Source organism: Raphanus sativus, chromosome 9, assembly GCF_000801105.2.
Source record: "Raphanus sativus cultivar WK10039 chromosome 9, ASM80110v3, whole genome shotgun sequence".
Taxonomy (NCBI): Eukaryota; Viridiplantae; Streptophyta; class Magnoliopsida; order Brassicales; family Brassicaceae; genus Raphanus; species Raphanus sativus.
This window is the reverse complement of record NC_079519.1, coordinates 6853379-6978864: the sequence shown is the minus strand read 5'-3', so window position 1 is coordinate 6978864 and position 125486 is coordinate 6853379. Positions and strand designations below refer to the sequence as shown.

The following is a 125486-nucleotide window of genomic DNA, read 5'->3' as shown; positions in this document are numbered from 1 at the left end:
AATAATCAATAATTCAATAATATTTATTACATAATATTATATATATATATATAAACATTATACATTTTACAGTTAATGATAAATATATATTATGAAAATGATCAAAATATATATTATATGAGCATTAATGTTTGACACTAATTATAAACATTAAATTTAAACTGATTATAATATGAACCAAATTATTAACAAGATAAATTACAAAAAAAAAATTATAATGATGTTAATTAAATCACATAAAATAAATATTACACACTAGGATTATAATAAGTAGAATAATTATAATAATGTTAATAAAATCACATAAAATAAGTTTAAGTTTAAAAAAGTATCATCCGCAGAAAGACAAAAGTATAAGTTTAAATATAGTTAAAATGTTACGAATTTAGTATTTGCAATTGCTACTATCAAAATTTTGGCAAGTGTAAGTTACCATAATTTATTTGACAAAAAAAATTATTTGACAATTTATTTGTGCAAAGATTAGTCGTTTAAATCGGTTAACTCTTCAAAAACATAAGCGCGCATACTTAAGATAATTTAGTGGAATTTAATTTTGTTGATTATTATAATTATTAAACTCTATCATTATTGATTTATATAATCTAAAATCCTAATGAAATTTACTGTTATTAATTTATAGACTCTAATGTATTTTTAAAATCATAAATATTTTTTGATTTGGTTAAATTTCATTCAAAATATATTATTATTCAAAAGTTTTAATTTTTATTAATTATATATTTTTGAATATAATAGTCAGGTTTACGGTTAGATCGGATATGAACTTTTTGGATTTTAGATTATTTGAGTTGGAGTGTTTATGATCCGTTTAGGAATCACATTTTTGGCTCGGATCATTCAGATAATATAATGTTTGAGTATAATTTTTGTTTTTTAAAAAAATTTCAAACATAATGAAATTAAAAATGGTTTCAGTTTGGTTCGGTTTAAAGTCGAAAAACAAAAATAATCAGAAAATCTGAATTAAATCCTAAAAACTCAAAAAATATTTGGGTAATATGGAGTTTTAAAAAATTTACGATTTCTATATTATATTTTATATACTGTTATTTTAAAATTAAAAATAATTAATATTTTATTATATTTAAGATATATGGATACCCGTTTAATTTTTGTTTTGATTCCGGATCAGTATTTTTTATTTAGAGAAATATGAATGATTCAAGTGTCTATAAATTCTGGTCCAAATTCGATTTCAGTTTTTTCGGTTTGGTTCTGGTTTGTTTTAAGAATTTGGATAATATACTGAGGACTAGAATAAAGTGCTACTTGGATGACTATTATTAATAATTTCACTCATTAGTATCAATTTTTAAAAGGGTATATATATTGTAAAATTTATAACTTCTGTGGATTTTATAAATACACAAACTTCTCTACAAACTTAACAAAATCTCTACAAATCTTGCAAAAACCATGGAGATTTAAAAATCTCTCTGCTTTTAAATTAACCAATTCTATGAAAAACGAATTCCCATCAACCCTTTTAATTACTGTTGCAAAATAAAGTACATAATTTTTGCTCATAGATAAAGGAAGTTTTGTATCTAGAAATGATATTTTTTCATTTTTCTATGGTGATAAATCACATGCAGGATCGTATAATAGAATGAGCAAATAAAGCGAATAGAAATAAAGTTTATAAATAAATAAAAAGATTAAAAAAATTAAAACTAAATATATGAATTATAATTTGAAATTTGAAATTTTAAAAATTTAGATATATTACAAAATTTAAAGTTTATAATTTTAAAAGAGACGTCAAATATATACAAATAGAACTATAAACTTCTGAATTATTCTTTTATATTGTTAAATACATAATTAGTAATTTTTTTGAACATAATCGTAAATAATCTGAGACGCACACATAATGTAAAGTCGTCTTCTTCTCAAATATCAAGTTACACAGGTGACTTTGTCAAACAAAAAAAAGATTCACAGGTGACCAAAACCGATCAATTATTTTTGGTTCTAAACTCTGGAGTCAACCTTATCTCTTTTCAGAAACCACTTTTTCAACGATATTGAAACAACACAGCATCCCGCTCTCGACAAATTTTCATAGTTTCTTAGGGCCAACATGCAGTAGAAGTTTTTTTTTTTTTTGCTAAATAACATGCAGTAAAAGTTGTAAGGAAAGATTTATACTTCACAAAATTATTCCTTATACGTTTATGTTATGATCCCGTAAATAAAAATTAGTAAACTATGTCTTATACATTTATGTTATGATCCCATAAATAAAATCACTAAAATTATTTTTATAAGATTTATGTTATGAGCAAAAGTAACTTATTATTTTTATATTACTTTTTGTTGACGAGGTATGCAGTGGCGGGCGCCAGCCGATTGCATATCGCAGACTTTACGATTTATGCACTTCACTAAACATAAATACTATATTTCTTCTTTATTTTGTCAACTATTTGTATAAAATAACTTAATTTCTAAGTAATTGAACATTCGTCGTCACCTTCGGCCAACAATTATTCTTATATTATATATTTAACGAGCAGCCGTGTTTGAGTAGTCCGAAAGGGGGCAACTTTGTAATTAATAGTAGCTTGGAATAAACTAGTGTCAGTGTCAGTGGTGGATCTACTTGGTCCAACATGAATCAGCTGCCACCAATCAGAATTTTTAAAAATAGTGCAAACTATAAAGACATTAGAGCACCTTCAATAGAGTTTCACCCATTAAAATTCTAAACATATATATGTAATATATATATATATATATATAATCGCAAAAAAATTAAAAACCCTTAAAAACTGAGATTAAGTCCAAAGCAAACCAATAATAATGATCAATAAAGTTAAAATAACTAGAATAATCGACAATTATATTTCCCTAAGCCAACTCTTCTTGGTCATTAAAAGCGACGGAAAATATAGCTGAAGATGATAGTTTGGACGAACACACTCCCAAAACTGGCTCCAAAAAGCTTCAACGGAGAAATACAATTCAAAGAAAAGAAAAGTATACTTATTAATATAGAAATTATCCATATATTTACGGTTCTTTGGACAAGTGTTTTGGAAATATGGAGATCACTATAAAATAACTATGGAGTCATGTTTATTTTATAAGACACTAGACTATTGCTACAGAGGAATGATGAAAATCTTTTTGGGTGTCTTTGAATCGTGATGAAGCAGTTGTTGAAGTATACGACGATAGAGAAACAAATTTAGGTAGATCAGGAATCTTTCGATAACAGCTGTTAGGATATTAACAAAATGAATAAAATTGATAAGAAAATTTTATAATAAATTGTTTAGCCGATTTTTAATAAAATATAATTATTTGTTTGTATCTATCTTGTCTCTTGAATTAAATTTTTCATTGTTTAATTGTGGCTGTAACACTATATGCTACCTAAATATTTTATTAAACATATTATATATAGCTTTTATGATATAATAATCAAATAATTATTAACAAAGATAACGTTGAAACCATGTTTAAACTAATAATAATACATGGTATTTGAAATATGTTAATAAAAGTAAAATTTAATATAAATATAAATAAATCTATTAATTACTGGTGAAGATAAAATTTAGTATCTATATTAATAGGTATGGCCACTTCTAGTCGGTTGATAACGTTGAAACCATGTTTAAACTAATAATAATACATGGTATTTGAAATATGTTAATAAAAGTAAAATTTAATATAAATATAAATAAATCTAATAATTACTGGTGAAGATAAAATTTAGTATCTATATTAATAGGTATGGCCACTTCTAGTCGGTTGATATCTTTGATGGGTTCAACTATGGGAAAATATTTTTGTCCCCAATTAAAATTATTTATAGATAGTGTTAATCCAATGCAAGTAAATCAGTGATGCACCAGTTTTTCTTATCCGTTTTAATTATTTGTTTTGTAATGACCTGAATATCACTGTATTTGGGTTAATTTCTTTATATGTCGGCATTGACTAGAAATTCTAGCTATAGAGTGCCGTAGTTTGTCTGGTTTCATTGTTTACTGTACTTGTATGCGGCTTGAGAAATTCCTAAAACAAATCTAACCTTTTTAGACACTTCTACTAGTTTTAACTTTTTAAGAATTTTGAGTGATATATACGTCATTCTAAATTTTATGGTTTAACTAATATTTATGATAATTTGTGGGCAAAATTGTATACGAATCAAAACAAAAATAATTCATCACAAGACACAAAATTAATCTAGAATCTTGAAATTATCTAAAAATATTTTAAATACTCACCCTATAAATATTAGTGAGAAAAACAGTTAAAAGTCTGATCGGTATAACCGCAACGATTAAAGATGCGATTGCGGATATTTGTAGATGTGATGGTTGCGATTTTAAGAGTTTTTAAAAGATTCGTATGACTAGTATATTGGTTAAAAATTAGTGCATTTGTAAAATATTTATGAAACTACCAAATTCAAGAACTGTTAAATAATGAATTAGTAACATTTACATTGTATATAATTATAAAAGTATTAAAAATCATAATATTATAATAAATAAAAATATGTTTATATAATTAAACAATTTTTTAAAATTATAGAAAGTATTTGTTGTTTTCAAATTTTATAATATAAACTAAAATAAAATTTTATTGAATATTTTTTATTTTTTAATAAATTTTATTTTTCCGCAACCGAAAACTACAAACTTTAATGAAAAAATTGGCAAATTGGGCAAATCGCAAGTTTGAAATTAGGGAATTGGGCGATCTCAAGTTTAAATTAGCCAATTGGACAACTTTTTGCATTTGCCCATGTAAACTTATGTCTAAATATCCTTTGGGACCTTTGTCAGATTCATTATTTACATCTTTGCCATTTCAATTAAAATATATCTAAAATAAAATTTATCACATCACCTCTCTCATTCTTTAATTTGTCACACCACCTCTTTCATTCTTTTTCTCTTTCCTTCTTTTTCTCTCTCCTTCTTTTCCACACCACCAACCATCATCTACGAAAATCATCTCCCTCTCCTTCTTTTCCTCTCATCTTCTTTTTCTCTCTCATTCTTTTCTACACCACCACCTTTACAGTTAAATTAACTGAAGAAGAAAAATCATTTTTTCTTTAACTGAAGAATAAGAAACCATTACGCTCATGTACACTCCAAGCCCCTGTTTATGAAATTTATACATATGACACCTAAATGTAATATTTATACACTAAAAATGATTAAAATGAATGCTTAATATCATACAAAAATACTATATATCATTTATTAATTATTAAAAGTATAAATACTAAAAATGTTTATTAAAATTTAAAAATTGATTTCTTAAAAGTAATCTAATGGGAAAAATTATCTAGGTTAGATTTCGATTTTATTGAAATTTATTGTAACTGTATTACATATTACATTCTCTTAATTGTTTGGTTTTTAAAAAAATATTTCATTATATTTCATTATCTTTTAATTGTTTAAATTATATTTCATTATCTTTTAATAATTTAGTTTTTAAAAAATCTTTGAATAATACAAGATAATATAATGTCTATTTTCTATTAAAACATCTTATATCCATCTAAAATTCTAGTTTTCATGGCTGTGATTTTATTGAGAAAAACTAAACAATTAATAGAAAATGTCTTTTTTCTATTGAAAAATTATCTAGATTTTATTTCGATTTTATTGATTTTTTTTGTAACTGTATTATATATTTCATAATTAAAAATATGATGTATTTTTTAAAAGAAATCTTTCATTATATTTCATTTTAGATGTCTTTAATGTCAATTATTTATTGTTTAATCTTTAATTGTTTAGTTTTTTAATTGTTTAGCTTTTTATTATAAAAAATATTTAATTGTTTAGTTTTTTTATTATAAGATGTATTTCACTTATTTATTTCAACATTTCATTTCTAAACAATCTTAAATTTTATATGAAAAATTATGTTGTCTAAATGAATGTGCTTCACATATATGAAAACACAATTAAACTAATATGTTAATTTATTTTATTGAATTTAATGAAAATATTTTGGTATATCAGCTTTTACAAATGAAATGTTGTTATAAATTATTTCATTGTTTTTACCACCTTTTAGTTAATTAGATCATCTATAATGAGATTGACAAAATTTTAGATTATAATACCAATAGGTTATTAGCAAAATATTTAAATTTTATATAGAGTAAAATGTGAGTTCTAAATAATTAACGTATAATTGTTTTGGAGAGCACTGTGCTCTCGTTGTATTCGTAGATGTATTTAAATTTTATACTTAATATGTATTTAAACTCTCCAATGCAATAAGGGATATAAACAAAAGGTATTCATAGATGTTATGTATTCGTACACCGATGTATTCGTATACCTTAAATATATGTATACTTATGTATACATATACTTCTGTATTCGTACACCTTAAGTATTCGATGGGTTATGTTGGTATTCGTATATTTTATGTATTTGTACACCTTATGTATACTTATGTATATGTACACCTTATGTATTTGTACATCTTAAGTATTAGATGGGTTATGTTGATATTCGTACACCTTATGTATTCGTACACCTTCTGTATACCTTAGGTATTCGTACACCTTAGGTATTTGTACACCTAAGGTATTCGTACACCTTATGTATACTTATGTATACGTACACCTTATATATTCGTACACCTTAGATATTCGTACATCTTATGTATACGTATACTTATTTCTTGAGTTATAGTGAATTAGATTGTATTAAACGTTAGGCATAGGGTTCCGGATTTACCCAAGGGTTCCAGATTGTTTCGGATTCTGGATTTACCCAATGGTTCTGGATTTACCCAAGAGTTCCGGATTTAGGATTCAAGGTTTAGAGTTTAGGATTTTAGGTTTTGTGTTTTGTTGATGGTTTTTAATATTTAAGATAAATGTAGACAAATTTGTTCTTCCTACCATTTTGACAAAAAATGAAAGATCCATGTAGGTTTCCAAGTTTATTAAATTTACCCAGATTTATGAAAATTACCCATAAATTTATATAATTTTATGAATAATTTATCATTTATTTGGATAAATTTCATAAATATGAAAGTTTCTTTTATGGGTCAAAATGTATAATTTATTCGGATTCTGGATTTACCCAAGGGTTCCGGATTTAGGATTCATGGTTTAGAGTTTAGGAGTTTATGTTTAGTGTTTTGTTGATGATTTTAAATATTTAAGATAAGAAGTTTATGCGAGAGAATTTGGTCAAACTCAGGTTGAGTCTTAACTTCTTAAGACATAAAAATCACTAGATACTTGACATGGAGGCACAAAATTATCCTATATTTTTTGGACTTAATCTTGGTGTACCCCTAGAGTAAACCTTAAGGTTCACCAACCAATAGAAATCACTCATTTCACAATTGATATCTTTTAAAAAAGTAAACAAAATATTGTCGAGTTATATTACATTTTTAAAATAAAAATATTAAAAATAAAAATAATAATATATGCAAAAAAAAAAGATTTTTAAAAAGATTTTAATTTCGTCAACAAAACACTAAACTCTAAACTCTAAATCCTAAACCCTTGGATAAATACTAAACCCTAAATTAAAAACATTAAACCATAATAGTATTTTTAAGATTTAATGTTTTAGTGTTTAGTGTTTTTGATTTAGAATTTAAGATTATCCAAGTGTTTATGATTTATCCAAGAGTTTAGGGTTTAGAATTTAGGGTTTAGAGTTTAAAATTATCCAAGGGTTTAGAGTATACCCAAGGGTTTAGGATTTAGGGTTTAGGGTTTAGAATTTAGGGTTTAGGGTTTAGAGTTTAAAATTATCCAAGGGTTTAGGGTATACCCAAGGGTTTAGGGTTTAGGATTTAGGGTTTAGGGTTTAGTGTTTTTTGACGATATTAAAAATAGTTTTCAAAAATTCATTTTTTGTAACGGCTATTATTTTTATTTGTTTTTATTTTATTTATTTTAAAAACATAATATAACTTGACAATATTTTCTTTTCTTTTTAAAAAATATTAATTATGAAATACTTGATTCCTATTGGTTGGGTGAACCTAAATGTTCACTCTAGGGGTGAACCTAAGGATAACTCTATTTTTTGGGGTGAAATAGCACTATAGCGGATATATTTTTCAATAGATTATAAGCACGGCTCTACCTATGACTAATCAAGAACTTGGGATGATTGGAAATCTGCAGGTTGTACTCAATATGGGATTATATTGGTTCTAGCAAGTAGATATGATCCTTGAAAATTAAAGTTATTAGATCAGTTCATCGTGAAAAGTGTAGGGTTTGTCATTTTATTAACAAATTTGTCATTTCATTAACAATTTTTGTCATTTTATAAACATAAAAATTATAACGAATGCACTTTGCTGCCAGATCCCAATTTGTCATTTTATTTTTGGGAAAAAAATGTAGCATTTCGTGAGTGTTTCTATTTTTGGCAAAAACAAAAAGTGTGAGATCAATTTTGACCAAAAAAAATGTAAGATTCACGTAGGTTTCCAAATTTATTAAATTTACCCAACTATATTAAAATTAAATGTAGACAAATTTGTTTTCCTGCCATTTTGGCAAAAAATGAAGGATCTATGAAGGTTTCCAAGTTTATTAAATTTACTCAAATTTATGATAATTATCCATAAATTTACATAATTTTATGAATTATCATTTATTTGGGTAGATTTCATAAATATGAAAGTTTCTTTTATGAGTCAAAATGTATAATTTATTGGGTAACTTTCATAAATTTTAGAGTTTACATCGATTTTATATTAATTCGTATAGATTTATGTTGACTTTATATATGAAAAAATATGTATTATATTAAAAGTAGTTGCTCATATATGATTTTTAAATATTAAATATGATCCAAAAGTTTAATGAATAAAGAATGTTTATGGGGTCCACAAAAGTTAGTTGTTAAAAGTTAGTGGGAAAAAAATTATTTTTTATAGGCAAAGTGGATTTTGGGTCCCACGAAATTACTTTTCCAGCTTGCCAATTTTAATAGGCAAAAAGGTTAAAAATGTCATAAATTTATTCTCTCTCTACTAGGTTGCCCAATTGCCTAATATAAACTTGAGTTGACCTATTTTCCTAATTCAAACTTAAAAGTTGCCCATTCCCCTAATTGACCCAACTTTAATTGATACCAGCTTTTGATTTTAAAATATTTAGAGCGGTTTAAAATAATTTATAACATTTTTTATGATTATTTTAAAACGCCAATAACCGCTGCAAATCATAAAAATTTCGTTTAAAATTTCGTTTGCGGATAGTACCGCTCTAGATTCACCGCATCTTTGCATCGAAATATCAAAGCTAACACAGGATGTTGGAAATTTCGAGGAGAGTTCGCATGTACCAACCTTTTTCTAGTGAATCGTCATGATAAAACCCACATATTAGTATATACACAAAGAACCTGTCAAAGTCAAAGAAAAGTCGTATAAAACAAGGTATCACTACGTACAATAAAAATAAGAAAAAAACAAACAAAAGAAATAATGAGTCAACGTTCAAACATGCACTCTTATTTATATCTATTTCGTCACAAACCAACCCATATATATATAGACATAGACTATCAACCTTTATCACTTAAAGATTTGTTAGCTTCGACTTAAAAAAATAAAAACAACATTTTGTTAACTAAACCAAAAAAGAAAGAATCAAATGGATTACATTTTGGTCCTGTTACCACTCGTATTATTTCTACTAGCTTACATATTCTTATTCTCATCCAAGCGTTTCAATCTCCCACCAGGACCAACTCCCTTTCCCATCGTCGGCAACCTCCACCTAGTGAAACCACCGGTGCACCGTCTCTTCCGTCGTTTTGCGGAGAAGTACGGTGACATCTTCTCCCTACGTTACGGCTCTCGCCAAGTCGTTGTGATCTCTTCTTTGCCCCTCGTCAGAGAATGCTTTACTGGTCAGAACGACGTTATTTTAACGAACCGGCCGCATTTTCTGACAGCTAAATACGTCGCTTACGACTACACCACGATCGGGACCGCCGCTTATGGCGATCATTGGCGTAATCTCCGCCGTATTTGCTCTCTTGAGATCCTTTCCTCTAACCGTCTCACTGGCTTCCTCTCCGTTCGTAAAGACGAGATCCGACGGTTGCTCATGAAACTCTCACGTGAGTATAATGGCCGTGTCGTTGAGCTTGAGCCTCTTCTTGGAGATTTGACGTTCAATAATATCGTCCGTATGGTCACTGGGAGACGTTACTACGGAGACCAGGTTCGTTTCATTTAAATAATTATAAAATAATGATTGATACCTTTGAATTCACTAATCTTTTACTATTCTATTCTTGTACAAAATATTAAATATTAATACCTAACATGGACAGTTGGACATGTTCTGTATTGTGTTTACTACTTCTCATGCATGAAAAGTCATTCGATGTGGAATATTTTGGCTAATTAAGATGAATTATTTCTCAAAGGTTCACAACAAGGAAGAAGCGGACCTATTCAAGAAACTAGTGACGCAGATCAACGACAACAGTGGTGCGAGCCATCCAGGAGATTATCTACCAATTCTCAAAGTTTTCGGACATGGCTACGAGAAGAAAGTGAAAGCACTCGGCGAAGCCATGGACAATTTCTTGCAGCGACTGCTCGACGATTGCAGACGAGACGGAGAGAGCAACACAATGCTTAGTCATTTGTTGTCTTTACAAGTAGACCAACCCAAGTATTACAGTGACGTCACGATCAAAGGCCTGATGCTCGTAAGTTTTCTCATACATATAAACCTAAATAATCATATAAATTATCCCTTTTTGTATTTCTTAATTTGTAGCATGCGTTTACAAGTTCGAATGAATATTTCTTCATATCAAACTTTAATATATTACTACATCTGTTTTAGAAATTAAAGATACACATATTTTCTGGAAAAACTTGTTTGAAAAATAATATTTTGCGGTTTCTAAAGAAATTTTTACTAGCTAGTAGTGGTAAGTTATAAACTTGGGAAAAATTAATTATACTATTTCAAATTTTATTAGTTTAAAACTATTTAAAATAGATAATCATATAAAATTTTATTTATAATCAAAATTTATTTTATTTCATTAGTATGCATAAAAGCTCTGAAACATATATCTTTAACAAAGAGAGATATATAGGGTGTAAGGTAATTTGATTTATAAGAAGTTTTTAGTTGATTTTATAAGAATTAAAGAGTTTAAAATGATCTTTGTTTAACCATTCTAAAATATTACCAATAAGTATGAGATTTGAGTTTTAATATTTTTAACTAAGAAATTCTATCCAAACACTATAAAATCAAATGAAAACTTTAAAATTCTACAATTTAAAATATTTTCAAAATTGAATTTCACAATATTTAACTAAATGTCAAGTCCAGTAATAGTGGATTTTAAATAAATTTCTAAAATACATGTTTGAATAACATTGATTTATCATGCTCTCTTAATGTATTTTACTATTTAATTTATCTTTACAAAATATGTGTGAACTAACATTTTGAATGTAATACAGAGCATGATGCTTGCGGGGACGGATACCGCAGCCGTGACGCTAGAATGGGCGATGGCGAGTTTGTTAAAAAATCCTGAAGTGTTGAAGAAGGCGAAAGCCGAGATAGATGATAAGATTGGACATGAACGTTTGGTCGACGAACCGGACATTGTGAATCTCCCTTATCTCCAAAACATAGTTTCCGAGACCTTCCGGTTATGTCCTGCCGCACCACTCCTTGTCCCCCGTTGTCCTTCTGAAGACCTCAAGATTGGCGGATACGACGTACCTCGTGGCAGCATCGTACTAGTGAATGCTTGGGCCATCCATAGAGATCCGAAGCTATGGGATGAGCCTGAGAGGTTCATGCCAGAGCGGTTTGAAGACAAAGAAGCTGCGAACACTAATAAGCTTATGATGTTTGGGAATGGAAGAAGGACGTGTCCTGGTGCGGCTTTAGGACAGAGGATGGTGTTGTTGGCTTTGGGATCGTTGATTCAATGCTTTGACTGGGAAAAAGTTAACGGCGAGGAAATTGATATGGCCGAGAATCCAGGGATGGCTATGCGTAAGCTCGTGCCGTTGCGAGCCGTTTGTCATCAGCGTCCCGTTCTGGCTAATCTTTTGGCTTAAAATGACTCCGTTCACCCTTTGATGATTGATTACTGGTTCAAGCTGCTTTCATTCATAATTTGTTTGATTTTTTTGGGTGTGATTATTTTAAAGATATTAAAATAATGTAAGATTCAAAGAAGATGCAATGTTGTCAACATATCCGATCACGAAAGAACAAGAGTTTGTTGATACTATAGATTAAATGAAGAGTTTTCAATAGCAGTCTTATCTATTTTAGTATTTTCCAGAAGGCATGAAAGAGAAACATGTAAGAGCATCTCTCACTTTGTAGAAACATGTAAAAGAGTCCCCTCTACAAAACCAAACAACAGATGCACATATCTCAGCCTTTTGGCTAAATCAAGTTTAATCTAAATATTTTGAAATAATATACCCAATAAGAAAATTTTATTATCATATCAATCCTTATACTATAAATTTTGTATGCCTGATAAAAATATTGTAAGTTTGATTAGTAAACTGATTTTATTTTTACTTTATTACATACTTTTTAATTAAATTCTCTACTAGTAAAACCATAAACAATGTAATAGACAAATTAGAGATTCAACTGCTAAATCTATACAATGAAGTTGTTGAATTGTAAAAAAATGCAAATATAGATTAAACTGAGTTAAAAACTTTCAACTAATTGAATACTATTGAAATGAGGTCTTTTTCCCACGTGGCACAATGTGAATGAAGAAAATATTGAACTAGTTGAACACACTTCTTTAAATAATTAGAACCTAATTATTTTTGAAGTAAACAATTTGAAAAAAAAAATTATATTGGAATTCATGATTTTTATGATATGTAAATGGATACTAATTTCATTTTTTTTGGAACAAGAAAAACATCAATTTCACTATAATTTTCTAATAAGTATTAGACAAAACTATTTAAGAGGTTAAACATAAAATGAATGTTAAATAATTAAGTGAAAATGATGTAAAATATTAAAATAAAATTAAAATGATTGACATATAAAACATTAACAAAATTCGTATATTCCTTGCAAAGTTTATAAAAAATATCTTAGTTATTATCTACTCTTTCATTATAAATCTAATATCAATTTAGTTCAAAAAAATCTAATATCAATAAATTATGTTCCCAACAAAATCTAAGATCAAATCTAATATCAACAAAATCTAATATCAATTTAGTTCAAAAAAATCTAATATCAATAAATTATGTTCCCAACAAAATAAACCACATAGTTGATACAAAATCACATACAATAGAAATTTATAAATTAATATCCAATAAATTATTAAGCATAAGAAATTAGTTTAAATCAATTTTAAAATATGCCAATGTAAAATATAACATTATTTGATGATAAATTTTTAGACCTCTGAAATAAATACATGGTGTTATTAAACTTGTATAAGGTTGTAATGTAAATACATGGTAACATTGTATAGTTTGATTTTATTTTAAAATAAAATTAATCTAAGATTTTTATTTGTATTTTAATAGTTTGGGATTATTTTATAGATAAATACATATAAATTAATATTTATATTATAAGATATGTAACTTTGATACTTGAACTTTTTTTCAAATAACATAATAAAAAGATACGAAAGTCAATTTATACAACTTAATTAGTATATATTAGAGAAAATTCCATAAAAATACCCGAACTAAATTTTGTTAAGCTTTTTAAAACCCAAATTTTTTCACTACCCAGTTTAATACCCCAACTAATTATTTTGCTCATTTTAATACTCAAACTTTTATCACTGTACCCACTTTAATACCCAAACATTATTTATTTAAATAAAAATACTAATAAGTTTCAAACAAAACTTAATAAAATTTCAAAAATCTAAGAAAAATATATTAAAAAATCTAGTTTTATTTTAAGATTTAGAAAAGAAGGTAGGTAAAACATGGAAACTTTATTTTTAAAAATATAAATGAATTTGAATGATAAAAATAAATTTAGTTTTTATTTCAGAAAACAAACTAAATACAATATTTAAAACTTAAAAATTTTATTACAAAATTTAATATTTTACACTATTTCGTTATTTTTGTTTCTCAAACACCAAAAAAATTTAGAATTTTCTGAGTTTATTTTGTAAATTTTAGAGATTTTTAAAAATTTTATTTGAAACTTATTAGTATTTTTATTAAAATAAATAAAGTTCGGATATTAAAGTGGGCACAGTTTTAAAAGTTTGGATATTAAAATAAGCAAAATAATTAGTTGGGGTATTAAATTGGGTAGTGAAAAAGTTTAGGTATTAAAAAGTTTAATAAAATTTAGTTCGGGTATTTTTGTGGAATTTTCCCTATATATTATATATGAATTAAATTAAATTATTTTAATAATTTTATACATTAATTATTAAGTTATAGAGTTTTTATATTTATCGAAAATAATAAAAAGGCCAGCAACAAAGAAGAACCTTAACAAAGCCCAAAAAAAAAGAACTAAGCCTCTAAAGCATAAAAAAAAAACGTAGACCATATTTGTCGAACAAGCAAGAGTTGAAAACAAAATACTCACTTTGCAGATCGCCAACTTCCTTCCCACGCTTAGCTAGAGGAGGAATCTATACTTAAGTCTTCTTCTACATCTCTGATTTGTAACCAACGATTCTGCTTCGAGAAGTGAGATCAATTCTGAAGAACCAGACAACATCCTTCAGGTTTTTATTCCTCCTCAAAGCTTCTTCTCCCAGAGTTGATTTGAAATTCTCGTTTGCTAGCAAATATATAAGAAAGCAACAATCAATTTCTATTCTTTCACAAGACCCATCACTCGTGATACGTTTTTGGATAGGCCCTGAGTGTTGTTTTCTTTCTTTTTTCGTCGTTGATGTGATAAAATCTCACATGGTGTTAAATGCCCTAATGTTGTTCGATGAAATGCCTGAAAGAAAAAATAAAACTATCCAATTGACTAAAATGAGCCTGATGTTGCATTGGCTTAAGAGTTTGACTTTCTCGAGTAACAGGATCATCATCCCTTCCCTTGAGCCTGATACATTTTTTTGGTCTGCTTCTCAGATGGGAGACACTTCATTTCTCGATAGAATGCTTCTCCAGCTTCGTTCCACTTGCAGGTAATGAGTTTTTTTTAGTTTGTTCTCATTTAAAGTCTACAACTTTCTATGCCATAGAGTCAGCTGAACATGACAAGGTGTTTTTTTTCTCTTCTTGTGCTGAAATGAAGGTACTACAGTGGTTACCCTAAGGATCTAGGGCCATCGCGGGTTATCCATTTCACATCAGAAAGAGAGTTTGTCCAGCTCCTTCACCAAGGCTATCCTGTCGTTGTCGCATTCACCATTAGGTCTAACTTATTACCTTCCCCAGCTCAAATTATGCTCCTTTTTTCTGTATTCCTTCCTACTCACGGTTCGTCTCGTTATGTTATAACAGAAGTAACTACACACAACATCTTGACCGGATGCTTGAGGAAGCTGCTGCTGAGTTCTATCCCAACATCAAGTTTATGCGCGTGAGTGACAATAACAAAAAGGGTTTTGTAAACCAGTAAGTGACTGTTTTGTGATTGGATTGTTTCAGGTTGAGTGCCCCAAGTATCCTGGATTCTGCATAACTCGCCAGAAAAGCGAATATCCCTTCATTGAAATATTCCATAGCCCACAACAAGTATACTTCTCTCTCTTTTTTTTTGCTTGTATTGAAGCATGGCATGCTCCTTTGGTCTATCTTCTCAACTGAAAACTCTTCTGATGCAGGCGGGGAATGAAGGAAAGGTACAGGATCCAAATATCACCCGCTATTCTGTGAAAGTCGTACCTGTAAGTTGAAGCATCTTTTTTTTGTGTGTATAGAAACCTGCATTGTTGTTTGAAACAATGCGAAGAAAATGCACGTATGAATCTACCGCAGAGTCTAATCATTGGTCTTGTTTGTTTCTTTTGGGCAGTACAATTATGATATGAGCCCTTATGGGTTCAGAGAGTTCTTCAAGCGCCAGGGAGTTCGTACTTCGGATCCTAAATGAACAACTTGAAGGTTTGGTGCGTATTCAAAAACCTTTTGAGTGTATCAATGGCTTCTATTAGCTACCAATGATTTGTTTTTTTAAGAACTATTGTAATACTATACTTCACTTCCCTCTTCCTCCAAAATAAATAAACTTTTGTGATTTGCAATAAGTACAAATAGAATGGTAGGAAGGGCATCTTTTTGACTTGGTACACTAACACATCTAATCTAATCTATCAAAAGTGAAGTACAAATATGAACTAACCTTTAGAATAACCTTTTGATTACATGTAATGCCATCCCTCTTTTGCATTTTAACCATAATTAATTTTAATAAATGAACTTACAAAAAATATAACAAATATTTGTTTCCTTAAAAATTGTAGTTATTACACCAAATTTCCTAATACTATGCTAACATCAATCTTTCATTTCTTAAAATAAAATACTACAACTGTTTCCAAAAAGCTTTAATGGTGTCAAATATTTAGCCATACAATATTCTTTGGTCAAGCGAATAATTAAACTAAAACGTAGATATATCATTGTTTAGTTGAGAACTTGAGATCATTTGAAACATATTTAACACTTAGCCATCTTTTCCACTTAGCATAATTGTTTTTAATATAAAATTAGCATATGTATTGATAATTTTTAGTTATATAATATTGTTATTTATAGATTTATACATCATAAAGTTTCTTTATTACTCATAAATTTCCTTTTTAGGACTTTGAATTAATTAAGTTTTGTGTAAATGTTGAAAATGTTAAAATTATTTGGTATATAAAACAAATTGTGATCCAATAAAAGTGAATAATATAGTATATTACTTTTCTATGGAATCTGTGTATTTTAAAAATATTATTTTGCTTATTTGAATATCCAAAAGACTATTAACAACTAAAACTACAATTAAAAATACAACTAATCTTCACACCAAAAAAAACACAACTAATCTTAAATTTTATTATAAAAAATGTAAATAGCCGTGCAGATGCACAAATCAAAGTCTAGTAGGGTATTATAATAGTAACCAACAAGAAGCAAACCACCTGGCTTCTACATAAGGTTTTGTAATCGTTGGCAGATAGCCAGATAGAGTCAGCGATTCAATACTTGACCTCAGAGGTCATGACTCATATTTACACATTACGATTAATGCTTTTGATTTCTACATTCTGACGTACCGAATTGAATTTGATGTCAGAGTAGAAATAAATGATTGTAGTTGGGGAAGGGGTGATGTTTTAGGCTTTTAGCTTTGAACTTGTTAAAATCAGTGATACAAAATGTAAGTCGTGTCATCGTCTCTTTCTCTTATTATCTCTTTGTTTCCCATACCCATTAATGACATTCATAGGACAAACCATTTTCCTTAGCAAACTCTATAAAATATCATAAGATAAGTATCAACAAGCTCAGTTCTATCTTTTGCGCTTGTTACTACTATTTGTTAAAACAATAAATGGTACCAAAATTGGCAATTATATACTGTTCTACTTAATCAACAGTTCCCTTCTGTTTCAAAAATCCATTCCGTTTTAAAAAGATGTATTTTCTAAACAAAAAATTGTTTCAAACAAATTATATTTACAATGCAAATTTTGTTAATTAATAATGAAGAACTGTGAAGTTCAAAAATATTAATTGCATTTTGTAAAGTCTTATAGTTTAAAAATATAGAAAATACTCTCATTCTGTTTAGTTTTAAATATCATTTTAGACTTGTGCATATATATTAAAAAATCATTTAGTTTTGCACATTTTCTATATAAAACATCATTGCTCATATACCTACTCATATTTTAACCAATAGAAAAATAGATAATAAAATTAATAAATTCTGCATTCTTATATTGCAACTAAATTTCTTCTTTACAACAACACCTAATATAAAACATAAGAAGAGAGTATAAAATTACAAAAAACTATGCATATAAATCAAGTTTTAATATGGTTTATTAAAAAATGTGAAAATTTTATAACATATATTAGTATGAAAGGGAGAAAATATATTAATCTGTGACCATTTTGTCCCACTTTCTATCATCTTGGGCCTCACTGGTGTAACCGCAGCGGTTGCGGTTGCGGGAGTTTGCGGATGCGGATGATTGCGGTTTTAAGCGTTTTCTAGAGATTTGTACGACTGGTACATCGGTTAGAAATTGTTGCGTTTGCGGGACTTTTATGACTGGTAAACTATCAAACGCAACATCTGTTAAATAATAAATTAACAGTATTTACATTTTATATAATTATAAAAATATTAAAAATCATAATAATATAATAAATATAAAATTTATATTTATAAAATCATATTTTAAATTTTTAAAATTTATAGAAAATATTTTGGTTTTAAATTTTTATAATATAAATTAAAATATAATATGTATACATTTTATAATTTCTATTATTTCAATTTAAAATTTTTATTGGATATTTTTACTATAATTTTATTTGTTTTGTTTTAAAAGAAATTTTTTTTATCCAACCGCAACCGTCCGCAAACGCTAGTTGGAACCAGCTTTTGATTTTAAGAAGTTCAGAGCGATTTGAAGCGATTTGTAGTGTTTTCTGTGATTGTTACGAAACACCAATAACCGCTACAAATCGCAAAAGCTGCGTTTGCGGGTGGTTGCGGGAAAACCAGTCAACCCCTTACACAGCAGAAAGTAATTTAAAAAGAAATCGCATGGTCCAAAAAATGCATGCATCTTTGCTGGCCATTCCCCTAACAGTCTAGTACTCCGTAAATTAAGTCAGCCATGATCGGACCAGTGGATATCATAACATTAAGTATTAACTGGTACTAAGAAAAATGGCAAACATTGGATCTGCCAAGTACTACTGCTACTTCCCCGCACCACAAATTAATGTTCCCTTTGACATAATTGTTTTTGTTGTTCTTCATTTTTTTTTGCCATCTATTATCTTATTATATAAAGCTTGATTTTTCAAAGTTACTAATTAACATGATTGTGACATGTGTCAAACTTTTTTTAAGATGGTTACATGTGTCAAAAATATGATACAATTTTTTTAAAAGATTTAAAAGAGAATAAAAAATTTCCATTACAAAAATAGTATTTTAAAGTTCAATTTATGAATTAGTATTTTTAGAAAAGGAAATTTTACAAAATTACAATTTTTATATTATATATTGTTAAAAATATATGATAGTAATTTTAATTTTTTGATTGCGACATCTGTCAATAAAATTTTAAGATTGTAACATGTGTCAAAATATAATACAATTCTTTTTTAAGGATTTAAAGGAAATTAAGAAAAACAAAAATTCTCATTACAAAAATAGTCTTCTAAATCTTATTATATTTTAGGATTTCGTATTTTAAAAAAGGGAAAGTTACAAAACTACCATTTTTAGTATTTTACATTATATGTTTTTAAATATATTTGATCGTAATTTTCATTTTTTATTTCTAAACAAGAAAATAATTGTAAAAATCTATTTTAAAGTAATTATTTCTTTGTAAATATTTTTTTAAAAAAAAATTGTGACCTGTGTAAAAAAACTATACAATTCTCTTTTTTTTTTATTTAAAAGAGGTTTAGAAAAAAGAATTCATTACAAAAATAGTCTTTTATGGTTCTTTTAGGATTATATAAAAATTACTATTATACTGTTTTTAAAAATTACATATTGTTAAAAAAATTGATCGTAATTTCTTTTTTTTATTTAAGCCTAAACAAAAAATAACAATTGTAAAAATATATTTGAAAATAATTATTTTTAATTTTTTTATAATTTTGTTTTTAAAGATATTAAAGAAAGATAATTATAAAATATTAATATTAACTTTCAAGATAAATATTAACAAAACCGAATTATAAAATCCAACAAGTACAATAAGTGATTTAATAAAAACTAACTTTTAAATAAATAAATTCCTTTTTAAAGTCTAAACTAAAGAAAATTGTAAAAATATTCTTATTAATTTCTTATATCTAACTAACTTTCATTTTTAATATATAATTGTATGTTAAACAATTATGACAAAAAGTTACGAATATTTCACATCTATATTTAGGTTTACTTTCCACATATTATTTTTACAAAATATAATAGTATTTATGTGAAATATATTACATGAGTATTTTCTTTAAATTTCTTTATACAACTCAATTTTTTTATCATCTTTGTTACATCTTATGATGCTAACATAATTTTTTTCTAATTATGAGGTTGTTGTTGTTGTACATGAGTATGTGTGGATATGATGAATATGTGTTTGTAAATATAAGATTAATATATAATTTTAACTAAACATAATTTTTTATAAAAACCAATTTATGTGTATAAAAATCTTAAAGAAAAATTAATTATAAAATTATTAATTTTCCTTTTATAAATTTATGAATAGAATAAAAATGTAACATTAATTTTATTTTCTTATAACTAACTAACTTTCATTTTTAATATTTTTTTGTTAAAAAATTTATAAACCAAAAATAACTTCGAATATTCTACTCGATATCACTGTAACATGTGTCGATTAAAAAATTAGATTATGAATGTATCAATAAAAATATGTCATTACTTTAAATTTTTAAAAATATTAGTGATATTTTAAAAACAAATTTTGAAAATGGCAACTTTTAAAAATGGCAAAATAGCTATTACTAACTTGAAATAATTATTTCATAGTAATTTTATTTTTCTAAATCCTAAACAAAAATATAATTGTAAATAATTATATATTATTAATTTATTTTTCTAAAACCCTAAAACACTGTAAAAGAATATCTAACAGTTGTTTTTCTTTTTTCTTAGAACAAAATCCTAAACAAAAGAGATTTGTATCATATTTTTAAGTCATAACCAAAAGAGAACTGTAACAACTTCTTTGATAAAAAAATTAATAGAGAACTTAATGATGAACATTATACTAAAAATTATTAATTTAAAAAAATAAGTTTAAATTATTATTGATAGAAATTGTAAAAAGAGTAATTTTAAAATTATTTGTTACTCCCTCTGTTTCATATTAAGTGTCACTTCAACTCGTTTTTCTTGTTTCACAAAGAGTGTCATTCTACAATACCAATGTAATTTATACAACCTTTCAGCTCAAAATTAATTGCAAAATGCATTGATTTTATAAATAAAACTATTTATCTAAAATACTATTGGTTAGATATGTGATATTAATGAAAACATAAATACATTTTAATGAATTTCTTAATATGTGTGAAAAGTGTCTAAGTGACACTCTTTGTGAAACGGAGGGAGTAGTAACTAGCAATAATTATTTTATAGAAATTTATTTATTTCTAAAATTCTAAAGAGAAGCTAATTGTATAAAGTTATATAACAGTAATTTTCTATTTCTATAATCCTAATCAAAAATGTAAAGGAGTGTTTAATATTATTTTTATTGTAAATAAAAAGGATATTTATAAAATAGAACATTTCCCTTTTTTTAAAAAAATAGTATTAAAATTTCAAAAAATTATTTAATAAAACATTAGGTTAGTACATAAGAAAATGTATAATGTTGTCATTTACTTGATTGGCGTTATTCGACTTTCAGTTTTTTTTATTTTCATTCAATTTTTTATTTTGGGTTGAGTTCAATTCAAAAATTTAGATATAATGTTTTTTTAATCCAAGTCAAAAGTTGATAACAATTCATCTATGTACCATTATTGTAAAGTACAAATTTTAACTTGAAATTATGTATGAAAATTATTTTTCAGTTATAAAATAAAACTCACACAACATATGCAAATCAATCACAAAACTATAGTAAAATGATTATTATTTTATGTTTTCTATTAAATTAAAACAGCAAACAAAACCGTTGCAACGCAACGGGCTCATATCTAGTTATTAATATAAAAACCCAAAGACCAGATAATAAGATTTACAAACCCGGCCCACAAGATTCGGGTCCAAGCAAAGAAAACACAACCCACAAACCCCTACAGTTTCCAGGTCTAATGAAAATCGACCCAACCCACCGTCCACCGCTCCACGTGTTTACACCAACACCCAAAAAAATGCGTGGCGGTGATTGAAGAGTCATCTCCTCCGTTGACTGGAAAACGCCGGTAGGATCATCGGCCGTCTCTCCACCATAGCGTAGCCACCTACTTTGACTCGGTGCTGAAGTCGCCACTGAACTAGACCAAGCAAATTGACCCCCGGAAAAAGACCACCGGGAAACTTCCAACGAACGCCTAAACCCACTTCCGACAACAAAAATCAGAAGTATTGGGAATCGGCTTCTTCAACACACACGCCGGCGCTTCGGAGAACGTCCATCGATTAAAAGAAGAAATCGCTTTCAAGCCCGGCCACCAACCCCAATTAGAAACCTTACAGTGCGAGCACTTCCACGGAGACGAAAGCCAGCGACCACCACCGCAGAGGGAACGGCATGGCCCCAGAGACGAAACGCCAGTCAACCATCTAATAGGAGATGCGATGCCGGAAACAGAAGCCGGCGATGAGTGAGCGATGAGAGCCTCCTCATCCCGGAGCCGATAAAAACAACAGAACAGGGGAGCCGATTGACCTTTCCTCATCGTTCAACGCATGCAGAAGGAAAGAAAAAGAAAAGACAAAGGGGAGCCGGACCGGCGGTGGCTGTGGGAGCCAAACCGCCGCCCGGAAGCAGTTAATCGCGGTGGGTGTATATAGAGAGGACAGAGCGTTTTGTCCTAGAGAGAGAGTTTTTTAGAAATCTTTCTGTTGTTGTTCTTCATTTTCATTGTTCAGGGGTTGTGTTGACGAGAAAAATAAAATAAAAATGGTCAACAACCAATCGTTTAGAACATTGATATAGTAAAATAAATCAATGAGATATTAGCATCATCTAATGCGTCGTTTAACTTGTCTATAGATATCTTTTGCGTTCGTTAGCCAAACAACTCTTTCTTTTTCTTCGGACTATTGATATTCCATCTGGTTACGAAAGAGTGTCATTTTAATATTTTTACAGATTAAAATAATAATTGAGATACATTTTTTTATTAATAACAAATATTTAACTAATAATAGTTGAGATAAATTAAATTATTTATAAAATTAATGTATTTTATAATTAATATTGAATTAAGTAAGTATAAAATGAATTTTTTTTTTGTCATCTATTCAAATTTTTTTTGTCATCAAAATGAATTATTTAAAAAAAAATAAAAATAAAATAAAATTCTTTGCTTAACAAGAAAAATTATCAAAATAGTTTTTTTTATTAAACAGAGAGATTAATGCTGATTTTTTTCTCCTTTTGTTATAATATGTTTTTCCTTCCTCTGTTTCATATTATAAGTAGTTTAAGAAAATTCTGTTTGTTTCAAAATAGAAATAGTTTTCATTATTCTATGTAACTTTTAATTTTGTTAAATATAGTGTGACCAATCAAATTATATAGATTTATTTATGATTGGTTTAACTCTATTTAATTTATATATCAAATGCTATTTTAAAAAAATAAATAATATTTCTCTTAAACTTCGTGCATTCAACTAAAATTACCTACTTAAAAACAGAGGGAGTAGTGAGAAACTGTAGATATTAATAAATATTTTTAACAGTAGTTATATTTTCTGATTACTAGTTTAGACTCATAGGAATTGTTTAGTTTAAAAAGTTATATATGTATATTTAAACTGGATTTTTTCTTAACATGTCTGAAACTTTTAGAAAATATCTTTGTGAAAAAGAGAGAATATATATGATGATTTAATTTTTGATAAAAAATTTAAAAATAATAATTATGATTAATCTTACCAACAATATTATACAATTGTCAATTTGTCATACTATTATATTTTCCTTCTATTTCGTAAGTGCTATTTTAACATATTTAAAGAGTCATTTTAGGATTTCAATGCAATTTCTAGCTTAATATTAATTAGAATATATTGGTTTTATAATAATTTTATTTGTCTCAAATACTATTAATCGAAAATTTATATTTATTAAAAATTTAAATATATTTAAATTATTTTTTTAATTTGTATGGTAAATGTCAAAACGACATTTTTTATGAAATGAGTGGAATATAATAAAATTAAAATGATAAACAGTGGTTCACAAAAATATCGCATTTATGATTAAAACAACTAAATTTTGTGCGTGTATATATTTACACAATATATATACACATAGTCACATACGTTGATATTCGTTTTCCTTTGTCTTTCTGTCTTCCATTTTAAGAGTTTGCCTTGTAAGATGATTCTCTTCGGAAATGTTGATCTTTTAATAGCACCCACTACCTAATTTTAATATACATTTTTGTTTCTGTTTTTTTTTTCTTGTCTGCTTGATCAGTAGGGTTCTTGATTCTCTCTCTCTCTGTTATTTTGCTTCATAGAATCTTTAAAATCAATAAACGTCAAAACAGTTGCTTATAATCAGGTTTTCTTTATCATATGGTATGTGTTATCAACTTCATTCATATGATTATTCACTATATATAATAATAATGTTTCATTGGCTTTTACCAAAAAAAAAAAATGTTTCATTGGGCGGTTGTTCTGTGTACAAAGGAGGAAGAAGGAGAAGGAATGAGAAAGCAGGTAGTGTTGGCGAAGCCTTTCTCGTTAGAAGATGAGAAATACTCTGAACATACTTCCAATCTCATCCAACGGATTCTAAGTCTCTTCAAAAACGTACGGCCAGGATCCGATCTCACTAACTTTCAGGTATGTAACTCCCTTTTCACTCTATACGTTTTTGCCAGTTTGTCAATTTTGGGTCTAATAATCTCTATCTTCCACGGATTCAGTTACCAACAAAAGAAAATCTATCTTGTGGAAGATAAGATAGTTTGCTAAAAAAGGAAATATATATATTTTGTGGTAAATAATAAGAAAATATCTTACCTACCACTATCTTAATATATACTCCCATCTGTATCATTATAAGTGAGTTTTAAGATTTTTTTCACAAAGATTAAGAAAACACAAAATTTTATGTGGTTTGTCTTGTTTGTATAAAAATAGCATTAAACAATACTATTTCAACCAATTAAAAAAAATATACTATTTTGTAATTGGTTAGAGATTTCAAATGACAATTAATTGTATCTAGATTAGCGTGAATTTCACTTATTCTGAAACATAATAAAAATCATAAAACTCCACTTATATTGATACAGAGGGAGTACATTTAAGCCTTTTTTCAAAAAAAAAATATATATATACATTTTGTCTGGCTTGGTGAACAGATTTTTACTTCCTTTTTTCTAATAAATTAACTTGGTAATTTTTCTGGTAAAAAAAACTTAATATTTTTTTATTTACTGAGAAAAGCTTCCACCTCAACTGAACCTACCGAGGTCGCAACTTCAGTGCTATGGCGAGATGGTCTACAGTTTCAACGGTCAAGACTTACTGGGAGAGTGTGGTCGCCGTGACCAACCAATAGACCGGCTCAAATCAATCGTAACGTGGAACATCTCAACTCTCCGGCCATTGATCTTTGGCTTGGCCCCGTATAATCCTATCGTCGGCGAAACTCACCATGTGTCCAATGGTGACCTTAACGTTCTCATGGAGCAAGCAAGTTTATTTTTTTCTACACTATCTAAATTAATAACAAGTGTGTTACTATTTCAATGCGAAAGTGTAATCATTAGCTTTTTGTTGTTATGTGCAGATATCGCATCATCCACCAGTGTCTGCTCTTCATGCAACCCACGAGAAAGAAAACATTGACGTAACGTTCTGTCAATACTTCACACCTAAATTTCGTGGTACGAAATCATTTTTATTATTTTTATCCAGTCTAATATATAAAAATTAAATTAAATATAAGAGTGGGTCTATTTTGATTATCATTTTTTTAAAAACAAATAAAGGTGCGTATGTGGACGTCGAGGTTAAGGGCAAAAGAGTGGTGAAACTTCTAAATCAAAAAGAGACTTACGAAATGAACCAACCAAGACTTGTGATGACGTTTCTGCCGGCGACAGGGGCTCACTGGGCCGGAAAGATCGTGATAAAGTGCCTGGAGACTGGACTCGAGGCCGAACTGCAACTACTGTCTGATTCATTCTTAAGTAGATTCACAGGAAGCAACAAGAGATCCATTAAGGGAAAGATCTTTGAATCTTCCTCTGGGAAACGACTCTATGAAATCTTTGGACACTGGGACAGGTAACAAAAACAAAACCTCCCATCTTTAAAAATCTTATTGCAGTTGCAAAACATTTAAGTGTGTAACATGATGTTTACAGAACCGTTACTGCAAAAAATCTGAAGACTGGAGAGCTTGAGATTATATACCACGCCAGTGAACACATTGCAGAGCTCAGAACACCCGTTGTCAAGAACCTGCAGGAGGTGAGTGAGAGCGAGTCGGCGATGGTGTGGAGCGAGGTTAGCGAAGGAATTATGAATAAAGAGTGGGAGAAAGCAAGAGAAGGCAAGAGAGATGTGGAGGAGAAGCAGAGAGAGTCTCGGAGGCAAAGAGAGGCTTCTGGACAATCATGGATTCCAAAGCATTTCTCTGTGGTTCGAGCAGGTAAAGACTGGGACTGTGTTCCACTACAGCCTAGAGTTCCTCAAGCTCCTATTGTTGTGCCTCTCTGATGATGCATATATAATTCTCTCTAGAGGTTCCTACAATAAGTAAAGAACTCATGAGAAGTACAAACACAAAGTTTTGCAGGAGATTCACAAGCTGCAAAATAAACAAGCAAATAGATTTTAAACTTACCAGTCTTATCTTACAGAAAAGATGTTAACAGACTGTAGGTAATCCAACCAGCTGCTCAGATGAGTTTCGATTTGGCCTATTTAGGCATACATGAGAGCACAGACATAACAAACTCATTAGCTTGCTTCAGCTTCCCACTGGAGCAGAGTGAGCTAACGGTTGAGTGAAGGCTGTGAAAATCATCAACACAGCCTTCTCCCTCCACCTTTTTTTCACCAACACCATTCAATAGCTGCAACCTTTGATAAGAACCCGAGTTTTTTTTACCAGAAGACAGATAGAACGTTGAACTTATCTCATCTAGGATTTTAACAGCCTGAGGGACCCTTCCTTGCTCACACAGCTCCACGAGGAAGCCTCTGACTGATTCAGATTCAACTAGTTCTGCATCAACTCTGTTAATCAGCTCAACAAAAGGTTCTGAAACAAGCATTTCTCTCAGGACGCTCCTCGCTTCTTCCATTCTCCCTTTCGTGCATAAGCCTTTGATCAGATACAGAAACCCCAAGAAATCGGCTGAGATGTTTTTACCTTTGAACTCAGCAAACACTCTGAGAGCTTCTTCCATGTCACCTTTTTTACTGTAACCTTTGATCAAAGAACTAACTGTGAATGCATCTGGTGTTACCCTTCCCATCATCTTACGAGATAAAACGTTCATGGCCTCCTCTGTTCTCCCGAGTTTGCAGTACCCGTCAATCATGGAATTGTAAATGAGAATGTTTGGTACAAGTCCCTTATACACCATCGTGTCCAAAAACTTCTCAGCGTCAAGAAACAACCCCTCTTTGCATAAACTGTCAATCAAAATTCCGTAACTGACATGAGAAGGGACTAAACCAATTCTCTCAAGCGAATCAAATAGACGAAGAGCTTCCACAAGACAACCTTGCTGGCAAAGTCCATGTACGAGTGTATTGTAAGTGATGATATTGAGAATGATGCCTCTCTGTTTAGCAACTGTGCACAGATCTAATGCCTTTTTCAGAAACCCTTCCTTGCAGAGACCGTCCAAGATGATTGTGTAATCGATAACATCCATGGAAAGCAGCGTATCTTCACCAGCGTTTACAACAAGTGAATAAGCATCCAATGCTCTGAGATTGTCAACCAGTGCTTTTAGAAACGTAGAAAGACATGTAACAGCTAAACCCTTCCTCCTCATAACCATATAAACTTCAATCGCAGTGTCCAAAGAACCGCTCTCACATAAAAGCAATATAGCATCATTGAACATCGTAAGACATATGTTCGAACTCAACTGCTCGAGTCTAGAAACCAAACCGAGTATTCCTTTCTCGCCTCCGCTGGCATGAATAGAATGTAACAAGGTACGAGATGTATGGACGTCTAGACACAAACCTTTATCACACATCTCCGTAAGAACTTCCGTGGCGGTTTCAAACATCCCTTTCTTGCAGAGTGCACCAACGATTCGATTATAACACACAGCTGAGGAGGAAACCGAGCTTCTCCTCAACTCATCAAACACCTCAAGCGCCTCTTCGATCTCCCCCGTTTTGCAGCAGCCTTCAATCATCGTCGAATACGTGACTGCGTCGGGAGTCAGATCCATTTCCGGCATCGCTCTGTAAAGCACGTGAGCTTCTCCATACGCACCAACGAACAGAAACGCTTTGAGGAGAATGTTGCACATAACCAAGTCCATAGGGATCCTAGCTTCTACGAACCTACGCCTAACATCCAAAACAGCAACAACATTCTCTTCCTTGATATAACTATCTAACAAAGTACTATAAGTAAATACATCTCCCAAAACCCCTTTCGAAATCTCATCCGCCTCTGACACTCTCCCCGCCCTGCACAACCCATTAATCACAGTATTATAAGTAAGGACGCTCGGTCTAACCCCTCTCTGCTCCATATCTTCCAACAAAGAGAAAGCTCGGTTCAAATCCCCTTTCCTACAAACTCCGTCGATCAAAGTCACAAACACAAACTCATCCACATCAATTCCCACACTTAAAACTCTATCAAACAACTTAAACGCCTCTTCAAGTCTACCCTTCCTGCAGAGTCCTCTCATAATAGCAGTGAAAGTGATCAAACTCGGTTCCATCCCCTCTTTAATCATCTTCCCTAACAACCCAAACGCCTTTTCGAAGCTCCCTTCCTTCGAAAACCAATCTATCAGTATCGTATAGCTCACAGCATCTCGCTCTATTCCCTTCTCCACCATTCTCCTATCTACCATTAGTGCGTCCGTCAAGGCACCTCCTTTATGAATCCAGTTGGTAAAGAAAACACAATCAAACTCGAACCCTTCGTCTTCTTGCTCCAGTCTACTAACCAAGTCTCTGACTTCGTCAGCTTTACCTAACTGACAAAGAGCGGTGACGATCGTGGTGTAAGTCACAACGCTCGGCGACGATAAAGCTCCTGAATTTAAAGCGGTCTCGAAGAACCCTAACGCGAGGTCCGGTTTACCGATCTTGCAAAACCGAGAAACCACAGCGCTAGAGACGAAGTTGCTCGCTCTCTCGTTCATCTCCAGAACCTCCACCGCTTTCTCCATCTCTCCTCTGGAGACGAATCGGTGAATCAGCGAGGAGAGCGTCGAGGGGGAGGAAGGAAACAATTGGGATGATTGAGAGATGAATTGGTGGGCGTCTTCGTGTGTGTTGAGATTGAGGAGTGCGGATGAGACGAGGGAGTGGATGGCGTGGGTGATCGGGAGGTTGTTGGAGTGGAGCTGGGAGTAGATGTGGAGGATGGTGTTGAACTTGTGGCGACGGTGGAGGTGTCGGAGGAAGGTTTCGATAGAGGTTAGGGTTGGAGAGAAGCCGCTTTTGAGGAGGGATTGGAGTGAGAAGCGTCCTCCTGAAGGATTCATTTGGGGAAAAAAAAGGATTTCTCCTTTTCTCTGTTTTATCTAATTCACCATTTCAGAGAAGAAGAACGAACGAAGCAACTAAACGAGTACAATAGTTGGACCGGTCTCTTCTGAGTAAACCGGTACATTTGAATTTACTTGGTTTAACCATCTATTCATAGCTTGCATTTCGCGGCTTTGAAATTAGCTTTGGCGGGGCTACAACAACAATGGAGGTCATCCATATTATATGGCACAGAACATATAGTAAAAGTTTTCTCATCAGCTTATTGTGCTAATTAAACTGCTAAAAGCTCAAAATTACAACATCATAAAATCACAATAACCAATTCCTTTAACCAAAAAATCTCTGCTTCTATACCACTACTACGGCTTAAAAAGCAGAGTGAACCCTGTCCCATCAAATCAAATAGAGAACTAAATCCCAAAAGCAAGCATTTTCAGATTCTACAGAAAAAAATTTACAGTAAATATGCGACTCCAGTCTCAAGACAATCTTCAAGAAATTTGTGTCTTGTCTCTCTCTCAAACAACTGTTGTCGTGTAGTTCGGGAAGAGTGTGACAAGTTTGTTAACAGAGTCCGAGTGGAACTTCCTTGCGAACAGGTAACATGGACGTCTTATTCCGTTCCATGTACAAGGCCAGTGCAGCTCATCTCCACGCTAAGAAAACAACAAAAAAAAAAAACATAGAAGACACATGAGGAAGAAAAACATTTCACATTTTCGGTGTTTCCGAATATAGGAATCAAGAATTGTACCTTGCCAACGCTTGTTACGTGTACGCTCATGTCGTCGGACTGCAAGAAATAAAATGAGGGAAAGTATATATATATTACTCCAGATTAGAAAAAATAGCGAACCAACTGGTTAGCTTAGCCAACCGGTAAAAACCCAGATTACTGTAGTCTGTGATTGATAGTACAGTATAAGATGTTTTAATTGATTGTGTTGAAAAAGAGTGTTATTTATGACATTACCGTGATGTTTTTCAAGAACTTGAGTGAGACATCCCGGGCTCTATATGTCTTGGGATGCCATTTACGCTCAGACCAATCAACATACGTGACTGACCAGTTCGATATTCCTCCAGGATCAAGCATCTTTTTTTAGGACGAAGAATAAAAGTAAGAATTTCATCAAGGGACTAAAATCAAAAGTGGTATAAGAAAGAGAGACTTGAATGAATACACTCACATGGAAGAATGTAGGCAGGTAATGTTCATCCGCAATGCAGTTCTTATTTGCTTCTACCCCAGGCTGTCAAAATTTTTGTGAGAATTTCAAATCAGGACCAGAGTAAGCCAAAAACTGAAACTTCTCTCGAGTTTTTTTAAACCAGAGGACTAGCAAGAGATTAAATCTAAAGCTTGGTGACTTATAATGAAAAATGTGATACATAAGGAAAGCTGAACTCACTCTGCAATATCGCCGGAATTTTGAGTAGTATAGATTATCAGCCATGACTATCAAAGCGTGCTGACGTTTCATTGTGAACCACTGCACCAATAGGAGAAAAGTTACCAGGAGTTTTAGAATACCTTTCTCACAGACTCTCTATACATGTTATCGACATTCCACAACTCATACCTGAGCACCCTTTCTGAAATCTTGCCTAGGGATTTCAGGTAACATGTTATCCATGTGTCTACCGGTCCCATGCGGACCAGGATCCTCAAAGCTTCAGAGAAAGAGAAGCAAGTATTGGTGAGAATACATATGTGATAGATATTAAAAAAGGTTTCTGAGAGTCATTCATCTTACCTGTCAATGAAGCTGACATTCCCGTGGATCAAATACCTATAGGTGTAGTCAAACGTATGCAACGGTATGCAGCTGCAAAAGTTAAATAAAGATGGCTGTAAAAGAGAATGTATTTGGTGCAAATTCGATAATTTTATGAAGAATCAATCACCTCTCTGAGAGAAGAACAAAGTGTTGGTTATCAGGATCTTCAAGAGCGTTAGCTAGAAGCCGTCTCTCAGCATCAACCATAGAGATCCTCCCCCAAGTGACATGGTCGCTGTGAATCTCACGGTCCGAAAAGTGACGGCTGATGTGAACCGGTCTCAGCCTCGACGGATGTATGTAAATCGAGAATCTCCCTTCTTGACCCTGTAGAAACTGATCCCAGAGCTTCTCAAAAGGCAGAGTACCGGGAGACAAGAACATGAAAGCTATCTTCGATCTGGAGGTCAGAGCAGGAGGCATTCTGAGTATGTCCCTGATCACAACACGAGCTGCGACTTCTTCGTCGGTGTGTTTCCTGACGTGGACATCAAGCCATCCCGAGAGCGCAGCTTTGCAGCCTCTGCTAGACAAACCCTCGCAAGCGGGGCTCTTGACGTTGTGTTGCTGCGGATAAATGTAAGTGCAGACCAAGAGCACGCTTGTGATGCAGAGTAACAGAACGACCAATAAGGGCTTCTTTAGAGATGACCGAGTTCGCAGAGGTAAGTGCAGGTTCTGTGTCTCCCCCATTGAAAAGTAAAGTTTGAATCTTTTCTTTCTTTTTTTTTTTACATAGAGCAAAACCTGAAGTAAATTTCAATCAAAGAAACAAATGTAGAGAAAACATGAGTCTTTAACACAATCTTAACGCAACTCTCTTCAGAAACAAGCAAATAGAACATTCAAAAAAAGACCACACGTTTGGTGCAACAGTTTACAAGGATTTTCCGACAAGAAAACCCTGTTTTCTAGGGGAGCAAACAGCACGTTGTTATTGTGATTTTTTCTTAAAAAAAGAGGAAACTCACCCAGCACGTACGACACAATTTAAGGAAGTTTCCTGATTTGTTCTGCTCAAATGCCAAATCTAAAATTACCATACACACACACAAAGTAGAATTAATTTGCAAAATTCAATTTTAACAGAAAGAGTAAAGTCAGAAGCATTCATTCATTTGTCAGCGAAGGGAATGAATAAAGTTATTATTACAGTACCTGTAATAATTCGAACAGGATCCGATAATGAGGGGGAGTGAAAGATGGGTTGGAGAAACAAAAATAGAATCTTTGTCGGAACCCAGATCTCAAAAATGTAAAGCTTGATGATCAGATACCTTAAAGATATCGAAAATTTAAGAACACAAGACAAGAACTTTCAAAGAAAATAAACCAGGCCCAGTGTGTTTATAGGGAGGAGATGATACTAGAATAAAAAGAAAAAAAAAAACTCTTTTAATTATCTTCTGCTCTAAACACTAGACTTTTCTGCTCCCCCCAATAATGGCGGAATCAGAAGAAACTAGAGATTAGAAAAAAGAACTCAATTCAAAATGTTTTACTATCTAGGCTTAATAATATAGGCCCAATAAGCTTAGGCCCGTAACGGAAAATATAGCAACTAACCGAACCAAAAAAAACTTGAAAAACCACATTGTTCGAGTTGATTCAACCGTTCCGACCACGACCATCAAGCGGGGATTTTGCATATACTAAGTTCAATCTTTTTGGTTTGACCACGAGAAGTAGCACATTCAAAGATCATTTTTATATCTCCAAGCTATCATAAACTATGAATCTCCAACCATCTTCAATACTTGCCCGTTAATAGATCATTTTTATATCTCTCTGGCGTTACTATATTTGCTGTCGATATACGATGATAATGGTGTATCAACATTTGGCAAAATTGACCAAAGATTATTAATTAGACTAAATAAGTTGCATAATAACCAGAAACAAAACATACATTTCTGACATTGCATAATCATAGAGCACAACCTCAAAACCGTTTTAAAATGAAAAACAGAGAAAGAAAAATAAATAATCTGAGATCAAAAACCTCAGAAGCTACAACACCTTGGAAAGAGTTTTTATGTTTTTTTCTCTCTCTGTGTCTTAACCAAAGAGATCAAATCCAAAGTCGCCTTCCTCCTCTTCAGATTCTTCCTTCTTCTTCTCTTCCTCCTTAGCAGCCGCGGCGGACTCACCACCACCACCTCCTCCAGCCGCTGCACCACCTCCGGCAGCAAATCCTCCTCCAGAACCACCGCCAATGATCACCTAATCAATTTCATTTTTTTTTAATTAGCTCAATAGATTACAAAGCAATGTACATTTAAATAAAGATCAGATTCAAAGATTGTTCTTAACAAACAGAGTCGTTTCTATTAAGCTGTACAAACCATTAAGACAAAACATACAGCGATCCTAAGTCTTAGATCCAGCAGCTATCTAGATTCTTCTTTCATGAGAGAGTGAGAGAGGAATCAATTGAAAAAACCTGGCAGACGGCGGAGGTAGGGCAGACGAGAGAGAAGGAAGACTGAACGCCACCGGAGGAATCGGCGGAGAGAGCAGCCTGAACAAGCTTGCGCTGAAGATCGTAGGTGGAAGAAGCGGAGGCTTCGAGGTCTCCCTCGTGTTGCTTAGCGGTCCATTCTCCGCCTTTGCTTTTGCAAACGAATGTGAATACTCCCATCTTTCTTCTTCTTTTCTAACGGAACGGCGGCGAGATTCAAGACTAGTAGGACGAGAGAAAGTAGTTAGTGAGAGTTTATATATGAGCACGTCGTCGCAGAGTGAGCGAAACCTAATGGGCCCAATACATAGCCCATTAAAAAGCCTATATTTTCAGTTGTGTCTTTGACGTTCTTTGTGTTTTGTTAACTTTTTTGTTCACCCAACTTTTTGATCTTCACATCACACACTTTCTAAGCCAGAAGTTTCATGTGATTTAATAATATGAGATTGTTTCCAAATTACGTGTTTAGTTGTAATTAAATTTGAAAAGTAATCGAACAGTTAAGAAGCAAATTCACACTCTTGGACAGAGCTTTATTTTTTAGGTCTGGAAGTTTTACAGTTTGGGAAACAGATAAAATGCAGAAGGAAAAAAGAAAGAGAGAGATCAGAGCTTAATGGCAGAGTGAATGGCGACAACGCCACCAACAAGGTTCTCGTACTCGACCTTCTCAAATCCTACGTCTGCTATCATCGTTGCAAATTTCTCCTGCATTTAGTTTCATTCCATTACAAACATGCTTTCTACTTTAAAAATGGTCCTTACATCCCAACAAACCAACATATGGTGTTCATATAACCTTTCAGCTATCAAAATTGCAACGCCTATCTTCTTACATGATCCTATCACAACCTTCAACTAAAGATTGATCATGGCATGTTTTTACTACTAATGTTTTTCAAGAAACCCACTAGTTAAAAAACATCATGATGGCTACATCATTTTATCTAAATCTTCCAAACCATTCAAGCAAATCAAAACGTTTGAATATTTCGAACCTGAGGGGGAAACCGACGAACACTCTCAACCAGGTACTGGTAAGAGTCCCGGTCACCGGCAATTAGTTCCCCTAAGTTTGGAATGACCTTGAATGAATACAAATCGTATCTACAAAAAAGGTAACAAAGTGGGACTATCAACGAAACCAAAAAAAACAAAAAGAACTTGTGGACTTTGCTTTCCAAAGCAAATGTATAGTAATCAACAAAACTTACACATCTTTGAAGATCGGAATGTCAACATGGCTGAGCTCAAGGCACAAGAATCTTCCTCCCCGTTTTAGTACCCTGAGAGAGTTGAAGAGTTTTATACGATTTATGCATAACCCACTGATATCAACAAGACCAATGAACCCAAGATGGTGTAGATATTTGTATACCTATAAGCCTCCGCGAGAGCCTTTTCGATGTGTGTGACATTCCTTATCCCAAATGCAATAGTGTATCCATCCATTGAGTTGTCATCGAAACTCAAGGCCTCTGCATCTCCTTCCACCCATACGAGTGACTTGTTATCGCTTAGCCCTATTCAAGAGAGTAAAGAAAGCCTGAGCTCACACATACAACAAAGAAAAAAAGGTTAAAAATTTGAAGGACAAACAAACATGTGGTGTCTCACCTCTCTCGGCAGCGCGTTGTTTCCCAACGTTTAACATGTTGGGATTAATATCACATACGTATATCTGAGTTTCTTCGAGTGATTCCTCATCAACTTTCCGCAATGCTCTTCGTTTCACACTGTTAACCGCATCAAAAATCCTAAACGCAACATCACCTGCACATTAATAAACAAGCTTTTTAAAAACAATAGACTAAGAGAATAAAACATTTTCAACTATAGGAGTAATTAATTATATGGAGTAACCCGTTCCACCGGCAACATCAAGATGCTTCATCCCAGTAAATGGACTCAGCTTCCCAACGAGTCTGAAATCACAAGAACAAATAACTAACACGAGTAAAGTCAAAACAGTTGCGAGGTAAAAAAGAAACACTAACCTTTCCTTCCAAAGCCTATGCAAGCCACCGCTCATGACATCATTCATGATATCATAACTGGAAGCAACATTGGTGAAAACGTTCCCAACCAACTTGCTCTTCTCCTCTTCCTTTACTTCTTGAAACCCTGAAAATCAAAAAAAAAAACATGTGAAGGTTAAACTCACATTTGTAAAAACCCAAAGAGAGAAAAAGGATGTTTGTTTTTTTTTTGTTGAGAGTGATACCGAAACTTGTGGCGTGAGAATGAAGAAGGGAAGCAAGAGAAGAGGAACGGTAAGTCAATAATCTGCTCCCAAACCTCCTGCTTATCGATCGAAATGCCATTAGCTTCTATGTTCCTGCAACAAATCCAACAGTTTTGATGATGAGACAGACCACTTCACCTATCAAAATCTTAAATACATAGGAGAAGAATAATTGCAAAATATCAGTTGTGAAAAACTGAAACAAAGAACATAACCGACACACCTGGAAAGAAACCAAAACCCTATTATTGAAAAATCTATCAAGCTCGACGAAGAAAGAACAATGGGGAATAATCTAGTTTAAGAAAACTCTGAAAATTTCGTCTAACTCACAGCTCCGACGAGATCGAGTCTTGTGTTGCCGTCACCGGACCAAAGCTCAACCGGCGAGTTACTCTTAAGGAGTAAGTATTGTGCTTCTAGGCCCATCGTATTTTGGTCCCGGCCCATATAACTTAATTTCCCTTAACCGGCCAATTAAAGAAAATAATTGATTGATAATTTTTTTTTTTTTTTTTTTTTTTCTCAACGATTGATAATTAATAGAAGATGAACCAAAAGATGAGGGCAACAACACTAAAATTCGAAAAGATTCGATCATTCGAGTGAAACTGGGTAGAAAATCAATGCTGACTTCGCGAGGAAGGGGAAGGAATGAAAACATGGTTTTATTACTATTTGCGCCGTCGCCGCGTGAATGCATCACTGCCACCGGTCAAGGCTCTACGGTCATTGGGGAAATCGATCGACCATCGCTGGGGAAGAAGAAGAAGAGAGAAAGAGAAACTGACCTTGCGATTGCAACTGAGGTTAATTTGCGGCGAGGAGACCAGTGAAAGCGGCGAACCCGTTAGTTAAAGTGCATTCACCTTTTGTCCGATAGATAACTTTACTTTGAATCTAAAACAAAAAAAAAACTTTACTTCTCTTTCGCTAGTCTACAAATGTAATTTATTTTTGAGCTTTTTAGTCTACTAATTAAAAGATGACTAATTAATAATTGGTTTGAACATTTCATTTTGTTTTTTGTTTTTGCCAAGTGACTCAATCCTATCTCTCCATTTTTTTTATTAATGTGTAAAACCCGAAATAGCGGGAAGACTCTCCACAAAATTCGTTTTTTCTTTTTTTAATTTTCACATTTTTCTTTTTCTCCCTTTACAGAATTTTAGAAGGATGCCACCCAGTTCTTGACAAAACTCTGTAAAACAAAGGTATTCCCTTTGTAATAATTCCTGCTTTTCATTTTGTTCTTGTTTTAGATAAGTAATCGTAATCCATGTGACAACACAATTAAACTGATCTAATAATCTTACCATTATGCATGAACTTTATTATCGTCCTTATCGTTTTTTTTTCGGGTTTAATGCATGTGGGATCGATCGCTTCCTGACCAATCATTTTGTCTTACGAATATGAATATCGATCTCTGACATGAATCTACATTTGCTGCTTCCTTTTCCTTCTCTTGCTATCGAATATCATCATCTGTTATTGTGGCTTTTGTCTTTAAACGATCATGCTATCTTGTTTTGGTTGAGTAGATATGGTTGAGAATGTTTGGTGTTTCACAAAAAAACATGAATCAATAGAAGCTTTCGAGTCTCAGATTACAATGCTTGTTGTCACAGCCCTTCTAGTACCAACTATCAAACTCCCTCTGCACGATTCAATAGACTTCTCCGGTATCCAGAAGAACCTCTTTTTCCCTTTCTGCTCCCAGTTCATAGTCGTTCTTTATCTTTGCAGGTTGAGAGTTTAAAGCTTTTGCAAAAGAAAATAACCAGAATGACGTTTTCCATGAGAGATTTAGATCAGGCTCTCCAAGGATGTGGCCAAAAATCGTAACCTTCTCTCACTCTTTAAATGCTTTTCTTTTTTTAATTTTGCTCCTTCCTGTATTGCTATTAAATCATCTGCATATACAGTGGGCTTGAAATATGGCGCATCGAAGACTTAAAACCTGTCGCTGTTCCAAAAGAGTCTCATGGTAAATTTTTCACCGGGGATTCCTATATTGTCTTAAAGGTTGGTAGTCTTTCTTGTTTATATCTCTGCTTGACGAGACATAGTTCCTGATAGTGTGTCTAAAACCTTTTTGTATATACTGCCAGACTACAGCGTCAAGAAGCGGTTCCCTGCATCATGATATTCACTACTGGCTCGGTAAAGATTCCAGTCAGGTAACAATATCTTCATATTTCCCCTTCTTTTTTATCGTATTCTTCAACGAATAAGAATAATGGTGGTGTGTTGGTTAAAACAGGACGAAGCTGGTTCTGTTGCTGTTATGACAGTTGAGTTAGATTCAGCTTTAGGTGGACGTGCTGTTCAGTATCGAGAAGTGCAAGGTCAAGAGACCGAGAAGTTCCTTTCCTACTTCAAACCTTGCATAATACCTCAGGAAGGTGGCTTCGCTTCCGGGTTCAACCACGTAAAGCCCGAGGAGCATCAGACGCGTCTTTATATCTGCAAAGGCAAACATGTTGTCCGTGTGAAAGAGGCAAGTCATTTAACAATGCCTTTTTTACTCAGCTGGTCTCTATGTTTCATCTTGGTTTTCATTCATCTATAGGTGCCGTTTGCTCGGTCTACTCTCAACCACGACGACGTTTTCATTCTTGATACAGAGTCTAAAATTTTCCAGTTCAGTGGTTCCAAATCGAGTATTCAGGAAAGAGCAAAAGCTCTTGAGGTTGTTCAGTACATTAAAGACACTTACCATGATGGAAAGTGCGAGATTGCAGCTGTTGGTAATTGAACTAAACTGTCCAAAAGCCATGGTGGCTAACTTTATTAAGTTTATAATGTGGTCTCCTTTCTTGTAGAGGATGGGAGGCTGATGGCTGATGCTGAAGCTGGAGAGTTTTGGGGTTTGTTTGGTGGATTTGCTCCGCTTCCTAAGAAACCAGCAGTCAATGATGACCAAACCGCTGAATCTGACGGGATCAAGCTCTTCAGGTAGAACACCTTTGACCCTTAACACAAGTTGCCTCTTGTAATTGATTACTGTATGTTCTGACGTGAGATATGTTTGGTCTTTCAAGTGTTGAGAAGGGAAAGACAGAACCCATAGAGGCTGAGTCCTTGCAGAAGGAGCTTCTGGACACTAACAAATGTTATATTCTCGATTGTGGTCTTGAATCGTTCGTTTGGAAGGGAAGAGGTACTTCAATCGATCAAAGAAAGAGCGCAAGTCAAGCTGCAGAAGTAAATTTCTTTTCTTGCACCAAAGGAATAGTCTTCTTTTGATGGATTTTGTTATATGTCATATTGTCACTCTTCACTTTTTCAGGAGTTTCTCCCATTGTCTGAACGTCCAAAATCAAACCTGGTTAGTGTGATGGAAGGGTTTGAAACAGTGATGTTCCGATCTAAGTTTGATTCATGGCCGGCTACAAGTACCGTAGCTGAGCCCCAGCAAGGCAGAGGCAAAGTTGCAGGTGTAGTAGACTCACATTGATCTAATTGCTCAAGTAATCTCTCTGATTATGAGATACTAATCTTGTATGTTGGTTCTTTCACTAGCTCTTTTGCAACGGCAAGGAGTTAACGTTCAAGGCCTGGTCAAGACTTCTTCTTCTTCTTCTTCTAAAGACGAACCTAAACCATACATTGATGCCACAGGAAATCTCCAGGTAGTGACTTTATCTTTGTTGACGCAGGCGTTGATGTGTTCGAATAAGTGAACATAACCATTACATAGTCATTTGATTGTTAACTATGATTTTTTTTTTCAGGTCTGGCGAATCAATGGTGAGGAAAAGATCTCTCTCGAAGCAGCAGAGCAATCCAAGTTCTACAGCGGAGACTGTTACATATTTCAGTACTCATATCCAGGAGAAGACAGAGAGGAACATCTAGTGGGTACTTGGTTTGGAAAGCAAAGCGTTGAGGTATATTTCATCACATATACATACATATAAAGCTTCTTTCTCTCTATATGTGCTCACTGATGATGATATGTATAGGAAGACAGAGCATCTGCTATTTCCATTGCAAGTAAGATGGTTGAATTCATGAAGTTTATGCCGGCTCAGGTGCTTCTTCCCGTTATAGATTCTAAAGCCAATATACACTTCGGACAGGAGTTTATTAGTCTTAATCTGTGCAGGCTCGCATTTACGAAGGAAAAGAACCGATACAATTCTTCGTGATCATGCAAAGCTTCATCACATTTAAGGTAACATCTAAGTTTTTCCTTTGTTAGTTTTGAAAGTGATCTTTTATGGCAAATCTCTACGAAAAAATGGTTTATCTTTGTCGCAGGGTGGTTTAAGTGATGCTTTCAAGAAGTACGTAACAGAGAACGAAGTCCCTGATACTACTTACGATGCAGCAGGTGTTGCGTTGTTTAGGGTTCAAGGTTCTGGACCAGAGAACATGCAAGCCATACAGATAGAAGCGGTACGTGTACTTAAAACCATAATCAAGCAGCTTTCTTGTTCATAAGTGTAAGACAGATAACTCAACTATTATCTGGCTCCAACAGGTTTCAACAGGGCTAAACTCTTCGCATTGTTATATACTACATGGTGACTCTACTGTTTTCACTTGGTGTGGCAATCTAACTTCCTCGGATGATAAAGAACTCATGGAGAGAATGTTGGATCTGATCAAGGTAATATTGAGCTTTGTTTCTGCATTTGAAAGTTTACCTCCTCAGATCTCACATATGGTTGAACCTCTGGTTCTTGTCCTTTTTATTTATTTTAATACAGCCAAATGAACACACGAAGGCACAAAAGGAAGGTTCAGAGTGTGAACAGTTTTGGGAATTATTAGGAGGGAAATCAGAATATCCGAGCCAGAAGATCAAAAAGGATGGAGAGAGTGATCCTCATCTCTTCTCTTGCACATTCTCAAACGGTAAAAACCATTTTGGCAACATATGTTCCACGAATTTCACTTTTTTTTTTTTCTAAATCCAAGAACTGATATAAACTCTTATCTGCATTTCATTCTCTGGTGGGGTTTGTTCTCCCTTGATCATCTCATGGATGTTGCTCATCTTACCAGAAAATCTAAAGGTAACTTATGTTTTTCATTATTATAAGCCATGTTCATGTTATCATCCCACATCTAACAAGGCTATTATTTTCTTTCATTTTTATCCGCATATAGGTAACAGAGATCTTCAGCTTCACTCAAGATGATTTGATGACTGAAGATATCTTCATTCTGGATTGTCACACTGAGATCTTTGTCTGGGTCGGGCAACAAGTTGACCCCAAGAAGAAACCACAAGTTTTAAACATTGGAGAGGTACTTAACATTCATTCTACTATTATTAACGTACCAAAACTACAAAAGTGTTCTTATGAATCCTCTGCCTCAACAGAAATTCCTTAAGCACGATTTTCTTCTTGAGAATCTAGCAAGCGAGACACCGATATACATTGTAACTGAAGGAACCGAACCTCCATTTTTTACTCGGTTCTTCACCTGGGACTCTTCTAAATCTGCAGTAAGTGACTTCTCTCTCTCTCTCTCCCTCTCTCTGTACACTTGCCCCATGTTCGCTCCCTGGAATCTAACTCTACACTTGGTTCAGATGCATGGAAACTCTTTCCAGAAAAAGCTTGCAGTCCTAACAAACAAAGGAAAGCCGCTTCTAGATGTAAAAACCTTAACCTCATTTGGTTACATTTCTGAACTTCTGGCTTATATGTTGAGTCTTTTTTTTTTGCTGTCAGAAACCTAAAAGGAGAGTACCAGTGTATAGTAGCCGATCCAGCGTTCCAGACAAATCGCAGCCGCGGTCAAGAAGTATGACGTCTAGTCCAGACAGAGCTCGTGTGAGGGGACGATCTCCAGCTTTCAACGCCCTTGCTGCAAACTTTGAGAAATTAGGCACAAGAAACCAATCAACTCCACCACCTATGGTTAGCCCATTGGTCCGGAAGCTTTACCCGAAATCTCATGCACCAGACCTCAGAAAGCTCGCCCCCAAATCCGCAGCTTTTGCTGCCCGCACAGCTCTTTTCGAGAAATTTAGGCCTACTCCTCAAGAAGCACCTACTACTACCCCCAGTTCATCTGAAGGTGCGCAGTCACATTTAAACACCCCCCAAAACCATCGATATGGTTAGAAAAGTTGAGCTTACCCTTGTTTGATCTTTTTTGATGCATGAAGAAGCTACAAACGAAGCAGAGGCACCAAAGCCGGCGACAGCAGAGACGACAGAGGAAGAATCAATGAACAACATTCATGAAGATTCAAAAGAAGAAGAAGAAGCAGAAGAAGAAGACAGCAACCTGCCTACTTTCCCATACGAACGCCTCAAAACGGACTCAGAGGATCCTGCTCCAGATATCGACCTCGCTAGAAGAGAGGTCAGCTTTCTTCTTCTTCAAAAACACTATTGTTATAAGATTGTGGTTTTGTGTCCTAATGAAGAGAGCTTCTGTTTCCCCAGGCATACATGAGTGCAGGAGAGTTCAAGGAGAAACTTGAAATGACAAAGAAAGAGTTTTATAAACTGCCAAAGTGGAAACAAAACAAGCTTAAAATGGCTGTTCAATTATTCTGAACAAACTCTTCCCCTCAGCTGATCCTTTTCTCGGAATCTGAACCTATTTGATAGATGAGAAGAGCAGGTTCAACTGAGGAGTCAGATTGTGATGCAATGATGGATCAAGAGGAACCCAGTTTAGTATAGTGGTTATGCTAGACTTGATCTTTCTTCCTTTTTCGACTTTGGAGTTGAAGAAACACTACTCAAAGAGAGGGCTATCATACATTTTATCTTCCTTCACCTTTTGAGCTTGCTTTACAAATAATCAAATTATAACATTTTTGTCATTACAGAAGATGGATGATACTTAGGATTCTTGTGTGTTATTATTATCTCACGGATCTGTGTGGCTGTAGATTTTGCATTCCCTAGACTTGACAATTCAACCTATCTTCTTCAGTAATCCTCATTAATCCATCGCATGTTTTTAATTTCTTTGATTTATGTTATAAACTAAAAGTATTAAAACGGAGTAAAAGCTAAAATAAATATAAAAGCATTACAGAGGCATAATAAGAGAGAGAGAGAGATGCGGTTCGAACAAAAAACGGCAAAAAAGGTTTAGAGGTTACCTTTTTCACTCTTTAGCGTGAAGGAAGGATATCAGTGAAGAAGATTTTCTTTTATTTTATTTTACAAAAAGGGACTGAGAGAATAAGAAGGGTAGAGGAGATCTTGTTTTTTGATTCTGGTAAAATATCGATGGCGACGAAGCATCCTTGTTTTGAGCTCGCCAAAGGTATCAATGGCCTCGACAAAATCGTCCTCCGCGAGTCTCGTAACCGCTCCGCCGAGGTCCTTTTTCACTCTCTGTAACTGATCACCCTCGCCGATACTGATCTGAAATCTTTTGTTTTTGCTTTGCTTGTGATCGCTGTTCTTCTAGCTTGATTGCGATTGTGAATCTCATCCCTAGTGATTTGAAATAGATCTGTGGATTTATCTCTCACTCAAAAAGTAGTTTCTAGTCTATGAGAATCCATGGATCTGGTATCTTACGAAGATGTAATTGATCAATTCCGAGTGATTGATCTCATCAGTTAATGATTATTCCTTGTGACATAAATAAATGTAGGTATACTTGTATGGTGGTCATGTGACTTCTTGGAAGAATGAAAACGGAGAAGAGTTACTTTACCTCAGCAGCAAGGTTATACATACCATCTTCCATCTGATTTACATTGAAAAAAAAGCTTCAAACTCCTTTAGAAACATACTAAGGGCTCTATATACTGTTCACTTTTTAGTTGAATCTGTGGAGAGAATAAGAATAATGCCTTAACAAGTTGATATTGGATGCTAAACATTTACCATTAGATGTTTCCTCTTTCTTGGTTGGATCTGTGGATTCTTTTACTTCATGTTTAGTTTAATTTCCCCAAGAGAAGCATGTGAAAGAATAGAGGACATTTGATTTTGCAGTCTAGTAATTTTTTTCTCATACTAGAGTAGTTTGTTTTTGCCTCGTTTAGTGAGTGTATGAGCTTCAAGCAATAGAGCTCTGAGACCATTGTGCTATGCGTTTTGTGCAGGCTATATTCAAGCCTCCTAAACCAATCCGTGGAGGGATTCCTCTTTGCTTTCCTCAAGTATGTGTTTATATATTTCTTCCTTCTGTTTGTTCCATTTTACTATTGAATGTGCTCATGGAAATTCTCTTCTTCTTTTTTCTTTTGTACGTGCAGTTCAGTAACCTTGGTACACTCGAATCACATGGATTCGCTAGAAACAGGATCTGGGAAGTTGATGCTACCCCACCTCCTTTGCCTACGAACTCTTCTTCTAATGCTTTCGTTGACCTCATCCTCAGGCCAACTGAAGACGATCTTAAGACATGGCCTTACAAGTAAGATTCTTAGAACGTATTAAACTAGAAAGGTCTACATTGAATATGGGTCTTCATCTCCGTGTATCCATTTTTCAGTTTTGAGTTCCGGATGAGGGTGAACTTGGGATCTGAAGGAGAATTGACACTGACATCTCGTATCAGGAACACCAACGCTGATGGAAAGCCGTTTACATTCACATTTGCTTATCACACCTATTTCTCCGTCTCGGACATCAGGTAATCTCATTGCTGCATTCATGTATTTTTCATGCCAACTTTGGTTGCGATTTTACTGGTCGTTTTTGAAGGCCTCGATCTCTAATGTGTTTTGTTTTTAAAGTATGGAGTTTATATTGTGTTAAACCTCTACATCTATAAACATTGACATGCATCGGTTCGTTTGTGTTCAGTGAAGTAAGGGTTGAAGGGTTGGAGACGCTGGATTATCTAGACAACTTAAAGAACAGAGAACGTTTTACGGAGCAAGGTGATGCTATTACTTTTGAATCCGAAGTAAGTTTGCGAAATCCAATCTCGCCCTTCTTCTCAATTATTTGTGTCATCACTTAGAAAAAAATAAACTTGACACTTGTTTGAAAACTAGATTGACAAGATTTACCTAAGCACTCCTACAAAGATTGCTATTTTGGACCACGAGAAAAAGAGGACTTTCGTTGTACGCAAGGACGGGCTTGCTGATGCAGGTAAAACCTAAAACCCTGTTGCTGTTTTTTTATCAGAATCCTAGTTTGGTATTACTAATTACACCATTCGTATTCATGTGGTCAAGTGGTGTGGAATCCTTGGGATAAGAAGTCAAAGTCGATATCGGACTTGGGAGATGAAGACTATAAGCATATGTTATGTGTTGAAGCTGCAGCTGTGGAAAGACCGATCACATTAAAACCAGGTGAAGAATGGAAAGGAAGACTCGAGCTCTCTGCGGTTCCATCTAGTTACTCCAGTGGACAGCTTGACCCCAAGAAAGTCCTCCAATGAATCTTTCAAACTTCAAAAAAATATCACCTTTTCTCCTCTCTTTTTCTTATTTGATTGCAGGTAGCTTCAAAATATATACTCTTTCCTGTTTTATATCTGTTTCATGAACACTTGTGTGTGTTCCAAACGTCAAAACATACAAAATCTTTTCGTTTATATTGGTAAAACATGATAGGGGGTCTTTCCTTTGATTTAGATACTCTGTTATTTTGTTATGAGAAATATTTTGATTTTGTGGTATCTGTTATTTATTTTAAATGATAAAAAATTTGCATTTGGTTTGTGCAGTACTTTGAAGAAACGAGTGAAGGAAGGCGTGAAGATGATATGGTGTTTTGGTTTTCGCAATGAATAAATAAATTTCTTTTAAGTGCATTATAATAGTATTTTACCGTTAAGAATCAAATCATACATCTTTGTTGATTAGTTTTTGCCAATTGGAGAGATTTTCTTTTTTTTTGCTTATATACATTAGGTGTAGTTGACCAGTCAGTGCTTGTGTCTCGCTTTTGTCCGATCAGGTCCAAAGGTATTTCGATCTTGTAAAATATTTTGATAAAAATGAATATCAAATCGAAAGAATCATACTACAACTCCCAAAATCTAGTGCTGCTTTTTAGAGTATGATTATGGTGTGTTAGTTGGATAGTTAACGTCTTTGTCCATGAGTTCAAAATGATATCAACTGAGCAGTAACTTCTAAATTAACACTACTAATTTCTTATAGTTACAAACGTTATGGTTTGATATGGACATCAATTATTGAACTGCCGTAATAATTGTTAAGTAACTCGAGATCTCAACAAGTACAAGATAAACCATCGTGGGGAAATACCGTTTCTCCGAAGATATCAAACCATCGTGGGGAAATTTAACAAAGATACTGTTCTGTGAAAACGAAAACTCGGAATAAAAATTTATCTCCGGAAAGGAAAAAGAAAAAAGAAAACAAATAAGGCATTTTTTGGATCCACACGAGATTACATCTGGCTCGAACATCAAGAGATTCCATAGCTTTTGCATTAAACTATTTTTATACAGATTATTATTATTATTATTATTATTATTATTATTATTATTATTATTATTTTTATTATTATTATTATTATTGGTGTTTTGTCGTTAATGCTTTTCATTGGTTACATAGTCATATTCTGAATAGTCATATTCTGAATCTGATTCATTGTATGTGGGAGCTGAGGTTGTCCTTAGTTGGTCCAGTGTCATTACTACTATTATAAAATCTTAGAGGAACAGTTTTAAAACATATCCGTAGTAAACATTGTACTCTTGTCATATAGTATAATATCCAACTCGATTTAATTTGTCAGTTTTCTTTTTATGAAAATTTAAATTTATTTTTATCATCAGAAGAAAGAATAGTTATTTACACAAAGATTCTAATCTATGTGAAAAAACATTATGAATTTAATTTGTCAGTTTGCCTAAATGTTAAATAAAATCTAATTCAATTGTTAAATTGCGGATAATTAATCTTTTCCACTGAAAATAAATAATTATAGAATTAGAAAATTTAAAAGATTATAAAAGAGTAGAGTATATTTTACTTTAGTAAATTTGGAGAAAAAATTGTAGAATCAGTCCATGATATTGGGGATATGAACTAATCTAATTTTTTGTGAATTTTCATTTCAGGTTTCACTATATATGTGATGCAATGTAGTTATAATCTCCAAAATCAGATAAAATCTAATCCAAGAGCTGAGTAACAGTTGACAAAAAAGAGGGATCTGAAACAAGTGGAGAACCTGCACTTGAAGAAATAACCCACATGAGGAAGGCCCAGTTATAGCGTCCACGCATTCGACACGTGTAATTTTGGGACCCACAACTCGCTTGAGAAAACCCCTAATGAGTAATGATGTCGTAATTACCTGAACTATTATCTACTCCCTCCGTTTCATAATAGATGATGTTTTAGAAGTATAATTTTGTTTCAAATTAGATGAAGTTTTGAGATTTTAAGGTTACTTTAACTTTATTGGAAACTGTTCAACCAATTAGATTTCACATACTTTTTTATTATTGGTTAATTGATTTTAAATTATATCTTTAAAATAATTTTTATTAAAAAAATATAATTTTCTTAATCTTTGTGCACTAAGGTAAAACATCAAGTATTATGAAACGGATGGAGTATTTGTTTTTCAAGACAAATTGTTATTTTATTTTAACTATTTTTGCTAAGAGCATCTCCAACTCCACTCTATTTTTCACTCTAAAATAGAGTTTAGAGTAAAAATACTCCAATGATACTCTATTTTTCACTCTATAATAGAGTGAAAAATAGGTTTACTCCAAATATAGAGTAAGTTGTTTTTTTTTTGTTCATCACTCTATTTTCTACTCTAAAATAGAGTATCTATTGGAGCAAACTCCATCTCTATTATAGAGTCACTCTATTTTAGTGTAGAAAATAGAATGAACCCTTGGAAATGTTCTAATTATCCCTCCCTGAAATTGTTTAGCTTTTTCTGACTTGAATGGATATGGCAACTTTCGGTCCGATCTTCTTCTTTCTTTACACTAATGATCTTTGGTAGGAACTAATAATATATTGATATCACCACGGTTTATTGGTTGATTTTCTTTATACACAATCACTTTTCTTTTCCTTTGTAACTATTAACTCACCTAATTTGTCCATTATAATCTTTATGCAAGTACCATAACTGAGGAATTATGCACGTTTAATGCAGAAAGAAAACTGTAAATTATATACAGAAGAAATGTAACTGAAATAAAATTGACGGTTGTTTTCTTTACGTTTATACCTACATAAACGTGGCGCAGCGTAAGTTATCAAAACGAATTCGTTTAGTCGAAGAATACCCGAATGTCGATTTGGTTCCTGTTTTCGTTGATTCAAACTATGAATGCCGAAGAACAAGCAAAGAGAAAAGCTTCAAAGCTCTGTATAATTCAATAATGAGGTGAACTTTTTACAACGACGCGTATGTCAATATATACATAGCGTAACTACTAAATCTCTCCTAAGATCCTATCTTATCTCTAACTAATGTTTATCTAGAAATAAATGAAATAACCGAAAAACAAAACCAAAGCCCAACTTAAAAGAAAACGTTATAGGCTCTGTTTCAATGGATCAAAACAGAGGCCTGCAAGTTAAAGGATGCGCTGCATCAGGTCTCCCCGGGTAAGAAAAGATTCGCCTCTGAATCTTGAATGTCGTTGTCTCCATGGTACTTGGACAAGAACTTCACGTTGAACACATTTGCAGTCTTGATATGAGGCGGTAGCTCGACACGGTACGCATTATCGTTTATGCGCTCAATCACTCTCACGGGACCAATCTTACGGGAACGAAGCTTGTTGTACTCATGAGCTGGGAGACGGTCCCTAGTCAACACCACCCAAACCAAATCGTTAGGTCCAAACAAGAGCTCTCTGCGCTTAGTGTCCGCTTTCGACTTATACTTCTGAGCCGATTCTTGCAAGTTACGAGACACAGACTTGTGAACCTCCTGCAACTCTGTCACAAAATCCTCTGCCTTTCCATGTATGCGTGTTTGATCAGGCAGGGGAGCGAGGTCCAACGGGCAACGAGGCACCATCCCATAAACCACCTGAAATGGACTGAAACCAGAACTCCTATTAGTTGCGTGATTGTGAGCAAACTCAGCCTGACACAACCTTGTCTCCCAGGAACGGATATTATCACCAATCAAAGCTCGCAACATGTTTCCAAGCGAACGATTAACCACTTCCGTCTGACCATCAGACTGAGGATGATACGCCGTGCTCATATCCAAGCTAGTGCGCAGGAGCTTCCACAAAGATCTCCAAAAATGACTCAGAAATCTCGTGTCGCGATCAGACACAATAGAAGAAGGAAGCCCATGAAGGCGAAATACTTCACTGAAAAACAACTGAGCCACACGAACTGCATCAGTTGTACGCTTACAAGGAATGAAGTGCACCATCTTTGAAAAACGATCAACCACCACGAAGATCGAGTCATTACCCCTCTGCGATCTCGGCAGACCCAACACGAAATCCATGCTCAGATCAGTCCACGGCTGCGTAGGAATCGGTAGAGGCAAATATAGACCTGCATTTGATGCGTGACCTTTGGCTAATTGGCAAGGGCGACACCTCTCAACGTACCTCTCAACATCCCTTCTCAACGACGGCCAAAAATACGAAGCAGACACAAGCTGCAGGGTGCGATCACGTCCAACGTGGCCTTCTCTGTGCAGTTCATCAATGAAACGAAGCCGCAAGCTACAATCAGGGACACATAACTGGGTGCCCCGAAATAAGAAACCATCGATGATGGAGAAATCATCCCTGCCCTTGTCGCGCACCTCTAGCCAAACCTTCCCAAAGTATGGGTCTGCTTCGTAGAGTTCCGAGAATGTAGCAAAACCAGCCACCGATGTATGAAGTGTGGTCAAGAGACTGTGTCTGCGACTAAGAGCATCAGCGACACGATTAAGCTTGCCTGATTTGTGACGGATGGTGAAAGTGAATTGCTGTAAGTATGCAATCCAGCCGGCATGTCTTGACGACACTTTCACCTGGCTATCCAAGTGCTTAAGAGCGTCATGATCGGTGAAGAGGATGAAATCACGATGCACTAAGTAATGTCTCCAATGACGGATTGCCTGGACCACAGCGTAGAACTCCACATCGTACGTACTGTAACGACTGCGAGCTCCGGAAAGCTTCTCGCTAAAGAAAGCTACGGGACGCGAATTCTGACTCAAGACCGCCCCAATTCCCAATTTTGAAGCGTCGGAGTGCAGCTCAAATGATAGGGAAAAGTCCGGGAGAACAAGTACTGGCGCCGTCGTTAGCTTAAGCTTGATCAACTCGAATGCGTCAGTGGCTTCCGTGCTCCAATCAAAAGAAGTACCCTTCATACATTCTGTAATAGGCGCCATTATGGTACTGAAGTGAGCCACAAAACGCCTGTAGAATGACGCCAGGCCATGAAAACTGCGCACTTCTGTTATCGTTTTGGGAACAGGCCACGCGCGAATCGCTTCCACTTTACTCATGTCCATCGCCAAACCTTTGTCTGAGATTATGTATCCGAGGAAGAGGACCTTCTTCGTCCCCCATTCACACTTCTGGCGCGCCACAAAGAACTGTTCCTGGCGGAGAACCAAGAGGACTTGACGCAGATGATCTAGATGAGCTTCCCACGAGGAACTAAACACCAATATATCGTCGAAGTATACAACGACAAATTTACCAATAAATGGTCGGAGTGCTTGGTTCATGATCCTCATAAAAGTACTGGGAGCATTAGATAACCCAAATGGCATAACCAGCCATTCAAAGAGCCCTTCACGCGTTTTAAACGCAGTTTTCCACTCGTCGCCGGGGCGGATACGGATTTGGTGATATCCACTCTTGAGATCCAACTTAGAAAATATGCAGGCAGAGCCGATCTGGTCAAGCAAGTCGTCCAATCTCGGAATCGGAAATCTGTAACGAATGGTTATTTTGTTGATCGCTCTACTGTCAACGCACATGCGCCACGACCCATCTTTCTTAGGTATCAATAGCGCCGGGACTGCACATGGGCTCAGGCTCTCGCGAACATGCCCCTTAGCGAGTAACTCTTCCACTTGTTTGCGCAACTCTTCATGCTCCTGCGGACTCATACGGTAGTGTGGTCTATTCGGGAGAGAAGCGCCGTGTACCAGGTCAATATGATGCTGAATATCACGCAGCGGAGGCAAACCCAACGGTAGTTCCTGAGGAAAGACATCTGCGAACTCATCCAGGAGTGAGCTGATAGTCGGGTCAAGTGTTCCCTGTTCGGATGTCGAAGTGGGTGTCGCGATCAGTGCTACAGCAAACTTCTCCTCTTGTAATTCTGCAGTAAAAGTCGCGTACGAGCAAAGCAGCACTGTGTTGCTTGAGCCTGTACCCTCTCGTAGGTGAGGTGGAATCTGTTGTTGAGTCTGAGATGGTAACGGTGGAAGGTCTTGACTTGGCAATAACACAATTTTGCGATCTTCAAAGAAGAAACTGTGTACATTAGTTCTGCCATTATGCGAGACGTCACGATCAAACTGCCACGGACGACCCAACAACAAGTGACAGACATCCATAGGCACCACATCACAATAGATCTTGTCTTTATAGTAGTCACCAATGGAGAAAGAGACCAAAACGCGGTGCACAATGCGGATTTCAGTTCCCTCTTTAAGCCAAACCAGCTTGTACGGCGCAGGGTGATCTGAACGCCTAAGGCCCAACTTGTTGACTGCATCCTCAGATATGACATTTCTGCAACTCCCCGAGTCAATCACAAAACGACAGATTTTGCCTTTGATTGTGCAAGTAGAAGCAAAGATATTGCTCCGCAGCCACGGGTGATCATCTTGTCGCATAGGTGCTAGACAAACACGTCGCAACATGAGTATATTACCCTTATCCCCCGCAGTACGATCCTCAGCTAGCTCTCCAAGAATATCCTCAGAGTGCTCATCATCTTCATCATCCCATTTCACTTCATCTGTGTGTAACCCACGGCGTGTTTTGTTAGGACACGCAGTCTGGAGATGCCCTGGTTCTCCGCAAGAATAACACCTTAAGGCATTGGGTCTTGTCGATCGCCGTAACTCCCCAGCAGGAGCTTGAGCATGTGTCGCACCAGCCTGTTTTGCAGTCGACGTCTCCCCCACCTCCTTCGTTGTGGTTCCTTGCGCCCCTGTTTCTGGTAAGGACGCACCTCGCGATCTTGAACTTGCATTCCAAGTCTGAGAAGTTGATTTGAATTGAAGCTCAAAGGCGACAGCTCGTCGGTGAGCCTCTGCAATAGTGAGAGGATCGAACTGCGACATGGCGTTCTGTATTTGTGGTCGCAAGCCACCAATAAAACGCGACACCAACTGCACCTCGCTATCCAATATCTCATTGCGAGTTAACAACAAGGAGAACTCTTCTGCGTAATCATCAACAGAACGAGATCCTTGACGCAAATTTTGCAGACGAGTGAACATGGTGCGATCAAAGTTATACGGTAAAAAGGCTTTCCTCATGACTTTCTCAAGTTTCGCCCATGAGTTAATGGTTGACTTTCCTGCTCGAGCCCGAGCCGTCTTGAGCTGTAGCCACCACGACGCCGCCTTCCCTCGGAATCTCGTTGCCACCAACGAAACTTTCCGTTCTTCAGGGACTCGTTTAAACTCCAACAACTCTTGTACTGCAACTAGCCAGTCCAACAATTCTTCACCACGAACTCCACCATGGAATTCTGGGATTTCCACTTTGAATCCCGTTTCCCAACTACGGTCTTCACGATCTCGATGCCTGAATACTCCTCTGTTATTTTGACGATGATCGTCTTCGGCAAAAGGGTTATCTTCCACCTCGGTTGAACCATCTTCAAAGAGGTTCTGGTCGTAATCGCGGTTACGAACATAGCGGTTACGTGCCAGACGATCAGGATCATGTTGCAGATGAACTGCTTCAGTGAGATCTCGCAACGAATGTTGGATCGTTGCCTGGATGTTTTCCTGCATTGTCACCAACGTACGACGAAGTTCTTCCCATTCGTTCAACGGAAACTCAGCTGCTTGCGGTTGACGACGAGGAGCCATTGATTTTCTTCTGAAACGTGACGGAAAAGAAAAAAAAAATTTAGGTCGGATAGAACTTGCTCTGATACCAAACTGGCGCAGCGTAAGTTATCAAAACGAATTCGTTTAGTCGAAGAATACCCGAATGTCGATTTGGTTCCTGTTTTCGTTGATTCAAACTATGAATGCCGAAGAACAAGCAAAGAGAAAAGCTTCAAAGCTCTGTATAATTCAATAATGAGGTGAACTTTTTACAACGACGCGTATGTCAATATATACATAGCGTAACTACTAAATCTCTCCTAAGATCCTATCTTATCTCTAACTAATGTTTATCTAGAAATAAATGAAATAACCGAAAAACAAAACCAAAGCCCAACTTAAAAGAAAACGTTATAGGCTCTGTTTCAATGGATCAAAACAGAGGCCTGCAAGTTAAAGGATGCGCTGCATCAAAACGTAATAATAAAAAGAGTTAGCACGCGTTGTAGCCTTTCTAATAGACATTGTGGGTCCTGCTCCTACCCCACTATAGTGACTATACACACACACATCCAGATTTGTCTTTTTATTTGTAGAGTTTTTTTTTTTTTTTTTTTTTTTTTTTTTTTTTTTTTTTCTTTGACCAAAAAAAAAAAACTCTACAAATAAAAGACAAATCTGGATGTGTGTGTGTATAGTCACTATAGTGGGGTAGGAGCAGGACCCACAATGTCTATTAGAAAGGCTACAACGCGTGCTAACTCTTTTTATTATTAATCCCAAATCTATTAACTCTCTCTTTGCTTCCACATGCCGTCACTTCACTTTAGGTCTTCTTCTCGTTCTTTTACATTATTCACATAAAATAATAATGACCAAATCACCCCCTTGTTTTCACCATTGTGACCTATATAAATAATATTCCCTCCGTTTCTTAAAGAGTGTCGTTGTGACATTTTTCACACAGATTAAGAAAATTGTTGAAATATATGTAAGTTGTAATTAATTATACCTTTTGACCAATAGTATTTTAGATAAATAAAATTATTTATAAAATCAATGCAGTTTGCAATTAATTTTCAGCTGAAAGTTAGTAATAATTTATATTGGAATTGTAAAGTGACACTTTTTGTGTAACAAGAAAATGAGCTCAGAGTGACATTTATTATGAAACAGAGGGAGTAGAAATTAACGATTATGACTCGTTAGAGCATATACGACCCATAATACAATACCATTTAGAGTTAAAATTATTTCAATTCACCTTCATTTATTTTTTAATAAAAATTTCTATTTTTTCTTTTATTTATAAATGAAGAAATAGAACTTCTCTATTTTTATTTTATATTTTTAGATTATTGTTTTGGAAAAATACATTTAAGCATATCTCACTTTTATTATAATTTTTGTTTTATTTTAGAAGTGAAAATAATAAAATATATCGGAGATGAAAATAAAAAAACGCTAAACAGGGGTTTAGTATAAATAGTTGACTGTTTAGGTATAACAAGGATAAAAAATTGTTGTTTATTTACGGTGCAACAAAATGCTATTCATGTATAGTACCTAATTACCCATGTCTATTCTTATTCGTGTGTTCTGAACTTTTTATAATATTATCCAATTTGAGGCGGACAAATCTATAGTTTATCTTTCATTTATTTCACAGAAAAACATTGCGAGTATTGGTCTGTATATACAGAATAAACAGACAATAATTCATGTGATGTACTATTCGAAACTTAGATGTTGACCTGCAGATTCAAACTTTGGAACTCTAAAGAAATCTGATTTTATTTAAGCCAATAGAAGCAATTATCGTGCCCCTAATTACTGTTAAGTATTGTACTTGACGATATCATGTTCGGTCTGGGTGTAATTAGAAATTTAGAATAATAATATAGCTAATTGTTTTAATACTGTATGACTTTGTATGAGTTTCCTCCTTGCTTCTCATCTCACATGGCTCCGCCTAATCCAGCCAGCTCTTTTTCTCTACAATAATCACATTTAACTGCTTATTTAATTTAATAACATACGCATGCATCCGCGGAAGGAATCGTTTGATTTTTTATTACAACATCCTGGAATTAAATATTAACCGCAGATCAATATAGTTTTAAAATTTTTGAATTTAATAATATTTTAGATAAAGTAATCATTTTGGGATCTGTAATCAAGAATTGCAATAGCAAAACACGATGAGCTGAGTTTCTTAATGCACCGGCAATTAGTTGAAACTTGAAAGATTGGCTAGATCTATGAACTCCAATATAAAATATTCTTTCGGTATCACTTAAATTTCGAGTGATGTTTAAGATTTTAATATAAAAATTAGAAAATATAATTGTTTATGTAATTTATTTTGGTTACATAAAATAATATTATATAAAATTAATTCAACCAATAAAAGTATAGAATTTTGTAACTGGTTACAAATTTCAAATAAAATTTAATTTATCTAAAATTACGAGAAAAATACTTATATAAGACAAAATAAAAATCTTTAAAACTCACTTAAAATGATAGAGAGGAAATATTAGTATATTTTATGCTATTGTTACCAATCATAACCATTATAAAACTCAATTAGTATCGTTGCCATCTTTTGAGATTGATATACAGATTGACGAACTTTTAGACCAAATTAAACTCGTTGATAATAGATTTCATTATGCTAAATCTTTCGTAGAGATAATTATACAACATAACAACATTATTAATAATTCAAATAGAGTATACTAATTCAAATATTCATGTGACTATATGTGAGTATAACTCAATAGAGTAGTAGTTAATCATTATCATTTATATATTTAATGTGTATACTAATTCAAATATAACTACGATAAGTCGGTGCGTAATCGAAGTACCCCATGTTAGCACGAGATCTCTTTGAGAGGAGATTGCGAAACAAGTAGAAGACAAGCCAGAGTAAAATATAGAAATATATTTTTAATTATGATGAAACTTTAGATGTCACTAAATTCATATGCTGATAGTTTTTTTTTTCTTCGAGGGGTTTAATTTGGAATCTTATGAATTAAATTATATTTATGGGAAATTGTTATGGTCCCTTTTTTCAATGGCCATGGATTTTAGAACAAAAGCGAACCATTTCACACAGTTTATATTCATTCAATTTATCTCAAAATTTAGATCATTATTAGATAATCTATGAATTGGTCAGCTATTAATCCGTCAACATTTTCCGAATCATATCCAGTAAATCAAGAATTATTTTAACATGTATTTATAGAAGCTTAAGCAAAATTATCACTTCTAACGTATTCGGTGTTACCTCATCAATTCAAATTTCGATAATGTCAGCAAACGTTAAAGTCTTAACCGAAATATAAAAAACTTATGCATTTTCTGTACGATCTTCATTCAGATGTTTTTTTAAAACTAAAATGTTCTTTCAGATGTTTGGTTGGTCAGCTTAAAATGCATTTAGTCACTAGAGTAATGATACGAAATTGTTATATGAATCTAAGTTTCGTAAAACATCAACCATATAATTTTGTTTCCATCGAATGTATACAAAAGTTTATTCATATGTAGGCAAGTTGAAAAACACAAGACAGGAGAAAGCGAAAGTAAACTGAAAAGTTATTATTCCATTTATAAAAATGCTAACAAGTGATATACTATAAGAGGATGATGAGGATCTATCTCACTAAACTTGGTGTCAGATTAAAAAAAGATAATCATGAGATTTTTGGGTATGGTTGGATACTATCATAATACCCAGTACGGAAGATGATGGTGGAGAATATATACGTCTACATTTATATTGGTATAAGAATACACAGAAATTGGAATAATTTGAATTCCCAAAAATAATACAAAACGACACTATTTTGTTACAAAAGATAGAAGCTTTGTCTCCAATTGGTTGTTATATAATATTTATCTGTTTTAGTTTTTTATATGGTTACATGCATATATCTTGATCATGTCCAGTGAGGACTGTCTGGAATATATTTGGCTAAAAATCATTTTCTTTTGTTCATCATTTGTCCAAATCATCTTGATCTTCTCAGTTTTATATTATATCAACACATCCAATTATTTTCATACCGCTGCATACACGATACTATACACATATAATATTCATAATCAAATCGTCTTTCACAAGACTTAGGATTCTATATTATCAGTAATACCTAATATATGTGAATTCTTGGGAGTTAATTGGTTCATCTTTTGAGTTAAAAGTTAGAATTACAACATGGTGAAAAAAGTTCTTTCACTATTTTATATTGTGGCATATAAGTTAATGAAAAAGGTTCATTTCAAAAAAAAAAAAAAAAAGATGATCATCTAAGAAAAAACATCCGCCGGTGACGAGAGAGAAAGCAAAACAGAGAAGAAGAAAGAGAAGAAGAGGTTTGATCGTCCGTTGACCGGCGCGTGGTGGCTCCAATAGCACCACCGCCGGTCAGTTAGTTTCGCTTCCATAGTATAGAGTGGATCTGGAGTTTAGTTCTTCTGTAGGTTGTAGATCTGGGTTGGTGAAAGGTGACATTTCGGGCTGTTCTCATCTTCGGGTCGCGTCGTAGATCTGTGTTGGTTTAGGTGGTGATTTGTCTCGTGGATGCTCTGAAGGCAAGCCTCTTATGGTTTTCTCTTTATGCTTCATCGTGTGCTTCATAAAGGTTGAACCTTTGGTCTTGCGATAAAGGAACTGGTTTCAGGGGTGAAGAGCTTTGGCTAGTGTACAAGGATCGAAGGATCTGGTGTAACTAGTTGGAACAGACCTTCAAAGCTCCGGCAACAGTCGGTGTATCTGATTCCACCTCTCGTCTATTCCTGGTGATCCCACGAGTCAGCTTGGTGATGTCTCTGATGTGATTTTCTTTCTGTAGTGGTAATTGCAGTGATCTCTCGTCGATCTGTTCGGTAATGATGGTATCAATTTGGTTTCAACCCTCGAGGCTTGTTTGTTTGGAGGTTTATGGTGGGCTTCTATCTAATGGTAAAGTGAATGTCAGAGAGTACGTTCAGACCGTATCCGAAAGTTGTGTGAATCGTGAAGCGATCCTTCTTGTCGGTTTGTGAAGGCCCGGTTTTAGTTGCGAGTAGGGATGGTATCGTTCGGCAGGCCATAGGCGGCAACGATAGATCCGGGTTAAGAAGACTTGGTGTCTTGGGTGTCTTGGATTCTACAAGTGGATGGAATCGGATGGTTGTCCGAAGACAGCAGCGATTTATCCAGCTTATTGCTTTTATCATTAAGGAAGTTTGTTGCATTAGTTTGTCTTTCCCGTCTTAGTTTAGCCTTATCTTATTGTGTTTGTAAGCTGCCCCGTCGTGGGTTTTAGTTGCCTGTCTTTGGACTCTTGGTTCTGGGAAATTCTTGTTATCCGCCAGTTTGTGTAACAACCTTGTATTTCACTCTTGAATGAATATTATCAGAAAGGTTCATCTTCTCGGAGAATAAAGGACTGTCAAGTTCGAGATTTAAATAAGGTATACTAGAGAATTTATAATATTTTATATAAAAAGTAGTTATTGTTTTGTCTGTCTATTAGAGAGTGGAGATTTAGATGAACATAAAAACTTTAGCATATGAAAACCCTCGGCATTTTCCTTGCCTCCTTCACAAATATCACAGCCTGTCAAAATTAACCCTTTAAAACTATTTAACTTCCATCACTATATAGGGAGTATTTGCTTATTAATCTTTTAGTTATTATAAGCATTTCCTTAGCTGTGAATTCCCATTATCCCCCTCCTCTCTCGCCCCATCTCTCTCTCCTTCCACACTGCTTTACTCCTATATTGATTGTTGACGAAGTCCTAAAGTGATCTCTTAGATTTTGGATTATTTATTAAGTTATACTTTGGAGCGAATTGGTGAAGAAACACATATAGCATAAGGTAAGTGTATGCGTCTTGCAAGGGCTTCTATAAGCTTCTCTAAGTGAGTTTTCTGGCATGAACTCAGAGCCTTAGAACATAATCAATGACCTTCTTTGGAGAGAATCACAGCTTGGCCTCCCTTCTTTTCAGGTAAGTTTTATAGAAATCATATGTTCCGTATATATATATATATATAATATATATATATATATGAATAATTTATGTGGGTATTTTACGGATCGATGAAGGTGATGAACAATTTATAGAAAGGATTGCTATACATGTATATGTGTGTGTGTTTACTTATAATCGAGCAGATCATTCTGTATACCAGAAAACGTATATATTGTGTTTGTAAAAAAATCATTACATTGGCTTTCTTAAATTGGTTTAGACTTCAAGACCTCCGTGAAGATTTATATTATTTTTTTCTTAACATATCATACACCGTGAAGAGAGTAAAGTTAGTCATCGAAACTTTGATAGCGAAACAGATATTTTGTTTAGAAAATATACATGTACTATATCACAAAACGTATTAAACAGAAACCTTATCTTTTAATAAATTATTGTCCTTCTCTTGTCCTGATTGGTTATCTAATTTGGTTCTCTACAAAATATAGATCTTCTCATGTTTTTTTCTTTTGTCCGTGTGCGCGTGTGTATATAGATTGATGTAAGTACATGAGTCAGAGATAATTTATTGACATGAAAAAAAAAAATTATTGACATGATATGTGTGTAGACAACTTTTAAGAACATTAAAGGAAACATGTTTAAGTGGAAACTTAGGTGATACAGTCCTTTCCGCATGAATGCAAGAACATTGTGAACGATGAGACCAATTCATATATATTCATATTTTAATGATTTTTAACATTATTATTTATTGATTTTAATGAAAAAATTACGCTTTATTAGCATGTTCATCAAGTTACACTGAATGGTAAAATATGACTGCTCGAGTAGAGTTTTTTTTTGGATCAACTGCTCGACTAGAGTTTATTGATGTTTTTCCTTGTTTTTTTAATCATTTTCAAACTAAGCGATGCTTATCCAGAAGAAAAGGAAAAAAATAAACAACTTGCATGCTGTCTTTTTTTCCCTTCGTCCTTTGCCAACCTACACCACATATTTCCACTTTATTGCAGCAATTCGATGACTCGAAATATTATATTTTAAAACTTTAGTAGTGAAAATGAAGATTATGCTAATATTTCGCATCAATTTACTTAAAATATATTTTTTCGAATCGTTTGCTACATGATTTAAGATATCTTATTTTCATACCTTATCATACCAATGCTTTTTCATGGATAATATATAGAACTAAATACACATTTTAAAAGATATTTTGCATAAAGTAAATAACAATGTTCATGAAACAAATGGTACGTGTCTAATTCTGTCATGGAGGCACAACTTAGATACTCACTAGCGAAGTATTCAGCTCGTTAATTAGTTGTATGTAAAGTATGAACTATATCACTAATTTTTCTTTGAAATAACTAGAGTGTAATAAACAAGCAAATTTCAATTGGAATAACCAAACAAAAAGTAACTAACCTTAGTCATTTTCAGTTGAAGAATTGTAAATCTTCTACTTCTATGATTGTTAATAACTCTTGTTTTTAATTAGAACACCAATATTTTGTGGTCTAACTTGCTCTATCCATTGATACGGTGGTGATCAGAAAGATATTTTGATTCTGTTAATAGAAATACTTGGCTTTGGTCAAAAGACCATGAGAGAGAATCCAATTAAATTCAAAAGTGTGTCCCACTAGTCAACCTTCTTTTGTCTATAAACCCTTCACTTGAAGAACTAGTGGCTTATGACGATTACTCCATCAACATCATAATCACATGTACGCACGCACGCGCGCGCACGCACACACACCTACACATACAATTTAAGTGAAACTAGGGTTCCTTTTTTTTGTGTGCGTTTCATCAATCATCAAATGGCTATTAAGTGTGTGACTCTACGTTTCAGGTATGGGAACAAAGATCGTTGAGCGAATTACGACAAACTCATTTGGCTTAGAGAGTGTTGATTGTAGTGGATTCGTCAGATTTGGTGTTGATGGTCAACGGAAATCTTCAAAGCAGAAATTGACTGACGACAAAGAAGAGAAAGGAGTTTTTTTTCTAAGGTCAATGGATAGGTTTCTTGAAAAGCAAAATGCTGAGTCCATCAGACGGACAATGCAAGCCCAAGAAGATCTTTTCAAGCAACAGGTACGTTATACTTACACATAACACATGCATATATCGCATACATATGGATTTGGTTTCCTGTTCAATTTGGGTTTAGATCTTTTCAGGTCCAAATAATAATTATTATGATGATTATCAACGTATATTTTAAATATTTTGACGAACTGAGTTTCCGACCAATTTGGTTTACCGACATCAAGCATACACCTTTGAGATAAGAACCATATATATATAACAAAGTGATTATCGCAGGTACAAGAGCTGCATAGAGTATATAATATACAGAAGAAGATGATGGAGCAACTCAAACATAGAAGCCAATACTGTACTACTAACAACCAAGACCAAACCGGTCCAAGAGAGAGAACCGGAAGCTGGTCAGGCATAGGCCTCGAAAATGTGGCTAGAGCCACGAACACAGTAACGGATCATATTGAAGAGAGCGAGCTAGAACTGACACTGAGCATTGGAATGTCTTCTTCCTCTATGAACAAGGACATGGATTACTCGTCGACGACATCATTCAAATCATCATCGGATAATTGTAATAATCAGAGCAACACTATTAATTGTAATAACCAAGAAAGTAGCGGACCAACCACGCCTATGAGCAGCTCAAGTACGACGTCGTTGGACCGAGAGAAGAAGAGGCCTCATTGGCTCTTTCAGGGACTTAGTATTAACCGGACTTCATGATTTTTGTTAATTCACTGACTTTCATTTTCCTTCTTCGTCTTCTTCTTGATTTTCTTCTTTTGTATTTTATTTGTTACTATTATTATCTACCTGATTTACTGATACTTGTATTAGCTCTAATTATTTTTCTTAGTTAACACCAAAAACACAAAATAAACCATCAAGTATTTATTTGAGTCTTCTTCCATCGTAATTTTCGTGACAGAATATATATATTTGACTGTATTGGTGTAGTATATTCTGTCCGATATGTTAGTATAATATCCTGATTTATAAAGGATATATACGAGTGGTTTAGAGATAAATACTAGAAGTCTAAGTCGGTCAATCTCGTTGTATATATACATGTTCTCTGTGAAACGTAATAAACAAGTTAGCAAGTTGAGTTCAATATCATTATTCTACATGGTATCAGAGCTATAGATCTCAATTCAAGGTGTTCGTGAGAGTTCATAGTTTGAACAAGTTCTTCTTTCGTGAAGATGTCTGGTGAACAAGGTGTTGTGAAGTCAGACGTATCAGATGCAGGAAAAGACTCAAATTCCGCCGTTCCTGCGTCACCGTATATGTTGTTCTCATCGGATAATCCCGGTGTTAAGATCACATCAGTCATGTTGGACGGTGATAACTACAACCAGTGGGCTAACGAGATGCTCAACGCACTCCAAGCCAAACGTAAGATAGGTTTTATCAATGGTACTCTGAAGAAACCTTCAAGTGAAAGTCCAGATTATGAGAATTGGATGGCAGTCAATTCAATGATCATAGGTTGGATAAGATCTTCGATAGAACCCAAGGTGAAAGCTTCTGTGACGTTCGTCTCAGATGCGGCTCAGTTGTGGTCTGAGCTCAAGCAGCGGTTCTCAGTTGGGAACAAGGTCCGGATCCATCAGATCAAGGCTCAGCAAGCTGCTTGTCGTCAAGAGGGTCAAACCGTTTTGGAGTATTACGGTAGATTATGTGCACTCTGGGAAGAATATGCTGTTTACAGACCATTGCCGTTGTGCACTTGCGGAGCTGCAAACGAGATTGTGAAAGAAAGAGACGATGACAAGGTTCATCAATTTATCATGGGTCTTGATGATTCTCGTTTTGGGGGTTTGTGTACGTCACTCATAGGAATGGATCCTCTACCAAGTATTGGAGAAGTGTACTCAAAAGTGATCAGGGAGGAACAGAGGCTTGACTCGTCTAGAAGTCGTGATGGTCAACAAGATGCAGTCGGGTTTCTTGCTCGTACAACAGACTCTGCTTCGCGTGGTGATGGTCAAGGAAGTTCACGGTCTGATTCGTCTATTTTACGAAACAGAGATCGTGGTTTTGTTTGTTCTAATTGCAACAGGAGTGGTCATGAGAAGAAGGACTGTTGGCAGTTGGTTGGCTTTCCAGATTGGTTTCAGGAACGCTCAGACAGAGCAAGCTCAGGTCGTGGTCGTGGAAGAGCTGGTCGTGGCTCTTCAGTTGGTGGACGTGGAAGAGGACAAGCTACTGCTGCACATGCTACTAGCTCAAACTCGTCTGCTTTTCCTGAGTTTACATCTGATCAATGGAAGGATCTCTCTCAGATGATTCAAGAAAAGTCCAGTGCGGATAAACTGTCTGGTAAGATAACGTGTGGTAATCTTTGGATACTGGAGCTTCTCATCACATGACTGGGAGGCTCTCACTCTTGACTAATGTTGTGTCTATTCCATCTTGTTCGGTGGGATTTGCTGATGGTAGTAAGACATATGCCGTCAGTATGGGAGTGTTTCAGCTCTCAAGCAAAATTACTTTGAGAAACGTCCTCTTTGTGCCTGCATTAAACTGCACTCTGCTTTCAGTTTCAAAATTCTTGAAACAAACTAAGTGTCTTGCGACCTTTACTGATGCTGTTTGTGTTTTACAGGACCGTTTCTCGAGGACTCTGATTGGAACCGGTGAAGAGCGTGATGGGGTATACTACTTGACGGATGTTGCTACCGCGAAGATACACTCAATCGAGGCTTCATCTGATCAGACTTTGTGGCATCGGCGTTTAGGGCATCCTAGTTTTTCAGTGCTTTCGGCTTTACCTATGTTTTCTTCTACTTCTGTTGGCTCTCAGCCTTGTGATATTTGTTTTAAATCCAAGCAAACTCGAGGAGTTTTTTCCGATAGTTCTAATAAATCAAATGACATTTTTTCATTGATTCATGTTGATGTTTGGGGACCGTATCGTCAACCTTCCACTTGCGGTGCATTGTACTTTTTGACTATTGTAGATGATTTCTCACGAGCCGTTTGGACATACTTGTTGTTGGAGAAATCGGAAGTTCGCAAAGTACTTACAAACTTTGTTGCTTATGTTGAAAAGCAGTTTAGTAAGATGGTCAAGGTTGTTAGGAGTGACAATGGGACTGAGTTCATGTGTCTCACATCTTATTTTCGTGAAAAAGGTATCATCCACCAGACCTCTTGTGTTGCTACTCCCCAGCAGAATGGTCGAGTGGAGCGTAAACATAGACACATTCTCAACGTGTCTAGAGCTTTATTGTTTCAAGCAAGTTTGCCTGTCAAATTTTGGGGTGAAGCTGTACTTACTGCGGCGCATCTCATTAACCAGACTCCATCTGCTATTCACAAAGGGAAATCTTCGTACGAGATTCTTCATGGACGCAAGCCTGATCTTAGCCAGCTTCGTGTGTTTGGTTCGGCCTGCTATGCACATCGCATGCCAAGAAACAAAGATAAGTTCAGCCCAAGGAGTCGGTTGTGTGTTTTCCTTGGCTATCCTTTTGGTAAAAAGGGTTACAAAGTTTATGATGTTGACAGTAAGAAGATTTTGGTCTCCCGAGATGTGGTGTTTCAGGAACATGTTTTTCCTTTTGCGGAGAAAGAACCAGTGCCTTCTTCTCCTTCGTTGCCTACAGTTGTTTGTGATGATGACTGGAACATTAACATTCCTCCTGTTCCCAATGAAAATCTGGTTCCTGTACCAGAAGTTGCCGTTGACACAGGAACCACAGAGACTGCAGAAAACATAGCTTCAGATGTAGGAGATGCAGAGATATCAGATGATGTTGTTGGACAGGGGGTGTCGTCTATAGAAGAAGATACAGTGATTAGTCTCCCTCCGGCTGACACAGAAGTACTTGGTCGTGGTCACAGACCTCATGTTCCTTCAGTTCGACTTAAGGATGCAGAAGCACTTACTCCAGTTACCCATCACGCTCTCATCAACTCCACTACAAAATCTGAGTCCTCGTCTTCGGTTCAAGGTATCTCCTTATATCCCCTGACAAAATTTATTTCAGATACTGATTTTTCTCCGCAGCATCAAGTGTTTTTGGCTGCGATAACCGCTGGAACAGAGCCTAAACACTTCAAAGATGCTGTTGGGATCAAAGTCTGGGATGATGCTATGGTTGTTGAAGTTGTAGCACTCGAGGATGCAGATACTTGAGATATTTGTGACTTACCGCCTGGTAAAGAGGCCATTGGAAGTTTGTGGGTTTATAAAATAAAGTACAACGCCGATGGTACTATTGTGAGGTATAAAGCTCGGCTGGTTTGTATGGGTAATAAGCAAGTCGAAGGCAGGGACTACACAGAGACTTTTGCTCCGGTAGTTAAAATGACGACTGTCCGTACGTTGTTGCGTTTGGTGGCTTCAAAACAGTGGTAGGTTTATCAAATGGATGTCAATAATGAGTTTCTTCATGGTGATCTAGAGGAAGAAGTCTATATGAAATTGCCTCCAGGGTTTCGTCACACTCATCCTAACAAGGTCTGCAAGCTTAAGAAGTCTCTGTATGGACTTAAGCAAGCACCTCGCTGTTGGTTCAAAAAGTTGTCAGATGCTCTGCTTCGTTTTGGTTTTGTGCAATCCTATGATGATGCTTCTTTGTTCTCATACACTCAGAATGGTGATGAAATTCGGGTGCTAGTCTATGTTGATGATCTTCTTATCTGTGGAAACAATGGTGATAGGCTGAAGAAATTTAAAGATTATCTCAGCAATTGTTTCTCTATGAAAGATCTTGGTAAGCTTAAGTATTTTTTGGGAATCGAAGTGAGCAGAGGTCCTGAAGGTATATTTCTTTCCCAGCGCAAGTATGCCTTAGACATTGTTACTGATACTGGTAATCTTGGATCCAAGCCGGCTCTTACACCTCTTGAACAGAGTCACAAGCTTGATTCGAAGGAAACCTTGCAGACAAGTCCGCCGTTAGCTGATCCTTTTAAGTATCGGCGTTTGTTGGGTCGTCTAATCTACTTGGTCCATACAAGACCAGAACTTAGTTACTCTGTTCACTTACTGTCTCAGTTTATGAAAACACCTTTGGAAGCACACTGGAATGCTGCTCAGAGGGTGGTGCGGTATCTTAAGGGTTCTCTTGGTCAGGGTATCATGCTTTCCTCCTCTCCCGACTTGTCTCTCACGATTTATTGCGATTCAGACTGGTCTTCTTGTGCTCTCACTCGTCGTTCGTTAAGTGCATTCGTTGTTATGCTTGGGGACTCTCCTATTTCATGGAAAACTAAGAAGCAAGACACAGTTTCTCATTCGTCCGCTGAAGCTGAGTATCGTTGTATGTCTGATACTCTCAAAGAAGTCAAGTGGTTACGAAAGCTTTTAAAAGGATTGGATATTGAACTTAAGCCCACGCGTTTCTTTTGTGATAGTAAAGCTGCGATTCACATTGCTACTAATCATGTTTTCTATGAGCGTACTAAGCACGTTGAAAATGATTGTCATGCTGTCCGTGATGCTGTCAAGGCTGGTCTGATTGTTCTTCATCACATACGCACGACTGAGCAAGTTGCAGACATTCTCACTAAGGCGCTTGGTCGTGATCAGTTTCGTACTCTACTGTCCAAGTTGGGCGTTCAAGACTTGCACGCTCCAACGTGAGGGGGTGTATTGGTGTAGTATATTCTGTCCGATATGTTAGTATAATATCCTGATTTATAAAAGATATATACGAGTGGTTTAGAGATAAATACTAGAAGTCTAAGTCGGTCAATCTCGTTGTATATATACATGTTCTCTGTGAAACGTAATAAACAAGTTAGCAAGTTGAGTTCAATATCATTATTCTACAGACTGTTATAATAACACAACATATACACAAGCAACTTTATTTTTATACTTCCCCAGCCCTAATAGTAATCTTCGTCGTCTTCTTCATTTCTTGATCGAAAAAAGTTTCTAGCGACGGCTGAAGCAGCTCCAAGAAACATGAAGAGAACGAGGAGGTCGAAGCCACCTCCGACACCAACTGCCACCGCAGGACCAGGGGAAAAGAAGGAAAACGGTGACCATCCCCGACCGCCGTATCCATATCCATAGCCACCGATCAAAGGTGGTGCAACGGGAGGATTCACGTAGATGTTGGTCCTGGAAAAGAAAACTGCGTTAATTAAGGATATGAAACTGGCATTTAAAACTGCAGAAACAGTCACATGACAATCATCTATACTATACTAAAAGGGAAATAAGATCCATAGATAAGCTGTCCACGTCAGATTAATTAAATCAGCCAATAGGAGAGTTTCATCTCACCAAACTCTCGCCATGTCACCAACGTCTTTGACGAAACAAGAGCGAAACGGGACTTTTTATTGGGCGTTATAACTTAGTTACAGCCCATATTAAATCCAACAACCCTAAGCCTATGTTCAGTCGGAACGTCTTTGAACTCTGCCTCTTTCACTTCATTGTTCCTCTGTAATTGCCGTAACAGCCACACTGATTCATCAATTTAATGATGTCTTTATTCACTCCTTTATTTTTCCTTTCCACATTCTCCTATATAGAACTAACCAAAAAAAAACATCAAACAATAGCAACCAAAGCGGCTTTATCCACCAGAAAGGCTCCAGTGGCTCAGCTCAACATCGATGTCTCCCCTGTCTTGGCCGATCAACTTTCACATCGCTACCTTGCAGCAGCTCGATCTCACCAACTTCTTCACGAACTACCTTGCAGCAGCTCGATCTCACCAAACACCTTCTTCGCGAGAGGAACTACATGATCACTCACCACAAATACACTATTGGCTTCGGTCACATCTTTATCCTCTTTAATTCTTTTTTTTATGTTCTTATCGTTTTTGTTTTCTTGCTTATGTGGAGCTGTGAACCAATTTTTATAGAATGATCTTTATGGTATGTTTATTTCACATGAATACGTTCTATTTTGATTTTTGGACATGCTCTTCACGAACATAATTATGAGTGAGTATATCCAATATCTCCTTCAATCTGTTTCATGTTATTTTTGTTAGATGTCTTTTATGTATGTGACTAAGTGAGTTTATGTGATGTATCTTCATTTTTGTAAGATTCTGATTGAAAAATATGGATCCAGATTTCTTGAGAATCACATATTATTATGGCTAAGTGTAGAGATGCGGATCTTTAATGAAGCCATTAATCGGATTGCTACAGTTGAAGAGGACTTTCAGAAAATGATGGAGCTTAAAGCTCGTGCAGAGGTTGCTGATATCGCAAAGTCACAAGTCAGTTTTCTTCTTCTTGTGCTATATATTTACCCCCTTAATCAAGTTCTTATGATTTTGAACAAATGTTAGTTGTGTGTGTGTGATTGGTCAGTTCCTAGCCACTGTTTCTCATGAGATATGTACTCCAATGGTTGGTGTTCTAGGTAAATAACAAGCAAACTTAATAATTGTTTTTTTTTTTGGATTTTGTTTCTCTGGAGCTGAAAACATGTAAGGGTCTGTTTTTCACAGGGATGCTGAAGTTGCTGATGGACACTGATCTTGACGCTAAACAAATGGACTCTTCTGAAACCGCTCACGGCAGTGGAAAAGGTCTCATATCGTTGATAAACGAGGTTCTTGATCAGGCAAAGATTGAGTTGGGAAGGATTGAGCTCGAAAACGTGCCTTTTGATCTCCGCTTTCTTTTGGATAATGTTTCATCACTCCTCTCTGGAAAGGTTGCTGAAAAAGGAATCGAGGTATAACCACACAAACACAAGACATCCTATAGCATGCCCACTCTTTCTCTAATGAATGTTTCTGTTTCTAGCAACTGTTTGTTTTGTGGCAAGAACCGTTGGCTGTTTATGTTTCTAGCAATGTTCCAGCTGTTATAATTGGTGATCCAAGTCGGTTCCGACAGATACAAACCTTGAACTTAGAAAACTATTGATGGTTAGCTTCTTTTTTCCTATAACAGTCTTTTCAACGGCAGCATCTATTTGGTTCCATGACCAAGCTTGGATTGTTACTGCAGAGGTGGTTAAATCTATACGTCTAAAGACTATACGTCTTGACAATGCAAGTGAATTCAGTTCCCAAGCTTTTAATGATTATTGTATGTCCATGGGGGTAAGTGTGGAACACTCCGTGGCACATGTACATACACAGAACGGATTGGCCGAATCCTTCATTAAAAGAATCCAGTTGATTGCTCGACCATTACTCATGAGGTCGAAGCTACCAGTATCAGCTTGGGGACATGCAGTTTTACATGCTGCTGAATTAATTCGCATAAGGCAATCCAGTGAACATAAATATTCTCCATCCCAATTACTCTCGGGTCATGAGACAGACGTGTCCCATATTAAAACATTTGGATGTTCTGTGTATGTTCCTATTGCACCACCACAGAGAACAAAAATGGGACCTCAAAGGAGGATGGGAATATATGTTGGTTTTGATTCTCCAACCATTATTAAATATCTTGAGCCTACTACTGGAGATTTATTTAAGGACAGATGTGCTGATTGTCATTTTGATGAATCAGAGTACCCAACATTAGGGGTAGAAAATAACAAGCTGGGCAAAGAAATAATATGGAATCAAACATCCTTATCATGGCAAGATCCTCGGACTCAATCATGTGATTTAGAGGTCCAGAAAATAATTCATATGCAAAAGCTAGCTAATCAATTGCCTGATTCCTTTGCTGACCCGAAAAGAGTAATTAAGTCCTATATACCAGCTTGTAATGCACCAATAAGTATTGATGTCCAAGATGGACACAATCAAGTGGCTACTGAGTCTAAGGCACGCCTCAAGCGTGGTAGACCAATTGGTTCCAAAGATAAAAGACCTCGGAAAACAAAGAAAGGTGCAAAAGAAACCGAGGTCATAGATTGTCCAGACAAGGCCGAAATGGCTATGCCGTCAGTATCAACACTTGGGGTTCGGGACGCCGGGCCTCATGGTACTGAAGGCATTGATAATGATGAGATCTCGATTAACTACTTAATGTCTGGGACAAAATCAAACCGAAAAGATGTCGACATCGATGATATATTTGCATATAATGTAGCCCTTGAAATGATGGACTTAGATGAGGATCATGAACCCACGTCTATACTAGAGTGCACTTAAAGATCAGATTGGCTAAAATGGAAAGAAGCCATAAACGTGGAGTTATAATCATTTAAGAAAAGGAATGTCTTTGGATCGATTATCCGGACACCTTATAATGTTAAACCAGTGGGATATAAGTGGGTATTTGTGAGGAAGAGAAATGAACATGGTGAAATTGTAAGATACAAAGCACGGTTTGTAGCACAAGGATTCTCACAAATACCAGGCATCGATTATGAGGAGACATACTTCCCTGTGGTGGATGCAACTACATTTCGATTTTTAATAAGTCTGGCCATCAAAAAAAATTTGGATATGCGGTTAATGGATGTTGTAACTGCATACCTTTATGGTCCACTGGATAATGAAATATATATGAGATTACCAGAGGGTATTGAGCTTAAAGCTAACAAAGGTCGAGAAGAACACTGCATAAGGCTGAACAAATCCTTATATGGACTTAAGCAAAGTGGTCGAATGTGGTACAATCGCTTGAGCGAGTACCTTGCCAAAGAAGGATATAAGAACGACCATATCAGTCCATGTATCTTTATAAAGAAGTTTGCAAACAATGGATTTGTTATCATAGCAGTGTATGTTGATGATTTGAACATCATTGGAACCTCTGGGGAAATCGCCCAAACAGTTGAATGTCTCAAGAAAGAGTTTGAAATGAAAGACCTAGGTAAAACTAAAGTCTGTTTGGGATTGCAACTTGAGTACATAAAAGGAGGAATCCTTGTGCATCAAAAGGCATATATAGAAAGAGTACTCAAGAGATTTAATATGGACCAGGCTCACCCATTGACCAGCCCAATGGTTGTGAGGTCCCTTGGAATGGACACTGACCCATTCGGTCCTAAGAAGGATGATGAGGATGTCCTGGGTCCTAAGGTGCCTTACCTCAGTGCCATAGGAGCGTTAATGTATTTGGCTAGCCACACTAGACCAGATATATGTTTTGCCGTCAACCTCCTAGCTCGTTTTAGTTCATGTCCGACCCAAAGGCACTGGAACGGAATTAAACATATCCTACGTTACCTACAAGGAACTAAGGATTTGGGTCTATTCTATACCAATGAAACCAAAGATGGTTTAGTAGGCTTTGCTGTTGCAGGCTACTTATCTGATCCACACCGTGCTCGGTCCCAAACCGGCTATGTGTTCACTCATGGTGGTACTGCAATATCATGGCGTTCCATGAAACAAACTATAGCAGTCACTTCATCTAATCACTCAGAAATCTTAGCCATGCATGAGGCAAGTCGTGAGTGTGTATGGTTGAGGTCTATGACCCAACACATCCGATCAGATAGTGGTATGGTCGAGGACAATGGTCCGACCATCATATATGAGGACAATGCAGCCTGCATTACTCAACTCAAAGATGGGTATATCAAAGGTGACCGGACCAAACATATTTTACCCAAGTTCTTCTTCACCCATGAGTTGCAGAAAGCCAAGGAGGTCAATGTCGTTCAAATCCGGTCTAGTGAGAACTCAGCCGACCTCTTCACCAAGTCACTTCCCACCAGCACATTCAAGAAGCTCACGAAGCAGATTGGCTTGCGTAGACTCAAGGACCTTCCGTGATGTCCAAATCAGGGGGAGTAATGTGTGTTGTACTCTTTTTTCTTAACTATGGTTTTGTCCCAATGGGTTTTCCTAGTAAGGTTTTAATGAGGCAACGTTAGCACATTACAAACCCGATATGGTTATGACATCCAAGGGGGAGTGTTATAATCCATTGTATGGATTGTGTGGATTGCTCATAACCAAGACCAAGGAGGTTTACATCCGACCCGTTTATCCGATCCGTCTACATTCCGTCCGAGACTTGTCAAGATGAAGATCCATTCAACCGGAGCATTTATGAGCTTTGACCAAGTCTTGATATTGTATTGAATGTAGTCAATGTTGTATTCATTGTGTAGATTTTCTTTGATGTAAAACCTTATGTGACAACCACTATATATAAGTGGCAAGAGCTAATGAGAAATACACAACTTTTCTAACGTAAACTCAGTATATTTTTTGTAAAAGATTTGGTTATTTACTTTTTTTTGTCTTTAGTTTTGGAAAACAATTGAAAAAGGAAATATGTCCTTAGTTAAGCGTAGTTAAACGATTAGGATTACAAAGTTTTAAACCATTTTCTGATCTCAATCGTAAGCAAACTCTTATTGTCTTCATCTTCTTTCTTCAATTGTCAATTTTCATCATTTCTAAGAAAAACACTGTAAGCATTATAATAAACTCTGTTTTTGGTTTGCCAATTACGTATGTGTTGTTTTGTGTTCTGCAAACCATATGATTCGGACCAACTGCTAAGCCCATTAATAAGGAAGAGAAATTTGCTTTTTGCTCTTGCCATACTGTTTATTTAACCTGTTGGAGAGAAGATGGTTATGCCCCAGCTGTTGGAGTGAAGTTTGAGTCATGTGATGATGATTATAACTGCTGCGCTAAGCATTTTGGGTTTATGGTTAGAGTAAATAGCTCATTCTGAATTGCTGAACGTTGGTAGAGGAAATAATTTGCCTCATCTACAAATACTTTTGTTGTATGAAGTTGACAAACCCATTTTTTTCTAACTGATGGTCCACAGAAGAGTAGACTTAACTGATGGATGTAAACGATGAAGGTCAACAAAGGAATTGTTCCGGGCAGATGCTTTCTCTTAAATCTCTTGGAAATATTTTGGTGACATCCCAGAAACTTCGATTTATATACTTACATATCAGGGATAGTAGGCTATATTATATTCTCATTATATTCTCATACTGCTTTTTGTTTTTTTATTCTGTTGATTTAATGATTAATGGTGGAAACTATTTTTCCTATCATTGCAGTTTTTTTAAAATCTACTAAGCATATTTATTTTATAAGAGTTGGTAAATTTAGATATTATCAGTTACTGGCGGAGTTGTTCAAAAAAGATAAACAATTACTGGCTGGTATACACTGAGTAGAGTCATAATTTCTGTCATGTACGCTCTCTTTTGTTCTAGGTACAATATTTTCTCTTAGTGGAGCTGATGTCAGATACTGTGTCACTTTCTGGGGTCTCTGCTAAAATTTTGGAGTGCCCGTTTTAGTGGATAATGCTTTTTTTTAGAAAGGGCTTTCAGTTCATCCAAAGCTCATGGAAGAACCCTTAGATGTTGCTGAATTTTTATTCATATAATTCACCGGTGGGTCTAGACAAAAACAAAATTTTCTTTTTGCTATAGGAGAATGATACTTTATGTGGCTCTATAAGTCTGACGAATTGCTTTCTTATGTGTCCTTTTCTTCTAAAGAACACCCCAATTAAGGCTTCTCTGTTCCAACTCCATACGAGCTCTCAGTTACCACAATGTGTGCGCCATAAGAAGTGAGGAAGCTGCGGTAATTGTGTTTGAAATTTAAGCTAATTTTATTATTTACTTGGATGTCAGATTTTCTAAGCTTTTGTTCACAAATTAGTTTCGTTTTTTGTTATATCAATTTCCAAAATAATGGCTATATCTAAATATATCTTCTCAAAGTAACACATATATAGGGAAGAAACTATCCAAATACAATTATGAAGCTTTTAACTTAATTTGACACAAATAAATCAATATCAAGGTTTATGAAAAATTTAATTGAACAAAAATTATCTAAATGATTTTCTTTATGTACTGAAAATTGTATATAATATATTTAATTAGAAAAACTTTTAAGAAAGTCAAACTCTTAAGTAAAAGTTCACTTATTGAACAATATCTTCTGAACATTTTTGACATACAAAACTAACAACGAACTTATATATAATATATCTGAATTACAAAAAAAAATAGTTCTCAAGGAGGAAAATAACCTAAATAAATTCTTAATATTAATTAAAGATTTCATATGTAAAAAAATATTTTAAACCTATTTTCCGCGCGTAGCGCCGACAAAGAATCTAGTTTGTCTAAAAAGTAAAATCTATAACATTTTTGGTTGTGTTATAAATTAACAAATAAATTTGATTTATGAAGTCAACGGTTGTCTGAGTTTATATTTGGAAACATCTACACAACCAAGGTCATCTGGTGGTCTTGTATCCAAACTATATTAATGATAGAAAATACAAGGGCCTTAAAGTTTAGTTGTAATGGGCTATAATAAGCCAGCTGAGGCTCATACATGAAGCCTCTTCATATATCTGGAGAAAAGAAAATTTTATGCTTCTTTTTTTACCGCCAGTAACAAATGTATTATGCTTAAGAGTATGCAGAAAGAAATATAGATCTTGAATAAATAGAACCGAGATAACAACATCAAGTGTCATGTACTTTTGATTTCTCTTTCGAGAGAGAGTTAAATAACTAAAAATAAGTTAAGAGCTTCAAGTAAAAAATATAATATTTAATTACCTCGATCGGTTGTTAACTCTAGGTGGAGGCCGAGGAGCTGAAGATCGAAACGCTTGACCGCCAATCCTTCCACCGCTCTTAGCCGCAGATGCATCTCCAACGGATCCCAAAGCCAAAACGCTAACCGCTAACGTCGCAATTGCCAATTTTGCCAGCTTATTCTCATTTTCCCTATAGTTATATAACAAAAGAAAAAGTTTGATTAAATAAGGGAAAAAGTAGAACGGAGAAAGTCTTGAGATGTAAAAGAATATTACCGGGAAGAATCAGCTTCCTCGTCGTGGTGTGGAGCTTTGCAACAGATTGAGTTCGGACGAATGAAGTTAATATTGTGTCTGGGTCTGAAACTGTGCCCAAAACTAAAAGAGTTTGGTAAAAGAAATTGTCGTGAAGAACCCGTAGATGCGAAGTACATTTTTTTTTTATGTTCCAAAAGATCTTTCTCGGCTTCTTGGTTTCTTTTCTAGCTTTGGGTTTGTGATAAAGCGATTGCCACGTGAGTTACGACTAGTGGTCGTCTAATCAAGAACACATGCATCCAAGGATTACGATATCCGGTTATGTATATCTCTAATCGGTCTGAAAAAATAAAATAATTGACCGTACTCATCAAACCGGACTCCAGTAGGCTCTGGGACCAAGAACCTTGAGTAACAACATTATCTCTCTAAAAAGTTTGCTCTCTCTCCTCTCTAAGAGTATAGGCGTTTCTTTTTTCAATCTCTGTTCTCCGACCGGCGTCGGTTGGCTTCTATAGCTACGGCGTCGGTTGGTTGTTTTAATTTTGTTTATAATTCTTCTTCTCTCTGTTGTGTTTTTATGTTATTAAAATCTAACTTTTCAGTTTCAGATCTAGATTAGATGATAAATCTGAGAGTTTGACTAGTTTTAGCTCTTTGGATGGTTGCATGCGGCGATTTCTTTTGGTCCCTGGTTATGGTCAGATTATCCGCTGTCTTTGGCGATTGGACTCTTTCTCGCCGGTTGCATGTTCTCCTCTGCAGCTCAGACTCTGGTCTCCTCTTCTCTGTTTTATCTGTGTTTTGTCTAGTCTCACCTTGGTTAGTGAATCTTCCGGGTACAGATGGAGTGCTTATCCTTGAATCTGGTAGCAACGGGTCGATTGTGGTTGTGACTGTTCTCTCGTCTTACTGCATGGCTTTTCCGGCTCGATTCAATGGATTTGGAGCTTCGGCTCTTTCGTCCTCTTGTCGTTGGAAGTAGTTTGGTCAAATCAAGTTCTCACCACTTCTTCCAAGGATAGTTACATGCATGTCTTACTCGTGGCTCCTTTGATGTTTGGAGCAATATAATGAGTTCTTGTGTGTGCTACCTCAATAAAGCTCGACCTACGGATTACGCTCAATCAAATCCTTCTTGTCGGTTGTATTCTCTTCCTCTTAAGGTGTTAATTTGATTATCTGATCTGATTTCTGTAAGTTAGATTTTGTTTCATCTTCCAGTTGTTCTTGTTTGTTGTTAGCTTCCCTTTCTTAGGGCTTTATTCCAGAAGAACTTGTTCTTGCTGGCTATGTATCCTTCAATCGGATTCCACCCTGTAATTCCAGTGTTTAAAAAAAAAAAATTGCTTTCTTTCTGTTCCCTTTAGAGATTCCATAAAATCGTATATTAGGTCTTTGGTGTTTGTTTGAAATTCAGAATAAATTACTTGTGTAAGTAGACATAAGGATAATGAAGCGAAACGTAATTAAGCATATAACAACCTTTGAAACTTAAAGCAATTTGCAATGCAGTGAATCTCTGGTTTTGCTATATTCACATATTTATGTATGTCTAACATTGCATAAACCCCGTAAGATGTCATTAAATTATACTATGATCTTTTTGTCTCCAACATAAAGCAAACTGGAAACATAATTATAATTAAAGTCTAAAATCAAGGAAGAAGTTAAAAGAAACTCCTGGAGTTTAAAGGAATTTAACAGAAACATCAAAACTAAAAACAATAAAAAGTACTTATTCCCTCTTTTCTTATAAAACCTTCTTCTTCTTCTCCCTTAACCATGTTCCTGTTAAAACTGAGTCCATCTTTAATTAAACGGTGTAGTGACCAGCCGTCTCAATATCAAGACCCTTCAGCTTCACCACTGACTCTACATGTCCTTTAAGCGTATGAAGTTCCCTAAGCCTTCAACCAACAATAACAACATATTAAGAAACCCTGACGTTACTCACAAGAAACCCTCAGATATCGTCAGCTTCTCTGGATCTGAGTTTTTACTTGCTAAAGAATCAAACTCTCCTGGAACTTTAACAAAACAATGAAAAAACAAAAAAAAAAAATAAAGAAAAGAAATAGTAAACCTCAGATTTTTGTTTAATTTATGACTAAAAATTTAAGAATATTACGGCATCACTATCCAGAGAGACTCAAAAATTTACTTTAACGTTTTAAAAACTGTAAATTATTAGTACCTTGAAATCTCAGCTCGTCTCTTGGCTTGCTCTGCGATCTCAGAAATTTCTTTGTAACCACCTCTCTCAGGGTAAACATTACTCGTTTCTTGATTCTGAAGACCGTGTAAACTCCTCTGTGCAAGAGCCCATTGTGCCTCTCTCTCCTCTATTCCATACTTTTGCTTAGTCGTAAACGCAGTCTGTTTTTATTATTATTATTCAGACATAAAGAGAGGCTTGTCTTGAAGAAGACGTATCAGAAAAAGAAAACGTGGCAAACAAGTAATCAAGAAAACATACCTTGTTGTCAATGAGATTGTTCCATGCGGTTCCAGATAGTATGTAACGGATTGCAAACTTAAGCATGTCTAAAGGAATGTAAAAGACAAGACTGTAAAGCCAGATAACAGCAGCCCATCCAAGCCCTATTCCTTTGATTCTAGCAAACTCCCAATTTGCCAAAACCGCAACACCCGTTGCAATCTACAAGATCAAAGTTGTGAATGCATATGAGAAAAGAGTATAATTAAATCAAGAAAGCAAGAAACAGAACCGTGTTCTGTTCATTTACCGCTTGTGCAATCCAGAAGGCAATAAGCAAGAGCCATCCAGGTCGTTCAAGAAAAGACCAGCCTCTTGATCGAGTGACGAAGATAAGAGCTTGGCTCACAATACTGACTTGTAAATACAAAGCAGACATCATTTCATGTTCATTTCCTCTCAAGTCTCGCACATGGAATGTTCTCTGAGGGAAAGAAACAAAGAGAGTTATTGGTTATGTGATAGGTAACTTGATTGAGGAGAGAATGTATATACCGGGAAGAAGTCGGTTCTGTAAGCAGCCCAGAAGAAAACAACAGTCATCAAAGCCATGTAGCCACCAAGGACAATGCCGGTTGCGAAGATTTCTTTGAGTTTCCAGCTATCTGGTGTTGGGGAAGGCACCACTTTGTCCTTTGAGATAGTCATGATTGTTCCATCGTTTAAGATAGCAATGATCAAAACCATGAATGGCGAAAAGTCAAACTTCCATATCAAAGCGATTAACATGAACCCAAACTGTAAAAGATTAGGGCACAAAGGAGAGATCATAAACCTAAGAGATTATATGATGCTATTACAATGAAACAATACATACAAGTTTTGATTACTTACCACTATACGGATGGTGATTGAGACTGCATATATCTGTTTAAAAAGAACATAACATAAGTGAAGTTAGTATATGTTTTATAAAAGCTATATAGCTAAAGAGAGAAGCATGCAGAACTCTCACCGTGTAGTTCTTCATTCTTTGGAAGATTGCTCGGCTTGTTAACACCGCACTGATGATAACACTGAGTCCAGGCTCAGTGAGAACAATATCAGAAGCGCCACGTGCAGCGTCTGTAGCATCAGCAACAGCTATACCAATATCAGCTCTCTTCAAAGCAGGAGCATCATTCACTCCATCACCAGTCATTCCACATATATGCTTCAAATCTTGCAACTTCTTCACAATCTCATACTTGTGCTCTACGTAAACAAAGAAGGAGCGTGTAAGATATATAGAGAGAGAGGGAGAGCAAGCTTATGAACACAACAAAACTCTTGTTAACCAACCTGGGAAAACACCAGCAAAGCCATCAGCCTTCTCAATGAGCTCTTCAACGGGAATAGCAGCTAGGTTTGCATCCTTGTGATTACCAAGAAGAGAAGCTGATGGATACATGTTTGATCCCATCCCTAGCCTACGTCCAGTCTCTTTGGCAATAGCAAGTTGATCACCTGTAATCATCTTGACGTTGACACCAAGGTCTAACGCTCTTCTAATGGTATCTGCACTATCATGTCTTGGAGGATCAAACAACGGCAACACACCAACGAACTCCCATGGACCACCTGAGCTTTCTTTTGTTCTCTCAGGTACTGTCTGTCTTGCAACGGCTAATGACCTCAGTCCACGCTCAGCGTACTTATCAATTGCTGTGTGGACTCTCTTCCTCAGGTCAGCTCTTGCGTTGCACAGATAAAGAATCTGAATATATAATCAAAAAGGTTAGAGACATAACTTGACTTGCAAGTAACACAAAGTCAGATTATTAGTTTACCTGCTCTGGAGCTCCTTTGCTTACTCGGTGCCAGTCTCCATTACCATCAATGTAAGTAAGTGCTGTTCTCTTGTCAACTGGATTGAATGGGAAGAAGTGAACCTCTCTGATACCAGCTCTTGCCTCTTTAGGATCAGCAAGCATTCCAACCATAGCAGCATCAATAGCATCTTGATTCTCTGTTCTTGAAGCCCTAGCAGCTAAAAGCAACACCTCTTCTTTCTCAACGCCTCTAGCACAAACCTCAATCAGGTTCTTGTCAACACTAAGCTTGTTTAGCGTCAGCGTCCCGGTCTTGTCACTGCAAAGAACATCCATACCAGCCATCTCTTCAATGGCTGTCATTCTTTTAGTGATAGCTCCTTGTTCAGACAACTTGTGGGAGCCAATAGCCATTGTCACTGACAGAACAGTAGGCATTGCAATGGGGATGCCACCAATCAGAAGCACAAGGAGGTTATCTATACCGTCTCTGTACTTTCTGCGCTGGATAGGGTACATAACTATGATCTCAATCACAATACCAACAGCAATGGAAATGATGCAGAAGTTTCCTATTGCGGTAAGGACTTTCTGGAAATGTCCCACTTGGTTTGTGTTGTCGACAAGATGAGCTGCTTTGCCGAAGAAGGTGTGGACACCAGTGGCGATCACAACCGCTTCAATCTCGCCTTGCTTGCAAGTGGAACCGGAGAAAACTTCTTCTCCTGGACCTTTTGTAGCAGGGAGGGATTCACCGGTTAAAGCAGATTGGTCAACTTTTAAAGCGTCGCCTTCTAGAAGACGTGCATCAGCAGGAATGATGTCACCTAACTTGATGCTCACGATATCTCCAGGAACAAGAATAGACGCTTCTTGCTCACTCCATTTGCCATCTCTTAAAACCTGCACAACATATGTTGTTAGTTGTTAGTTGTTACTTGTGGAGCAATTAATCTAGTGGAATAGTGAGAGCTAACATGAGAGGTTGAAAGGGAACCTTTGTTTTGGGAGCAAGACCAGCCATGAGGGCAGCAGCAGCATTTCCAGCGTTGTTTTCTTCCCAAAAGCTGATGGTTGAGTTAATAACCAAAAGACAAACAATACCAACAAAGTCTTGCCAATCAGGTGGACGTCCATCGCCATTAGCCAAGGCAATAGCCATGATTGCAGCTGCTTCCATGACCCAAGAGAGAGGGTTCCACATAAAACCCAAGAACTTAAGTATCTTGCTTTCCTGTTTTAAGGTTAAATAATTAATCACGTCATTTAATAATCCATTAATGAGTTCTTCTTAAGACAAGAAAAAAACTACATAAGACAAGTTTAGTGTTACCTTCTTCTCCTCGAGTTTGTTTGGACCAAAGAGCTGGAGTCTGCTTTCTCCTTCTGCTCCAGATAGTCCATCTCTGCTGCATTTCAACTGCTGAAACACTTCTTCTATTGGGATTTTCTCCTGCAATTAATATTAATAGTACTTTGACATGATTCTATTCTCTCATAACTTTGTTGTAAGCTAATAAATCTCTAAGGCACATAAGAAATAAATATCAAACTCTTATTCAATTCTAGCAATGGAAACAATCAAACAGTCGTATCTATGTTGTTTCATCTTATATATGCTGACTATGGTTCCTTACTTTCTTCTAACGGCCCAACTACATCAGAACAAAACAAACTACTTATAAATATGGTCAAAAGGGAAAAACTGATTTTCAAAGAAAAAAAATCATCTACCAGACTACTGACTACTACTACCAGCAATAAAACAAAAAAAAAATATGTTTTTAGAATTTTTTTATAACAGTTTATAGAACTATTAAAAAGATAAATTTAACAGGTGTAATAGATTCTGTTGTAAAAGGCCCAATAGTCAAGGTTCGTTACAACGGAATAAAGTGATAGGAATAAATCCAAACTGTGATACTTTAACCGAGTCCCGAAAATCAGGTGAATATTGAAATTAGGTTCATCTAGGGGACGTGATTAAGAATGGTTATGCAATTTTCCTCGAGTATGAAAAATTCCAAAACGTATTAATGTATACCAACAAATTCACTAATAAAACGTCATTTAAGAAAGAATTTTCAAAAAAGGTAAACCCCAAAAAAGAATCATGTCAAAGCAAAGAGTACTACTTAATAATACTACTACTTTTTAAAACAAATAATATTACTACTTTATCTGGTAATTACTTAACATAATTGCTAGCTAAATCCCCGTGATTCTACGATTTCTATAGATACTGAAAATCTGGTAGAAGAAAAAGAAAAAAAGTGAAAAAAACACCAGAAAACCTGAAGTATGTTCTGTTTTTTCATGAATTTTTATCATTCTCATCAATCAAACGAATAATCTCGAATGAAAATTGAAAAAAAAAAACAGGATCGAATCAATGTAAAAGAACAGCGCAACCGTTGAGTAGTGAAAACATATCGCCAAACTCCACTAATACGTTATGTTTTAGTTCACCAAACAAGTTAAACAGAAGCAACGAATATAAGGAGTTTAAAGATTTAGTTATTACAAAGTGTTTAAAGAAAGAACATTCATACCAAATCAACATTCTCGTTCTTGATATCCTCAAGAGAACCACCACCACCCACCATGTTTTGGCTCTGGCCTTCTTCAGAATCAAAACATATATAAAAATATCGTTAGAAAATCATTCAGACAAAACTGCGGAAAGTTGAGCAAGAAAATAAAGTAACGATGATGAAGATATATTCGAGGTACAAAAAGAAGAAAATATAAAGAATGGACAGAGAGAAATTGAATTGAAACGAACCAGATTCTTAAAAGAAAAGAGAGCAAGTGAAGGTGAACTTACGTTGGCTATTCGGTCGCTCTATTTATATCCCCTTGTACCGATAAACGATGCAGTTTAGGTCTCTCGATTTTTTTTATATTCCCAGCCCAACGAGTTGGAAAAGGGGATTATTCTGAAAAATTATCATCTCTCTTTTTTATTTATTTTTTTTCTTTGGTAACATGTTAAGCTATCTCTCTTTTTTATTTTGTTTTTGTTAACTTGGTTGTTATCGCTTTGTCAATGAGATATTTATAAAAAAGGCTCGTCACGTTATTGAAATTGTTCATCGAGGATATTGTTGTCTTATTATTTCATATATATACGCTACACATAGAGATGTAGCTCAATTTATTAGAAGTTTTCGTTCTTAGAACACAAAATCTCATTAAAACAAATTATCAAAGTTTCAATTGGAAACCCAATTAGCATCGAATCCTATTAATTTTACATGGATGGGTATACCCGTTTCTTTCAAATTTTCCCTTTCTCAAAATTTTATTAAAAATACTATATTAAAATATTTCCGAAATATAATTAGTATACTCAAAATTTTGGATAATAATAAAGTTTATAGATAAATCAATTTTCAGGTTTTAGTTGTCTTTTTCAAAATATTTGAATCACATTGGATTATCTTGGGATAATCTGCTAAAATATTGTACATAATTTTTTTTTAAAAAATATATATTGTACATAACATAACACGATAGTTTTAATTTTTTCTCAAAAAAGGCAAACATAAATAATCATATTCCCCTCTCTAAAGCTATCATTTTTTGTGAAAGGTTTTTATTAAAAACGTTCTAATTATCATATCCCCACATTAAAATAATTATGTATAATCAGAATATTTCACCTCGCCAAGAAGTCAAGAACAGTCGGAGCCAACCCTAACATTTCAGGGCTTAAAACAAAACAGAAAATGAATGCCAATATACAACATCACTGAATTTAGTTCTGTGGAGTTTTTAGCTGAAAAAGGCTTAATAGTTTTTTGACAAGGAAAACTTGAGAAAACAAAGAGAAAAATAAAAATATTAGTGTAAAATAGATATTTAGTTCTATGGCTATATTCTTTTAGTTATTAGGCCACTGAGTTACTCTATTGTCCAGTCCATTGAATTAAGACACAAAATTATATACAATGGTATTGGAATTTTTGCTAAATAAAGACCTATAAAAATGGGGACAATGTAAAAAAAATGGGGACATGTGATAAATGTATATTGTGAAATCATATCGAAGTTAATCATTTTAATGTGCGTGTATCAGTGTATGGTTATTAATAACAAAATAAAGTTAACAAAATAAATATGTTAGGAACAATCATGCATATTTTTAGAAATAAAAAATCATGCATATTTCTAAAAAAATATGCATGATTGTCCCTAACGTATTTATTTAGAAATGAAAAATCCTGCATATAAAAAAATCATGCATATGTACAAATTAATACAACTTTGTTATGGTAGGTCTTTAGTTAGGATACAAACGAAAATTGTGAAGAAGAAAAAAAAATTGTGAAGAAGAAATTCGGAATAAGTCGGATGGTGGATGTGGTGGGGACAAATTATACAGCGTCGCAACATATGTTACGTGCAATTATGGTTCGTACACCTTCACGTACACACTTCACTAACAATGACGTAATTGTTTCGGACTTTTCCTTTAGCTCAGAAACTCATCCTAACTAGTGAAGGTTACTTTTGAACAAAAGACTAGTGAAGGTTACTAGGTTTCTTTTGTAACGGCTATACACACAACACACTCATGTCTTTAAAACTATGACGTAAATTCTCATGCTAAAAGTCAGAGCCTGAAACTAGAATATTAAGAGGGTAAACCAAAACAGATGATAAATATAGGTATCTATAAAGGAGAGAGAGATTTTAAGAAACAAAGTTGAGGTGGTGTGTAAACGTACCTTCACTAGGTTTGAAAAAATTGTTTTTTAAAGAAAAAACTAAATTTTGTTAAGTACAAAAATAAATTTACATGTATTTCTAATTTTTTTAATTTATATAATTTCATATCTAAATTTAATAACATTTTAAACAATAAATTTTTTTTGAAAAAACATGCTAAATTTGTAATTTTAACTATTAAAGAGTCTAAATTTTTTTTTGCCCAAGAACCCTTATGATCTATAAGCCGGTCCTGTCACTACGCGTCGCGTAGAAGGAAGAAAGAACGTGAAGGTATTTTTATGAATTAAATTATGTCTTGATCCACTTGGACTCACATTTTTCTAAAATAACGCTATGTCTATTTTATTTTATTTTATTTTACATTTGAATTTAAATCAAAATTTAGAAAAAATATCTTAAAAACGTAAGGATTTCAACATATTTACAGATCAATGCCATTCTTATCCTACCCAGAATCCAACCCGTGTAATATGACCCATAACCCGACCCGACTTTTAACCCTAACTTTTCTTCTTTGTCTTTCTCCATTGATGTTTCTTTAACTTTTTCATTTTAAAACAAAATCAAAATTTTCTTCAAATATTCACTGATTTTCTCTTTTAAAAAAAAATCTCAAATCAATCATCCCATAGTCATATTTAATCAATTCTATCTTATTCAAAATCGAATTTCATTTATATGTATGAATTCATGATAAAGAGAAAACAAAATATTACTAGTACAACTCTAACTAGTACAATTAGAACTAGTATAAATGGTACAATTAGAGCACATATAACTAGTACAATTTTGAAATTTAGTTTTTGTTTTCAGCGTATGAATGATGGTAGAAAATAAAACGATATAGAAATAAAAGGACATGTTGGTCTAATCTTTCCTCGCTTACATGTGGAAAAATACATGTTTTTGGTTTTTAATAATATATAGTTTGGATAATGTTTTGTTTACGAGTTGTACTATTTCTGAGAAATATTACCCTTTCATCTTTTTGTTTCTGGAACCGAATGAAGTAGAAGTGGACCTAGAAAAGGTTGCAGCATAAGAAATTTTATAAGAGTATAGTGCAAATTTGGTGATTGGACTATAACAATAACAGTCCAACCGGTGCAACTGTTAACACATAGATACAAGGTAACAAGAATATGGTGAAACTTGCATATTTTGATAGGAAAAAACGATACATCATTGTTTATTGTATTTCACAATATGATTTTGGTTTTTATTTTTATGTTCTGCAAAATCTACTCAGATTATCATAAAAATTTTGATTTAAAGAAAATATATTTGCATAAATAAGCAATGAATGATGATGATATATATGATTTTCTATGGGATGTTAATGTTATTAATAAAATTAACATGATGCATAATCCAACTCAAATTTATAAGAATACATGAGAATTCATGTTTGGTGTTTGGATTACATCAATAGTATTATTAATAGTTTAACTGTACACTTGATTTGTGTTGTTTTAACATTGGGTGATAAGCCTCTGACCCCAACATCCATTTTCTTTATATAGATGATAAGAAATAGAGCAATTACAAACACATGTACAATAATAATATGGTGAAACTTATATATTTTGATATGAAGAGATGATATCTCAATGATTTTATATATGATTTTCTATAGGCATTACATATATTTGGAAAATATTTGAATATTATCAATAAAAATACTGAAATACCTCCATAAAAAAATTAAAGCTTATTAGACACAAAGTTAGAAGAAAAGTAGAATAATACTATTGGTATAAATAATACAACTAATATAACTAAGAGAAAAATATTTATGATTGGTTTAACCGATATAACTACGTCTTCTAATAACATGTAGTTGTACCGGGTTTTGGGTTGTACAAGTTTGTACATAATTATATTTTGGAAGTAAAATTAAAAAAATTTGTGGTACCACATAAAAAAATAAAGAGATATTAGGCTCCATATACACCAAAAAATCCATATTTAAGTAAATACCCTAAGCACTATTGATATTTCTAAACCCCAATATTGTCCCTACCCTTGCTCTTGTCCCTGCCCATGCCCTGCCTGCCCAAACTCTCTTCTAACTTCTCTCTCTCGTATCTACCCAAACTCCCTTCTTCTTTCTCTCTTCTTTTTTGAACAACCCTTCTTCCTTCTCTCCCTGTATTTCTTTATAACTTTATCTCTTACCCAAATAATATTATTCATTCTCTTTTTGTATTATTTCTAATCTCTTGCACAAAACAAATGGATTCTTTTTCTATTTCCACTATTGTGGATGCAAAGAATATTATCTTCTTGAGGAGTTCATCTACACTAGTCTTCATGTCAATTTGTTTGATGTTGACCACGATTTTGAAGGTTTCAGGTGAGTACATGACACTACAAGAGAGATCTTTTCAATTCACGTGTTGATAAATCAAATGTCAGTAGATGTTAACAAAAGATGTGGTTTGTAAATTTTTTACATAGTGTATTGTTATTAACTGATATATGTTTTTTTAACCGTTACAAAATATGTTGATGATTTTAAAAATTTATGTGTAAGAACATTGAAGTGGCTTGTGTTAGCTATATATATGATTTGTTAAATGCTACAAAACAGGTTATCATGCTAACGTAATCTTTATATGTTAGTTTCTGTCTTTTTGACGGTTAATCATTATTGTATCATATGTAAACTAATAAGTTACACCAACCATATGTTTAAGTGCTAAATAATATAGTACATTAAGATCATTGATTTTGTTATATGATAAGTATTAATTTGTAATAAACAGATTATCTGCTAACAATTTATATAAAATATTGAGTTAAAGTTAGTGTTAAACTTCCTTTGTACAATATAGTTGTATTCATATGATACATAGTTTGTTAGGTGTTTCATTATAGATTAACATGATAACTTAATCTTTAGCATATACATGTATAGTTAGCTGCTATCAAACATGTTAGACCTTTTTGAAAATGGGTGATTAAATATTCAGAAATAATTGCCCTTAACTGATACATAGTTTGTTAGATGTTACAAAATAGGTTATCGTTCTAACTTAATAGTTATCTATGTAATTTTCATTGCAATCCCTTGTTCTTCCATTGATTTTCAGTTCAGAAATTTTAATTGAAAAAAACATAAATTGGGAGGAAAATTTATAATTGTGTTTTGAACTGATATCCTAGAAAATATATTTGGAGCTTTGATATTTTTTGAATCTATGATTCACTAGTATACATGGCACTTCAACCATCAATGTTATTGATGTGCGATGGTGAAGATGACGAGTTGGAGAGGAGGAGATTAGTTAAAAACATAGCTGATGATGATTAATGGGATTCAAAAAGAAGATGAATTATTTGAAGAATTCACTATGGATTAGAAAATAAGTGAAAGATTGATGGTGGGGAAAGAAAGAGAAATAAAATGAGGGTAGAACAAGAGATGGAGAATCGGGAAAGAAAGAGAAGTAAGATGAATTTAGGGCAGGGGTAAAATAGTCATTTTGTGTGTATATTGCTACAGAGATTGGAGATTTCTATGCATTTAGGGTAGTTTCCTAATTTTAGTTGTTTTTGTGTATATACAGCAAATTATCTCAAAAATAAATATATCTTAGTTGTACTACTTCTGCGTGTTTACCTCTCTGCTATCACATATAATAGAATAATTAATTTTGGTTAAAATTCTTTACATATCTGCTGTTCCAGCTGAGTTCAATGCATTATGTGCATGTTTTTCAAGAATGTAGTGGAAAATAAATAAACAAACCTTTAAATATAAGGTGGAACATAACAATTTACGTGATTGTGTTATAAACTAAAAATATTAAAAGTTTTAAATATTCAGGAATGACTATTCTAAACACCTATCAATTTTGCTAGTTGATTATTTTTTTGATAGGGAAAACAAAATGGAATTTTAAAATTTATATTTTTATGCACTAACAAATGGTTATATGGTGAAATATTTTTTTATGGTTATTGGGTGCAAATATCCTTAATTATATATAATAACTTATTACACCTTAAACAAATACCGATTTTAAATAAATAATTTTATATGAGATAAAAGTGAATATAATTTAATTTACTATTATTTAAGATGTCAAGTTATTATTAAATATATTGAAAAATAAGTTAAAAAATTATAATAAGAAGTAAAATATTTTTAATAAGTTTTGTTTTTATATTTTATAATATTTTAAACAAATTAATATTGTTAATTTTTGATGAATGTTATCAATACAATTTATATTTTACTATTCCGCAATCCAGTCACAGTAAAGATTGTCGATAAAATTGTAGAATTTTACCCCAAAAAAAAAGAAGTTAATTACTCTATAAAACTTTAGAATTTGCCAATAAAGATGGTCGGCCCTATTTTGATATAGCTAAAATTTGGCAAACGCGAAGAACGGCTAGACCGTGCTTTCGGTAGAATGGCACATATGATATCTTGGACGAGTTTAGAACGGATCAAATTTTGGTAAAAGAAAGACGAATGTATTCGTTAAGATTAATTTGTTAGAACACATAAACGAGTGATTAAACAGAATGCTTATTATTAAAAATCTTACAAAGTTAAAGACGCCAACGTAAATATTATTAAATAACTCGTAATGCTTAACCTATCTCCGATCTTTGGAGGAAGATGATAATGAAGAATAAGAAGAAGAGCTCGATCTGTAATCCTCAGACTCCTTAGTTCTCTCCAATTCACCACAAGAATTTGAACCACCGTGACGAGCATTCTTATAATCTGATATATGTATCATACATGCAAATTAAATGTTTGTGTAAAGAGTTTACTCGTATATACATACAAAAATTAAAACATCATTACTAATGAAACTTAAAATAACTGAAGAAACACAATTTGATCCAAAAAAAAAACTGAAGAAACACAATATTTTTTTTTTGATAAAAGATTTTCAAATTAAAAGCTAGAAACACAATATTCCACTAGTAACAAAACGTAAATGATGATTTGCATAAATGTTTTTAATCTAAAAATATATATATATATATATATGTAACGCTTAAGTTACCTCGAGTAAGCATGTTTTGGTTTGACCATTTAGAGAAATATTTGTTACGAATATTCTTCCATTTCCAAAGCTTAACGTTCGCCGGAAAAAAAGAACGTTTATTTGATTCTCCGAACGAAGGTTTAGTGAGGCTACGGCCGAGGTGCGCGGGAGGAGGGGTAATCGGTGGAACGATTTCTTCAGGGGGAGGATTGATCGGAGTTCCTGGCTGCATTTCCCACTTGAAAGGAACTCCATCGTCGAGACTCCGATGATGGTAATAATAGAAGGGTCTTGAAGAAACTCCCACCGATGAGCTTCTTGAGATCTCTGATCCTCTCTTGCATAAGTTATCCTCCATCAACAATAACGAAGCTTTTGGTGTTGGAGTTGTGTTTTTGTGTTCTTGACTCATGATGAATGTTCGTGTGAAGAGATAGAGACAAGAGAGAAGAAATGTGTGAGTATTTTGCTGGCTGGATCATAAAAGATATGAGGCGTTTGAGATTTATGGAGATGATATAAAATGAAATTATTACGTATATATAATTAAGGAAAGGCAGAGATCCTATCCAGTGTAAATGGGGTAATAATGGTTTATCAAAAGAAAACATATCAAGGTTAGAAGGGTTTATTATTTCAATCTTAGACGCATATTATTATTACATGTAACGGGTTTTGATCATTTTGTGTTGATATCGTTTTACTAACAAGGGTTTGAGATTATTTCATACAAATAACCTGCTGTTGCTTATTTTGCTTATTTCTCTGGTGGCTTGGTTGGTTGCTTGTGCCCCTGAAAAATGTGTAACTACGAGACGAATTTGTAAAATACATCAAAGTTCAATAAAACTAGTTGTAGCTTAGGAGTTTTCATCGATTTAGTTGAAGGATAATATCGCATTTATTTAATGCACCTTTAGTTAGCAAAACCTAATATTAATTCTAAATAGCCGGTCGAAGAAATAAACTATTACAATTTACAATCAAAAACATTTAGTGCATATCTTTTCCACTAAGGAAATACTGCGGTAAATTGGGTTTATAGAGAAAGGCTTGAATGTTTTTTTTTTTAGTTATTTAAGTGAAATATTTGATTTCCTTATCTGTATCTTTTTTTTTTGTTAAAACTCCGTTATACATATATGTGTTGTTGGATTACTTTCCATCAAAGGTAATATATATAAAACAAAAACGAAATACAAGGCCCATAACCGGCCCACTTATAGAACTCAATCGGGTACACAAAGCCCATTAGAGAACTAGCTCCAGCCCAACAAAAAAAAACACGAAAACAGAACGCCACCGCTCCACGCAAAACGCACACCTCCACGTGTAAATCCGCAACAGTACAGAGACGCGTGGCAAAAAAAGACGCTTCGTCATCTGGAATAGCTGAAAATCTCCGCCGGAACCGAAATCAACCGTCAACGGAGGCTCGAATCACCAACTCCTTTCTCAGCGAGAAGTCGAGGCTGTAAAGACAGAACAGAACCACCGGTACAACACCGGGACCACATCAACCGACTACCGAAAATCCACCGCCGACAACTGTATCAGAGGTATAGGATTCAGAGTCAAACCACTAGAACGCAATGGATGAACCACCGTCTCCCGGGAACCAAAACCATAACCGCCCATAAAAACCGCGGCGCCGCTTAAAACCTAGACAAACTAAACTAGACAACTAACCTACGATTCCGACCAACACCGTGGCTGAAAGAGCCCACGTACGCCGGTCGGAATCGGAAGAGTTACGATCGAAACCCTCTTTTCTCTTTTCGCCTTTTCACTCTTCAGCAAAAGATTCTTATTCTTATGCAGGAGCAACAACTAAATTAATAAATATTGAATACTACAAGTTAATATAGTCCAGGAACGGTTTGATCTCATATGGCATGTGATATGCCAAACTTTGCATACTCCTCAGTTTCATTAAAAAGAGGTTTGATAAAACTCATTTTTGCAAAAAAGAAAAGTTACTGATTAACTAGTTATACTTTAAAAAGTTACTAGGTTTTGACCCGCGCTTTGAAAAGCGCGGAATAAGTTTTTCTGATAAATTTATTAACCCGTTAGTTTTTTCACTAATATATTTAGGTTTGCGTGCGGTTTCAAAATTTTTTTTGGTTTTTGGTTCGGTTATATTTTGGATTTCTGTTTATTTTTGGTTCATGAGCTATATAAAATGTTCGGTTATTTATGAATTGAATTTGATTTTGGTTTGATTATTTTAGTTCGGTTTGGTTCGGGGAATAATGATAATAATCCGATAAAATTTCAATTTCAGTTATTTTCTGGTTTGATTTTCGTTTTTGGATAATCTCAAATACAAAATCATATTTTATATAAACTATCGTATAGCTCAAATAAATTTTAACATATGAAAAAAAATATTATCGTGTTTCAGTTCTTCAGAAAATTAGGATAAATTTATATATTTCGGGTAAAAGTAAAATAATAATTTTTTGGATAATTTGGTCTATAATTAGGATTTTTAAAATATTTGATAAATTTAAAACTAAAATATAATTAATATTTTTGTTCAAAAAATAAAAATAATATGAATATTTAAGTTATATAAACTGTATTTTTTGGATTTTTAAATATCTACTTGGTTCTTGATTTGGTTCTGATTTTGTTTCAGGTTCAGTTTTTATTTCTTTTTTTGTTTCATTTTTTTTGTTCTGCTTCAGTTCGGTTTACGTCTCTTGATATTTCGAAGCTTAAAACTTTTTATACAAATTTATCTTGGTTTATACAAATATATCTTGTATTTGATAACTAACTGATTTAAATATATATTTTTAATGATAGATTTATAAATAAAATATTAAGATTGTTATCATCTTAAAACCACTTTAAATATACACTTAATATTTAAAGAATAAATGAATGAGATATCTTGAGTTATAAATATGGTGGAAGAAAAAAAAAAGAAAGAAGAAGACCATACATATGTTAACAAATTAGATTGTGTTTTAGTAATCTCCATGACTCTTTGAACTAAAACTCTTTTTCATTAAAAAAAAAATAGAAGTCTACGAAATAGAGAAGAGAAAAATGTACTTATTTGATATAGCGCCTTTTTATGGTGTGTTGCAATTTAGTTTCCTTATAATTAGGAACAAAATCTCAAAAATAATTCAATGGTCCTATTTTAATTAGATGATAAGTAACAATATATTTACCTATAATTTAGGAGTGGCACTGTTGTAAATATTTTAGAAAATCATGGGGATGTCAAAAAAAATGGCTGCTGTTTGTTTTAATTGTATTGATTTATCGGAAATTCACGCCGGTGACAGACTAAGTATCAACTTGTTGGGCTTGCAAGAAATGGCCTTTCATTAAGCTGCTACTTAGTTGGTTTACTAATTTAGTTTAAAGCTAAAATATTGACATCTTGAAAGAAATTACATTGTTTGTCTCAATCAAAACAAGCTTCGATGTATTGTTTTAACACCTCAGTGATCATAAATATAATAAGATTGGAGCTCCAGAAGGTGAAAGAATCTCTGATAAGAGTGATAGTGACACAACTAAAAGCTGAATATACATAACTGGATACTGACGGAGAGCTAGGAGAAACATGGGCCCATACCGTTTCAGTTGGGCCTTGTAAGTATAATTAATTGGGGGCTTATATATAAGGTTCGAGTGATTTATCTTTTGCACTTGTGCGAGTGTAGATAAACGAACAATGATGATTATCATTGTGTTTGGTTTGAAACAGACCAAAATCAGCGGGCGATTGTTTGATTGTTATTTAATTTTTAGTTATCATCGGGGAGTGAAATAAGCAAACATTAACGTATGTCTGTAGAATCGAAGAAACAAAAATCGAGACAAATTAATTGGGAGATTAAAATAAACTGAAATTTTGATCAAAATCAGTTGAAATCCATGTAACCGAGGTAGGTTTTAAACATTTTCTGTGCCTCCCATGTCGGATCTTCGAGTCTTCTTCTTCGAATCCCAAGTTATAAAATAAGTGAATTTATATTATCACTTATCACCATGATTATTACGAAATAAATTATTGATTGCTTCAAACCTAAGAAAATATGCTTCTTGTGCTTCGTTTTCATGTCTTCTTGGGTTTGCTTAGCTCATTCACCTCTGGCATCTTGGATCCACTCCCTAACAAAAATTTAATATTTTCACCATCATCATAATTTCATAACTATGCTACTTGTTGTTTCTATACTAATTAAGGAATCAGTGGTGTCCCTCCAACTAAATTAGCTACAATATGTTTAGCAAAAAAAAAAGCTACAATGTTAATGAACATGTCGTGTTTATTAAATCTTTGGATATTGAGCGGACCAAAATCTAGAACTGTAGAGTTTTTAAATTAGGTTGTTTGCACTCAATTACAATCACAGGAAAATTTTGAGTCTATGGTCGAACTTTATTTATGAACTTTGCAGACAAATGTATCTGAACTAGTTTACACTGACTTTTGGTTATTAATACTGACTCAAAATCGGTGTGCGTATGAGATAAGTTGTAAAGAAAAGGTAGCTAGGTTTGAATGTGCCATGGACGTGTGAATTGTTGTGTGTTTTATTACTTTTTGCCTACAATTTGGTCTGCTTCATATGTATTGGTGTATGTATGTATGTATGTATGGAAAAGAAGATGACGTGGAACCCCCGACCAGGCGCGAGTCAAGGAAGCGAGGCGTTCGGCTACGGCAGCGTGGTCGTCTCCGCAGTCCATGCGTTACAATTTACAAGATCTCTTTTTCTATACCTTATTTCATTATTTAATTGATCGTGTCGTTTCTTTTACGTAAAAATGTTTTAAAGATTTTCAGCTTATGTTTTTCTGTCAGCTTGCTTATTGTCCACGTAAACCTTTTTATTATTTATTTGCCAATATTCTCTATATACATATTGTGCATCACAAATTGAATTGAATATGAACAAAAATTGGTTAATATATAGGATATGATTTTTTTAAAAATAGTGCAATGAAAAAAGGCATTTCTTAATTAAAAAAGGCATTTCCAGTAACATGCTCTTGTCCCAACAGTGATAGATCAATGCAATCGAATTGCAAATTTGTTATAAGAATATATTTTAATACAAACGCACAGGTGAAAAAACATTTCTTCATGAATCCAATTGTTTAATTCAATAACTAAATGGTACTCTTTCCGTTTCTAAATAAATGTCACTTTGATATTTTCACATAAATTAAAAAATAAAGGAAATATATATAAATTATTATTAATTACATCTTTCTAACTAATAATATTTGAGATAAATAAATTATTTATAAAATCAATGCAATTTGCAATTAATTTTCAGCTGAAAATAAGTATAATTTATATTGAAACTGTAAAGTAATACTTTTTGTATAATACTATCAACAATAGACCTGTTGAATAAATTATTCAACTGTTGAAACCAGTATGCGTTGAATTAAAAAGAAATCATATGTGGATTGACAGGTGTTGAATCTTTTCAATTAGTTGAAAGCAAATAGATTGAGCCCCACTCTGACTCATGTTATCTTATTATTGGTTATCTAGTTTTTATTCTTTTTTTATTTTCACCTAGTAATTTAAACTTAATTAATTTATAGTAATATACTTTTTTAAAAAAGAAAAATTATAACAAAATTTAACATTTTTAACTATCTATAAATAGAAACTAGTTTCATCTTATTTGGATATAGAATAAAAAAAAAGTAATTCTCTCAAATAGCATTTTTTAAGTTTTTGTCACAAAAAATAGCATTAAAAAAATAAAATGACCAAAATAGTATTTTTTATTTTGAAAAATTTAATATTTGTTTTTTTATTTTTAAAAATTTGAACACATTCCTAAAACTGCAAAGGTTATAAATGCATATTTACCCTTCAGTAAAACTTATTTTGGTCATTTTCTTCTTTGTGATTCTATTTTGTGACAAAAACTTGGTTTGGTGTTATCTTAGGTTTTTTCTCAATAAAAAATGCCAATTTTTCTTATAATTTCTATTTTTGTTAATATTAATTTTATGAACTCAATTGTGTTATTGTATAATTGTTTTTAAAATAATATTTTAATATTATTTTCTTAAACTAGTAGAGATATAAATATAAAAATAAAATAAAAACTATTCAAACTATGCCATTTTTATTTATTTACTTTAATTACAATAAATTTTTGAATTAATATATATAGCTACTAAGTTATATAAATAAAAATATAAATTAGAGTGTTGAATTTTTTTAAACAAAACCATTGTAGAGATAAAATTTATATATGTGTTGAATTTATAGGTGGAAGAAATAGAAGATGATGTGGATTGTAAAAAAGCGTAAATTAAGTTGTTGAATTTATACAACCATAGTACATAGTCTAACAAAGAAAAAATGTTAAAATGATATTTATTATGGAACATATGAAATAAATTGATTGTTAATTACGGATCCGTTGTTTAATGGGAAACTCAAAGAGCAGATGTACTTTACAATTAAAATTAAATGAAAAAAAATTTTAAGACAACAATGAAACAAAAACTATAAACAAAATAAAGACACCTTTTGGCACACAATCTACGTCTTCTCTAATTATTTTGACTATTTATAAGTACATACATTCACTTTCACCAGAATCTCATCAACACCAACTCAACAAAGTCTCTTTCTCTCTCTCTCTTTCAACACACGAAACACTTTGAGATCCCTATAATTAACCGTTAATACAAATACCCTAAAACCCTAATCTCACAGTACGAGCAGTTCCAGCCACAAAGCCAAAACTCTTCAGAATGTTTCATCAAGACAACACAACGCAACAACGTCGTGACACAACGACAAGAACACCATCATCCTTCATGCCAAACAATCTTTCTGGAAACCCCAATAGTAGCTCAAGCTCCGGAGCCCCCGGGAGATTCCCAAGGTTTGGACTCAACGTCGACGACGATCTAGTTTCTTCCGTGGTTCCTCCGGTCACCGTTGTGCTAGAGGGACGTTCTATCTGCCAACGCGTTAGCTTGGATAAGCATGAGAGTTATCAAAGCTTGGCTTTAGTTCTGAGGCAAATGTTTGTAGATGGGGCTGATTCGACTTCAGAGACGGACGATCTTAATCTGTCCAACGCCATTCCTGGCCATCTTATTGCTTACGAAGACATGGAGAACGATCTCCTTCTTGCTGGTGATCTCAGTTGGAAGTAATATATCCCTCTTTTAACTCCAGATAATATAAAAAAATTAGCAAAAAATAAAATAAAAAAACTCTCGAATATATACTATATTATATAATACTAATTTATATTTGCTTATAGTTATTTAGAGACCATATAAACTATTTTCAAACCGTTTTAATTTTCTACGAATCAAATATTTAATTCTCTTAAGTTGGATATTGTATGTGTTTTACAATGATTAGGAGTTGAACCCGACATATAGACATACATAGGATGCTAAAAAGATGGCAATGCTAGTACGAGCGTTCATGCAAGACAATCATATGCCTTTTATTCTCTTTTATAAAACCAAGATCTATCAATGTTTGGTTTACTTAAATCTTTTACGGTTCTATGACATTTAAACAACTTTATAGTTTTTGTTATCGTGTGTTTGAAGTTATATAACTGATTGTATGTAAATATTTGGAAGTTAAGGAGAGATTTTGTTTTGTGAGGAAACAGGGACTTTGTTCGGGTAGCGAAGAGAATTCGAATCTTGCCGGTGAAAGGGAACACAAGAAAGGTTAGAAGAAACGAGTGACTGTGTGAGTGAGAGTTAGAGATAACGTTTTGCCAACGATGTCAGAAGATGTTTTGTAGCAAGCCTAGCTATATATGTCGGTGATTCCCAAGGGCAGTTATTGTAAAAGTTACCATCATATGGGTTTTGCTTCTTTGTTCGCTTTTATCTTCTTCCCACAAATTGAATGGAACAACAAAAATGTTAAAATTCACTAATCATGTGCAAAATGAAGCAACTTATCTTTGTTTCATTTTTTCTCGTCTGCAAGTCATACACAACTCTCACGCATATTACCATCTCTCTTTGCGAGTGATATGATTAATGTTTTGAATAGAGGATTGATTCGAAGTTTTGTAAATGACACATGTTAGTGATGCGTAGAGAACGGAGATTCCAACCATAAAGAAGAAGAAATCAATTCAGCAACCGACAAAAAGCAAGAAAGAACTAAATGAGCCAATGTATGGACCTTTGGGAGGAAGAGTTTGTACAATCTCTTTGTTTAAACGCCAAGGCAGATGTTTGTTTGGTCTCTTGTCACGTCACAAACTTAGTTTCTGGTTTTCTTGGCTTTAATAGCCAAAACATCATAATACCCTTGACGACATAAAACCTCATGGCCTTGTCATGTAAGTGCCAAAAAAAACAAATATAACAAAAAGACAAACAATCACGCTCTCCCAACGATTCATGATTCTGACTTCTCATCATACCTCCAAGAAGATTAGTTTGAATCCTCAAATGGAGGCAAACCCCACTCCTCTGGTTTGAAATCGAGTAGAGAAGTCATGATTTGATCTGCAACGTCTTGGTGAGAGATATCTAGTCTAGGATCTGGCACCATCACCACGTTCCTGTAGGAGAAGAATAAACTTGGTGTAGATTGAATGTGTCTGAAACAAAACAATTTAAACTCATCTGTTTGGTTTTATTCAATAGGAGAGATAATCCACTTACATTCCGGCGTTTTTAGCAGCAAGAACTCCGGATGGAGCATCTTCAAATACCAAAACCTTTTGTGGGTCAACAGGACCATCCTAATGAATATTCAGACGAAGAGGGACATTAGTTTACATCTCATTTTAAAGCATGAATCTAGAGGAACTCAGTTACATCACATGGTCTTGCATATGTATTAGTAATGAAGCATCTAGGGAGATCGTTTGTGCAGTAACCTTAAATCTCCTGGATGCAGCGAGAAAGCCGTCAGGGGCAGGCTTTCCTTGCTTCACCTCAGGATCATCACCGCGAACTACGTGATGCATCAGTGAGAACAAGTCTCTGTGTCTTTGAGTTTTTAAATCAAAGTGACGTGTGTGAGTTCTGCAACCATTGCATTCAAAAAGTTAGATGTCAAGTATCCGGATTGTAAAGAAAAAAAAACTGAAAATTAGAATGAACAGCTCAAATGGTATATTAATAAGAGAAACATATATAGTGTAATGGTGAAGAAAAGAAATACCCGGTAGCAATACAAATTGGAATGTTGTTAGCATGGAGATGCTTGATGAGCCTGCTAGCCCCTGAAACAGTGGAATAAAAAAATGGTTCATGACGTGAATACAAAGGTTCGGTGTTGAATTAATACGACGCAAAGGCAGTGCCTTTCTGTCTACCCACATGAAGCAGAGATAACCAGACATGTAATTTTCCAGTGAAACCATATGTGCAAACAAATGTAAAAGGTACCTGGCATGAGCTCGCTAGTAGGGAAGAGTTCTTGAAGCATGGCCTCTCTCTCGACAAGGAAGTCCTCAGCGGAAAGAGAATCGCTGATCCCGCTTTCGTCAACAAAGATCCTGGCAGCTTCTATGGCTTTTCTTCCCATCATCTTAGCCTTGAGAGACCAGTCAAAAGTCTTGTTGAATCTAGCAAGTATGATCTCCTGTACCTCAGTGTAAAACTTCTCCGTGTCTACAACAAAATATTGATCATTAGATAGACGCAAAGCTAGTGACACATATAGAAAGTCTTGATGATAAATACGAGCACAAGATTTGAAAATTCAGATAGGCTGAAATTTTCATTGAGACTGTATAGAGAATTAAGCTAATGAATGATAAGACAATGGAGTGGCTAATCAATGAACTAAGTAAAGATTCCAGATCAGATTTAAACAACAAGTTACACATTTCATCAGAACAATGAACAATCCAAGCAATCAAAATACGCCTCATCATGACCAAAACAACCTTTAGATCCAATAAAGAGAAGATTCGAAGAGATCATGTATATACCGAGAAGAAGACCGTCCATGTCGAAGATCACGTGAGTGATCGATCCTCTGCCGGCGGTCTCGGGAGTCGACATTGATACTTCTACGATTCCGGTGGATCTACGATTAGATATCTAAATGGTTTCTACTTTCTTGGAGCCTACACTGTAACTGACAACGTAGCGAATCTAATTGGAGTTGGTGTGACTCATACTCTGATACGCTTACAATGATGACGTACGGTGACCACTACAATCCTTGGAGTGGGCCGCGTCTTACAATTGGGCTTGTTTATAACCACAGCTTAAGCCCCAATAAGTTTGGACAAGAGTATTGAAACAAACGACGTCGTTTCATTAATATCACTCCTTCGCAGCGAATATCTCTCCTATCATTTCGTTTTTCTTCTTCGGCGATCCTTCTCAGATCAAATCGATTTTGATTCGATGAACAATTAATCTGAACCAAACCAACAATCAAGATCGAACATTGACGAGCATTATAATCTAAACAGATCAAATTCGCGAATCGCAATCATGTCATGCTTGGCCCTAGCTCTCCAACCATCATACTATTTATCATATAAAGACAAAACACAAACAATTTTGAAATATGTTATAGTTACATTGCAAAAACAAGCACAACATATGCAAAGATTGATGAGATATCGTGAACATTATCAGGATATTTAGCGTAGGTGTTTTGTAATAGCACTAGCAATCCTATAAACTAGTGTGCGTCGTCAGCGTGTGTACACGAACAAAACAAAATCATGACATCTGCTACTATGGTTTGAGGCCTTTCCACTAGAATGAGACCTCGTTAATGGGCCTTAACCCCAATAATGATTTACAATCATTTTCTCCCTAAATATACAAAAGGCACATGTTGGTTGACAAAAAAGATGAAGCAAAGCACATGTTGTTTAGCTTTACATTACATTGCATCTGGATTAGAGTTAATAGACACATAATGATAATCCATAACATATAAACTTCCGCTGCTATGATGCACTAAAATACTCATATACTCATAATACATTTAAAATATGATATAGCACTCTACTAGCCGAATGAAATCAATGGAACATGTCATTCTTAGGTCAAATTTCCACTATGATATTTTTTTTATTCAAGCACCAATTACAATCCGTCCTAACTCCTAACTAAGATTCGCATGAAATAATTTACATATTTGTCTCTTAATGTAGAGTGATATGTCTAGTGGCCAAGTTTATTATAATATAAATCAACTGATTAATAACAGAAATTATTTTAGAAATTAAAAGCAATTAAGTACAAGCTGTGGAATCCTAAACACAAACCTCTAAAGGGATGAAAACGAGATTTTGCGCAACTTGATCTACCAAATCGTCAACTTTAAGTCTTTAACACTTCACATTTTATTTTTAAAACATGTAACTTGAGTGTTCGTTGACATATAAGAACGTATTCGAAATAATATAATAATGGCAAGGATGATTCTAAAGTCCATACCTAATATATGACAACTGTATTGCCACCACAGAAGAGTACCAATTATAACAATCGCAGTATTAATAATTGGCAAGTGCATGCTATACACCAAAGTGGCAAGATGTCAATAACCAGCTTGATCCGTTTTCTTATATGAAACTTCACTCATAGTTATTTTAGTTTTAATATTTTAGTAGCTGAGATTGAATGTTTGGATATTTAAATCCTTCAGACTGGATAACTCCCGTATTAAAATGCTAATAAGTTTGAAGTTGTATGGACAGACTTTTCAAATGTTAAAATTTCAAACTTTGGTTGGAGATTTCAAATTCTTACTTGGACCATCGACTTACAAAAGAATATTCTGAGTCGGTTGTTTTCAGGAAGTTTGATGCATATTTAATGCATGTCGAATTTTCTTCTTGTTATATTGATTAAATTGGATATTGTCTAAGTTTTGGTTTGGAAGCTCTTGATTATAAAAAAAATGAAGACAAATAATTCGGGTGGTGTAATTGAGGTATGGAACATCAAGGCTGAGAATTTTATCCAGATTAGTTATCCATTTCAATTCAATCCATAAAATTTGATATTGGTAAGTTTAACGAAATTACATAAAAATTTCAGAATCATATATTCGATCCGTTTTGACTTTAATGCAAATATATGTATGTATGTATATAATTAAATATAGAAGTTTAAATGTATAATTTTAGATAACTATTATTTTAACATATAATTTTATTAGTTTTTTTTTGACGAAAATATAATTTTATTAGTTTTATTAACAAATTATTTATATAAGTATTATATTACGATCCAATTTGATGTTAAAGAAAAAACAAGTACGATCCTTTTATTGACACCACACATGGTATAGTTTGACAAAAATTTGGTCCAGTATTATTTTATAAATTAGTAATGCTAATCGTACCCAGTGAGATCCACCTTTTGCATTTCCCATTCCCCACATACAAAATCCCCATCAGCCATTTACCTTTATCTGCAACTTTCCTCTCACTTTGTTTTAGTTAAACTTTTGTACTCCTAATTTATTATTATTCTGTCTTTTTCACATTTTCACCTACTTCTTCAACAACCAAAGTCAAAAAAAAAAAAAAAATCGTAAACCCAACAAAATAAAAGAAAAAGAAGAAAGATCACAATTTTTCACCATTTTTGTTTTTACATTGTAAACATGAAAAACAAAACCAAAAACAACATTGTTGATCTTCTCTAGTCTTTACAAATATTATCCTCAACCTCAATTTCTTCTTCATCACTATCATCTTCTTCATTTTGACTATCTATAGCCCTCTTCTCTTCCTCCTCCACAATTTCCAACTCAGTCAAATTTCCACTTTGACCCCTCAACTTCCCATCTTTCACATTCCCCTCCCCTCTACTCTTCAAATCCTCCAACAGCTCCCTAACCGCCCTCTCCTTATCCCTCCTGTTCTTGATCAAAGCCTCGCTGACGTCAGCAGGCGTCATCTCCGCCTTCTCCACAACCCTCTCCATCTCCTTCAAAACGTCCTCCTCCACATCTTCCTCCTCATACCCCAAATAGTTCCTCAGCAAAATCTTCAACGAAGGGAAATCACAGTAACTCATGTGTATATGCATATCCATCCTCCCACTCCTAAGCAATGCAGGATCAAGCTTCTCGATATGATTCGTCGTGAACACAAAGATCCTCTCGCTTCCACAACAAGACCAAAGCCCATCCGTAAAGTTCAACAAACCCGACAACGTTATCGTGTTCCCATTACCAGACTCTTCACCCGAACCAGTCCCCCCTGGCCGCGTCTCCAAGTCGTAATAGCTCCTCGTCGCATTGCTACCACTGCTCTTCTTCCTGTTCGTTAAATTGATCGAACAGTCTATATCTTCGATCACAATGATCGACTTGGAACTCGTTTTCATCAGCAGTTTCCTCAGCTCCGAGTTGCTATGAACCTCGGTGAGCTCGAGATCGTAAATGTCGTAACCGAGATGATTCGCCATGGCCGCGATCATACTCGACTTACCAGTACCGGGTGGCCCGTAAAGCAAGTAACCTCTCTTCCAGGCCCGGCCCGTTTTCTGATAAAACATCTGTCCTTCCGCGAAGTCCTTCAGATCATCCATGATCTTCTGCTTCTTGATCGGATCCATCGCGAGCGTCTCGAACGTGCTCGGGTGTTTGAAAGGGACAGACTCCCACGGATGTCCCCTCGAGTCCAACGACCCGCCTCTGGAGTTTGTATAAAGCAGCCTGTCCTGGTTCTTCCTACGGATCTCGCTGGCACGTTCCATGATGTAGTCGAGGTACGAGGTAAGAATCAGGGCTTTGTCTCTCTTCTTGATACGGAGAGTGAAGCCGCGTTTCTCCTCAGGCAACGGTCTCCAGGCGAAGGTCTGGGTCTGTCGTTGCGTGACGACGTGTTCCCAGAGGACGGTGACGTTGTCGAAGGTGTCCACGATGGAGTCGTTGTTGGAGAGGCCGAAGGTGATGGAGGAGGAGTTGACGGCGCGTGTGAGGCTTAGACGGTTGCCAGCGATGGAGACGGAGGAGCTTAGGTAGAGCTGGACGGCGTTGTAGAGCTCGTTGGTGTTGACGCCGTCGATCTCGGTTATGTCGAAGTAGCAGTAGGAGGAGAAGAGGTGGAAGATTCGGTTGAAGAATTTGAGGAAGGCGAAGCGGAGCTCGGGCGGGAAGATTGATTGGATTAGGCTTTGGCAGAAAGCTAAGACGCCGAGAAGTGATGCTAGTGATGTCCAATACTCTTTCATATTAATGCAGAGAGAAGAGAAAAAACAGAGGATTTTTTGAGGTGTGAACTTTACGGCGTGTGAGGGAAGAAGAGAGTAAAGAGGTGAAAGCTTTGAGAGATCAAGAAGAGAGAAGAGGTGTGTCTCTCTCAATTTATAGAGGTGAGAGTTTCTTTTTTTATTTTTATTTTTTTTTGATAATTTTTTCTGAAGGAAACTTTATAGAGAAAATGAAATAAAAAGAGTTGTTACAAAAAAAAAAAAGAAATGAAAGGCTGGTAGATAGCCTGGTGATTGTGAAAGAGGCAAAGAGTGGGGGCCATTGGAAGATGACAAGTGTATAAATATGAGAAAGTGAAAACAAATTTGGGTTTTGGAGTTTTATTTGAATTAAGCGTATTATTAATGTGGTTGCTGGATTTGTAGTGATTAATAATGAAGATTTGTTTGAGACTTTTCTTTTCTTTTGAGTGTTCCTTTTTCTTCTGTTTTTGTTGGTCAAAATTTCCGTCCTCTCTTTAAACAAATAACCATTTATTTTCTTTTTTGGTAAAACAAATAACCTTTTGTTGATATGAAAAATAACACTATGAAAAAGCCTAACAAAACATAATACAACTGATGTCGTTTACACTTTGAATAAAATTTTAAGCCCAATCAAATCCATTTTGCATAATACAAAATTTAAGGATCTTACTATTGATGTAGAAAATAATCTGTATAAAATAATCTGTAAACTTTTTGCTGTAGCTTTAGATTTTGTTGCTATAGAATTTTATGAAAGCACTAAAAAATTGCTTTGGATATTTGGCTCTGCAGAGCACTTCTACAGCTGTAGGTTATTTCAAGAGTTGTAGTTTTTAAAAATAAATTAAACCATGATTGCTTTGATTTTGGTGTTTTAGAAATAAATGGAGCTGTGGAGAGAGCACTCACAGCCACTACCAATCACACCCCAAATCGGAGCCAGAGTCAAAAGGAACAAAAAACAGCTTTCTATCTGCAACATGTCGGGTTTTATAACTCCCTTACATTTCACATCACCAATGAAAAGAAAATATATATTAGTGTTGTAAGTGATTTAATAACCCCCAACAGACATTCCTTTTGGGGCGGTTTTTTAGCTCTTGGTGAAAGACTGAACGGTTTAATTGTATTCCAAACTGAGAGAGAGAGCCCTTTCCTTTTTTATGGTTTAAGGGCGAGAGCGAGTCCAGGCCTGGGTGAAGAGGACACAACCTTTGAGTCATACTCAGCCGAGAGAGTTATGAGAGACTTTGGTCTCCACTCACTTTGTACCACCATCCCTGCTTTCCCATTGCTAAATAGTCTGGCCATCACCGTTGTGAATGGATCCAGAGAATAAGAGCTTCCGATGGTAAAGTTGTTGTCATGACTGGAGAAGTGACGGATAAGTTCTGCACCAACGGATGTGGTTGGATTTACTATGTGGACGTAAGTGGCTCTTAGACTCTCCCTTTTATCCTCCCTACAAATCAGCAGTCATTCAGTTCCATAAAAAAACCAAAAAAACTGAATGCAGTTGGAATCGTGTTGTTGTTGTTACTTACAGCATGAGCGCAGCAGAGAAATCTGGCTTGTTGAAACCAAATCCGGCGTTGTACTTGGTTAGTAACGAGGAAGCCGTGTCGAAACCAACTTCACCACCAAGGCAAACAGTCTGGCTTCCTATAGTTGCTGATAGATCAAGCAGAGGAGTTGGGTTGAGGCCAATGCTGGAATTGAGCGTAGCATGAGGATGAACATATTACACATCCAGCTGAAATATAATAAAAACACAAGTTAAGACTCATGAGTAGAGTAGTTGGGTTAGGCACTGACCTTGCCAGACTTGTGATCAGGTATTTTGAAGCTGATAATAGCTTTAGCAGATGGCATGAGATTTTTAATAGTTACTTTGTCGACACGCGCATTCAGTTACAATGTTACATTGTTATGAACACTAAAAGAAAAAAAGATTTGACCGTAAGAACACTAAAAGAAAAAAAGATTTGACCGTCAAAAAAAGATTGTCGACACGCGCATTCAGTTACAATGTTACAATGTTACATTGTTATGAACACTAAAAGAAAAAAAGATAAGAAAGTATGTATAGTCTATAGATATTTCCTTACACTTGAGTGACCGTCGATTTTCATATCAACAATGGTGTTTTGACCTTTAAACAATGTGCTTATATCGCCAAAAAAGAAATCATCCTTTTCCAAACCTGTAGCCACCAATTCCTGTTTGAAATATATATATATACATATATATTTTCGTTATGCAGAGTATAGTAACATAGTTTAAAGAAAAATTAAGCACATTTGTCTGAAAGGGGCAAGTCAGCCAAACAAGCCTACCTAGATGACACCAGAATGACGCCAAATTATCTACTACTTGTGATACATAACAAGCCGTGTTTGGAAACCGAAGCATGTGAATTAGCTGGATATACTACTAGCTATCACCTATTCTACGAACAAAGGCATGCGATGCAGGTATTCTTAAGTAGTCCCATATTAAGTTGAGTTGATTGCTTCTCTCAAATAATGTATTTTATAGTATGCATCCCTAGCTCTGGTCCAGAAAAGCCAGCAGCACAGATTCTATATTGTAGGCAGGATAATCTTCAACATGCATATATGCAAATTATGTTTTATAGATAGATTTTAAGATCTAATAGATATTAAATATACCGTTCATGTGGCACTGATCAGCATTGTCAGAGTAAACTTTTGGTCGAAAATGTAATAATCTTTGTTAAGAAGATATAATTTTAATTTACATGGTATATTCAATATAATTTTTGAGAATGTTTGACGTGATTTTAACAAGTTTTAAATGATATTGGGTGAACTACAAACATTAAAGCATCCATCCACCAAATCAAATAGAAATTTTAAACTTTATTTGATTTGACAGATAAAAATTCTAACTATGAAAAGAAGATTACGGTCGGCCAACTTTAGAACCGAAGTACAATGATAGTCTAATGTACTTGAACTGATTATAGACGACAGACGACAAGTAATATTGATGTTGAACATTGCTTTACTGACTATTGAGCATGTATGCTTATTTACACGTCTTTATTAAAGGACAGTAACGATCACAAAACAATTTTAAAAGGACAAAAAATAAGCATAGTGTATAGTACTGATCAAATGAAAGCAAAGCAAACCAAAAAACGATCTACGGTATGTGGTATAATTTAGAAGGCTTAAGGTTGCTAGTAACATTGAAGTAGTTCAATGTCCGTATCCACTTTTCTTGGTTCTTCAACAAATGAACCGCAATAGTATCAGGCCAAAGCTCATGTGTGCATTTAGTCGGTGGCTCGGGGAAATTATATATCGACCATTTAGCATTGAACCGGTTCTTTCCTCGTCTTCCTTCTTTCATCCAATCGCCAAACACTTTGTCTTCAGGACCTTCAAGATGTTTCTTGGGAATATCCGAGTCTTTGAGCCAGACTGCGATATCCCACGAGACTAAGTAACCCATTCCTGACATATAATGCACGAACGGGTCCATGCTTTGACATGGAATGACGTAGCCGTAGTAGAGATCTTCTCGGGGTAATGGTCTTAAAGATGCTACGAGGCTTTCTAGTCTTATGTAAGTGTCGTCGTCGGCTTTCATTATGTACTGATATGGTGGGTTTGGTGAATTGGTTTCGTTGAATAGGTCTGGTAAGCTTGAGAAGTATGTGTAGGTCTTGCCTGTGGATTGATAAATTAAATTAGTTAAAAATGTTACGACTATTCCATTTCGGTTCAGCTAGTCCAAATCGAACTAAAACATGAATAAAGCGTAATACAGAGTAAATAAGCTAATTGTGAAAAATATTTATAACCTAGTCTTTGCAACACCTTTAAGATAAACGAACTCTTATATTAAAAAAAAACTCTTTTTGTAAAAAGTCAAAACTCAAAACCATGTTTAACTGAATTAAACCATACTCAATAATGGGTTGGATATAATTATTTTACCATTCGGTTTAACGTGTATGCCAACCAAGTCTGTATTATACCAAACCAAACAGCCAAAAAAATGGTCTCAATTTGGAAAATTCGTTCTCAGACCGAACTCAATAATTTGACTTTAAACTGAGATAAACCAGTTACCTTTGTTCATATTCTCGTTGCAATTTAATATGATGATGTCATCATAACGCATGATCTCCAAAGCGACAAGCACTTTCTGGTCTTCTTTAGTCAAATTACAGAACACGAACTTCACGTCGATCTTAACGCCTTCAGGAACAGCTTGTGTGCCGTAGATCATCCGGAGAAAATGTCGACGTGGGTACTGATCGGGAAGTGTTAGAATGCCAATAAGAATCCTAATCTCATCATCACTTGAAGAAGAAGAGGAAGACAACAATGGAGGCTCACCGTTATTCATCGGAACATTAGACAAAGCACATCGTCCGAAACTCAGTAAACTGTCGAATCTGATTTCGTTGATGAAAGCTAGTACACAGATAGCTAATATGAAGAAGAAAGAAGGGACGAGGAGTTTTTTTCCTTGTGATCTTGGAGTATATCTCATCTTCTTTCTCCAGTGGAGCTAGAGATCTTGAAAGATACGATGAAGAAGAAGAAGAAGAAGAAACTAAGAACGTTTTTACCTTAAAGGAAACGCATTTAGGGTTTTTGTTTTGTGATGGGGAATGGTAAAACAGAGCTTTAGAGAAGCTTAAGGAACGTGAGGTTCAAAGCAGAGTTTGTAAATGAAGCAAGTGTAGGGGCTCCAATTTTCACACCATTTAACATGCCAATGTCTATTTTTTGTATATAATAATATGATAATAGATTCTGATTTACTCATGAATTTTTCTTTTTGTTTAGATAGATATATAAAAATAAATGAGTATTAAAAGTGCATTCAGCCTAATATAACTGGTCAATAATCAATATAATTGGAATAGATTTATATTCCATATATATAACCTCCATGACCATGAGTAACGTAAGGCTACTCTTTTTTTAATTGTATAGGAATAGTTAAATTTATTTTCTTATAATATTAGTATGATAATAGAGTTTGATTTACTCATGCGCAATACTTTTTGTTATATATATAAATGAGTAAGCGTTCAGCCTAATATAGTTGGTCAATAATCAATAAATACTTAAATAGATGAAAGTATTTATATTCCAATTTATAACCTCCATGAGTAAATATAAAAAGAGATCCATTGATGAATTCTGACTAAGTATCTCGTTAATTAAAAAAATCAGAAAATTGGAGAAAGATGAAGAGAAAAATTATTTGTACGGACTCTGCAAGAACTTCTTACGTTAATTAATTGGATAAGTGTCATGTTTTTATTGAATTAAGGATTTATAAAAAATCAATTTATATTAAAAGCAAAAATTGAATTATAATATAAATATTTATCTGCTAAGAACTTATTTTTAAGAAACTACCCAATAAAGATGCTCTAAGGCTACTCTTTAAACTTGGTTCTGATGGGAATTATCATATTAATTGCGTACAATCTTCCAATAAAAATAAGTCAAATTAGTTTAACTTGAAAGGGCTTTGTACTATATGAGATCTAGTTGCAAGCAAAGGCGGTGGATCTTAGCCTAACGTCTGGCCAGGAGTGTTAATTATTTTTGGAGCAACGGCCAGGAGTGTTAATATAAATAAAGATTTCATGTTTGGAATTAATAATGTCAGACCATCTTTAACTGTGGACTCTAGATTAGTTGTAAACTTAAAAAGGACAAGAAATAATAACAAATTTGGGAGAGAAAGTGCAGAAAATTCTGTTTTCATAGTCTTAAGAAACTTAGAACTTTAGAGGTCAGATGCCATTTAGGTAGGGTGAAATAGATGTTTTGATTGGTTTTAAAAATAAAATATAGTTAAATTATTATAATACTATTTTTTTCTTTTAGAAACTTTCCTAGTTTAGACCATCTTCAAAATATATTTTATAATTTCAAATATGAAGTTTTTTGTTCTCCAAAAAGGAATTTCAAAACTTAAAATTTAAAATTTCGAATAGAAAACTTCAAATATATAGTGTCATTATTCAAAATTTTAAATTTGAAGTTTCATAATTTCATTGCATTTTGGTCCTTACATTTACATATTATATTTATTATTCTTAAATATTTTATCCTTTAATTTTTTTGACCTTTCAAAAATTTATAACTCATAAATATTTCAAATTTTCTTTTATAATTTTAATTTTTACAAAAAAATAAATTAAACTTAAAAATAAGTTTTTTCAAAACTGGATTTAGATAAAAAAAAATATTAGAAAAGAAACTTAAAGATGCACTAATTGATCTTATATGAAAGTATTACGAAAATAGATTTATAGAATAGTATAGTATTTTACTTTTAATTTAATATTTTTATGTAGTTCTATGTTAAATTATATATTTTACTGTATCATTTTTATTAACTAATATTTCTAAAATATTTTTATATATGTGTTATTTATTTATAAAATTTTATAAATTTAAATCAAGTATCATAAATATAAAATCCATAATAAAAATACAAATTCTTTTGAAATTAAGTTTGAAGTTTTACTTTTGAAGAAAACTAGTTTAAAACTTCAAATATAAAATTTTGCAAATTTCAAAATAAAATGTCTCATTTTGGAGATGATCTTATAGCCAATTGAACTGCTCTTAGACCATCTCCAATGTATTTTGCTATTTTTACCTCTAAAATAGAGGAACTCTATAATAGAAATGAGATATGCTCCAATGTATATCTCTAAAATAGCAATCTCTATTTTATAGAGTAAAAAATAGAGGATTGCTATTTCTTCCTCTATAAATAGAGAAAAAAATAGAGATCTCTATTATAGAGTAAGAAATAGAGGTGGGTTGGAGCATTTTCACCTCTAAATGCTATTATAGAAGTGAAAATAGCAATGAATTAGAAATGCTCTTATACAATAAACATAAAGCTTGGAAAATTGAAAGTTGGGTGCGCTGGTGGGGGGTGATTGGACTCAAATATAAATCTGGTAAAAGTAAAATTATAAGAACATGGTTGGTTTCGAATTTCGTGTCGCGTAACAGTCTCATCTTGCCACTTCCTCTCTACATAGTTAATTAAGGCGTTGACTTCTTCAAAGATCATACTGTACCGTGGCCCGTGTGGATCTTTATGAATCACTTCATATTTTATATTTATCTACTAAGACAAGACCTACCCCTTGAGAGTAAAGTAAAATTTGATACTAAAATATTTTTTTGTAATATGCTAAAAAATATTTATATGATTTATTTATAAATGAATAAGATGTAAATATGTATTTTTTTCTCAATTCATCACATCTAGATAGCATGGTATTGAATCATTAAGTTTTATAAAATCTCATTAGTTATGGAATTGTATCAATTGTTAAAAGCCTATTAAAATGACATCTAACAAAAGAATAAATAAAAGACCCAACAAACACAACCCTTGAAAGCTTTTGCAATTTCTTACACGGAAACGACATCCAACAAAAACATGAGTGGGAGTGATGACTGTTCTGGTTTAGGGGTAGCAATATAAAAGACCCTGGGAGGTTAGTTTACTCTTGAATTTATTCAGAACATCAGAGGTAATTGACATGTATTAAAAATGATACAGTTAAATTCGTAACAAAATATGTATTTGCAATAATAATAGCCAAACAAAAGAAAAAAAACCAGTTAGGATGCAGTGGTAAGATCCGTAGTGATCCATGATAATTAAAAAAGCTGTATATTTAAACTATTAAGACTGAAGTACACTTAGCTATCTCCCTTTAGTTTTGCACAAAAATTACGATCTAATGCCATTGGATCTATACACTGTCGTTTTGTAATATAACTAGACCATAACATTTACGATCTACTTTTTTTTTCTGAAGATTGCTTTGTGTTCTTCGATCCCTATATCTCCAAATTGTTATTCTTGATTCTTCAGTGGAGATAGAAACTCTCTAAGCCACGCTCTAAGACAAAGACACCTCCCTCAAGGTTTGATTTCTGATTTTAATTTCTAGGGATTTCAATTTGACAAAACTTTCATTTTGATTTTGTTTCTCCAGAATAAGTTTTCCGAATTGGATGAGGTTAATAGGGAAACAGGAAGAGAAGTTACTTACCTTTGTTTCAGGTACCATTTGTGAAAGTCTCTTCCTTTTCATCACATGCTTCAACTTTCGTTCTCATTTCTTGCTTCTATGTCGTTAGGTTAGCTTGCTAATTTGTTTGACAGTAGAGAATCGATGCTATTCCGTTTGGAATTATATAACAATTCAGTTTCTTTATTTTTATGTTGTTTATTTCTTACTGAAATCAAGTGTTTTGAAAGTATGTTCTTAGCATGTCCTTCTATCTTTTGCTTTTGTAGCCTCAGAGACGTTGACACAGCATTTGAAAAGTGGAAACCAGAATATGAAGGAGAACATGGAGAGATGGAGGAAAGAGATAAGCTCAAACCAGGCATGTGGTACCCTATATTAATGTGTTAATCTTCTTCCCCTGGACTTGCTTCTGACTTCTTGTGAAGTGTAAAATCATGGCTGTCTTGGTCCACATATATACCTGGGACTAGAGCGTCTGGAGTCTCAAAAGTGCCTTGTGGAAGAAGAACAAAAGAGTAAGAAAGTTGCATTTTTTAAACAGAGAGTGTTATGGAGCCTTTCTTGATTTCTGCATCAAACGCTTTGTCCTTTTGGGCATAAAAAAATTACAGACAAGGCACTTTTCAATCAAGTTGAGAAACTAAAAGAGCTGAAACATTCTTTCTTTCATGATTCAGGTAACTTCTTACGGTATAAGAAACGAGCCAACGAGATATACAATATGGCAGAGGATCGGAAGTCAACCAGTGGAAGGAATCAGGTTGCTCTTTGGCTGCTTAATTAACCATTACTTTCCGGCAAGAGGACAAGCCACGAACCATCAAAAGTACCAAACAATCTTATCGTTTTTGTTTTCTGGGTTTGTTAATTTTAATGATTATTCTTACACAGAGCCTTTGGTTGCAAGAGGAGTCAGATATCGATTGCAGCAGCAGTTATATACATAAAAACACTTCTCTGATGAGAAGAAGTTCAAGATCTGTTATATACCCATTTTCTATACTTAATGTTATAGCATCAGATTTTCACTCAAAACCAACAATCTCTGATATTGAACCCCTTCAGATATATTGGTGGCAACTGGGTTTGCATAAGGAACTATAAGAAATTCTTACAAAGGTTTCTACCCTCACCTTTCCAAGATCAAACCAGGATATGGAAAATCATGAACCTTTGCCAGAATGTTTAATATAAGCTTTTGTCTGTACCTTTCCAAAAGCTCTATAATGTTGCAGTGGTGATGGAACAATGACTATGAGTTTATGAGATTGGGGGTAAACACGTTCCCAGCAGTAGGTAAAAAAAGAGTATAAAAATTGGATTTAGTTGAAACTTATGAGGTGGTTTGAATCGTGTATTTTTTTCTCACTTTAAGATTTTTTCGAAAGCTCTTTTTTCTTTACCATGAAACGATTATATCAGACGAAACAATTAACGAGAAAAACATTAACGCATAAGCGTGAATAAATCAGAAAATTAAGAGAACAAAGATCCAACCAATGAAGCCCTTTGTCAAGAAAAAAGATCCAACCAGTAACCGATTAAACTAAGAATATTTCCAGCTATAAAAGCATGATTTGCTTATTCAATTAGCTTCCAACACACTTCATTTTCACCTTGGTAACTTAGTTTTATGTTCGATTAAAATTAAAATTAAAATGTACTGTTTTAACAACTGATAACAAATTAAAAATAAAAAATAAATTGAATAGGATATATGTTGTTATAAATTTACATTATATAAACATCAATATGTATAAAATATACTTAAATAGTCATTGCAAAATAAAAAATATACATATAAATTAATAAAAACTATACTGAATTTGATCCTAAAGATAGTATCAAATACGAACCGAAACTGGTTAAATATTCATATGAGTTCAAATTTTGGTATTTAAGGAAATAGAACTCAATCTGATTCAAACCATAATAGTACAGGTATCCAATATATCTAAATCATATTTATATACTTAAATATTTTAATTATTTTTAAATTTAATATCGAAAATATATTAAAATTTTGAAATTTTCCAAAATACTTGAAAATATATGCTACTTGAAAATATATGCAAATAGTCAAAATAAATATTTTAAATAGCAAAAAAATACTCACAAAAATACTTAAATAGATATTGAGTCTCCATCTAAATATTCAAGTCAATTCAATTTTATGTTAAATTTAGGTATTTTGATATATTATTCAAATTCATGTGTTATATATTAATTTTATTTTTAGATTTTGAGAAAAATAAAGTATATATGGATTTAAATTTTAAATATAATTTATGGGTTATCCAAATCAGAACCGAAGTTGGACCGAAGTTATAAATACATGAATATGGGTGAATTTTTCAAACTCAAAAACCCGAAATTTGAATAGATCCGAACCAAATCCGAACAAGTACCAACAACGTATAAATACATTTGAAAATATAATTAATTATAGTTGATTTTTAAAAAATAAAGTAAACACCCGCGCGGGCGCGCGGGTCAAAATCTAGTCTAATCTATTAAAACTGAAGTACATATTAGATCTGACCCTGAATTTTCCTAAATATTTACAATGGAATGCCACTAACATTAAAACACAGTAGTTTTGTATATTTAATAACCAATTACTTATCATTTTTGTCACGCCATTTTTTAACCTACCATATCTTTGAACAATTCTTAAATAATATACGTAAAGGATCTTAAAAGATATTCATATATCCTTAATAGTTGTGTGACGATTAAGATGGTGAAACTATCTCAAATCTAACAGGGATGAAGATTTGAGGGATTACTGGGTTTCTCTGTAATTAATGGAGAAAATAATCGCATGTTACAGCATTGGAAGGGTTTTGTGGATCTCGATCAGTGGAGAATATGCAATTCTTAGTTCGGAGATTTCCAGATACCAGCATAAAAGGCAAGGCTTACTCTGTTCTGATTTTTTAGAAGAGCAGAGACATGTTTATATATTTGAGGGATAGATTTGTTGTTCATGATATCTTACGTTGCAATACGCAGTCTCTGCTCCTGTGTTTTTCACTTTTATGTTTATCATAATTCAGTGAAACAAGTTTTTTAATGGATTCATCAGCTGTTAATCCATTAATCAAATTTCAGGCTTCTTTTTTTCATTGATACGAAGGTGGATATTGGCAGAAAAAGTTGTTAACCCTCGGGAGAGATGAAAGAGGTCATATTTTTTTACTTTTGTGTTCAATAGAAAAAAATACAAATTTTTTTTTTAGTTAAGCAGAAAACAGCACGTGTACTTTTTTATTTCCCAATTTTTATTTGTGGGTCTTCTCCATTAACAATATAGTAAAGTATTTTCTTTGTAATGTATTATGATCCATATTAATAACCACACTATGTAGTTAAAAGAAAAATTAGTGAATCAAAACTAACCGAACTTTCTAAATACCCTAGCCGATCCTAAAACTGCGGAAACAAAAAAACCAAAAAACTGAATCAGAACCGAATCGCCCAAAGGTTAATGTAAATGTTGAAATTATTAAATTTTGAATATATATGTACGTGATTTAAAGTTTGAATTGAAAATTATTAATGAAGTTACATTTTTATCCTACAATAAAACATGTTAGTTAATTTTTTTAACTTATATAACTAAAGATATATTTAAACATAGATCGAAAATATTTTTTTTGTATTATTACATAACTAACACAACATACATCCAATACAAAAATAATAATAAGACCAACAACACAGTATATAGTATCAGAAATTTAACTAACAAAGTGTGTTGCATAAAAAAATAAACTAAAGAAGTGTAAATGCAAACATTAAATTGTTGTGTTTGACATATTATATTTATCTTAGTTAAAACAAAAACGCCATTATGTAAACCATGTTTAATACTTAAACTAAACCATTTAAAATTAACCAACCATTACGTCTATACCACTTCAAATAAAGCAACAGCTTTAACAACTTTAAAAAACTACATCAATTTAATAATCCGATCAATTTTAACAAACCATAAAATAATCACCAAGTAAGACAACTCACATTCATCACAAATCAATTTATCCCGTCTACTCGGGTTAGACAGCCCTTGAATTTGCAAAACATTTACATGATATATCTTCCCATTAATCACAAATATATTTATCTACATATTAAATACCCAAATATAAGTTATCTAGATAACTAATAAGAATACTTATTAAATTAGTACATTACAATCTATTCTCTTTAACAAAACAGTTCATATATAATTCTAAATTCTGATATATGAACCAAATTTAAAATAATAACTAAATGGCCCAATTCAATAATTTAAATTATTAGCTAATTATTTTTTTTTAAATCTCTACTTATTTTTAATGTTACTATCTAAACATTTATTTATTTTAAGAAAATCTCAATATCAAATGTGAAATTTATATACAACTTTAATTTAAAATATATTATATTTTAATAAAATCCAGAAATATTTTTATTACTAATAAAAGACAGTAAACCATAGAAAGATAAACACAAACTTCTAATTTATAAAGTTCAGAAGCTAAACACATTGAGTAACACAAACAAATGTCAAAACTGAATAACTATAAATATATAACAAAATTTATACCCGCACGGATGTGCGGGTCAAAACTCTAGTTATACTTAATAGCGAAACATAGGGTGTGATTGGTAATGGCTGTAGGTGCTGTCCAGAACACCATTTATTTCTAAAGCACTAAATTCACAGCAATCAAACTTTATTGACTTTTTAAAAATCACAGCTCCGGAAATAATCTACAGCTGTGTAAGTGCTTTCTAAAGCCAAATATTCAAATCAAATTTTTTGAACTCTCCATAAAATCTACAGTAATAAAATCTAAAGCCAAATCAAAAAGTACATAACAAATGGTAAGCAAAGATGCAAATAATCTTAAAAAGCCAAAAACAAAACAAATACTAAGATAATGCAACATAATAAAAATAAAATAATGAACATCCTTCCAGGTTTGTCATGAACTTGAATCCACCTACGAATAAAATAAATTAGACTTTTATTAGAGAAAAAATGTATTTAGTTAAATTTTAGAAATAACTAAAATATATATCATATCTTCACCCCACTAAATTTGCCAGAATGATAAAACATACAAAACAGCATTAGCATTCGTAGATGTCCAATAATGATGCAATTCTCTGGCATTACTTCCATACTCAATACATTTGACTTGCATGAACCTGTTATTAGTTGTAGAAATCATAATTAGTTCCAACAATTAGATAAACTTTGAATACTGACTACGAACAATTGAATGGATCTCAGTACATACTCTGGGTTAATTAGAGAGAAGACCGTTCTTTGTTCCATAAAGTTATCCCACTCTCACCATTCATGAATAAAGTATAAACGATTGCATAGAAGAAATGGTGATGAGTAACGGTAAATGAACTCACTTGTGAATCCACAAGAACCATTTCCACTCTTTCACCACCTTGAGCAGAATACTGCTTCCATAAGCGAACTACCTTTGACTTTAATTCTCCAAATATACTTGTAAGGTTTCAGTTGAGAAACTTGATCAAAACTGGCCATTGTTTTATCATTGTTTAGTTTTTGAAGCTTAGGTGCTTTATGTGATGGAATGTAGTGACAATGTAGCTCTCGCTTTATATAGTATACTAACAACGTTAGGGTTAGAGGAGGACGATTTCAAATTTTGGTATTAAATTTTTTGATTTCAAAACTATTCTGACTGAGTACGCAGATCTTCGTATTTTATATAATGAAGCTTTTGATTGAAAAGAAAATCAACAAAATAATGGTACAGAAAATTCACCTAATTTGCTTTCTAATCATACAAAAAAGTTTGCAATCACGTTTTATGATTTTGAAGATTACCATTTTTGTAGGATTCCTGCTACAATTAAATAATAAATGCAAGAATAAAATTCTATTTTTTATGTATCAAATCTATACTATTATTTATGAAGTGATTTTGCTTATGTGTCGGCTTCTCCATGATTTTAGGTATTTGATTTAAATTTTTCCTTTATGATATAATTAAAACGAAATTACATATTAATAATAGAATATTATTATATTTTTTAAATGATAATTCTCATATAGATATTTTATTGTTATCAAGAAAATCAAATGTTTATATTATAAAGTATTAAGACATAAAACAATTTATAAATAAATATGAATCAATCAAAAAGTAATTTTTTATGTGTCATATTTTTTATGATTTTAGGTTTTTTATTTATTATATAATTAAAATAATTCTATATTAATATATTAGTTTATAAGTTATATTAGTTAATTGATTATAAACTAATATGATAAAATCACTGAAACATATTTTAAAAGTAAGATAATTCTTATATATATAATGTAGCTATGTGAAATTAATATTTTTTATTATAAAACATTAAGGTATAAAAATTTTATAATTAAAAATTAATCAATCAAAAATATTTGTATAAAATATTTCTAATATATAAGTGCTTTTAAAAAAATTTCACAGTAATAAACATAAATTTAGGTATTTGACTTATTATATATTTAAAACGAATTTTATATTAATAATATTAGATTAAATTTTATATTTCCTAATTGAATATAAAATATGAAAAAATATTTTTAAACAAATAAGATAATTCATATATTTATTTTTTTTGTTACCTGGAAAATAATATTTTCTATTATAAAAGATTATGACATAGTATAATTTATAATTAAATATTAATCAATCAAAAAGTGATTTGTTTATGTGTCATATTTTTCATAATTTTAGGGATTTTTCCTGGAAATAATATTTTTTATTATAAAAGATTAAGATACAGAACAATAAATAATTAAATATTAACCAATCAAAACTAATTGTATAAAATATTTTCTAAAACATTTATAATATATATGTGACTTTAAAAGTTTATCATAATAATAAATGTATATATATATATATATTTATGTTTGATTTAAATTTTTTATTAAAGCATAAAAAATATTTATTATAATAATTTTAAAATTAATAAGACATAAACTAATAATTAGTTTTAAAAAGATTATTCCCGCATGTGCGGGAACAACACCTAGTTCAAGAATAAATCTAAATGCAAGAATAAAAATCTAATAAGTTGGTTCTTGGTTATTTTCATCACATTGCCACAAAAATCATGTAGTCTTGCTTACACGAAAATGGAAAAAATATTAAGACAAAACAACACGTAGTCTAACTCCATCACTAATATGGACGGTCTCAATGGGTTCAATCCAGATATGATTGTAATGTAGTCGTGTTATTAACTTTCAGTCTAAACCCATCACTAATATGGACATTCACAATGATTCAATACAGAGGAATCTGTAATGTAGTCTGGGCCACTCAAATTTTTTCAAGTGAACTTAACGCATATCATATTGTATTGATGGCCCTGATGGAACATTGTATTAACAGGGATTGTTCATGTTTTCATAAAAAAATGTAAATTCTAAAAGCCAGGAATCAAGGTAAACTTTTTATACAATTAATCAAAAGTAAATAGTTTTATAAACTATTTACTTATGTGCTGAATGATTGTCATGCATGTCGATTTTGTTTTTATGTATCAGAAAGAATTGGCCAGGGGTCGAAGAAATAAGATTGTGATGAAGATATCATGTGTAAAATTCCTTTTTAGCACAAAGGGGTTACTTAATATATTTGAATGTACTCGCTAATTTAAAGCAGGTCCATATGTTGAAGAGTCACATGAAAGTCATAAAGGGGCACATTATTTTATGGCGGACCAATATAAGAATATCTCCAGAAGACACTATATAGGGGTGGGCAAAAAAACCGAACCGGGCAAAAAAACCGAACCGAACCGAGTCAAACCAAACCAACCGAACTGAACCGAGTCAAAACCGAACCAAACTAGTTATGGTTTACTTTGGTTGGAAAAATTCTAGAACCGAATCAACCAAACCGAACCGAACCGAAATCGAATCCATAAAATAACCAAAGTGCCACTCCTATTGCCTATAATATTTATACTAGGTTCAAAGATAATAATGTAAAATAAGTAGATTACATTTTAATGTTTGGTTTTATGTTTGGTTTTACGTTTAAATACAAAGAAATAATTGATTTAGTTCTATAAATGGATTTAGTTCACATAATTATTTTTTTATTTTCACCAACATGATGATTTTATGACAATGCGTCGATGTTTCAAAACATGATTTTTCTTAAAAGAACTAAACTAAAAAAATTCGATTAGACCGAACCGAAATACTAACCGAACCGAATATAAACTGAACCGAAACCGAACCGAACCAAACTAAATATGGTTTACTTCAACTTGAAATTTTTTAAAACCGAATAAACCAAACCGAATTGAACCCGAACCGAACCGATAAAATAACCGAAGTGCCCACCCATAACTATAACTTCATATTTAAAGTTTTTTGTTTTCGAAAAAGAAATTTCAAATATAGAGTATCACTATTCAAAACTTCAAATTTGAAGTTTCATATTTTTATTTGTATTTTGGTCTTTAAAATTATATATTACATCATTTTAATCTTTTAAAAAATTATATCTTATAATATTTTATATATATTTTCATAAATTTTAGTTTTACACATAAAACTAAATATAAACTTTAAAATAAGAAGTTTTAAGGTTTAAAAACATCTTTAGACTTCAAATATGAAGTTTAAAACATCTTTAAACTTCAAATATAAAGTTTTGCAAGCTTCAAAATATAGTCTATTTTTCTTGTAGTTTAATATTTAGTTATGTATTTATATTTATAATTTATATATTTACTGTAAGATTTTATTAATTAATATTAATGTGATATTTTATATATGTGCTTGTTATTTATAAGTTTTATGGATTTATATTAATTATAATAAATATAGAGACCATAGTGTAAAATACAAATAGTTTTAAAGTTTTTTTTTTGGAGAAAAACATATTGAAACTTCAAATTTAGAGTTTTGCAAACTCTAAAATTGAGAATCTTTTTGGAGATGCTCTAAATCAGTGTCATGGGATCGTATTTTTTCTAGTTAGTTGAGGGCTTTTATTAAAACAGGCTGAGAAGGTACTACAGCTTGACACATCAGCTGGTTCTATTGTAAATAACTTATATTTTCAAGGTTACTCTTATCCAATGTTCCCCAATTAATAAAAAAGAAATTTTGTTTACGATTTAAAAAATATATTTTATATAAAACTAAGGTCGGCCCGTTTTACGGACGAAATATAATTTATTTATAATCTAGATTATTATCTTTTATATAATTTTGTAGTTTGTGTTTTAAGCTCACATTTGTAAGAGGTGTGTACGAGATATATTATTTTATTAATTTAAGTTGTTGGTTAATTTGTTTGTAAGTAATTTTTGTTTTGATTTTTGATTTTATGGCATCACTTTGATTGAGTTGTTATGTATCTTCAATTGAATAATTTGTATCTAACAACTAATACATATATAACTTTTTTGAGGTTCTCGCCAGCCGTAAGGCCTTTGCAAAAATTTTCAAAACAAAATTTCAATTTTGGTGAAAAACTGGCAATAAAAAAATTAGCCATCAAGTGGGTTGGAAATGTTATTCCTGGTGTTCATGAGTCTTATTTCTTAAATTTATTGTTGGGTGATACTTGATTTTGGTAAATATGCTCTATTGTTTGTTAGGAATAAATATGAGGATCTCTGGACCATTTCTTAATTGATCTTAACTCTTAAACATAGGATTTCAGATTATGGGGAAAAAATACATAATGTTTTCTATATTCCATTCAAGATCAGTTATCAAGATGAGAAAACGTGAACTAGTTTTGGGAATTTTAAAACACCCAAATAGCTCCAAACAAGTAAGAAGACTTCTTCCTCTACTTTTTTTTTTGTCAACAGACTTCTTCCTCTACTTATATAATGATAATAGATCTAATTTACTCATGAATAGTACTTTGTATTGATGTATAAAATAAATGGGTATTAAAAGTGCATTAAGGCTAATATAGTTGGTCAATATATATAATCAATAAATAACCAGAAAAAGATTTATATTCCAATAAATAATCTCCATGAGTAACATAACTAAATAAGCTATACTTTCTTAATTGTATACGAATATTTTAAATCGTGGTCTGATAGGAATTATCATATTAATTGCCGACAATCTTTCAACAAAAATAAGTCAAATTAGTTCAACTTGAAAGGTCTTTGTACAAATGAGATCTAGTTGGAAGCAAAGGTGGTGGATCTTAGCCTAACGTCTGGCCAGGAGTGTTAATATAAACAAATATTTTCATGTTTGAAATTAATAATATACATATAAGCATATAGCTTTGAAAACTGGAAGTTGGGTGGGGTGATTGGAGTCAAATTTTGAGTTGAGTAAAAGAAAAATTAAGACTTCCTTTTTTGTTGAAGCACCGTGGCCTAGTGGTCAAGATTTAAAGGCTTCTACACCCAAGTCTGGAGTTCGAATCCCAGGCGACGCAATTTCTACACCAGGAGGTCTGGGTTTCAATTTCCGGAGAAGGCGAATTATGCAGAATATTGGAGACAAGTCTTACAAGGTAGAATGGTCAGCTGTAATATCATCTATGTAATATTTCTCATTGTTTCTAATAGCATAATAAACCCGACAAAAAAAAAAAAATTAAGAACGTGGTTGTCTTCGAATCTCGTGTCCCGCAACAGTCTCATCTTGCATGAGTGATTGAATAAAAAACATACCACGAAACGAGTGAGGAAAACGTGAGCTGAACACCCAAATAGTTCCAAACAAGGAAGGAGACTTCTTCTTCTTCTTCTTCTTCTTCTTCTTCTTCTTCTTCTTCTAGTTCAAATGTCGCAGAGATGGAGCACAAAGCAGAATCGGCTTCCAGTGGCGGGTCTACTTTTCATGCTAGCACTCGCCGTCACCATTATGGTTCTCTACAACCAGCGTAGCATCCACCACACTAATCGAGAGCAAGATCTCCGAGAAACTTCCTTCTTCACTTCTTTCGTCCATCCCAATCTTCCTCCTCGGAGTAATCTTGGTACTACTCAACTCCCTTTCTCATCATTCTGTGTTTTAATCTTACGAATTGACGGATTCTGTTTATTAAAAACTATGGCAGAGGTTTTGGATAGATTCAGCCGGTGCAACTCGACGAGTGAGTACAGTGGCAAGAAAATCGGATGGGTTGACCACCACGCGAGTGGTGGAGGATCTGACTTTGTTGGCACTGCTGCTGCAAAGGAGGAGGAGAACATTTGTGATGTTTTCTCTGGGAAATGGGTCTTTGATAATTCTTCTTCATACCACTACAAGAAAACGCATGCCTAACGACCAAAGGTTACGACTACCATAGGGTGGTCGTAAATTACGGACTGCTTTACGACTACTTTACGACGAAGTCTTCATTAGTCGTAATCTCGACGTAAAATTACAACTAAAATCTCGAGTCGTACTTTAGTCGTAAAGTTACATCTAATTTACGACTAAACTTTTGCGTAGTCGTACATTAGATGGAACTTTACGACTAACTTACATCTAAATATTTTACATCTACTTAACGACTAAAGGAGTCATAAATTAGTTGTAATATTACGACTTAGTTACATCAAAATTTGTTTACATCTAATTTACAACTGATTTACGAGAACAAAGTTGCACTTTGGTAGTTAAGTTATAATTTAAACGTAAATTAGTTGTAACATTGTACGTACCAAAATCGAAATTTCTCTATAAATATGATCTTCTCTCTCATTTTTAAGATGCACAAAAAAAAAAAAAAGAGCAAAAAAAAAAACGGGAAGTAGTTAAAAAAATGTCCGAAAATATTTATGCGCTTCGGAGTTGGATGTATGCGCATAAAGATTCAACAGGAAAAGTAACAGACGAATTTCTGAACGGAGCAGAGATATTCATGTACCAGGCCGGACAGACGCCTCTCACAAAGGAAACGGGTAAAATGTTCTGTCCATGTCGTAAATGCAAAAATACGAAGTTTGCTGCTAGTGATACCGTTTGGAAACATATAGTAAATAGAGGATTTACTCCACATTACTATATTTGGTTTAACCATGGAGAGGGTGATAATAGGAATGAAGCTAGTGGTAGTAATCATGTTGAAAATGTTCGTAACAGAGATGAACCACATTTGCCTTCTGAAAGTGTTATTCAAGAAAATCATATGTTAGATCATGATAGAATGCATGATATGGTTACTGATGCATTTCGTGAAACAACATCAGTAATAGAGGAGGTTGAAAATGTAGAGGGGCCTAATTTGGATGCAAAAAGATTTTATGAAATGCTAGCAGCAGCAAATGAGCCAATCTATAAAGGTTGTAGAGAAGGTCTTTCTAAATTATCTTTGGCAGCTAGGATGATGAATATCAAAACTGATCATAACTTACCTGAAGTTTGTATGGATGCATGGGCTGAGTTGTTTAAAGAGTATTTGCCTGAAGATAACTTGTGTGCTGAATCTTATTATGAGATTCAGAAACTTGTTCATAGTCTTGGCTTACCTTCGGAGATGATTGATGTGTGTATAGACAACTGTATGATATACTGGGGAAAAGATGCAGAATTATTAGAGTGTAAATTTTGCAAGAAACCAAGATATAAACCGCAAGGACGTGGACGAAATAGGGTGCCGTACCAGCGGATGTGGTACTTACCAATCAAGGATAGACTCAAGAGATTATATCAATCTGAAAAGACGGCAGCGTCGATGAGATGGCATGCAGAACATGATCAGAAGGAAGGAGAGATCAATCATCCCTCTGATGCCAAAGCGTGGAAACATTTGAATAATGTCTATCCTGATTTTGCAAGCAACCCCCGCAACGTTTATCTTGGGCTCTGCACAGATGGCTTTAGTCCATTTGGAATGTCTGGAAGACAATACTCTCTCTGGCCAGTCTTCTTGACGCCATACAACCTTCCACCAGAGATGTGTATGGAAAAAGAATTGCTTTTCATGAGTATATTGATACCTGGACCAAAACATCCCAAAAGATCACTTGATGTTTTTCTACAACCTTTGATTGAAGAATTGAAGGAATTGTGGTCAACAGGCGTGCAGACATATGATTGTTCAACGAGAACAAACTTTACAATGCGAGCAGTTCTACTGTGGACTATTAGTGATTTTCCTGCATATGGGATGTTGTCGGGCTGGACGACGCATGGGAGGCTATCTTGTCCATATTGTATGGGAAGCACAGACGCATTTCAGTTGAAGCATGGTAGGAAGACGTCCTGGTTTGATTGTCATCGGAGATTTCTTCCCATTAACCATCCATACCGAAGGAACAAGAAACACTTTCGGTCAAAAAGGATAGTAAGGGACACCGCTCCACCATATTTATCTGGAGAGGAAATCGAGAAGGATATTGATTACTATGGTGGACAAAGCACAGTTGTCAAAGGCGGTAATTGGCATAATCCTCCGAATATGCCTAATGGTTACGGGACTCAGCATAATTGGCACAAGAAGAGTATATTTTGGGAACTTCCATATTGGAAAGATCTGCTGCTGCGCCACAATCTGGACGTGATGCATATAGAGAAGAACTTCTTTGACAACATCATGAATACGTTGTTGAACGTCCCTGGGAAGACAAAAGATAACAAGAACTCAAGGTTGGATTTACCTGCATTATGTTCTCGGATTGAACTGCATATTATGAACGATGGGAGAATTCCAGTTCCCATTTTCAGATTGTCAGCACAAGCAAAAGCTGCGTTGTTCAAGTGGGTGGCGTCAGATGTGAAGTTTTCTGATGGATATGTTTCAAATCTATCAAGATGTGTTGATCATTAGGGACAAAAGTTTTCAGGAATGAAGAGTCATGACTGTCATGTTTTTATGCAACGACTTCTGCCATTTGCACTTGCGGAGTTGGTTCCAAAAGAGGTTCACGAAGCACTTGCAGGTAACAAATAATTAAAGTTATTATTTCTTCTTGTTGGAAAAAAACTTATTATTGTAAATTATGTGTAGGCATCGGAGCTTTTTTCAGAGATCTTAGTGCACGCACCTTAACTGTAGACGTCATCACACAACTTGATGCGAATATCCGGATCTTGATGTGTAATTTGGAGAAAATTTTTCCTCCGTCCTTTTTTGACGTCATGGAACATCTGGTTATCCACCTTCCGTATGAGGCAATGCTACGTGGACCTGTTCATAATGGATGGATGTATCCTTACGAACGAGCTATGAAATATTTGAAAGGCAAAGCAAAAAATCTGGCAAGGGTAGAAGGTTCAATAGTTGCTGGGAGTTTGAATGAGGAAACATCTCACTTTACGTCCTACTACTTTGCGTCACAAGTCCGGACCAAAAAAAAGAATACGAGCAGATATGATGATGGTGGTGTTATGCCGACATATATTGTTGAAGAAGTTCCAGACATATTTACTCAGATTGGACGGCTTGGTGGAAAACTAAAAGAAGTTTGGTGGTCAAGTTCTGAAGACGCACATA

At 33.9% G+C, this 125486-nt stretch overlaps 16 protein-coding genes, 3 long non-coding RNA genes, 1 other non-coding gene and 1 pseudogene across 30 annotated transcripts; 11 read left to right on the top strand and 10 right to left on the bottom strand.

Moving 5' to 3' along the window:
• The first annotated feature begins 9581 nt into the window (after positions 1-9581).
• Positions 9582-12340, top strand: LOC108824003 (cytochrome P450 81F2). Its single transcript, XM_018597330.2, has 3 exons — positions 9582-10243; positions 10452-10739; positions 11515-12340. The coding sequence occupies exons 1-3, from the start codon at positions 9668-9670 to the stop codon at positions 12124-12126; spliced, it is 1476 nt and encodes a 491-aa protein (XP_018452832.1). The 5' UTR covers positions 9582-9667; the 3' UTR covers positions 12127-12340.
• A 2230-nt stretch (positions 12341-14570) lies between these two features.
• LOC108825759 (uncharacterized) lies at positions 14571-16246 on the top strand. 2 transcript variants are annotated; one of them, XM_056995275.1, is made up of 7 exons: positions 14571-14774; positions 15084-15191; positions 15302-15421; positions 15511-15589; positions 15658-15744; positions 15834-15896; positions 16025-16246. In XM_056995275.1, the coding sequence occupies exons 2-7, from the start codon at positions 15136-15138 to the stop codon at positions 16100-16102; spliced, it is 483 nt and encodes a 160-aa protein (XP_056851255.1). In that variant the 5' UTR covers positions 14571-14774; positions 15084-15135; the 3' UTR covers positions 16103-16246. The 2 variants fall into 2 exon arrangements, with proteins under 2 accessions (XP_056851255.1, XP_018454613.1); XM_018599111.2 differs by having other exon boundaries at positions 14574-14774; positions 15136-15191.
• Positions 16247-24257: 8011 nt separating this feature from the next.
• Positions 24258-26779, top strand: LOC108825529 (oxysterol-binding protein-related protein 4C). 3 transcript variants are annotated; one of them, XM_056993564.1, is made up of 6 exons: positions 24258-24287; positions 24610-24765; positions 25375-25623; positions 25721-25817; positions 25923-26220; positions 26301-26779. In XM_056993564.1, exons 2-6 carry the CDS (start codon positions 24628-24630, stop codon positions 26653-26655), a joined length of 1137 nt encoding a protein of 378 aa, XP_056849544.1. In that variant the 5' UTR covers positions 24258-24287; positions 24610-24627; the 3' UTR covers positions 26656-26779. The 3 variants fall into 3 exon arrangements, with proteins under 3 accessions (XP_056849544.1, XP_018454333.1, XP_056849543.1); XM_018598831.2 differs by lacking the exon at positions 24258-24287 and adding an exon at positions 24338-24495; XM_056993563.1 differs by lacking the exon at positions 24258-24287 and having other exon boundaries at positions 24536-24765.
• On the bottom strand, positions 26227-29698 carry LOC108825524 (pentatricopeptide repeat-containing protein At5g57250, mitochondrial). The gene is made up of 2 exons (XM_018598824.2): positions 26783-29698; positions 26227-26685 (listed from the first exon to the last, which is right to left on the bottom strand). Exon 1 carries the CDS (start codon positions 29634-29636, stop codon positions 26859-26861), a length of 2778 nt encoding a protein of 925 aa, XP_018454326.1. The 5' UTR covers positions 29637-29698; the 3' UTR covers positions 26227-26685; positions 26783-26858.
• A 252-nt stretch (positions 29699-29950) lies between these two features.
• On the bottom strand, positions 29951-32886 carry LOC108825527 (glycosyltransferase BC10). Of its 2 annotated transcripts, XM_018598829.2 has the most exons (10): positions 32583-32886; positions 32396-32454; positions 31552-32171; positions 31401-31472; positions 31227-31317; positions 31056-31136; positions 30834-30896; positions 30617-30739; positions 30398-30436; positions 29951-30299 (listed from the first exon to the last, which is right to left on the bottom strand). In XM_018598829.2, exons 3-10 carry the CDS (start codon positions 32115-32117, stop codon positions 30162-30164), a joined length of 1173 nt encoding a protein of 390 aa, XP_018454331.2. In that variant the 5' UTR covers positions 32118-32171; positions 32396-32454; positions 32583-32886; the 3' UTR covers positions 29951-30161. The 2 variants fall into 2 exon arrangements, with proteins under 2 accessions (XP_018454331.2, XP_056849545.1); XM_056993565.1 differs by lacking the exon at positions 32396-32454.
• Positions 32887-33313: 427 nt separating this feature from the next.
• Positions 33314-34125, bottom strand: LOC108825536 (60S acidic ribosomal protein P3-2). Its single transcript, XM_018598842.2, has 2 exons — positions 33868-34125; positions 33314-33647 (listed from the first exon to the last, which is right to left on the bottom strand). The coding sequence occupies exons 1-2, from the start codon at positions 34063-34065 to the stop codon at positions 33483-33485; spliced, it is 363 nt and encodes a 120-aa protein (XP_018454344.1). The 5' UTR covers positions 34066-34125; the 3' UTR covers positions 33314-33482.
• Positions 34126-34388: 263 nt separating this feature from the next.
• On the bottom strand, positions 34389-37184 carry LOC108825534 (2-methoxy-6-polyprenyl-1,4-benzoquinol methylase, mitochondrial). 3 transcript variants are annotated; one of them, XM_018598838.2, is made up of 9 exons: positions 36925-37184; positions 36113-36226; positions 35886-36012; positions 35752-35813; positions 35506-35661; positions 35267-35411; positions 35103-35174; positions 34887-34995; positions 34389-34596 (listed from the first exon to the last, which is right to left on the bottom strand). In XM_018598838.2, the coding sequence occupies exons 2-9, from the start codon at positions 36210-36212 to the stop codon at positions 34495-34497; spliced, it is 873 nt and encodes a 290-aa protein (XP_018454340.2). In that variant the 5' UTR covers positions 36213-36226; positions 36925-37184; the 3' UTR covers positions 34389-34494. The 3 variants fall into 3 exon arrangements, with proteins under 3 accessions (XP_018454340.2, XP_018454339.2, XP_018454341.2); XM_018598837.2 differs by lacking the exon at positions 36925-37184 and adding an exon at positions 36467-36601; XM_018598839.2 differs by lacking the exon at positions 36925-37184 and adding an exon at positions 36357-36511.
• LOC108825523 (villin-5) lies at positions 36680-43054 on the top strand. Its single transcript, XM_056993562.1, has 24 exons — positions 36680-36987; positions 37298-37347; positions 37883-37977; positions 38062-38161; positions 38248-38316; positions 38400-38636; positions 38709-38886; positions 38962-39094; positions 39181-39343; positions 39429-39576; positions 39662-39771; positions 39874-40029; positions 40105-40173; positions 40248-40316; positions 40403-40540; positions 40626-40754; positions 40855-41002; positions 41153-41163; positions 41258-41398; positions 41475-41600; positions 41688-41753; positions 41830-42178; positions 42270-42469; positions 42553-43054. Exons 3-24 carry the CDS (start codon positions 37922-37924, stop codon positions 42664-42666), a joined length of 2910 nt encoding a protein of 969 aa, XP_056849542.1. The 5' UTR covers positions 36680-36987; positions 37298-37347; positions 37883-37921; the 3' UTR covers positions 42667-43054.
• A 117-nt stretch (positions 43055-43171) lies between these two features.
• LOC108825530 (putative glucose-6-phosphate 1-epimerase) lies at positions 43172-46063 on the top strand. 2 transcript variants are annotated; one of them, XR_001945264.2, is made up of 9 exons: positions 43172-43446; positions 43727-43801; positions 44184-44240; positions 44337-44497; positions 44576-44716; positions 44890-44992; positions 45084-45183; positions 45270-45538; positions 45767-46063. XR_001945264.2 is itself a non-coding variant. In XM_018598832.2 (8 exons), the coding sequence occupies exons 1-8, from the start codon at positions 43354-43356 to the stop codon at positions 45476-45478; spliced, it is 939 nt and encodes a 312-aa protein (XP_018454334.1). In that variant the 5' UTR covers positions 43172-43353; the 3' UTR covers positions 45479-45718. The 2 variants fall into 2 exon arrangements, 1 of the variants encoding a protein (XP_018454334.1); XM_018598832.2 differs by lacking the exon at positions 45767-46063 and having other exon boundaries at positions 45270-45718.
• Positions 46064-60860: 14797 nt separating this feature from the next.
• LOC108828599 (uncharacterized) lies at positions 60861-61931 on the top strand. The gene is made up of 2 exons (XR_008938823.1): positions 60861-61152; positions 61384-61931. It is a non-coding gene; the product is annotated as an uncharacterized LOC108828599 (transcript).
• Positions 61932-61973: 42 nt separating this feature from the next.
• On the bottom strand, positions 61974-75004 carry LOC108827352 (uncharacterized). 2 transcript variants are annotated; one of them, XR_008938822.1, is made up of 4 exons: positions 74785-75004; positions 74528-74698; positions 66900-67189; positions 61974-62051 (listed from the first exon to the last, which is right to left on the bottom strand). XR_008938822.1 is itself a non-coding variant. In XM_018600732.2 (3 exons), exons 1-3 carry the CDS (start codon positions 74940-74942, stop codon positions 66952-66954), a joined length of 567 nt encoding a protein of 188 aa, XP_018456234.1. In that variant the 5' UTR covers positions 74943-75004; the 3' UTR covers positions 66808-66951. The 2 variants fall into 2 exon arrangements, 1 of the variants encoding a protein (XP_018456234.1); XM_018600732.2 differs by lacking the exon at positions 61974-62051 and having other exon boundaries at positions 66808-67189.
• Positions 68226-68631, top strand: LOC108827353 (uncharacterized). Its single transcript, XR_008938824.1, has 3 exons — positions 68226-68312; positions 68407-68458; positions 68547-68631. It is a non-coding gene; the product is annotated as an uncharacterized LOC108827353 (long non-coding RNA).
• Positions 75005-76327: 1323 nt separating the features above from the next.
• Positions 76328-81976, bottom strand: LOC108827350 (ATPase 3, plasma membrane-type). 2 transcript variants are annotated; one of them, XM_056994564.1, is made up of 13 exons: positions 81845-81974; positions 81570-81640; positions 80351-80470; positions 80015-80251; positions 79036-79920; positions 78548-78962; positions 78222-78460; positions 78101-78133; positions 77762-78004; positions 77517-77690; positions 77246-77428; positions 76964-77145; positions 76328-76676 (listed from the first exon to the last, which is right to left on the bottom strand). In XM_056994564.1, exons 2-13 carry the CDS (start codon positions 81621-81623, stop codon positions 76583-76585), a joined length of 2859 nt encoding a protein of 952 aa, XP_056850544.1. In that variant the 5' UTR covers positions 81624-81640; positions 81845-81974; the 3' UTR covers positions 76328-76582. The 2 variants fall into 2 exon arrangements, with proteins under 2 accessions (XP_056850544.1, XP_056850545.1); XM_056994565.1 differs by having other exon boundaries at positions 76660-76796; positions 81845-81976.
• Positions 81977-85739: 3763 nt separating this feature from the next.
• Positions 85740-87134, top strand: LOC108827355 (uncharacterized). Its single transcript, XR_001945648.2, has 2 exons — positions 85740-86110; positions 86970-87134. It is a non-coding gene; the product is annotated as an uncharacterized LOC108827355 (long non-coding RNA).
• An 8229-nt stretch (positions 87135-95363) lies between these two features.
• On the top strand, positions 95364-96803 carry LOC108827354 (auxin-responsive protein IAA33-like). Its single transcript, XM_018600734.2, has 2 exons — positions 95364-95941; positions 96422-96803. The coding sequence occupies exons 1-2, from the start codon at positions 95535-95537 to the stop codon at positions 96498-96500; spliced, it is 486 nt and encodes a 161-aa protein (XP_018456236.1). The 5' UTR covers positions 95364-95534; the 3' UTR covers positions 96501-96803.
• Positions 96804-96926: 123 nt separating this feature from the next.
• LOC108827351 ((DL)-glycerol-3-phosphatase 2) lies at positions 96927-98902 on the bottom strand. The gene is made up of 6 exons (XM_018600730.2): positions 98720-98902; positions 98172-98396; positions 97945-98005; positions 97658-97805; positions 97440-97519; positions 96927-97336 (listed from the first exon to the last, which is right to left on the bottom strand). Exons 1-6 carry the CDS (start codon positions 98790-98792, stop codon positions 97207-97209), a joined length of 717 nt encoding a protein of 238 aa, XP_018456232.2. The 5' UTR covers positions 98793-98902; the 3' UTR covers positions 96927-97206.
• Positions 98903-101223: 2321 nt separating this feature from the next.
• Positions 101224-103035, bottom strand: LOC108827302 (AAA-ATPase At5g57480). The gene has a single exon (XM_018600676.2). The coding sequence runs from the start codon at positions 102945-102947 to the stop codon at positions 101409-101411; it is 1539 nt and encodes a 512-aa protein (XP_018456178.1). The 5' UTR covers positions 102948-103035; the 3' UTR covers positions 101224-101408.
• A 1079-nt stretch (positions 103036-104114) lies between these two features.
• LOC108824623 (mitochondrial outer membrane protein porin 4-like) lies at positions 104115-105700 on the bottom strand (annotated as a pseudogene).
• Positions 105701-106121: 421 nt separating this feature from the next.
• On the bottom strand, positions 106122-107510 carry LOC108827052 (hydroxyproline O-galactosyltransferase GALT3-like). The gene is made up of 2 exons (XM_018600398.2): positions 107057-107510; positions 106122-106651 (listed from the first exon to the last, which is right to left on the bottom strand). Exons 1-2 carry the CDS (start codon positions 107481-107483, stop codon positions 106122-106124), a joined length of 957 nt encoding a protein of 318 aa, XP_018455900.1. The 5' UTR covers positions 107484-107510.
• Positions 107511-110761: 3251 nt separating this feature from the next.
• On the top strand, positions 110762-112007 carry LOC108826323 (uncharacterized). 2 transcript variants are annotated; one of them, XR_008939002.1, is made up of 5 exons: positions 110762-110917; positions 110989-111056; positions 111294-111542; positions 111705-111853; positions 111919-112007. It is a non-coding gene; the product is annotated as an uncharacterized LOC108826323 (long non-coding RNA). The 2 variants fall into 2 exon arrangements; XR_008939001.1 differs by having other exon boundaries at positions 111705-112007.
• A 9814-nt stretch (positions 112008-121821) lies between these two features.
• Positions 121822-122329, top strand: LOC130500004 (protein trichome birefringence-like 35). Its single transcript, XM_056994693.1, has 2 exons — positions 121822-122039; positions 122121-122329. Exons 1-2 carry the CDS (start codon positions 121844-121846, stop codon positions 122327-122329), a joined length of 405 nt encoding a protein of 134 aa, XP_056850673.1. The 5' UTR covers positions 121822-121843.
• The last annotated feature ends 3157 nt before the right edge of the window (positions 122330-125486 follow it).

Bases quoted from the DNA above. Each gene is read 5' to 3' on its own strand.
- LOC108825530 (XM_018598832.2), top strand. From the start codon at position 43,354: ATGGCGACGAAGCATCCTTGTTTTGAGCTCGCCAAAGGTATCAATGGC. The intron at 43,447-43,726 runs GTCCTTTTTCAC...AAATAAATGTAG, and splicing joins CTCGTAACCGCTCCGCCGAG to GTATACTTGTATGGTGGTCA. The intron at 43,802-44,183 runs GTTATACATACC...CGTTTTGTGCAG, and splicing joins TACTTTACCTCAGCAGCAAG to GCTATATTCAAGCCTCCTAA.
- LOC108827352 (XM_018600732.2), bottom strand. From the start codon at position 74,942: ATGTACTTCGCATCTACGGGTTCTTCACGACAATTTCTTTTACCAAAC. The intron at 74,699-74,784 runs GTAATATTCTTT...ATATAACTATAG, and splicing joins GAGGAAGCTGATTCTTCCCG to GGAAAATGAGAATAAGCTGG. The intron at 67,190-74,527 runs GTAATTAAATAT...TTTCTTTTCCAG, and splicing joins AGAGTTAACAACCGATCGAG to GACCAACATCTACGTGAATC.
- LOC108825534 (XM_018598838.2), bottom strand. From the start codon at position 36,212: ATGGCATTTCGATCGATAAGCAGGAGGTTTGGGAGCAGATTATTGACT. The intron at 36,013-36,112 runs GTATCACTCTCA...TTTGATTTTCAG, and splicing joins TTCTCACGCCACAAGTTTCG to GGTTTCAAGAAGTAAAGGAA. The intron at 35,662-35,751 runs GTTACTCCATAT...ATTAATGTGCAG, and splicing joins TGATGTTGCCGGTGGAACGG to GTGATGTTGCGTTTAGGATT.
- LOC108825529 (XM_056993563.1), top strand. From the start codon at position 24,577: ATGTTTCATTGGGCGGTTGTTCTGTGTACAAAGGAGGAAGAAGGAGAA. The intron at 24,766-25,374 runs GTATGTAACTCC...TACTGAGAAAAG, and splicing joins CCGATCTCACTAACTTTCAG to CTTCCACCTCAACTGAACCT. The intron at 26,221-26,300 runs GTAACAAAAACA...TGATGTTTACAG, and splicing joins ATCTTTGGACACTGGGACAG to AACCGTTACTGCAAAAAATC.
- LOC108825524 (XM_018598824.2), bottom strand. From the start codon at position 29,636: ATGAATCCTTCAGGAGGACGCTTCTCACTCCAATCCCTCCTCAAAAGC.
- LOC108827052 (XM_018600398.2), bottom strand. From the start codon at position 107,483: ATGAGATATACTCCAAGATCACAAGGAAAAAAACTCCTCGTCCCTTCT. The intron at 106,652-107,056 runs GTAACTGGTTTA...ATCAATCCACAG, and splicing joins CAACGAGAATATGAACAAAG to GCAAGACCTACACATACTTC.
- LOC108825527 (XM_018598829.2), bottom strand. From the start codon at position 32,117: ATGGGGGAGACACAGAACCTGCACTTACCTCTGCGAACTCGGTCATCT. The intron at 31,473-31,551 runs GTGATTGATTCT...TAACTTTTGCAG, and splicing joins TTTGTTCTTCTCTCAGAGAG to CTGCATACCGTTGCATACGT. The intron at 31,137-31,226 runs GTATGAGTTGTG...CTATTGGTGCAG, and splicing joins ATTTCAGAAAGGGTGCTCAG to TGGTTCACAATGAAACGTCA.
- LOC108827351 (XM_018600730.2), bottom strand. From the start codon at position 98,792: ATGTCGACTCCCGAGACCGCCGGCAGAGGATCGATCACTCACGTGATC. The intron at 98,397-98,719 runs GTATATACATGA...ATTTTGTTGTAG, and splicing joins CATGGACGGTCTTCTTCTCG to ACACGGAGAAGTTTTACACT. The intron at 98,006-98,171 runs GTACCTTTTACA...CCACTGTTTCAG, and splicing joins TACTAGCGAGCTCATGCCAG to GGGCTAGCAGGCTCATCAAG.
- LOC108827302 (XM_018600676.2), bottom strand. From the start codon at position 102,947: ATGAAAGAGTATTGGACATCACTAGCATCACTTCTCGGCGTCTTAGCT.
- LOC108825759 (XM_056995275.1), top strand. From the start codon at position 15,136: ATGGGAGACACTTCATTTCTCGATAGAATGCTTCTCCAGCTTCGTTCC. The intron at 15,422-15,510 runs GTCTAACTTATT...ATGTTATAACAG, and splicing joins GTTGTCGCATTCACCATTAG to AAGTAACTACACACAACATC. The intron at 15,590-15,657 runs GTGAGTGACAAT...GGATTGTTTCAG, and splicing joins CCAACATCAAGTTTATGCGC to GTTGAGTGCCCCAAGTATCC.
- LOC108824003 (XM_018597330.2), top strand. From the start codon at position 9,668: ATGGATTACATTTTGGTCCTGTTACCACTCGTATTATTTCTACTAGCT. The intron at 10,244-10,451 runs GTTCGTTTCATT...TATTTCTCAAAG, and splicing joins GACGTTACTACGGAGACCAG to GTTCACAACAAGGAAGAAGC. The intron at 10,740-11,514 runs GTAAGTTTTCTC...AATGTAATACAG, and splicing joins CGATCAAAGGCCTGATGCTC to AGCATGATGCTTGCGGGGAC.
- LOC108827354 (XM_018600734.2), top strand. From the start codon at position 95,535: ATGTTTCATCAAGACAACACAACGCAACAACGTCGTGACACAACGACA. The intron at 95,942-96,421 runs GTAATATATCCC...GTGAGGAAACAG, and splicing joins GCTGGTGATCTCAGTTGGAA to GGACTTTGTTCGGGTAGCGA.
- LOC108825536 (XM_018598842.2), bottom strand. From the start codon at position 34,065: ATGGGAGTATTCACATTCGTTTGCAAAAGCAAAGGCGGAGAATGGACC. The intron at 33,648-33,867 runs GTTTTTTCAATT...GAAATTGATTAG, and splicing joins CTACCTCCGCCGTCTGCCAG to GTGATCATTGGCGGTGGTTC.
- LOC108827350 (XM_056994564.1), bottom strand. From the start codon at position 81,623: ATGGTGGGTGGTGGTGGTTCTCTTGAGGATATCAAGAACGAGAATGTT. The intron at 80,471-81,569 runs GTATGAATGTTC...TATTAATTGCAG, and splicing joins AGAACGAGAATGTTGATTTG to GAGAAAATCCCAATAGAAGA. The intron at 77,146-77,245 runs GTATGTTTTCTT...TAATAAAAACAG, and splicing joins ACAATCTCATTGACAACAAG to ACTGCGTTTACGACTAAGCA.
- LOC108825523 (XM_056993562.1), top strand. From the start codon at position 37,922: ATGACGTTTTCCATGAGAGATTTAGATCAGGCTCTCCAAGGATGTGGC. The intron at 39,772-39,873 runs GTAGTGACTTTA...TTTTTTTTTCAG, and splicing joins ATGCCACAGGAAATCTCCAG to GTCTGGCGAATCAATGGTGA. The intron at 40,755-40,854 runs GTAATATTGAGC...ATTTTAATACAG, and splicing joins GAATGTTGGATCTGATCAAG to CCAAATGAACACACGAAGGC.
- LOC130500004 (XM_056994693.1), top strand. From the start codon at position 121,844: ATGTCGCAGAGATGGAGCACAAAGCAGAATCGGCTTCCAGTGGCGGGT. The intron at 122,040-122,120 runs GTACTACTCAAC...AAACTATGGCAG, and splicing joins TCCTCCTCGGAGTAATCTTG to AGGTTTTGGATAGATTCAGC.